Source organism: Chenopodium album, chromosome 8, assembly GCF_948465745.1.
Source record: "Chenopodium album chromosome 8, dcCheAlbu1.1, whole genome shotgun sequence".
NCBI lineage: Eukaryota > Viridiplantae > Streptophyta > Magnoliopsida > Caryophyllales > Amaranthaceae > Chenopodium > Chenopodium album.
Window position 1 is genome coordinate 36,565,200 of NC_137841.1, and position 144,179 is coordinate 36,709,378.

Below are 144,179 nucleotides of genomic sequence, written 5' to 3' on the forward strand. Positions count from 1 at the left end.
TTTTTTAATATCATAAAACTATAATTAAATAAGAGAAATGATGAATTTCTTATTAAACATAATTTTGCCAATGAATGTATTACATATGTAATAAGCTTTTCTCTAAAAACAAATACAACTTAAATTACATCATTAGCCTCAATCCAGTTGCATTAGCATGCTTTTCATGCTTGGGCAATGGAAGGGGTTTAGTAAGTGGATCAGCAATATTCACATCCGTATGAACTTTGCACATCTTGACATCTCCTCTGCCAACGATTTCTCGAATGAGATAATACTTCCTCTCAACATGTTTGGATTTGAAGTGTGGCCTAGGCTCCTTTGATTGAGAAATGGTGCTATTGTTGTCACAATATAACTCGATTCCCTTTTGAGCACTTGGTACAATGTCCATCTCAATAAGGAATTTCTTAATCCAAACAGCTTCCTTAGCTGCTTCTACAGTAGCTAAATACTCTAATTCTGTCGTAGTGTCTACGACAGTACAATGCTTTGCTTTGAATTCTTCTAGCTCACTACTCCTCCATTCAGACAGAAGATGTACCCAGACTAGGATTTAAAATCATCTATGTATGTTTGGAAACCCGCATCCGTATAACCTTTGACAACCAACTCATCTTCACCGCCATATACTAGAAACATTCCTTTAGTCTACTCAAGTACTTAAGGATGTTCTTGGCAGCTGTCCAGTGTGCTTCTCCTGGATTTGCTTGAAATCTGCTACACATGCTTAAAGCATATGAAACATCCGGCCTTTTATAAATCATGGCATACATTATCGACCCTACTGCTGAAGCATAAGGTATAATAGCCATATGTCTAGTCTCGTCTGGCATAATTGGACACTGAGATTTACTGAGCGTAATGCCATGAGACATGAGGAGAAATTCTCTCTTGGATTTTGCCATCTCAAACCTATCAAGAATCTTATCAATATAAGTCTCTTTACTCGGTCCAATCATCCTTCGAGACTTGTCTCGATGGATCTTGATTCCCAAAATGTACTCGGCGTCACCCAAGTCTTCCATGGAGAAACAACTCTTCAACCACTCCTTGACTGACTCAAGCATTGGTATGTCGTTCCCCATGAGTAGTATGTCATCTACATACAAGACTAAGAAAACTATGCTGCTCCCACTGGACTTCTTGTATACACAAGGTTCCTCTTTGCTTTTGAGAAAACAAAACTGTTTGATTGCTTCATCAAAACGAAGGTTCCAACTCCTTGATGCTTGCTTCAATCCATAAATGGAATTTTGATGCTTGCATACCTTTCTAGGATTTTCTTGATCTTCAAAACCCTCAGGTTGTATCATATACACTTCCTCCATCAAGAACCCATTCAAGAAGGCAGTTTTGACATCCATCTGCCAAATTTCGTAATCGAAAAATGCAGCAAACGCTAGAAGAATCTGAATGGACTTAAGCATTACTACTGGAGAAAAGGTTTCATCATAGTCAATACCATGAATCTCTCTGTACCCTTTCGCAACCAATCTTGCTTTGTAGATGTAGGCATTTCCATCCTTATCAGTTTTAATCTTGTAAACCCACTTGCAACCAATAGGTTTTACCTCATTAGGCAAGTCCACCAGGGTCCACACAGCCTTTTCAGACATTGATTCCATTTTAGATTTCATGGCCTCAAGCCATTTATTTGAGTTGGGGCTCGCTAAAGCATGCTTGTAGGTTGTAGGTTCCTCATTCTCCAATAAGAAGATTTTAAAATCCTTAGTTAACATAACTTTAACATACTTTTTATTTGTAATTCTGGCAGACCTACGTGGGGTAGGAGCAACAATAGAAATGTTCTCTTCAACTCTTTGAAGATTTTCGCAAGAATTAGATTCAAGTGGGACGATATGAGTCTCGCTAGTCGAATTAGCTTCCTCCGACACATGATTATGCGCCCTCGCCTCTAATGTGGTGTTATCCACATCCATTTGTTGCAGGTCTCGAATTTCTTTGAGAACTACTTTGCTCCCACTTGGCTTTCTAGAGAGGAATTCCTTTTCTAGAAAGACACCATCGCGAGTAACAAACACTTTGTTATCTTCGCGATTGTAGAAGTAATACCCTTTTGTTTCTTTGGGATAACCCACAAAGAAACATTTGTCTGATTTAGGGCCGAGTTTGTTGCTTTGTAAATGTTTTACATAGACCTCACAACCCCAAACCTTGAGTATGACAGCTTTAGAACTCTTCTAGTCCATAACTCATATGGTGTCTTCTCAACTGCTTTGGATGGGCTTCTGTTTAGTATGTTCACAACTGCTTCTAGTGCATATCCCCATAATGATATGTGAAGATCAGTAAAGCTCATCATGGACAGAACCATATCTAGTAAGGTCCTATTCCTCCTTTCTGACACCCCATTTAATTGTGGCTTCTCTGGAGGGGTTAGCTGTGAAAGTATTCCACAATTGATCAGATGTTCTTCAAATTCTTGTTAAATATTCACCACCACGATCAGATCGTAATGCCTTAATTGTTCTCCCAAGGTGGTTTTGTACCTCATTTTGGAATTCCTTGAACTTTTCAAAGGATTCCAACTTATGTTTCATTAAATAGATATAACCATACCTACTTAAATCATCAGTGAGGGTAATGAAGTAGTTATAACCACCTCTAGCTTTTGAACTCATTGGTCCACATACATCTGTATGTATGAGGCCCAAAAGGTCACTGGCTCTTTCACCTTTTCCAGTAAAAGGTGACTTGCTCATTTTACCTAACAAGCATGATGATATGTCCATTTTATATAGTGTTTTACCCCCGTCCCTTGGTCATAATTAGTAGTGTTTTTGGCTCTTTAGAGCCACTTTTATTACTAATTGGTGTTTTCTAGTGTTTTAGTAGTTTTGGTTGACATTTGTAGGGAATTGCACTTTTGGAGCATTTTCTCGGGATATTATGAAGTGGCTACGAGCATTAGAGGAACATGACCATCCTTTATAGCCCAAGGCCGGTTAGAGTTATCGAACCGGTGATTAAGGGCTTGGTGCATGTGATACCAAGGCATTTGGACCGAGTATTCAAGACCCGAATAGGAAATCCGAATTGGGCCGAATAATCAGAGCCCAATCAAGAAGTCCAAGTTGCAAAGGAGTGTGGCCCGGCTAAAATAGGCACCGCCTGAAGGCGCGCCCGACCGGGCGAGGAAGAATACCTTTCGCCCTATCTCGCGCCCGACCGGGCACGAGAGACGCCCATGATGGAAAAAAGGCGGGCCCGATCGGGCGGCCCTTTACCTAATCGGGCGCGAGATTATGAGGAGTTATATTCAACGGAATTTCTTAGTTTTAATTAGGAGTAATTATTTTGTATAAATACGATTTAATGCTCTTTGTTTTAGTACCTCTTCTCTTAGACTTTCTCTCTCTACTTAGTTTTAGATTATTTTCTCTCTCTACCACTTTGTTCTTAATTCAACTCTTTAATTCTGATTACTTTGGTAACGATTTCTTCTACTTTAATCTCAGTTATTTACTTTATTTCTTTCATCATGTCTTGTTTAATTGTTTTGATTAGTTTAGATTTAATTATGTCTAAGTAGTTTTCTTTCCAGGGTTTACGGGGATCCATAACTAATGTGAAGGGGTAAATTATTGTTGTTGATTATCAATGCTTGATTAATTTCCTATTGACTGATTTAATGCTCTACAACTAGATTAGTGCTGGTCTTTTATGTATGAGTTTATCAATATTGATTCGAGATTCGAGATATGAGAATTGATGTTTAAGCTTAGTTTCAATAGGCAGGTTAATTTATAAATGGTTAAGTCGAGATTCGAGAGATGAGATTTAATATCGGTAGATTAATTCTGTGATTGTAATAAGTAGCGAGAGCCCTTTATGATCTGATTAATTGATGCATTGATGATTGATTGTTATGTTTTACCCTGGAATTTTATTTATTGGTGAACCTATGCCCTAGGTCTTTTATTCATTGATTTTCCCCCTACTTTTATTCCTTCTCACTTTTACTCTTAGTAGTTTAATTCTCCTTTATAATAACAAATTGGTTACTTAATAATTTAGATTGCTTTATTAAATAGGAATAGAAAGACCAGTTTCCCTATGGATTCGACCCTACTTCCCTATCTGCATTAGTTAGAGGATTTAGAAATTACTTTTGATTAGGTGATACGGCTTTAGCCTGTCAAAATTTGGCGCCATTGCCAGGGAAACGGTTTTATTTTTATTTCTGATTGTTTTTTGTAGTCTAGGTTATTTCTTCTTGTCTTAGAGAACGTTAGTTCTTTGAGGCAAGTCTCATATTTTCTTTTTAGTTCTTTGTTTATGCCCAGGTGTTCCAGATCAGATTATATCCCATTCGATCCTGAGATCAAACGCTCTTTTCATAGACAAAAGAATCTTTACAAGAAAATCCTGGCCGGTTTTGGGGATAACAATAATCGTCGAGACCCTCCAACTTATTCTAGTGATTCAGAAGTACCTTCATATTCAGAATCAGAGATGACGACACCTAAGAAGCTCAGTGATTATTCACAGCCGACGCTTCCAGATTTTCAACACCTAACTCCCACTCCGGCTTTTGATGGGGTGCAATTCGAGATCAAACCCCAATTTCTCACGATGATAGAAAGAAAGAAATTCAGTGGAGCTAAGGGTGAAGACCTAAATCTTCATATTGCAGACTACTGTCAATATTGTAATACCATCAGGCAAGTTGGGGTTACATAGGACCAAATCAGGGAGATTCTCTTTCCTTTTTCTTTATGTGGAAAAGCCAAATTATGGTATAATGGATTAAATAGAACTGCACTTGGTATAACTAATTAGGAGACTCTTGTTTTGAATTTCTATAATAAATATTACCCTACAGAGAGGACAGCTTTGCTAAGAAGCGCAATTCAAAACTTTGCCCAAGAGCCAGATGAAACTTTGTATGAGGCTTGGGAAAGATTTAAAGATTTGCAGAGGGAGTGTCCCCACCATAATTTAGCACAGTGGCAGTTGATCCAAGCCTTTTATAATTGGATTGGAAATTTTATCTAGAACAATGTTGGACTCTGCAGCTAATAAGAGGTTTATGAACCTTAATGTTGATGATGCAGGTCAAGTTATCGAAGATATGGCAATCCACAATTCCCAATATGGGAATCCTAGAGGCTTCTAATAAAGGAAAACATAGTGTCGACTCTGTATCCTTTTTTCAAGCTCAATTAACCTCTATTTGTCAAAAATTAGATAATCTTAGTACTGCAAATATAGCTAATGTTTCTGCAATTAATAATAATGCTAATGAGGCTTTATGTGAAAACTGTGGAATTGTAGGTCATTGGGAGCAAGATTGCAGAAGTTCCGTGGAGCAAGTCAATGCCTTTCAAGCTTATAGGCAGAATGACCCATACTCCAACACCTACAATCCTGGGTTCCGGATCTCATCCATATCTTTCTTAGCAGAGCACCAATGTTCAAAATCCGCCACCTCCACAACAATCACAGGCGCCACAACAACCACAACAGAAATATTACCACCCTAATGCTGGCCAGAAGAACCAACCACAAAAAACCTCCTCATCTTCCGCCCCTGCTTTGGCAGAAATTAGAGCGATGCTGGCTAGTATGTAAAAGCATATGAAGAGTAGAGATGCTCAAATTGATTCGATCATAGCACATAATAAAATTGTAGATAATCAAATTGCGCAGATTTCTTCTACTCTACAAGCCCGTCAACAGGGAGCCCTGCTAGCACAGCTAACCAGCCTACGGATCAAGCTTTCGCAATTACTCTAAGGAGTGGTTCACACTATGAAGGGCCTCCTATGCCCAAAGATGATGAACCTGTTTTAATGAATAATGCTAATCTTTATTCCATTAAACCTAACAATGTTGCTAATAGCCCTACAGGGCTAAAGAGTAGTACTAATATTTCTAATAATACATTGTTGGGTACAACTCCAGGGAAGATAGCAGCTTCAGATAAGAGCAGTAATGCTCCAAAGCCGGTTATCAAACTTCCATTCCCCAGTCATCACTTAAAAATAAATTTGGATAAGCAGTTTGGTAAGTTTCTTGAAATGGTTAAAGACTTGCAGGTAACGATTTCCTTCACAGAAATAATTACACAAATTCCTGCATATGCTAAATTCATGAAGGAAATAATGACTAGAAAGAAATCTATTAGTGAGGTAGAGACAGTCGCTTTTACTGCAGAATGTAGTGTCGTACTACAAAATAAATCTCCACCTAAACTGAAAGATCTGGGTAGTTTTTCTATCCCTTGTCATATTGGCAATCTAATGATTGATAATTCATTATGTGATTTGGGTGCTAGCGTTAGTGTCATGCCATGTCTGTGTGTTCCAAGCTAAATATGGGTAAATTAAAAGCTACTAATATTACTCTACAAATGGTCGATCGTTCTTTTAAATACCCCTTAGGTGTTTTGGAGGATGTTTCTGTTAGAGTAGGTAAATTTTATATACCTGTTGACTTTGTTGTTCTTTATATGGCTGAGGATTTGCAAACTCCAATTATTTTGGGTAGACCATTCCTTAACACTGCAGGAGCAATTATAGATGTGAAATGTGGCAAATTGACACTATCAGTAGGGGATGATAAAATTACTTTCAATTTAAATAATACCCCTAAAATTCCATGACAGAGGAGAAGTGTTTTAGTGTTAATGTGGTTGATAATTGTTCTAATAAGCCCCAAGCTCTTGTAAAAGATCCCTTGGAGGTGGTATCTTGTGTTGCATTTTCTACAGATGAAATAGACAAATGGAAAAAGGAAGTTGATGCAATAGAAAGAGCCCTCTACACTATCGATCTTGGCTTTGAAGATGAGAAGGTGGAAACAAACAAGCAAGTTGCGGAAACTGAGCCTATAGTGAGTGTTCCACCAGATCGAGTTGCAATTACTCAATCCAGTGACAGCTTGAAGCAACCATCGGTCAAAAAGGGGTCTCTTGTGAGCAGTAGTAAAGAACCCCCAGTTCACGACAAGGAGGATCCACTAGATAAGGTGAATCGGAGTCCCACGGGGCATTTTAGGAAGCCACGTTGTGGTCTAAACACCGCTCGGCCAGGTGAGAAACCACCCGATCAAGCGGTAAAGGGTCCTGATTTTTAGTCTTGTGGTAAGAGGGTCGTGCAGGACCTAGATAAACTAGCGCTTTGCGGGAGGCAACTCGTATTTTCTTGCTTTTTAGCCTAGCTTTCTTTCTTTTTCTTATGAGAGGAGAGAGGAGGGAGTTTAATGAGTTTATTGAGTTTTTGTACAGGTTTGAAGGTAAAAGAGTTAGTCAAATTTGAAAAAAAAAAAAAGGAATTTCTCGTACCAAGTATTGTCTCGGGCCCGACCGGGCGCGAGAGTAAGGGTCCTAAATCAGGAATTTTTGCCCGACCGGGCGCGAAATTTGATAAAGTGCGAAAATTTTCATCGCCCGATCGGGCACGAGAGTTGAAGAAAAATCGAGCGTTTTTGTTGCCCGACCGAGCGAACGGCGCCCGATCGGGCGCAAGAGCTATACAATTTCTGAGTTTCAAATTGCCCGACCGGGCGCGATCTTCTCCGCCCAGCTTTTCTTCTTCTTCCTTCTTTCTTTTCTCATTTCCTTTTCTTTCCACCATTTTTTCTCTCTCTAAAACCTTAAACTCTCTAACTTCTCTCTAAGATCTCCTCTCCAATTCTCACCCAAATCCAATAATTCTTACATATTTCTAACCCTCTCTTCATCCTCTACATTTCTATACCAAAATCCACAAATTCCAATAAAAAAAATCATACCCATTTTTCAAGTATGGCATCAAAGAGGTCAAGAACGATTCTTGGGAGGAGTTCTAGCTCAAGTCAACAATATGATTCAGAATTGCAACTTCCGCAATCGCAACCATCTGAATTGCAACCCGGGAGCAAAAAGAACTACTTGAGCAACTCTACGGGCGAGAGGTAATCCCTTCACGGTGGTTACACCGCTCTACTCTTGAATCTTATGGTTTATATGATTATGTTACACGTTTTTTGAACGATATAGGAATGAGGAAATTTGTCGATATGCACTACCCTACTTATCGTGAATTAATGTGTGAATTCCTTTCCTCTTTGTCTGTTGTGAATAGTAAAAATGGTCCGAAATTGATGTTTAGGTTAAATAATAAGAATATTATTTTAACCTTTGTTGATTTTTGTAAAAAAAATTATTTGAATTCTGAATTACCCATCCAATGGCATGAAAAATATAAAATGGAAAATATCTATCATGTTTTAACTGATTTATCGGCGCCTAACGCCCAACATGCTAGTGCCAAACCTATCCATCACCATGCACCTAAAATCTGGCAAAGATTTGCAGGTGTTTGTTTTCTAGATAGGAATGAGCCACATAATGCCCAAACCAATGAACTAGCTGTAATTGGACATTATGTGTTTGGGTGCGGTAAACTAAACATTGCTAGATACATCATCTTTCACCTTAGTAGACATGCCTCGGCTAGTAACCATGCTACTACCCCGATTCGTCTAGGAGGCCTAATTACTAGGATAACAATTAAGAAGGTCGTGTTTGTTGAGAGTGGACCTCACGGTCTCATTAACTATGGACCAGACACCTACATGACTGCTAGGTACCTTGAGAATTTGGGTTGGGTACGTTTAGATAGCCAGCGAGTCCCCCACTGGTACATTAGGACAAGAACAGAGCAACCATTGCCTATCTTTCCCCTGCCTAATCCCGAGTTGACGGCTTTTCCCCCCTGGGAAAGAGTCCTATAGATATGACCTTTTAATTGCCCACGCCCGGGGGAAAGCACCACCAGTTCCACCACCACCCCACCCTGAGCCCGAGGTAGTGCTTTCACCACATCGCATGTCTCATATAGCCCCACCTCCTCCTCATAGCGACTCTGAGACAATTTAGGATCTTCAGAGTATAGGTCAGGCCATAGGACGCATAGAGTATTCACATAGCGACCTTAGGAGGATGGTAGGCTCCCTTGACCAGCGATTAGGGTACCTTAAGAGGAACCAAGGTAGAGCCCTGTATCTTATGTATGATGATTATGCTTATCGGGGCAATATTCTCGACGATGTTATTTACCCTGATTGGTTTTAGCCCCCACCCCAGGGATATGATAGGGATCCCACCGCTCGTGGTATTTATACTGATTATTCATCTTTCCACGGGTACAGCCAGGACATACCTTTTAGGAGACCGGCTGGGGGGGTTTTAGCCTAACTATTTTGGTGGTAGCTCTTCTGGTGCAGGTGGTGCAGGTGGTAGCGGTGGAGGATTAGTCATCTGGGCAAGTTCCTGAGCCAATGAGGACATTGTCTGATTCTATCTTGGGGGAGATTTTTGGATTTGGTATCTTTCTTTTTCCCTTTTCATTTTTTTTTGGTGTGTTTTCTTAGATTAGATTTATTACTTTCTGATCGTGGGTGGAGATTAGGTCGTTGAAAACTAATCTTCCCTCGGCCAAACAAAATTTGTAATCTCTCAACACACCCTTATATCTAGCATAGGAGTAAGTCGAGGATCGAACCACTAGGATTGGGAGATGAATGCTAATGCTAAAGCTAAGCTATCTCGAAGTAATGAAGTAAGGTGTGTATATTCTAAACAATCAAACAATTGAAATGAAATCAAATTTATCAAACACTAGGGTTTAGGATCCATATATACTCGCAATGGATTAAACTAATTGGGATTGGAGATAACTAAGTCGAGTGTTGCGAGGGAAAATCAATTAAGCAATCAAGAGAATATGGTAGGCTTATCTCCTAGAGGTCAAACTAGCGTCAACTACGAGAGACTCTAACTAGAAACCTTGCAAACCTACTCAATCGACAAAAGCAAGCCACAAATCAATTTTTCGTGTCAAAGTGAGCTTACAATGCATTCTAGTGCAACAATCAAAGTTAGCTACTCTTCAATTAATCACACACATGACTTAATCAATTAACCAATTTAATCACAACATTAACTCCATCAATTTCCCCCAATTAGCATAAATCCATTACTCATATATGCTTCACCATTCCCCTAGCAAGAAAGCTACTCACAATTCATGGAAATCAAGATCAAAACTAAGCTAAACAATATTTTCATCATCATCATATCAATAAAACTAATTCAATCACAAATTCAATTCAAACTTGAACAATCAACAAAACAATTGAAATCATAAGCTAAATATTGCATTAAAGTAAAAGAAATCCTTACAAACTTGCTTCAATTCAATGGAGAAAATGCTAGAATCATCCATCTTCAATCATCAATCATCAATCATCAATCAAGAACTTCTCTCTTTACAATCTAGAGTTTCTCTCTCTACAAAATGATCTAAAATTCCTATTCTAATACTAAAAATGAACTCTCTCCCTAAAAAATAGAATGAAAATGTAGACACCCAAATGTGTATCCCCAAAACCAAACCCAGTGATGAATACCTTTTATATCATTTTATTATCGAACATTGCAAAAGTGTGAAAAGTCTAGTGATGAGGATGTTTTAATTAAAATATCTCTTCTTTCTGTTTTTGAAAATATTTCTTTTCTTACCCTATTTATGAAAAACGTTCATTACAGTTTAGTTTGGTCCATGATATGGGTAATAATAGTGTAGTTGGATGGGGTTTGGGCTAATTGATCTTTAATGTTTAGTGACATGCTAGGGTTTTTTTTTAATCTTGTTAGTATCATGTCTAGGATCTTGTTATAATTATTGTAACGCCCCGAAATTTCGTGCCAGAAAACTTCATTCCTATTTACCTTTAATCTATATTTTGTTATTAATCATTTCATTATCTTAAGTTTATTATATATAATTTATATTTCAATATTTAAATTTTTATTGTTAATCTAATTTGAAATCGATTTCTTAAACAATCGACTTCTTTCACTTGCCTCGTTTTTTTTTTTTTTTACCGAATGGTTGTTGTTTAAACTAGAAGGTTATAGGTGTGCTTGGGCCATATGATAGGCGAGTGGGTTGCTGCATTTAGGGGCCTAATAAGTTTTCTTCCTAAGCTAATAACCTACACCTAAGTGAGCCTAAAGAAGGATCATGTTACATTAGATATTGAGACTTGATTTAAGGGGCTTAAGGGAGCCCATTTTCTTCTTATCTCACGCAGCTGATAGGGGGATTAAAAGACAGATTGTCTAACCTAAGTAACCTCCCATTTACTCCTCATTACACCCCCCTTAATGATGCCTTAACACTTGCTCTTCCTCTTCCCTTTCTCACGTACAAATAGGCTTCACAAAACCATAATCTTCATTCCTTTCACACGCTGCACAAAAATCATCTCTCTTCCTCAAATTTTTCGTGGTCCTCAAAGGTGTTATCAAGGGTAAATGAAGGTTCTTCTTTCTGTGTAATTTATCAGCAAAATCATGGTGGAACATCTCCATTGAAGCAAGGGAATCAAGGAGAAACAAGGCTTGTTTGGGCGTGTGGTTTTCGTGGGTTTCAAAGGGGATTTTCGTGGGTCTTCTACTCCTTTTTCTAAGTCTTTAATCGAGTCACGCTTCAAAGGTAACTAGTACAATCCCTTAGATTAGGAATTCTAATGTTTAGAGTTGAATCGATAAGTGGAAACATGGCTAGGATTAGGATCATTTGTAATTTTCGTTCATTTTGTGGCTGTTGTAATTTGTATGACATAGAACGTGAATTAGTGATATTAATCCTTGTTTTTGTGCCCAAAATTGATTGATATCAAATCCTTGATGATGTATGATCTTTGTATGATGTTTTTAATGAGTTTATACATGGTTTTGAAGCACAAAATGCACCATAGGTACTGCTGAAATGTTACATACCTGTCATGAGTTTTGTTGTGGTTATGAGGCATGTTTAACCTATTTTCTTGGGCTAATTCTTGCTGTTTAATGAGTATTAGCATACAAGGGATTGTTGGGTATAATTTCCATGTGTTAAACTTCGATTTTGGGCATGTTTTGGACTTGTTATTGAGCACGAGAAACTGGAATCCGCGAATGAGTTACAGTAGTTTTGGGGGTGTGAATTTGAGTTTTAAATCTGATTATATGGTTTAATTTAATGCCTACACTAAATTAGTATCTTGTTAGGATATCACCTAATTAATTTGGCATGATTCCAAGCAAGTTTGATATGTTTTTAGAGGCTAAAACAAGGTATGTAGAAGCTGCCAGCAGGTTAGTCAATGCGTGTAGTTTAGGTGATTTTCAAAGGTGTATTGCCTAATTTCTAAGCCCAAATTGATGTTTGTTATGGCATATTATATTGTAAGATCATGTACAATAATGGGTTAAGCTTAGTTTCATGTTTAAGGTGATTTTTTGGGTGGATTGGTGTCTTTGGTTCTGCTGTAATTCAATGTAGGGGATGCTGTATGTATGATTTTATTTGGGCATGTGCTCTCTTGAATTTTAAGTCCGAAATGGTTTTATATGATGCCTAATGAGTGTATGTATATGCCCTAATTTTTATTTTGCATTTGAAGCATGTTTGGTTGGGTTTTTATAATGATTATTGGACTTGTATGTTGTTGTCTTGTTCTGGTTGTTTAAGGAAATGATAGTTTGGATTTTTGGTTTATTGAAATGATTTTTATGTAATTTTTATTGTAAGTATTATGTGTTAGTTGAAATTATATTTTAATTAGGTGATGAGTGAATTTTTGGGTATTATAACCCCTAAAGTGAAATATTTCGATGTGTGTTTGAATATGTGTGGGTTGAGATTGTATTGTCGACGTCGTAATGCTTTAGAGAAGGATAACACTGTCTTTAGCATCACTTCGCCAAGAGTTGTGAATGCACTTAATTGTTGGATTCCGATAATTAATTATATTCCCGAACTCAGACGATACCTTTTGTGATTTTTTTAAGTTGAAATGTATTTTGAATTGGAGCTTCCATTGAATTTAAGAAATATGATTTTTCTTATGCGGTTTTAATTGAGTGTAAGACCATTTAGGCTTCTCTACAGATTTCTAAGTGAAATATATTATATTATTTATTTTAATTGATTTTGAATTGTGTGTGGGGCCATAGTCGGGTGTGAGGCCGAGTTGCTTCCCGATGGTTAATGAACATGCTAACTACCTTGATTGCGAGTCTTAGGTAGCTCAACCTGGGTTAATTGTTGTCGTCCGAGGGTGTGTAAGACCTTATAGGCATCTACCCATAACCGGGAGTTGGCCAATCTTAGACACGGTCTCTGCGAGATGACCGGGGGTTCGTCCTGACAAACCTTAGGAAGTGGATTGCGAGGCCACTAGCGTTCCCTCCATGCCAATTCTGCTGTTTGAATGATTTTTAAACGGATTATGAAATTATATATATTTTTTTTAAATGAATTTTTGCTTCAGTTTGGTTTATTTGATTTTGCTTTCAAAGTTAATTTTCGTGATTTGTATGGTTGAGTGTAAGTGATTTCTTACCTGTAATTTAATTTCTAAACCTTATTATTACTGATTTGAGGGAGAACTAATAGTTGCTCCCCACTGATTGTGGAATTTTTGTGGTTGTTTCAGATGCAGAGTGATGTTGGGTTATGTGTCGTTGGGCCGGGTTTGAGTAGACCTTAGGCCACCCTAAGTTGGACTTTTGAATGCTTTGGTTTGGTTTGGCTTGTTTGAATTGTTTGTGTGGATTCTCTTAACTGAGTTTGGCTTTAATACGTTTTGGGATTTGCCGATAAGGGTTGTTCTTCCCTTGGCTTCTTGTAATTTCAAGTTTATCTATCTTTTGTTCGCTTAGTCGAGTTCTTCTTTCTAGGGCCTCAATTTCCACTTTTAGACCCGTTTAGGTTTAAATACACTAAAATCCAATGTATATGCTCCAATTAGATCACATAGACTTAAGTTAACATCCGATAGTGACAAAGTGACCTCCGTCACGGTGTATTTCCGCTAACGCCAATATTTGTATAAGGACGGGGTGTTACAATTATTCTTTAACATGATTGTTTTTATAATTGTTATTATTATGATGATTATTATGTTGCTTGATTATATTTATTATTATTTGTTATTAGTTGATCACACCTTTTATGCATGTTTAAAGGGAACTTGTACTTGTAATCACACTTAATAAGATAATTAATAATCTTATTTAGGGTTAATTTGATTATAATTCAAGTGATCGCCAATTATAGATTTATTTGTGCATTAATATTCAACCAACATAGATTAAATAGGGTTAGGGTAAACCTATTGATTGCATGTTAGTCCTAAAACTTGTTGGCGATTCTTTTGCTCTAGCTTCCTTCCCTTTGGACGCCACCATGCTTAAGTGTATGATCACAGTGGGGTTCAAGTTTGGGGTAATGCTTGAAATATTCCCTACAGTAAATCTATATAGAGTAAAACTAACAAAGAGAATTTTGTTAGATCGTCCCAAATAAACCCTTACAGGCGCGGCCAACTATAAGGGGGAGCGCGGCCGCGCAAAACTGGATACGGAACAGAGACCCAGACAGGCGCGGCCGCGCCATAGTCGTGCACGCCCGCGCCTGGTAACAGGGCAGCCCTCTTCACCATCATGTCGATGTTCTTCGTGTGTTCCACTCAATGCTCTTAATAAACCGGGAACTTGTAGTTTCCAAACTCCAAGATTGTGGGTTCAACACGAGAATTCGTGCCCCCACGGCTTGAAAGCACGGCCTAAAGTCTTTAGAAACTTGCACTTTTCCATGCTTGAGCTTCAAATGGAGAACATTAGGCATCTTAATCAATGCCAAACTTGGGAAGGGGCCTCGAGAATCTTTGGATAACGACCTTAGCCTGAAAATGAAAGAAAACAAGCAAATAAAGGAGAAAAATAACAAAATAAACCAAGAAATGCATAAAAATAGATATTCAACTAAGAAAATGCAAACTAAAGAAATAAAGAGTAAAATTAAGGAAAAGCTAAAGAAAAGAGCTATAAAATAGCATGAAATCCACTCTAAAGAGAACCAAATGAGTGCCATAAATAACACTCATCAAATTCCCCCAAGCTAAACTTTTGCTCGTCCTCAAGCAAAACAAAGCAAGAAAGAATAAGGATGAAAGACGTATTCAAAAAGAAAAAGAAAAACCTGAGACAAGAATATACACTAAGACTCACTAACATAGGAATCACAGTTGTTTTTAGCTACAACAAGCCCTTTAAACCCTAAAGTCGCCCATGAGGATGAGTGAGGTCTCGTAAAGGTTTTCTAAGAGCTTAACCTATAACTCTCCACCAACATACATGAGGCAAACCACAAAAAGTAAAGTAAAAGAAAGAAAAGCAAAATTTAAACCTTTACGAATTGGACTTTACAAAAATGACTACATTTTAAATGAATAAACATATTTCTTAAGCAAATAGGGGTATGCACGTTTCAAGATATCCGAGGTTTATTGAAACATAGAATATGCTAAACGTAGAGAACTAGTTATCACAATTCACCTTCATCCCATTTGATCTTACCGCGTTCTCCCTATAGTCTTAAATCTCCCTCTAATGAGCATCTCAATGGCTAATCAAAACTTATCTCTTAAATTTAATTTTGAAATCTGATTTTTATTAAAATAAAATAATTTTTTTATTTGAAAATCGTGCACCACCCACCGTGGTGTGGCCAGCCGAAGCCGGCCACAGTGGCCGTACACTGTGAGGTGTATGCTGTTCTGCAGCGGTGCACAGCAGCAGCAGCAGTGCCGCGCAACCCTTGCACGGTGCTGTTGTTGCTGCACCTCTCTAACCCGCCTGCTGCCCCGCCCCGACCTCCCTCCGGACCACCTGCAGCAGAAGCCTTCGTGGTTGTGCCACCCAGCCGCGGTTGCCGTTGCTAAAAAAATCCCATTTTTATTTCAATTTAAATAAAAACAAAACAATTTTTATTAAAATTAAATTAATCTTAATGTGGTCCAATTAATTTCAAAATTAAGTCATATTCAATCATGAAATTAGGGTTCTTTATGAAATTAATCCCCAATTTAATTTAACTCTTAAATTAAATAATTTGATCAAAATTCATGATTTAACATGAAATCAAATAGATTAAATTCATCAATCACATATTTATCGAATTAAATCATAACCAAACACAAATTTCACAAATTAGGGTTTAACGTTTAGAAATTTTCAAAAATTAGGGTGGGGGTTTTCGAAATTTTTGAGTGATAGAGGGGCAAAATTCGGATCTTTAATGGCTAATTTGGAGCAAATTAAACAACTTTTAATGATTCTATATTGTTAAATCACATTTAAAATAATAATTGACCCATGACTAAATTATTCTCCCTCCTAATTGAATTAAAATTGTGGACTATCAAAGAATTAATATTCAATATATGTACATGCATAGGCTAACCAATACCAATGTAGGAGTTTATAGGTACAATTGCGGAAAACATGAATCATATTCATATAGCACCTAATCCCAAGATCATGCATAACACATAAAGAGTTAGAATAATACCTTTGTAGCGTGATTCCACGTGTGATCGAACAAGAATAAGGGAGACAAAGAACCTCAAACGTTATTCTTCTACTTAGTCAACGGGAACGGATTAATACCTCCACTAATGCTAGTTAGTTGCAATTGAACCCTTCAATTAACCTTCTAAGGAGAAGAACGAGCAACGAACCAACCACGAACCACCACATTTGCCACTAGGGGTGGTCGGCCGTGAGTCCAATGGGGAGGAGAGAGAGAGCCGTGGGTTAGAGAGAGTGTGATAGGGGAATGTCGTTGTAGTATAGTGGTAAGTATTCCCGCCTGTCACGCGGGTGACCCGGGTTCGTTCACCGGCAACGGCGCCATTTTTAGCCTAGGGCGGAGACTAGGTCGTTGAAAACTAATCTACCCTTGGTCAAAACAAAATTTGTAATCTCTCAACACACCCTTATACCTAGTATAAGGTAAGTCGAGGGTCGAACCACTAGGAATGGGAGATGAATGCTAATGCCAAAGCTAACCTATCTCAAAGTTATGAAGTAAGGTGTGTATATTCTAAACAATCAAAATGAAATCAAATTTATCAAGCACTAGGGTTAGGATCTGCATATACTCAGAATGGATATAGCTAATTTGGGATTGGAGATGACTTAGTCGACTATTGCGAAGGAAAATCAATTAAGCAATCAAGAGAATAAGGTAGGTTAATCTCCTAGAGGTCAAGCTAGCGTCAACTACGAGAGACTCTAACTAGAAACCTTGCAAACCTACTCAATCAACAAAAGCAAGCCACAAATCAATTTTACGTATCAATTCGAGCTTACAATGCATTCTAATGTAACAATCAAAGTTAGCTACTCTTCAATTAATCACACACATGCACTTAATCAATCAACCAATTTAATCACAACATCAACTCTATCAATTTCCCCCAATTGGCATCAATCCATTACTCATATATGCTTCACCAATCCCCTAGAAAAAGAACTACTCACAATCCATAGAAATCAAGATCAAAACTAAGCTAAACAACAATTTCATCATCATCATATCAATAAAACTAATTCAATCACAAATTCAATTCAAACTTGAGCAATCAACAAAACAATTGAAATGATAAGCTAAAGATTGCATTAAAGTAAAAGAAATCCTTACAAACTTGCTTCAATTCAATGGAGAAAATGCTAGAATTACCAATCTTCAATCATCAATCAAGAAATTCTCTCTCTACAATCTAGAGTTTCTCTCTCTAAAGTTCTAATTCTAATTCTTCTCAAATCAATTCTTATCTTTTTTTTTCTGAAAATAGAATGAAAATTTATATATAGTAAAACTAACTAAGATAAATTAGTTAGATCGTCCCCAAATAAACCCGTACAGGAGTAGCGAACTATAAGGGAGAGCGCGGCCGCACATATCTGGGTACGGAACAGAGACCCAGATAGCCGCGCCGGCGCCATCAGGTCGCGCGGCCGCGCCATAGCCGCGCGCGCCCGCACCTGGGAACTGGGTAGCCCTCTTCTCCATGTTTGCGGGTTCAACACGAGAAATCATGCCCCCACAGCTTGAATGCACAACCTAAGGTCTTTAGGAACTTGCACTTCTCCATGCTTAAGCTTCAAATGGAGAACATTAGGCCTCCTAATCAATGCCAAACTCGTGAAGAGGCCTTTGGAATCTTGGATAACGACCTTAACCTGAAAAATGAAAGAAAACAAGCAAATAAAAGAGAAAATAACAAAATAAACCAAGAAATGCATAAAAGATAGAAATTCAACTAAGAAAATGCAAACTAAAAGAAATAAAGAGTAAAATTAAGGAAAATCTAAGTAAAAGAGCTATAGAATAGCATGAAAGTCACCCTAAAAAGAACCAAATGAGTGCCATAAATGACACTCATCATAGGGTTTTTGGGATTTCTGGTTGCTTGATTCACAGTTAACTGTTAATTGTTATTTTTTACAACCCTAGGCATGGATCTTAATTATAGATATCATCGCTAAATAAGAGTCCATGTCAAAGCCCAAAACCTAACTATAATCTAACTATGCTAGCCCAATCCAATTCATGATTAGTTACTTGCTCATGAGGCCCATAAATGGGCCTCTAACTTGCTTAACCCAATACCCTTGTGTATGACCTCATAGGATCCATTCTAGTGGGCTTTGGAATATTTGACTAGCCCAAAGATCATTGATCATAGTCTAGCAATAGATAATAACGACCCCAAAAAAAGGAACTTATTATCTCCATAATAGTGATCCTTGATATATCTAGTAATTGCACTTATCGAAGACATAACTCCTTCAGCTCCGCCTCCATTTAAGGCATGGGCCTTAGAGCAAGGCTTTGAGGTTTCAGATGATGAGGAGGAGCTGACTGCGGATCAGGCTAATCAAGTCCAGACTGATCAAGTCCAGGGTGATCAAGTCCCAGCTGGGCAAAACGAAGCGAACCTCTCAGGCGGCCAAAACCAGCCGGAGCAGACTCAGTAGCCCTAGTTTAGCCTCCCTTGTATTTACTGCGACCGTATTCCATCTTATTTTCTCCGGCATGTGAGCTGAGTATGTTTGTTTTTTACCGACTAAGGAGTCGGTTAACAATTTTAATTTATTTTCTTTCGAAGGTATATCCCGGTTAGCAATATTACCCGGCCTTGACCGGTTTTGAATGAAATTTGCCGACTAAGTCGATTTGATGAATTTGTTTCAATTTTTGCACTTAAATTTTGCAACATTTGCCTATATTTTTTTATAACATGCGGCAGTCAGTATACCGGCTACTCTTGCCCCTGGCGGCTTGTGATTGGTTTCAGTACTTCTTTGATTGATTGACTTGGGAACTTTTGATACTTTAAGGAGTATGAGATATTCCTAAGTTAATCAATCACATTAGTGATTACCCCAAACCAAGTACACAGCCGTCTACAAAACCAGTAAGTAGCCGCTTACCCAACCGAAGAATTAGCTGTACCATAGCCCTTCTCCTCCATCTGGGTTATTCGCAATCCAGTTAAACTGTATTTTGATAGGCATGAGGTAAATTTCCGCCTAGAACTTGATGAGGCATGAGACAAATGGTCCGCCTGACCTGCAATCCATTGCACTTTGTCCGTTTGTCCCATTGGGTGGACTTGTATAATTTCGTTGAATAATCTACATCAGAACTTCAGTCATCAACCGGTTGATGTCATTTGATATCCGGTTGTTGAGCTTAATCATTATTTAGACTATTTTGTTCAAACAGCTATGAGTTGACCAATTAGGTTGTTCAATCTTTGCCGTCTGCATGGATACATAGAGAACTTGGTTACCCGAATGGGAGATATCCTCTGCTACGATTCTACCCGGATGGGCGTCGCCGGATGCCTTACTCATGTTGGAGCAGATGAATTTATAAAATAAGATAGCATCCGGCCATTGGCCTCATAGTTTGAACATTAATTTAGCCACTAAGTTTTTAACTTAGTTTAATTAATTAATTTAGCCACTAAGTTTTTAAATTAGTTTAATTCATTAGTTGACCGTCTGTGCATTGCGCAGGCAGTAATTTATCATTACGCATGTATATATATACAAGGCAATTAACAAGATTGAAAATAAAAGGCAACTTTTTTTTATTGATAGGCTTTTCATTTACAAAGGTTTACAAATCTCAGAAGTAGTACTTTTTCAAGTTATCTGCACTCCAAGTTCTGTGCAGCTGCCTGCCGTTTGGAGTTTCCAGGCGATAGGTGTCGTTTCTTACTTCCTCATAGATCTGGTATAGGCATTCCTTTAGATTTCCATGCTCATTGGCCCTACCGATTTCCTCCATCTTTCGTAACACAAAGTCCCTAACTTTCAAGGGTCGTTTGTGCACTCTCTTGTTATAGGTACGGGTCATTCTCAGATGGTAACTCTCATGACGCAAGGCAGCGTTTCCCCTGCGCTCCGAGAGTGAGTCCAATGCTATCCACATAGCCTCCCAATTTGCCTCTTCATCGTACAGCATGACGGCTTCAACACCGTAAACCATGAGAAATGGGGTTTCACCGGTTGCCCCTTTTTTAGTTGTCCGGATGGGCCATATGACATGAATTAACTCTTCAGCCAATAAACTACTGGCTCTTTCAATTTTCTTTTTGATGTCGTCTAAGATGAGTTTGTTGAAGGCTTCAACTTGGCCATTTTCTTGGGGCTGGCCTACTAATGCAAAACAATGAGAGATCCCTTTATCTCCCAACAAAGTCTTGAGCTGAGGCATCTCAAACTGAGGGTCATTATCAAACACCATAGACATAGGTGCCCCAAACCGGGTGATAATGTTCCTCTAGATGAAAGAGATGACATCCTTTGTCTTGATGTTCTTGACCACCTCTGCCTCTACCCACTCTGTGAAGTAATCCACAACCACTAGGATGTAGCGCTTTCCGCCTGGTGCAGGCGTATAAGTCCCCAAAATGTCCATGCCCCATTTAGCAAATGGAACTGGGCTATGGATTGCCGCCAGGTCAGTAGCCGAACGATGGATTAGCTTGCTAAATTTTTGACACTTATCATTTTTTTTAACCAACTCCATGACGTCTAACTCAAGACTGGGCAAAAGTAGTGTCGCCTGGCTCTAACGGCCAAGGATCTACCGCCTATGTGAGAGACGCAGTATCCCTCATGAAATTCTTCGAGAACTTCTTTCCCCTTTTCTGGGGTAATACACTTCAGTAGAGGCTTCAAAAAACCTGCTTTAAAGAGTTCTCCTTTTCTCATCTTGAAGTTTGCAACACACTTCTTCATGACGGCTACCTCCTGTGGTGAATCAGGAAGTATGTCGTCTGTCATGTATGCTTAGATGTCATCCATCCAGGTAGAGCTTCGGTCAAGTACTCCAATGGGATCTTCATCAAATATACTCCTTTTTTTTCATAACTTCCCAAAAGACTGACCGAGGTGTATCACATGAGGCGGAGGATGCCAATTTTGACAGAGCATCCTCTTGGTTGTTTTCAGACCTTGGCACTTAACTTAGATGAAATTCTTCAAGTTTCCCAGCCTTTGCTTTGACCGCCTGCAAGTATTGATCATAGTCGGATGGGTGGCTTCATACTCACCATAGTATTGACTAACAACCAGTTGAGAATCCGAGCAGGCGTCAATTTTTGTTACCCCTGCCGCCTTATACATGAAGATGCCGGCTAGCAGGGCTTCATATTCCGCCTCATTATTTGAGGCTTGGAACTTGAACCGTAGTGCATATTCATATTTATCCCCTTTAGGAGATTGACAGATTATACCTACACCACAACAGTTCATAGTAGAGCTCCCGTCTACATGCACCTTCCAAACCTGATCAAGGTTGTCTAGAGCAACCGGCCTTGTCATTTTGACAATGAAGTCGGCAAACGCCTGACCCTTCACTGCCTTTCTTGGTTCGTTGGTGATTTAAAGACTTTGCATTTCAATGGCCCATTTGAGCATTCTGCCGGATGACTCCAAGGTTATCATTGGCCTCTTGAGGGGTTGATTTGTATAGATCACCACCGAATGTGTTAAGAAGTAAGGCTTCAAATTCTTAATAGCTATGTAAAGAGCAAGGCAAAAGCTTCAAATTCTTAATAGCTATGTAAAGAGCAAGGCAAAAATTTTCAACCATGGGGTACCGCAGTTCAGCATTTCTGAGAACATGGCTAATGAAATAGACCGGGAGCTGAATACTGTCTCTTTCAGCAAGGAGAACGGCACTGAGGGCATGATCCGAGACGACTAAGTACATGTAAAGCGTCTCCTTTGGGAGAGGGCTAACAAGCCTTGGAAAATAGTGTAAATGTTCTTTCAATCTCTGAAAGTCCGCCTCTGCATCATCTCCCCATTCGATTCTAGTTTTCTTCCTTATTTCTTGGAAGAATTAAAGGCATTTGTCACCTGACCGGCTGAGGAATCTCCCAAGCGCAGCCAGACAACCGATAAGCCTCTGAGCTTCCTTGACAGTGCAGGGTAACTTCATGTCAATCACCGCCTGTATCTTCTCGGGGTTAGCCTCTATCCCCCTTTGATCAATCAGGATTTCGAGAAACTTCCCAGACTCAACACCAAAAACATATTTTTTTTTGGATTTAACATGACCTTATGCCGCTTGAGTGTGGCGAACGTTTCTCGAAGAGCAACAAGGTGATCTGTCTGTAGCTTGGATTTGACTATCATGTCATCAATATACGCCTCTACATTCCTCCCAATCTGACTAATGAAGACTATATTAATCATTTGTTGGAAAGTAGCCGGCGCATTATTCAAGCCAAACGGCATCACTGTATAATAGAATAACCCCTAATCAGTGACGAAGACTGTCTTCTCTTGATCTTTTTTCCACAGGGGTATCTGGTGGAAGCCGGAGTAGGCATCTATAAAACTCTCAAGGCATGCCCATCTATAGAGTCAACCAGACTATCGATCTTTGGAAGCGGATAACTGTCCTTTGGACATGCCTTGTTCAAGTCAGTGCAGTCAACACACATGCGCCAAGTACCATTCGACGTCTTTACAAGCACCACGTTCGCAACCCAATTTAGGAAGTTACATGGCCGAATGAACCCAGCGTCTAACAACTTTTTGACCTCGGCAGCTGCCGCCTGATTTCTCTCCTCGCCGTGATTTCTTTTCTTTTGCCGAATGGGCTTCTTTTTTGGATCCACAGCGAGTCTGTGGACAGCAAGATCCGGGCCGATGCTTGGCATCTCTTCCATTTCAAAGGCAAAGATGTCTTTAAATTCTTTCAGTATAAGGTGCAAGTCTGCACCCAACCTTTAGAAGGTTGTCGTCCCCACCTTAATAGTTCGCTCTGGATGGTTGTTTAGGCGTCGTTTGAAGTGCACCTACATTAAAGCATGTGTAAATATGCTCGGCACTCTTAGGAAGTGGGAATTGACGTATACGATTAGGGACAAGGAAAGTAGGGAGCCGCCAACAAGTTTTTAAGGAACTTGTAAACCGTTCATGGATCATTTAAGGCAACCACGATAAAGGGACAACGATAGGCAACAACGATTGACCCGTGAAGGTTACACCCCATTCATAATCCATGAGATTACTAACTCCATATGGTTCGGAACCACGAAAGGAGGATTGGGGATGATGGTATGAAGCGAGTGATGGAGTCACATTCGCCCGTATTGGCCTCTACTCGATTCTTATAGTGAAAAGTGATTCCTGCGATCTCAAAGGCATACAAACAATATATTCAATTTGCTCCAAACTATTATTAAGCTAAATTGGTTTAATATTAATGCAACACATAATTCTAGAATATTAGTGACCACTTGATTAATAACAAGATTAAAAAGGAACCTAAACCGATTGTCCAAATTATCTTATTAGGCGTGATTTTCAATTACATATTCCCTTTAACATGCAATGTTGTGATCAATAAATATAATAAAATAAACATTAATATTGGAAGCAATTTAACCATAATATCATTAGTCAAATCAAATATAAAATAACCTAATCATGATGCTAGCAATATTAAAATAAAATAAGAGTTATTAAATTAATTAATTACTCACATTCCGCGCGTTCCTTTAAATTGCTACATCATGAATAAACTGTTAGTAACTTCAATAAAAATATAAATCAAATAGATACAATTAAATTAAATAAAAATTAGAGTTGATTCGGTCCAAACCCTTAGTCAATTATACCTTTCACGCCTTGGTTTAAGTATAGAACTTCGGGTATTGTATGGACTCCTTGGAGTGCTTAGGGGAAGTATTATGAGAGAATAGGGTGGCTAGAATTTAGGCTAAATAGGGAGAAGAGAATTATCTTGTGATCAAGCTTATTGATGATTGGAAAAGGGGTGATATGACCTCTATTTATAGAGGAAAAAAATGGGTCGAAGAATTAAGATAAGATCTGAATTAAATCGGAATAAAACTCGATAGACTGCAGTTTTTGCGGTTTTGTTTTTATCATATCTTTTGATCCAGAAATCGGAATAAGATGAATAAGATATCGTTGGATGTAACACCCCAATAATTCTCCCTTTTCCAAACCACTTATTTTAAATAAAAAGTAGAGGAGAACCATTGGCATGTTACCGCCACGTGTTAAAACGTTAAGGCTTTATCAAAGTATTGTAGCAGAAATCCAACTTAAATATTAAAATAATATAATTTAGAAAACCAATAAGTCAAAGCTTACAAATTGGAACCATAAAGGCCCTTATTAAAACCAAACCAATATTCAAAATCCCAAAACATAATTAAAAGAGTAAAACATAAATAAGTTCAACACAAAGAACGAATACTCTCAATCACACAAATCCCTTGACAATGCGTATGTCAAATCCCCGAACTTCACATCATCAAGCTAACCTGTGCAATACTGCTCCCCAATAATACAAGTGTAATAATTGGATCATCACAGGGTCATTGAAAGGCGAAGGCCATGACCAAAGAAAACACACAAAAGCACGCAATCAGCAAAGCTGAGTACATACAAGCTACAACGTACCAAACCTAGCATGCTCAACTAATCAAAGTAAATAAACATACAACACGAATTCATTAATCAAGACTCCACACTTAAACAATTCAATCGACTCAACTTACTTGCTAATCAATTCCAATCACTTGACTCTTTATATTTAATTTAATTAATTTAATTTGGAGTAAGCAATAGACGAGGTTGTCCAGTCCATCAAATCATTTTGGTCCCAAATGACCATTTGAAATACTACCTCCGTTTCGCATTATCTGCAACAATTTCCATTTAGGGAAGCTTCATATTATGTGCAACAAAAAAAAAGTTTCCTCTTTTAGTAAAATTTTTTGTGTTAAATTACCACCATACCCTTACTAAACTACACTTAACATTAATAAACAACATATTAATTCTTTAACCCAAATTAATTTATCCATAATTAAAACCCTAACCCACATTCTCTCTCCTCCCTCACAACCATATCCACCACCACCATCACCATTTTTTCTCTCTCCTCCCTGTAAACCACCACCAGCACCAACCTTCATCTCTCTTCACTCTCTTCTCGCACAACCAACACACCACCACCACCACCCAGATCCACCACACCACCGACCATTCCACCGCACCACCACCTACCACACCATCTCTTCTCTCTGTTCTCTCTCTTCTATCTTCTCTATTATCCACCGCACCACCGAATATTTTACCTCGCAAGTTCGCCGCCGGCGGCTCTTTTACCCTTATCAAAGTCGTCGTCGCCGCCTCTTTTCCCCTTTTCAAAATCGAAATTGGATGGTGGTAAGTTGTGGTTTCAGATCTAAATTAGTAGTGGTCGAGTTGGTTGGTTTGGTGGGTTCATTGGCTGGTCGGGTTTGTTAGGTTGTGGTGCGAGTTGATTGGTGGCTGGTCAGGTTGGTTGGGTGGTTTTGTTGGGTTGTGGTGCGACGATGCGAGTTGATTGGTGGCTAGTCGGGACGTCGGGTTGGTTGGGTGGATTTTGGGTGGTGGTGCGATTGGTTGGGTGGATTTTTGGGTGGTGGTGCAAGCTAATTGGTGGTGGCGTGAGTTGGTCGGGTGGGTTTTGGGTGGTGGTGTTTCAGATCTTAGTGGTGGTGAGAGGGTGAGTTACAAGGTGGTGTTTACTCTTTCTCATCCAATTAATCAGATGTTCTTTTTTTTACTAATTTTTGCTTAAGAAATTTTGTCTTGGGGAATGTGAAAGGGAGTTTGTTGCAGATAATGCGAAACGGAGGTAGTAAAAGTTTAGCGCGATGCAAGAATGGGCACGACTCCATTCTCACAAAGTTAGTCTAGGATCCCATCTAACTTTCATTATAAAATAATATGTAAATACCAAAGAGAAGAGGACATGTTGATCAAACAAGCCTCGAAAAGCCACGGGCTACCACCGTGTACCCCAACCCATAATTGTCAATACTCTAGAAGTGCACGCTTTCCAGAGTTTTATTGCTCATCCATGTTTCACTTTACGTGATTACAATTTTAATTAATAGCCGACTCAATCCAATAGACCATACATAAAAATCATACATCAATTTATTTTTAATCTTATTTAGGACAATGGTGATCACATCACAAGTTGACCTTTAATTTCATTAAACTTCCAAATTATCCAAATTGTTGAACATAGTCAACCCACCTAGCCATTTCGGCTTAATCCACTTTTACTCAACATACTAACAAGTCATGCTCGAGTAATAAATAAAATAATAATAACCTTGTGGAATAATTAATAAATTCATTCCACTTAAACCATTCAATTCCAATCCTTTAATAATCCAAATATGGTTAACAAACCAATCCAATAAAAAATATGCTTGTATCAACATTCTATTCAAATAATTAATTCAATATAATTCAACATGCTTGCATCCATAATTCCATACAAACATAATCAATTCACCAAAACATGTCTCATAAACATAAGCACATGAATTAATTAAATGTATAACCAAACAATTTTCATCCAAGTGTTCTCTAATCATGAAACTAAGTTCTTTTCTTTGGTACCTAAACATGATACTACTTACAACGAAGTAGACATGTACGTACCTCGTATAAACAATCCTTTGTGCCACTTTTAATCACTTAAAAGTCTCCTAAGGAATAATCACCTCCTAGAAAACAACCAACAACAATAAATTAATACTTAACCAAATTTCCAGCATTATAATTTAGATTAAAACTCCTTAAAACTTCATTAAAAACATGTTTTTATGCTTAATTAATCATTAGAAATGAAATAGGAACAAAAGCCCCAAATTAATTGATCATAAGAACCCTAAAATCCCAATTTGATTAAATTAAAACCCTAGGTTTAAAAATTATAAAATCTGAAAATTATAACAACAATTATAATATGAAATTATTAGTTTAAAACATCAAAAACATGATTTTGATACTAAAAATATAAACTTTATACTATAAAATCAAAACCCAAAACTAATTATATGAACATTAAGCAAAATTAAGAAAACAAAGGAAGAAGAAGGGGGGGAAGGTGGCTGCGGTGGCAGGCTGGTGGTCCGCCGGCGAGTAGGGGGCGGCAGCGCCGGAATCCGGCCAAGGCAAGTGGCGACAGCAAATAGGGGCAGCAGCTTCTCACGTAGGAAGGAGGAGGAAAAGAAAAGAAGAAGAAAAAAAAAGAAAAGAAAAGAAAAGGAAAAAGAAGGGAAAAAAAATAAAAGAAAAGAAAAATAAAGGGAAAATAAGAGAAATAAAATAAAGAGAAGAGAGTTTACTAACCTTTTTGTGTGGGGAAAAATTTGGGGATGTATAGGGTATTTATAGGAGAGAGAGTGGTGTAGGGTAAGTAGTAAAATTGGACCTCAAAAATTAATGGGCCAATTAAGTAAGTAAAGTGAGATTAACTTTGATTGTTTGGACATGAATTATAGAATGAAGGTATGTATAAAAAATTTGTACCAAAATAATTTTCGACCCAAAATTAAAATTTGAAACTTTTAAAATTAAATTCCGGAAAAATACAAATAAATATTATAAATAATATATAATTTCATTTATAATATATTTTAAAAATATGGGGGATTACATTGGAAAGCTCTTGAAGTCTAATTTTTAACCCAATTAGAATCAGATTAAAATATTTTATAGTATATAAGATATGGCCGAAATAGTGAGACGATGTCAGTTTTGGATAGAGTTTGATATTTTATTCATATCTTTTCCGTTATAGCTCGGAATTGATATTATAATATATCATTGGACAGATAATTTCAAGGGCTATCCAACCATATAAAATTTAGATAAAAACTATGAGGCACAAAAATAATATCTGTCTATTTTTGAATGTCTTTCAATTCGAATAAAATTAGGACTTTCAAAAAAAGGAGTTTTATTCAATTTCAAACTCTTTAATCTTATCTTTTCAAAAATAATAATTAAGATTTTTTAGAAACTTATAGAAGCTTCTAATTAATCCTAATTGGTTTAGGAATGGGATTAAATAATGTGGACCCTCCACATGATCATTGGGTCGTAGGTAAGTGGGCTTAGGTTTGGTTTGGGCTCCTCGGTTTAATATTTTGGCCATAACTTATTCGTTATAACTTGGATTTGGGCTTATAATATATCGTTGGAAAGATCTTTAAAAGCCCCATCCAACTATTTAATCATTGGAACCAGATTATGGACCAAAATAAACTGGATTAAACGTTTTTATAAAAAGGACACGAAATGAAAGATTTTAAAGGACACGGAATGAATTATTTTGGGTTTAAAGGCACGAAAAGAGGAAAATAAGTGACGGTTTGGGAAAATGGTCTAGGAATTGTTTTGTTTATGAAATGTATATATGGATGTAAGCACTCCAAAGATTAAATACTCAACGTGACCAATAATGGCGGTGAAAGGTTGTTCATCATCGAGTTTGGTTTTTGGGAGACATTTTTAGGTGTCTTGCCGTCCAGAGGAATATCAATGTGCTCACCAGCCGGCTGGGGACGGAGATCATCTGATTGTTCCCCGATTAGTGATTGTTATTTATTTTCCTTCTTCTCCTCCACCAGCTGATCAATTTTCCTTTTCTTTACGGCTGCTAAAGGGGGTGAATCAGGGTCTTTGAAATCGTCAAGGTCTATTGGTTCCTTCGGCTGACCAGCAGCAGCAGTCGTTGGTTTGACGTCTAAGAGATAACACTCTTTTGCCGTCTTCTAAACCCCATTGATGGAGCCAATAGAGCCATCATCCTTTTCATACTTGAGCAGCATGAGAGTTAAGATGATGACGGCCTTGCACTCGTTTAGAGTGGGACACCCATGAATGATGTTGTAGGTGGTCAACTCTTTAACCACCAAGAACCGGACGATCATATGTCGACCTTTTCCCTTTTTCCCTAGCCGGATGGATAAATCAATTTGTCCGACTGGGTGCACGACCCCTCCACCAAAGCCAACTAGTGGATAGGAGACGTCGTGCAGGTTGTCCAGCTTATAGCTCAGCTTGGATAATCACTTGTAGCTGATGAGATCAGAGGAGCTACACGTGTCTATAAGGATCTGGCCAACCAACTGGTTGGCGATCTTACATTCAATGACGAATGGGTCGTCATGCGGTCGGAGGAGTTTGCCCCGATCCTTCTTAGTGATGAGGACGTCTGGGAATGTTCCACTGGTAGACGCCTGTCCATCCTCAATTGAGTGGATCATCTTCTTTAGATGATCCTTGGTGCCCCGGATGGTCGGGCCACCGCATGCGAATCCACCATCTATTGTGTAGACTGGATCCTTGTCGATGTTCGAGCTACTAGTAGGTTGGACAGTCTTAAACGACTGTCCTGGATTCGTCTTGGAAGTCACTTTGGACTTCGAGACATAGGACTTCAGCAAGCCCTTGTTAGCCAGACTGTCCAACGTCCGCTTGAAACTATAGCAGTCATTAGTGTCATGGCTACTTCCTCATGAAAGTGACAATATTTATTGTTGTTCAGCGACTGAATGAAACTCTTCATTGGATTTGGCCTCTCAATGGTTAGCCGGTCCTTTATCTCCATGAAGATGGAGTGGCAGTCTTTATTGAATTCGTATCGTGAGACATACGACTTGAATTCTTTCTTTTTCTTTTTGGATGGCTGGTGAGGCTCATCAACCGCCCAAACTTCTTTTCTCTTTTTGCTCTATCTCTTCAGCTTTCTGAGTCGGCTTAGCAGACCGAATTTCTTTTTGCTTGTCGGACTTCTTAGAGTCCAACTGATGGCTGGACGAGCAGAGGTCGGTGGCTTGAATAAAGCTCTCCGCCTCTATCAACGCCTCTTGAAGGGTGAAGACCCTCTTTCAAACAAGGTCAAACTTAAAGGTCGACCCATCCTTCAGACCCTTGAAGAAGTCTGTGTAGGCTACCTCGTCAGATAGCCCCTAGATACGGATTCTCACTAGATTGAACTACCTGACATAGGAGCAAACCCCTTCTCTCTCTCCCTGCCTTATGGTGCTCAACTTAAAACATGTTTTCTTGGCAGAGATGTTCATTGAGAAGTTGGAGGCAAATAGGAAGGCAAGCTTCCTGAAGTTGTCAATGCACCCGACTAACAGGTTGCCAAACCATTGTTGGGCTATGTCCTTCAAGGTAGTCCGGAAACAGCGACACCATATTGCATCCTCCAACCCCTGCATGTGCATAAGGTTGGAGTAGGCCATGAGGTGGTCCTCCGGTTTGGAGGTACCATCATAGGCACCCACCAACACATTTTTAACCTTGGCCGGCTGTGCCGCATCGGTTATCTCCTTGGTGAACACAGAAGTTTGTTCAGCAAGTTTGAGCAAACGGAGCTGCCAGTCCAAAGGCTGGACATTGTATGCTGCTTGACCCCCCAAAGAGGGTTGGCTGCATGAAATGAGGAGAATACGGGCCGTAGACCATAGGGGGTACATACAGAGCATTCCCAATCATCTGAGGGGCAGAGTGGACGGTGTTGCCGTCTGTCTGGCTCTGCAAGGAATGAGTATTCCTTACAGATGTATTTTTGAAGCTGTCAGGAAAGCTCGAAGTAGAAGCTGATTCACACAGCTGCTGATTCCGATTTCGCTCGATGACATGTCGAGCGTCAGTGTAAGTCTTTTTGTTGCCATCCGGTTGAACAACATGGATGATCTTCCTTGTGATTGTGCCCGTCTAGGGCAGAAGAATCTTTGTCAAGTCAATGGCAGGCGTAGTCTTCTCCTTGGGATGTGGATTAGCCTGCCTGTTCCTGACTGACTTCTTCCTCGCAGTACGAGGAGATTTTTTGGCCGACTCACTCTTGCTAGAGCCAGCCGTCTTCTTTTCGATCAGGTCTTTAATCTCACCCTTGAAACTTGTCATGAATTTCATGAGCTCGTCTCTGGTGACTAGAGCTTGACCTCTTACCGTCTGGGTTTCCCCTTCCGGCTGCCCAGGGGGCCTGCTTGTACCCGCCTAGGACGGAGGCGCCTAGTAATGAGTGACCCATCTTTGGCCACATATGTTTCTACCCGAGGATCATCATCCTCCCAGTCTGTAAAGACCTTCGGCTGATGATCCTTGAGGTTAAGAGGTGGTATAGACTCTTGAACCATCTTTGAGGTACTCTCCCCACAGACGACGCCAAATGTTTTGGGTGTTTTTGTCCCTCGGGAGAGTTACAGCTCGAAGACTAGTCCAACTGCGCCTGTACCTGCAAAACAATTGAGACTACGGGTGGTTGGAGCTCCGCCTCAAACGGTCAAGTTAGAATGTGTATGGAGAAAGTAAAAAGATGCGGAAAGTAAAGAGGATCTTCTCGAATTCCGAGATTAGGTGTTTTCTCTAATATGAGAGAATGTAGGGTAGGTGTAATAAATGATTGAATCTGTCCCAAAAATGGGGGATATCTCCCTTTTTATAGGGTCATTGGGAAAGATGCTCTCTCCTAGGTCATTTGACCTAGATTTGGTGGGCTTCGCCCTTTTTGCGGCGTTCTAGGAAATTAGGCCTTGAAAGCCGCAATTCTAGTAGGTATCTGAGGCTGATACGTGTCAACTGGTAATTGGCCCAATTAACCTGTCCAGGCTTAACACGTATCCCTCTCTGATTGGTCCACATGTCTAGAGTATTTTTACCCAAAACAACATGGGGCATAATCTAATACAGAACATAACAATAAAGCCATAAAAGAGGAATGGAATAATAAATTTAAAAAATGGTGACAAACAATAATTAATTAGCACCCTCTGTCCCTACTTCCAAATCAAAACAATAAATGGAGGGAAACACTCAAAATTTAAACCCTTAAAAACTTTGTCCAAAATCTGACCAAAATACCCCTCAAATTGCAGTTGACTCTTTAAGCATCGCCCCCACTATAACCCAAACACAAGCAAACAATCCAGAATCCATTACCCAAACGTCACTTGTTTATTCTGCTATCGTCACACTCCATTCCCCCAATTTTCTCACCCACTTTCTCTCTCCTCTCGATTTCTCCTCAATTGCTAGGGTTTTGCTCAACGCCGGAGCAATGGAGGCGCCGGATTTTCACCTACCTGACGAAGTTTTAGCAGTCATTCCTACAGATCCTTACGACCAGCTTGATTTAGCTCGCAAAATTACTTCAATGGCGATTGCTTCTCGAGTCTCGAATCTTGAGTCTGAAACTAGTCGACTTAAGCAGAAGGTTTCTGATCAAGACCGCCATATTTTTGAACTTGAGGAGAAAGCTTCTTGCCTTCAGCAAGTTTTTCAGGAAGCTGATTCTCGGTTGAAGCTTGTTCTTGATGAAAATGTATGAATAATTTCCTCTGATTTTTGGGTTTTTTTCCTTTGTAATTTGATATGGGTTTTGAATTTGGTTTATGTTTGGTTGTTTGAAGATGAAATTAGTACAGGAGAGAGATTCGTTGTCGGCGACTGTGAAGAAATTGAACCGGGACTTGGGAAAGGTTTGAATTTCTCTCTCATTTGGAATTTGAAATTGGTGGAATTGTGATTTTTGATTATTTCTGTATCATACGAAGTATGTTCGCAGGGCCGTTTCTGAGATTTCGGTGGCCTGGGGCAAAAACATAAATTGGGGCCCTAATTGACATATACTATATAAAATTTTAAGAAAATTGGGTATGCAAAATGAAAATACATATTTTTATGATTAATAATTTTTATAAACATCAAATTTCATAAAACATTGAGATTACATTCTCGTAACTCTCGTTGAAATAATTACACCAGCCGAACCATTCAAACCGAGTATCCAACCAATCAATTAAATTTTTTTCCAAATTTTGTAATATTTGAATGAAAGTTGTTATACATTTTAAGAAAAATAATTTAATACAAATAAGAGAACTTGATGAATAAAGTATGTATGCACCATTCAAAAAATGTCATTTGATATTTTGGAATTCTACTGCACTATTGTAGTGTTGTACAGTACACACTTCTTGTTTTCTTTATTTTTTTTTTCTTAAAAATATATATACATATTATTATTTAGTACGAAGTATAAATTTCTGGGGCCTTGTATTGTATTAAAGCTGGACTTTTTAACAAGGGGCCCAGGCAGCCGCCCCAGCTGCCCTCCCCTTGCTACGGCCCTGTATGTTCGATTGGGGCAGGAAAATTGTAGTCTAGCATTTATTTTTGGAACTTTTCACTCTAAATTCTAATTGAACTTGGTTACATCCTACCACACGAGTCAATGTGTGATTTTTGGTGCATATAATTGGTTTATTAAAAAATTGGTTATCTTATGTCAAGCTAGAATTTCTAATGCATTTGTTAAAAATTTGAGCATTAATTAACTAAAATCTATGCATTATCTCAGCTGGAGCAAGCTTCGGTTCCTACGGCTTTGTCTTGGGTTCGATTCGCATTGCCCCACTACCCATGGGTATTGTGGGACCGACCTCATACCCCTTTAAAAAGTACAACCATTGCATAAATCTCCATTGTAGATTTTAGTTCTTGATGTTTCAAGGAGGAAAATTTTGGAAGGGAAACTTTATAGAGTGGTTTTGCTTTAATGTATTGTATGGATATATATATATATATATTTTGTTTTTTTCATTGGTTAATTAATTGCTACTTAATAATGGTTTGCAAGAACTTTTGTTTGAATATGTGGAGTGTTGATATCCTTTATGTTAACTATAAGAAATTTATGAAGAAATTTAGAATAGGAGGAAAGAGGGATCATTTGCCATTCGTAAGACGGTTAGCCAGTGAAGAGAGAAATGTGGGATAGTGAAGCTTGGGGGGGGGGGGGGGGGGAGGGATGGGGATATGTTAGCTAAAATACTATCAATATTGTTTCATGAGTTTCCATTGAGATATACCCTTGGGGTCTAGCCTAGCTTGGTTTTTATTTTTTATTGACTAGCCTCCTCATAGACGGTTGAACTTGCCAAAACTACTAATATAAGCTTACATCTTGGAATAGATCTTCACTTGTAGCTTGAATGTACTTGATACCAACTAGCTTGTCAAAGGGGTTCATATGGCAACATATGAACATAATTATGTACTTGTTTTGTGGGGAAGGAGAGAGTGAAGACAAATTATGTTCATAGTGGCTAAAGAAACGTTGGAGTAAGCTATTTATATCTTGAATAATGAGAAATAGTTTGTCTTTCGAATATTATTGATTATTGATTGACTTCTAATTCAGAATGTGGTGTTTACAATGTCTTTGGAGAAGAAGACGTGTTTAAGAAATACTATGATGGAAATCTTGTAAAGTATATGGTTTTTTTATTATTTTTTAAAATTTTGATGGAGTTAGGGAATTTGATTAACTTGTAGTCTGTTAGCATCTTTGTGTGTAAAAAATTTAAAGGAATTGGATTAACTTGTAGTAGGCTTTTTGGCAACTTTGTGAAGATTCCTTGTCCTTTTGCTGTAATTAGGAATGGCTAAATCCTACGGGTTGGATTCGAGCTAGACTTGGTAGGATCTTAATCTAAATTGATCAATAAACTAATCCAATAGTCCAAGTTCAAGTTTGAGTTTGGATCTGACTAACTATGCTTTGAGAATCTGGATGATTAACCTCATTACCAATAGTAACAGCATAATAGCAGCAGATATTGAAATCCAACATTAATACATACATACATCAGATAGAAATTTATACAATAAAGTAACGTGTGATTATTAAAGACATGTATTCATGTAAACATAGAAAATCAAAATATTAGTAAAATTAATTGATGTTGATGGTTGTAGAAATTAACAACGTAATAATAAACTTACAAAAAGGTGAAAAAAAAAGAGAATAAATCAGCAAAATGACCCTAATGCTAGTATGCTACGGCTATGAGTGTTTTGCCCCAATTTCGATTTTCAAAGTCAGGCATAGATCGAAAGGAAACTAAGTGCAGGGTTCATTGTTAATTATTAGGAGTTTGTTAATTTATGACCTCAATTTCTGTCTCTGGTCTATATGTAAGAGAACAATATTTTAAGCTTCTATTTTGATGAGATGTTTGGCATCATGTTTTCATCATATGGGCTGTTGAACCAAAACATGCTTCTATTAGCATGCACTTCGTGTAATTCAACATCTGCAGCTCCTTATTTCATTTGCTTTAAAAATGATTCATCAAGGTTTGGTTTAACCTTAAAATTTGTGCATAGTGGATTTCATCAGTCCATATTTAAGTCCTTCCCTTAAATGGCAGCTGGAGACATTCAAGAGACAACTGATGCAATCACTCAGTGAAGATTCTTCTGTAAGTTTTTATTTTTTTTTATATTTATTATGGAAGTTGTTTCTCTCTGAATTCCCAAATTGTGCTTGATTGATACCACCAAAATGTGTATCTTGTTTTGTGATCTATATTAACTGTAGCAATAAGTGAGTATATGTTTTATGAATGGCAGACTGAAACTGTTGATATTGGGACCTGTGATCAAGCAGTTCCAAGAGCCTATCCAGACAAAGGTACTGTATTCAGCTCTTAATTTTTTTTGTTAAGTTCATATTAGTTTTATGAGATCTGGTAATGTGGTGTGAATGTGATATCTTCGTATGAGGAACTTATGTATTTCTTAATATGACTACTGTCTGAAGCTGACGGTGCTAATGGCCACACAAGACACTATTCTTATAATAGCACCACTGAATCCAGATACTCAAGCAATGAATGTATGTTGCTTCTATTATTCAGATTATATTTTTGGACTCTCATTTGGCTGTGTGCTTTAGCATCTCTCTCGTAATGACTTTTTTTTTTCGTTCTGTAGCTGTGAAACAAACTGGTCAACGATTTTCATTGACTCCCTATCAAATAACCCCTCGGCTGACTCCTACTGGAACACCCAAAGTTATTTCAACTACTGGTTCCCCCAAATCTTATTCCGCTGTTGGGTCTCCTCAGAAAGACTCTGGGGCAACAACTCCTACTAAAATGCAGTATGATGGACGAACTTCACTGTCATCATGGTATCCGTCAAGTCAGCGATCATCAACAGCAAACTCACCACCTCGTGCTCGGGCTTTGCCAAGTATGGGGTTTTCTTACCTATGAATTTTGATTGATTTGCTATCTTTCTATAAAGCCAATCTATGCAATAATTCCAATTTTGTGTCAAGTTACCAATGCTCAAAGGTTTCTTGTTTTTTCTTGGATACTACTGAATAATTTTTAGCAATATATCCTATCTTCTGAAATGTTAGTTAGCTGAATGACCAAGAACTGTATCTGAGCGGATTATCCACTTTACTTCTGTTTCCATCTCTATACCTATGGATTGTGTTCATTGTTGTATATCTGACCATTCTTATTGCTAGCTTGTCTCTTTGTGGTCTGTGGTGTTGTGATGCGTACATGAGAGAATAACTTCTGTATTCATATATGGTTTGTTGTGTTATTATTTTGTTTACTCATATTGAAGCTGCTCTTAACAATGTAGGTCGAACCCCTAGAATCGACGGAAAAGAGTTTTTCCGCCAGGCTCGGTGAGTTCTGTTTTCTATCTAAAACAATAATTCACTGTGTTTACGAATGTTTATCTAAATTTTTTTTATGTATCAGGAGTCGATTGTCATATGAGCAATTCAGTGCTTTCCTTGCGAATATTAAGCAACTAAATGATCACAAGCAATCACGCGAGGTAATAATAGCTGTATTTCAAGAAGCATTACCCTTATTGTGGCTGGTTCTATCTAGTAATTTAGTACATATGTAGAGTTGTAAGCCTTATTAGTAAATGTTAGTTGTACATTTACTTAACATAAACTTGGAAGAGGGTGATTTAGAGTGACATGAGTGCCTTGGGGATTAAGGAGGATATGGTGTTGGATAGGACGGTATGGAGGGAGAAAATTTACGTCAACGACCTGAATTGTTTATATATCCTTTTGAAGTTTATTTTCGTTTTTAATGTTATTTTGGCCCACTAACGTTTCATGAACTGTATTGTTTTCCTTTGCTAAAGCTTTCTCAAACCTTCTGTTTTCAACTTGGACGTTTTAACAACTCTCTTAAACCGTTTTTGCATTTTATTCTTGATTTACCTTTAAAACTCTCTTAATTTTTCTTAAGCTCTTTCGTTTACTCACTTTACTCACCTTTCTTAAAACTCTTCTAAATGATGGTTTTGTCATGTTCGTTTCTTTATATTGAGGGATTCCTTATGACGATTCATGTTAGCCGACCCCAAATCATTTTGGGACTAAGGCTTTGTTGTTGTTGTTGTTGAGCTAAATCCGGTCCTGTAATTGTGAGCTTCTAGTAACCTGTAACTATTTATTTAGTTAAGATCATTTGTCAGCCCTTTTTAGTGAAAGGAAACAAGTTTATGAGCTATGAGCCTTTGATATATTTTTTTCTCTCTCTTATTCTATAGAAGTCAGTAAAAGAAGAATTAAGGAAGAAAGATAATCAGAAAATGTTTAGGCAATTCGGGCTTCTTGGTGTTTGTAAAATTTCTTTGACCCAAGCATAGAGATAGGAACAGCCATTTTCTTTATATTGCTGATTAAAGCAGACAAATCACATACTCCTGTGTTCATATTCATATTAGGAAACCTTACGAAAAGCAGAAGAGATACTAGGTACAGATAACAAAGATCTTTACCTCTCATTCCAAGGGCTGCTCAACCGCAATGTGAACTAGTTTTTGCAAACATGCAGTTTCAAGCCTTGTGGTATGCCAAATTTATTTATCTTTGTTGATTTATTTTTATCATCATTTGTGTATATTTTGGAACTAGATAATTATCAATCCTTATTTCAAACAGTGTGCCCAAAATTTTATTTTTCTTAGCTATAACGATTTTGAGGGAAAATTTCCCCTTTCTGTTTTTATCTAAAAATGTATTACCTCTGTTCCTAAATGTTTTTAAACACTTTCCTCACTAGTTTGTTCCTCAAAGTTCCTTACAGCTTCACTTTAATCTTTTCCTCACTAGTTTGTTCCTCAAAGTTCCTTACAGCTTCACTTTAATCTATATCTGGCAAATTCCATATACTCCCCTGCCCCCTTACCCCACAATGCTTGTATTTTTCCACTCTCTCTTACTTTTTCCACCTTTTTCCTTATATTAAACCATCTTATAACTCTTTTTTTTACTTTATCTATTTTATCTTATTTCACTCACCTCATCAATAGTCTCTTTCCAACTGCCATAATTTCCGTGAGAATAGTTAACATCAAGACTATACAAGAACAGAGGTAGTATAAGAGTGCTTCACGCTCACAAAACGAAGGGGAAATAATCTTTCTCTTTGGCTAGATAATATCATTTTGTTCACTTTCCTTTTATTCTTAAATCTGACTACCTATGGATTAACTCTTAAAAAGGCCGATGATTAGGGATGGAAATGGATCGGGTTCGGATCAGTGAAGCTCCACCCGCATCTATTCGTTTCACCCGATCCATCTGTCACCCGCATAATACATCACCCGAAATCCATCCATCCACCATCCGCGGGTGAAACGGATGGGCCGGGTGGGTAAATAAAAATTAATTTTAGATAAAAAAAAACTTTGAGATAACTATTTTACCCTTTAATATTAAAATAATTATTGTAAAATAATTGTGATATGTCAAATATTAACATAAAAAATAAAATATAATTGTACCATACAACTAATATGCAAATATTATATATGTATAAGATATTTATATTTATTTTTAAAAAATAAGAATATTTATAATACTAAACGGATGGATGGATGGGTGACGGATGGGATTAACAACCACCCAAATCCGACCCGATTCATTACCCGATTCGCTCGTCACCCGCCTCTCATCCATATAAACCGGGTTTTTCACCCGTTTAATAAAGCGGATGGATCGGGTGGTCGGATCATCCGTTGGATATTTCCATCCTTACCGATGATACAAGAGGTTAAAGGAAAACTTGGGACATTTATCTTTCCATGTTTTCAGTTTTTTTTTTTTTTTTTCCTTGAAATAGTGTCTAAGAGAATAAGATTGGATGCCAAAATATCGATTGATGAAAGACTAATAATAAACTTATGGTTATGAAGTGACTTAAGTACTAAGTTAATTAGAGGTTGTTTAGAAGCTATTCAACTATGACTTGTGTATCATTCACACCAAATGTCTTGTAATGACTTGTGTTTTTATCTTGGGTCCCAATTCTATAAAGTTCTCTTTTTTTTTTTTTTTTTAGGATTTTGCAAATCAGGTCTAAACCACTTGCTAAAGGAACTTTATTAAATGAGAGACTCACTTATTAAACATAGTGAGACAACCTTCATTTCTATTAAGCTACACATATTCTCTTCACCTTTGATATATTTTCTTCGTCATGTAGATTGGCGATGGTGCGTCTCTTTCACAAAAAGAAAATTTAAATAAAAATCAGCTTCCTTGATTTATAGGCCTTGAACTTGATGAATATGATCATCATTTTGCTAGCTCTTTTTCAAGTCTCAAATCTCGCTTATTTTCTTCATCACTTTCTAGTTATTACTCAATCTTATTGTTGTACCTTAAGCTTAGAAGAAGGCTTAATCTTGAATGTGAGGTTCTAGCTTGGACCTTTCTTTTTAAAAAATGTTATGATATATTCAATTTATAACGGCGCTGCCTTCTCCAGCGCAAGAGGTGGTTTGTTGGAAGAAGATGATTGAAAATGATAGGAGGGAAAGAAGAAGAGGGTGGGTGCAAACATAGTTATCAGAATGGGGATTCTACTTTGAATCGATGAGTTGGGTAGAATTGAATCGTAGAATCGTACATTCTACAAAATTGTAAAATTGAGCTTCAAAATGTAACTAATGACGACATACATAATTATAGTAATATATATTGTTGATAACATAATATCGACAATACAAGTATAAAATAGTTTAAGAAATAATTTCGCACGCGCAAATCTCAAACGGTTACAATAAACTATAACGTCAGATTATTAGTACACATTCTTAACCACGAGAGTACAAGACAATTGTTGTTAAATTATGAAAAAAATAACGTTGTTGACTCGTAAAATTGATCCCCCCAGCAAATAAAAAATCCAATGATAATAAAAAACTAAGTGTGAAGTTAGTTAATTTTAACGAGATAGCTAAAAAATGACAACTATAACAAATTCATGTTATAAAAGTGTTTATATGTCCAAAATTAAGTGCATAAGACTCATGAATATATTCTTATGCCCAAAAAAATTAAATGGTGGGATAGAATTGTGAAAGTTATTTAAATTGATGTTTCATAAGCTTTATTATGATTTATATTGAATAATATATAAGTCATTGACTAAAGTTAGGCTCAACTATGACACCCTTACACTCTTTAGGCTATAACATAACAAATGTCACTATAAGAAAACAGCAAAATTGCGACGGAAAAAGTTCGTCGTAATATATGTCAATTCCGTCGTAAAGTAGGGTTACGACGGAACTGGTCGTCGAAAAACCCTTTGTAGGAAAATGGCCATATTCCGACGGAATTTCCGTCGTAAACCTACTTTACGACGGAAATAATATCGTCGGACTTGAAATTGGCCTTTATTAAAGATCCGTCGCAAGCTTCCGACGGAAACAGATCCGTCGCAACCTTTAATTTACGACGGAATTTTCTGTCGTAATTTATAATTTACGACGGAAAAAAGCCTCGCAAACTATAATTTACGACGGAAAAAAGCGTCGCAAACTCTAATTTATGACGGAAAATAGCGTCGCAACCTATAATTTGCTGACGGAAAATTCTGTCGGAAATTTATAAGTTGCGACGGAATTTTCCGTCGTAAATTAGAGTTTGCGATAGAAAATTCCGTCGCAACCTATATAATTCCGACGGAATTTTCCGTCGCAAATTATAAATTACGACAGAAAATTCCGTCGTAAATTATAGGTTGCGACGGAATTTTCGTCGTAAATTATAGTTCCAGCCCAAAACAAATTTCTGTAATTTTCTGCATTTTCAAACTTGAATTTTTTTAATGATAATCGACAAAAAAAAAAAAAAACTAAATATTAAGTCCTGAAATTGTTGTTTTAAAAAAATTAATTACTGACCTACGAAATTATATTTATGTACATATATATATAATAATTATGTCCTAGTACAAAAGATAGTCTACATTTTGGTATCTATACCAAACAAAAGCTAGGTTAGAGTGATTCTATGTTAGACTAAAGCTAAGCTACGCAATCGCCTGGAAACCTGGCCTGCTCCACCACTACCCGGGTCGTTCCTTGGGTCTAGGATGAATGGTGGAACATGAGTCGTTGTTGGTCAAACGACTCATCATCTCATCCATACTCTCCTTGTATCTCCTCTCCATTTCAGCCATTCGGGAGTCAATTCGCCTTTCCATCTCGGCTTCCATTTGAGTTTGGAGAGCTTGCACCCTGTGTTCCATCTGGTCTTGCATTTGAGAAATGACATTTGAGAAATGACAGACGGCGTGTATTGCTGCGAAGAACGGGAACCTCGACCCATCTGTTTGCCATAGTAGAGCTCTGCACCTTGGCCAAGTCCCTTCACACGCCCCTTCTTATTGCGCCCACCCACCGTCTCCCAGTACAACTCATTGGGACTCTTCTGAATCCCCTGACTCCTTGTTTCTTCGAGCTTCTTCTGGTAGGTCTCCTACAAAATATTGAAGATAATAAAAAATATTGTTAAAAAAACAACCAACAATATAAGGTAAAGTTTCTTTCTTCTAACATTCCAATATCACATACTTTTAGGTGCATAAGGATAGAAATAAAGAAAAATAAGCACATAAGTCAAATATCGACCCTAACCCATCCAAAATCATCCAAATTCGGGCTATATGGCTAAAACCATGCCTATTTTCTATGTTTTCAAGCAAATGTAAGGTTTCTTTCTTCTAACATTCCAATATCAATTGCTTTTAGGTGCCTAAGGATAGAAATTAAGAGAATTAAGCACATATGTCAAATATCGACCCTAACTCATCCAAAATCATCCAAATTTGGGCTATATGGCTAAAACCATGCCTATTTTCTAAGTTTTCAAGCAAATGGACTCGTTCTTTATTCTAACATTCCAATATCACATACTTTTAAGTGCCTAAGGATAGAAATTAAGAGAAATAAGCACATATGTCAATTTTCGACCCTAACTCATCCAAAATCATCCAAATTTGGGCTATATGGCTAAAACCATGCCTATTTTCTAAGTTTTCAAGCAAATGGACTCGTTCTTTCTTCTAACATTCCAATATCACATACTTTTAAGTGCCTAAGGATAGAAATTAAGAGAAATAAGCACATATGTCAATTTTCGACCCTAACTCATCCAAAATCATCCAAATTTGGGCTATATGGCTAAAACCATGCCTATTTTCTAAGTTTTCAAGCAAATGTAAGGTTTCTTTCTTCTAACATTCCAATATCAATTGCTTTTAGGTGCCTAAGGATAGAAATTAAGAGAAATAAGCACATATGTCAATTTTCTACCCTAACTCATCCAAAATCATCCAAATTTGGCCTATATGGCTAAAACCATGCCTATTTTCTATGTTTTCAAGCAAATGGACTCGTTCTGTCTTCTAACATTCCAATATCACATACTTTTAAGTGCGTAAGGATAGAAATTAAGAGAAATAAGCACATATGTCAAATATCGACCCTAACTCATCCAAAATCATCCAAATTTGGCCTATAAGGCTAAAACCATGCCTATTTTCTAAGTTTTCAAGCAAATGGACTCGTTCTTTCTTCTAACATTCCAATATCACATACTTTTAAGTGCCTAAGGATAGAAATTAAGAGAAATAAGCACATATGTCAATTTTCGACCCTAACTCATCCAAAATCATCCAAATTTGGGCTATATGGCTAAAACCATGCCTATTTTCTAAGTTTTCAAGCAAATGTAAGGTTTCTTTCTTCTAACATTCCAATATCAATTGCTTTTAGGTGCCTAAGGATAGAAATTATGAGAAATAAGCACATATGTCAATTTTCGACCCTAACTCATCCAAAATCATCCAAATTTGGCCTATATGGCTAAAACCATTCCTATTTTCTAAGTTTTCAAGCAAATGTAAGGTTTCTTTCTTCTAACATTCCAATATCAATTGCTTTTAGGTGCCTGAGGATAGAAATTAAGAGAAATAAGCACATATGTCAATTTTCGACCCTAACTCATCCAAAATCATCCAAATTTGGGCTATATGGCTAAAACCATGCCTATTTTCTATGTTTTCAAGCAAATGGACTCGTTCTTTCTTCTAACATTCCAATATCAATTGCTTTTAAGTGCCTAAGGATAGAATTTAAGAGAAATAAGCACATATGTCAAATATCGACCCTAACTCATCCAAAATCATCCAAATTTGGGCTATATGGCTAAAACCATGCCTATTTTATATGTTTTCAAGCAAATGTAAGGTTTCTTTCTTCTAACATTCCAATATCAATTGCTTTTAGGTGCCTAAGGATAGAAATTAAGAGAAATAAGCACATATGTCAATTTTCGACCCTAACTCATCCAAAATCATCCAAATTTGGGCTATATGGCTAAAACCATGCCTATTTTCTATGTTTTCAAGCAAATGGACTCGTTCTTTCTTCTAACATTCCAATATCAATTGCTTTCAAGTGCCTAAGGATAGAAATTAAGAGAAATAAGCACATATGTCAAATATCGACCCTAACTCATCCAAAATCATCCAATTTTGGGCTATATGGCTAAAACCATGCCTATTTTTTATGTTTTCAAGCAAATGTAAGGTTTCTTTCTTCTAACATTCCAATATCAATTGCTTTGAGGTGCCTAAGGATAGAAATTAAGAGAAATAAGCACATATGTCAATTTTCACCTAACTCATCCAAAATCATCTAAATTTGGCCTATATGGCTAAAACCATGCCTATTTTCTAAGTTTTCAAGCAAATGGACTCGTTCTGTCTTCTAACATTCCAATATCACATACTTTTAAGTGCGTAAGGATAGAAATTAAGAGAAATAAGCACATATGTCAAATATCGACCCTAACTCATCAAAAATCATCCAAATTTGGCCTATAAGGCTAAAACCATGCCTATTTTCTAAGTTTTCAAGCAAATGGACTCGTTCTTTCTTCTAACATTCCAATATCACATACTTTTAGGTGCATAAGGATAGAAATTAAGAGAAATAAGCACATATGTCAATTTTCGACCCTAACTCATCCAAAATCATCCAAATAAGCATATAATGAGTTCTACTTTGCTAATTTGCCATATATCAACTCATATAATAAGTGTTTACCGCAATCCTTTTTGCTTTGTTGTTGGCATCCAGGCACTTCCTTGAAGTGTGTCTTCAAGAAAAGATCATGGGCATTTGGTAATTGGCCTTGGTTTTTTGCAGCCTTTATATATACATGCAGAAAATCAATGAAAACATGTTAGCCCACCAGAATTCATTAATAGACAAATGACTTAATTGTTACTGGACATATTGTAGGAACCTTACCATCCTTTTAGCATGTTGTACAGATGACATTGAACCTTGAAAGTGGGTCGGTTCAACGACATTTTCCATGGATCCGCCTCTTCGGTTCTTCTTGTTTTGTTCCGACCGCTTCTTATAATCTGGATCGGTGGCAACAATTCGCATCATGCCTTCGTGGACATCCTTATTAAGCCATCTTGGTCTGCGACCATTCAGCCTGTGTGTGATGTTGTAGAACGTGTCACGTAGGCGATTTGCAAAATTTTCTTCGAAAGTGTCCTTCACTTGGTTGTTTAACTCAGGTGCCCACTTGAATTTTTTCTGCAAATCAAGAAAATGTCTTTATTACAAAATTCAACTTCATCAATATACTTTATAAAACATGTATTATGTTAGGTTAAAGTTATCATACGCTGAACAAGTTCCAAAAGTGCTCTCTCGAATCTTCATCAACCTCTCCATAATTCCTCCAAGGCTCAACATAGTAGCCGGTTAGTAGATAATCAACAAACCTATTATATCATTAACAAAAATTCTTCACCGGGATATCATCAAACCTATAATAAAGGATAGACATTCATGTAAGTAGATAATCAACAAAAAGTGAACAAAACATGGTTAAAGTAATACAAATTCACTTTTTCAAAGTAAATACGAATTTAAGGAAATTTCATTATACAAATACATACGCACCAAAGTGTGGAAGGGTCCAACTCTAGCAAGTCATTACGATGCGGGTCCTGTAGCTCCTGTTCCTGTTGCTCCTGTTGCCCTTGTACATGCCTAGGAATCTGTCTCGGATTGACGATTTCTTGAGAGGCCCCCAAATCATGTGCCTCCTCTTCCTCCATTGACTCATCCTCGTCAACACGTACAACCTGAGATTTCCCCTTAGTCTTTCTCCTCTTGGACGTTTCTCCTTTATTTCCTCCTCCCATGATGACCACCTGAAAAAGTTGTTAGTACCATGATCGCACATTGTAAATTCATAAATTAGATCCATAAGACATTAAAATAATAAAATGAGACCAAAAATGTAATGCAATATTACAAGTCCGAGTAGTCATTAAAAACTAAACATTCGAAGACAATAGTTAAAGGAGTAACTACATATTCTCCTCTTCATTACTCTTATCACTACTACCACTATCATTATCACTATCATTATTACTATCACTAGTGTCATCTAAAAATACATCGATGTCCTCTTCTTCGTCACTATCACTGGAGCCAATGCTTTCTTCTTCTTCTTCTTCTTCATCGCTTGAGATAATAAAACCATCGTCATCATCATCATCACTATCAAGTTCATAGTCTGGAATGTCATTTGGTGGACAAAGCGTTGCATGTACTTGTGGTGAAGGACCCTGCAAAAACTCTAAATCCACCGGAGCATCAATCACCGACCTTGCTTGAGTTCTAAATACAGCCCACCATTGAACCCGATCACGTTTAAGGCTAGGGTAAGATGCATAACACACTTGAGACACTTGGTAAGATAAGACAAATGGATCATATTTGGGATACTTCTTAGTATGATTTACTTCGACAAGCTTGTATTGTTCATGGATGTTCATTCCTTTACCACAATCCATCCAACTACAACTAAACAAAATAGTCTTGTACTCTTTTTCGGGACCAGTGTAGACAAGTTCAATTATGTCGTTTAAAATGCCAAAGTACTCTCCACCGTCCTCACTTGAGACACATACCCCGTAATTCATCGTAGATTTGTGTTTGCCATAGGACTGTGTGTGGAAATTAAAGCCACCGACAAATATCTGGTTCCAAGTTCGAACACGCTTGAAAGGCCTCATAGACAATGCTCGCAACACATCGGAACTTGGTTTTTGTTCTCTCACCTATAACCGTTACGAATACAAATGTCACACTAATTGAAATGAAATATATTATATTATATTATCACAAATTAATCGATATGCAATGTTCGAAAAGTATTATCACCTTGTGATGAAACCAATCAGGGAATTCAGTTTCGCATTTTTCCATGACATCTTCTCGACGTAAATAAGTTCGAGTACTAAGAATGTAGTCCTCAAACTGCCTAATAGATTAATGACACATGGTTAATCATTGCAGCAATTATATTAAATTTAAGGGATTTTCAAAAGTTTATCCTAAACATATATACCTTTCGTATTCACCAAGAATGTCGATATTTCTTAAAACGAACAAATGAGCACGTTCGAGTTCCTTGTCATCTAAATACCGAGTTTTACCCAAATTTGACACACGACCCTTATCCACCGTGAACAGCTCTGGGATTTCATCGTTGTCAGCCGGGGATTCTACATCATCATTCACATTTCGACCTAGATCTCGTGTTTTTGTGTCAACTGAGGGCTGAAAGTAATTGGAGCAGAAGTTTGATATCTCTTCAGTGAGATAAGCGTTGCATATGGAACCTTCAACACGAGCCTTATTACCAATTTTTCGTTTCAGGTGAGGAACCTGTAATTATGTTTATGTAGTCGTAGAAGTATAAGTAACGAAAAGCAATGAAAGAGATGAAAGTAAGAGTTGAGAAAGGACCTTTGATTTACCTTTTGAAAGGATACATCCACCGATATTGAACAGGTCCACATAACTTGCCCTCATATGGCAAATGAATTGGTAAATGCTCCATGGAGTTGAAGAAAGAGGGGGGGAAAACCTTCTCAAGCTTGCACAGGATCTCAGCTATGTTTTTTTCCAATCGCTCCATGTCGCTAACTGTAATTGTGTAGCAACATAAATCGCGAAAGAATTGGCTTATCTCTGTAATTGCATTCCATATATGGGTAGGGAGCAATTCTCTCAATGCAGTGGGCAACAACCTCTCCATGAACACGTGACAATCATGACTTTTCATTCCATGTAACTTACCTGATTACAAATCAACGCATCGGCTTAAATTGGAAGCGTAACCATTAGGAAACCGCAGCTGTTTGACCCACTCACACAAAACCTTTCTCTGAGCCTTGTCAAGAGCAAATGGAGCCTTTGGCATGAATTCTTTTCCTCTATCATCCTCTTGAAGATGTAGTTGGGGCCGTTTACAGTATTTAGCAATGTCATTCCGAGCTGATGGCGTGTCACAAGATAGCTTTTTCACGTCCATTATAGTGTGAATCAACTGATCAAAAAAGTTTTTTTCAACGTGCATGACATCTAAGTTGTGACGATCAAGCAGATGTTTCCAATATGGAAGGTCCCATAGAGTGCTTTGCTTGAACCACCCTTTTTTTGCATTCTTGAGACGTTTCAGTGCCTCGGGGCCATCTGTTGCTTTCGGGAGGTTTTTCACACATTCCCAAAGTTCCTCTCCTGACATGATGTGAGGTGGTGAACCTTTTTCGACTTTGTTTTTACAAAATGCATTTTTACTATTTCGAAAAGGATGATTTGTCGGAAGGAATTGACGATGACAATCAAACCAAGAAACCTTACCACCATTTTCGAGCCAAAATGCTTTGCTTTTCTCCATGCAATATGGACAAGCCTTCTTACCGGCTGTGGTCCAACCAGATAACATACCATAAGATGGGAAGTCACTAACGGTCCATAGGATGGTTGCTCGAAGATTGAAATTTTGTTTTCTCGAAATATCGTAAGTATTTGCCCCAACTTCCCACAACTGTTTCAACTCGTGTATGAGCGGTTGCATGTAAACATCCAAGTTGCCCTTAGGGTTTTTAGGACCAGGAACGAGTAATGAAAGAAACATGAACTGTCTTTTCATACACATTGACGGAGGCAAGTTACAAGGGGTCAAAATGACAGGCCAACATGAATACTGTCCCCCAAACTGACCATGTGGAGCAAATCCATCCGTACATAGGCCAAGTCGAACATTACGAGGTTCAGAGGCAAACTCAGGAAAGCAACTATCTAGGTGTTTCCACGCTTCACTATCGCTAGGGTGTGCCATTGTGCCTTGAACTCGAGGATTTTTAGCATGCCATGTCATTTCCTCAGAAATGTTTTTAGTTGCAAAAAGCCTTTGCAACCTAGGTGTGATAGGGAAATAAAATAGAACATTCAAAGGCACTAAGCTACCTTTAGAAGTCTTCTTGTATCGGTCGCTGCCACACACCCTACATGTAGATAATTGAGCATCATCTTTCCAAAACAACATACATCCTTTCGGGCATGCATGAATCTTTTCATGGGGGGGCAGCTCTAACCCCTTAACAATTTTCTTGACCTCATAGAATGTCTCGGCCATGTGGTTGTTGTTAGGAATCGCTTCATTAACCAAAGAAGCAAATCCATCAACACATCTGTGCGGCAAATTTATACTCACACTTTAGGCTAGTGATTCTAGAAGCCATCTCTAACACAGACAATGAACTCCCTTCGTATAACGGTTGTTCACAAGCCCTTAACAAATCAAAAAATGGCTTGGCTTGTGCATTAGGCTCCTCCTCTAATGAAACAGGTGGCTCTTCGGAATGGCCTTGATCTTGAGACTGACCAAAGGCATCAAAAACCATTTCACGATATTCATTTGACTGCCTTGCTTCTACGAGTTCCTGGAAACCCTTCCCCATGACACATCCACTCATAGTAATTAGGTAAAAAACCGCTGCGATACAAATGAAGTTTGACCGTATCTGGATCCCTTGTTTTTGCATTTAAAACATGGACACCTAACTTCATTCGAGTTGCTACTCTCTGGATGATCTTCCACATATTTAAGGAATTCATCTACCCCCTTCAAGAACTCAGGATTAATAGAATTCCCAACCTTCCTTTCGTACATCCAGCTACGTTCTTTTTGTTTCATGATTACAAGTTCTACACAACTAACACATATGCCCATTAATCACATTAGTCATAAAGCACAATATATATTCATTATAGATCAAACTGTTATGGAAATGCAAATGAGAAGAGAAATGATTTCCAAGGGTCCTTATCACTCCAACCTAACCCATCCTTGTACGTTCAATCTCACTAGTGAATGTATGCCAGAATTTCAATTCTATGGAAAATCCGGCAGCATCTCCCTACAGTTCCCCAAGTACACAATATAGGCGATTAGAAACACCTATATATGTACCTAGAGAACATTGTAGAGAAATGACAAGCAAGGATCTTCCTTAGAATTAAAACAAAGGTATACATTCACCACCTAAGTGAGAATAAACGTACAAGGACAGTCCCAACCGGGGACTATTCAAGACATACTCCTAATGTGTATGCCTTGAATGGGTATCTAGGCATATGATTATGCAAATGATTTATTTAAAGATATTAAAACTAAACTAACATACAAAAAATTATACAAATATATCATAATTAAACTTAACATAAACAAACATATCATAAAACCATAACATTAATATAAACAAATCAAACCAAACAAAACCAAACTAAACTAACATATCATAATATTAAATATAGTAACATGCATTATAAAAAATTAAACTTAAGTAAGAAACATTATATTAAACTAAACAAAACTAAAGTAGATTATAATGAACTAAAGTAATCTAACATACATCATATTAAACAAAACAAACAAAACATACCTAAAGTTTCATAATATTAAACTAATCTAATATACTTTAGTAAAACTAAACTAAATTAAACCACATTATATTAAAATAAACTAAACTAAAGTTTCATAATATTAAACTAATCTAATATACTTTAGTAAAACTAAACTAAATTAAACCACATTATATTAAAATAAACTAAACTATACTAACATACTTACAAAAAAGTAAACTAAACTAAACTAAACTAACATACTTACAAAAAAAAAAGTAACTAAACTAAACTAAACTAAAACACATTATATTAGAATAAACTTAACGAAACTAAGTTATGTTAAACAAAACCAAACCAAACTAACATACATACGTTATATTAGGGTTTGTAATGTGACTAACCTTTAGATCTGCACTTCTTTTTGACAATTAAACCATCTAATTGTACAAATCCTACATACAAAATATTTAAAAAAAATAATTAAATTAAATAAATAAGGGTTTATTATTAAAAAAAAAATTAAAAAAAAATTGGGGAAAGGACAACTTACCAACTGCTTCAGCCACGGCGAGGGAAGGGAGGAGGCCGGAGGCTGCGGTTGTGGTGGTCAAGTCAGATTTGAATGTGTTTAAAAAAAAAAAACGAATAAAAAAAAAAAAAAAGAAAACAAAAAACAAAAACAACTTACCTAGACGCGGCGTCGGCTACAACCAGCAGCGTCAACGGAGGCTCGACGGAAAACAAGCCGGCACTTCGACCAACGTTGTCTTTCTCTTACTCCTCGTCCTCTTTCTCTTTCTCCTTTTCGTCCTCTTTTTCTAGTTAATCATCTGCAGCGTTTTGGTCGTCGTCGGCGGTGTGTGGCCTCTTTCCCTCTCTCTTTCTTCTGTTCGTAGCTTCCCGTTTCCCCTTCAATTGGAATTTTCGATTTTTTAGGTTAAGTCAATTTGGGTATTTTTTTAAAAAAGGCTTATAATTTCCGACGGAATTATTTCCGTCGTATTTCCTTTTTCCGACGGAATATTCCGTTGTAAAAAGAAAATTACGACGGAAAATTTTTCCATCGCAAGTATTACTACGGAAAATTCATCGAAAACATTGAAATCCGTCGGAAACTTGCGAGGGAAAAAAATCCGTCGTAATTTTTGAATTTTGCGACGGAAAAACCAGTCCGTCGGAAGAGATCCGTCGCTATTTTGCCTATTTCTAGTAGTGTGTACTACCTTTGTTTTACATTTTTTGCAACTTTGAAGATGCGCGGACTCTTAGGCAATATTTGTTTGTGAGTATAAGATAGAGAGAAAAATATAAGAATGCATGTGATGAATAGAGAGATAGAGAGAAATAACAACTTAAAAAGCAAAGAAAACATTAGTTGCAAATAATGTGTAACATCCATTTTTTGCAAAAGTTACAAAAAAAAAAAAAAATGAAACGAAGGTAGTAAATGATATGGGTACGGGACCAAGTTTGTTAGAAAGTAGACCTCAAGAGTTTTCCAACAATATATTATAATCCCAATTCCAACTTCGTAATCAAAAGTTATGGCTTTCGAAAAATTAGACTTTTTGTTGGAGTGAAATCATTAGAATCGGTACCGATTCCACCGATTCTAAGTAAGAGCCTATTCTTTCAGCTTAATTTCAGTTCCAATCAGTTCAGTTCCTAATTTCCTTCTCTCATAAAATATCCATTCCAGCTCTATTCAGTTGAGCTTAGCTCCAATAATTTTAGCTCAGTTTAGTAAATGTGAACAGGCCTTAATTCAACCAATTTTATGAGCGATTCTATAACATTGCGATTTTATCGTCAATTTACATCGTTTAGGGGGATTGAGATTTTATGGTTGTACTATCCGAATCGCGATTTTAGAACATTGGGTGCAAATAACAAGTTCTTTTGGTGCACATACGAAAAAGAAGTCAATGCTTAAAAATGATAGTGTATGCTAAAATAGTACACAAAGGTATCTATTGACACAAAATGCAATTTGATGGTTTTTTGTTTGCTAAAACAGTTTTAAAAGGATTTTTTTTTTTTTTGTTTTTTTTTGGGGTGCTTTTAAAAGGTTTTTTCTGGCAAATATTCCTATGATATACTGATTGTGGGGGGTTGTGGTCACATTGGTTGCATTAAAACATAGCTGAGCAATGGAAATTATAAAGAGGTTAACGAGGCCAGTGTTTAACGTAATTATCTTTGGCTGAAGCTGTATTTGTAAACAATAATGGCAACCTAGAAGGATCGGATGATAAAGAAACATCAGATCTCTGTGTTTCTTGTTTTGCTTTGTAATTCCTTGCTGTCAGCTTCGGTTGTTTGGTGATTGTTTTTATTTGGATTTAAGGAAATACCTAATCGTTAAGTAAGGGGGAGGTCATCTAGCAGTCATATTTTTCGCACATTAAAGGAAAATAATTGACCTATAATTTCAGCTGGAGGTAGTATCAATTTTAATAATTGCCAGTTCATGTACGCAGATTAAATGCTCCATCATCTAAATTTCTCAATCCCAGGTAGAAAAATGTATGGGCAGAAAAATGTATGTTTAGAAGTGCATGAAATGTAGCATGTCAGTGACACTCTAGCTTTGCATATGATTACATGAGTTACTATACTTTATGTGCTGTCGTGCTTCTATACAAAGCCCTTGGTGCCTCTTCCACTCCTATACTCACTCATGCACACACTAGTAAGAGTAGTGCATAATTTCAATTTGTAGCATAAAGAAATATTAATATAACAATTAATGTCAGGTGCGCATGATCTCTAGCAATCAATTTTGTAATTAAAAAGATTGCTCATCAACTATCACTATATACCACATACATAGACTTAGATCCTGCATTATGATTTTTGAATGAATCATGACACTGATGAAGTAAAATTGTTGCATATCAATTCATTTCTATTTATTTGAATTTTTTTTTGCTCCAATGTGTTGCTAGTTGTTGATGCTAGGCCAACTTGGTCGCCGTTTGCAGGTGTTTGTTCAAACGTCTTCCAGCTGCTTGCTGAATGTCATATGTTTACTCATGCGATGTTAAAATGAGAAGCTGATGTAATTTATTTATAGAAAGGTTGATTGTTATCAACATCATTGTACAATTTTCATGCAGGTTATACAATGTAAATCAATTGTTTCTACTTTGTGTCGCCTGCAAAATTGAGAAGAGTTAGATCTGTATGGAACTTGCCCTGATTGTAGATTTGCTTGAAGCGAAAATTTTCTATGATGAAAGCTTATTTATTACTTCCTGCAATTGCAAGACCAATAAATTCGTAACTGCATGCATATATTATGTCAAGACGTTAAAATTCGTGAACATGTTAGCTTGTTAAGGTTTTGATTCCTTGCATTGTATCCTGACATGGATGAAGAGTCAAGTTTTGCGGTTTTGCCTGACATACTGTGAGTTATTTAGCGTAATTGTTGTTAGATTGGTGTTTTCAGGTAATGATTTTTAGTCTTTGACTTGTGTCTACTCCCCCTTCCGTAAGATGGGTATTGTAATCCATATGCAACGGGGTGATGCTTTATATTAGTGAAGATGCTTGCAAGTTTATGTTTGTATATAACGGGTGTATCGTACAGGGTGTAAAAACCCATGAGCCATAGTTAAGGGCGTAAGATTCCTGCCGTCACTCCCTTAGCATGTAGATTCTTGTTGACGGACCCTACATTGTAAACAAATGGTACATCTATTAACTATTACTAAAACATAAATCTACTGACATCCTCTCTCTCAAATGTCACTTTCTCATGAAAAATTTTCCCGCCAAATGCACTTATGATGTCATATATATATATATATATATATATATATATATATATATATATATATATAGAGAGAGAGAGAGAGAGAGAGAGAGGCTCATATAAGAACCCTCCTCTATATAAGAACCCATTATATATAAGAACCATTTTCAGCCATTGGATCAATCAAGATCTAACGCTCAACATTTACCCGGATCAAAATAATGGCACTATTATAAGTTGATGAACTTTTTTATTGTATAATAGAAATTTTAGAAAAATTTGTCTGCTCTTTCTCTCTCTAAAAACTGGTACAACTTTTTTCTCTCTCTAAAGTTCTCTCCCCAAATTCATTCAAAGCTTTCAAAGAAAGATTCATCAAATTATTCATTCAAATCTGCTTGGAACTCACGAATTTTGTCCGAAGTCTTTATTAATTCAAGTGTTCGTCAATACGTTTGCGATTTTTGGGTATTTTTCTATCCGATTTTGTTTTTGGCGAGTTTCTATTCGATTTATATTTATTTTGTTCGATTATTTATTAGTTCGATTGTTTGATTGTTCGATTTTTTTGTTCTAATTTTGATTTTTTTTTGTTCGGTTTTCTTTTGCGATTTTGATGCTGTTTTGCTGCTATTTTTTTCTCAAATTTTCCCAGCCTTTTGCGGTTTTTGTATGCTGTGATTTTGATGCATTAATTTCTCAATTTTTTTCTCCGATTATGTTCGATTTTTCTGTTTTTGTTTGATTTTTGTGATATTCATTTGAATAATGATGTGCCTTTACTAGTTTTTTTATGAACTTTGCCAAAAGATCTTAGCTGCTTCCAAACACCTTCTCTATGTGTAACATGAACATGCTGTTTTATACTCCGTTTAAATGAATTGTGGAGCTTGTTTGATGAATGAGTTAGAGATGTGTAGTAAGCTTCATGATGCTGCTCCTTGCTGCTTGAAAGATAAGTCGTATGAGAAGGATATCGAGGACCTGATATGTGTATATTTTTTATTCTATTTTTGTTATAGCAGCAAGTTTATGTATCAAACTGCTTTAAATACATCAACATGTAGCTTATTTATTTGCAGCCTTTTTACTTTCAGTTTAGATATGTACTATGGGTTTGTTGGATGTGGCTTAATTATTAATATATCCCCTTTTCATTGAAATAAAAAAAGAGTGAGAGATGCTCTTGTTTATGTGTTGATTGTTGAAGGGCATTTTGTCTATTTATGCTTGTGAAAAGTTCAGAGCTAAATGAGCTTGGACGTGAATATTCAGCTCAACTTGGTTATGTTACCGACGTATCGTAGTAGTCATGGATGATTGATAGATCATCCCTCCAATATGACCATGAGTAAGTGATGCGTATTTGAGTACTACTATACTGGTAGTTGTATGACTGATAGATCATTCGGGTAATTTTAGTTGTTTTTAATGCTTAATAGATCATTCGGGTAATTTTAGTTGTTTTTTATGCTTTAATCAGTTTACTTCCTATGTTCTAAAGTTTACTTACAAGTTCTAAAGTTTACTTACAAGTTCTAAAGTTTTTAGTCTATGTTCTAAATTTTTCCAACTATATTCTAAAGTTTACCTATGCAATCTACACTAACCCCCTACCAGATAATAATGATGGCCTAGACAGCTTGTCATCTCTTCCAACTCTAATACTTACAAATGTTAAACATATAGCACTCATGATAGATCAAAAGAGGGAAAGCCAAATGATGGCTCGAGTTTATATATACAACCTATAATTATGGTAGTTTTGCAATGAGTTATAAGTTGGATTTTATTTTTAGTTGAATAGTTGATCAGTAGCCATATACGAAGTTCTAAGATAATTGTTGGTTGTCAGATTCTTAGTAAGATTATACTTAGGTGGCTTGCAAAGTTGTTAATTTGTTGTTCTTGACCAAAGTGAAATGAATGAAAAAGGAGTTTCTTATTCCCGTTATATAAATGGCTATACATTTATACTCAATGTCATTCATCTTTTATTCAAATATAAAGTTCTAACTTGCTTAGGAAACTTTCCTTGCAATGAGTGACTATTTCATAAGCCCTCAGATTTAGCACTATGGTTAAAGCATGACAGTTGTATGAGCACTATGTATATTAGTGCCTAATTTTGGTATGTGGTTATAGAGATGACAATGTATCATATTAGCATGGGCACATGGCATAATGTATACCATAAAGGCATAAAGTGTTGTGTTATAAGTTTTGGTCTGTGTAGAGGTTAATGGTTTTAGTAGCAAATTAAATGATGTTTTATAAACATTAGCCTACTAGCTCAAATGGTAGAGCAGTGTGCAAAAGCACAAAGATGTGGGTTTGAATCCCACGTAGGTTAATTTGTGTAATGTTGAAAAGAGAATTATATTAGATCTGTTTGTCACAAAGTTTTTAGACTTTCAGTAATGATTTCAAGCCAATTTTTTGTTTATAGAACTTAACACTAGTTTGATTTACTTTGAGTTATTCTAGTTTATTTATAAAATATTTTGGTCTACTTTTGTTATTTTAAATTATTTTGAAAGATAACCTATGTAAGAATTGAACCTACATCCCCTATGCATTTGCATAGTGCTCTACCACTTGAGCTAATAGGTTTTAGCAATTAGCATACCTAACAATAACCTTATGTTCTAAATCATTTTTCCTATGTTCTAAATCATTTTCCCTATGCTCTAAATTTTTTTGCCAATGTTCTAAAGTTTTCTTCATATGTTCAAAAGTAGTTAAAGTAATCTGCTTATGTTCTAAATTAGTTTTCTAATGTTCTAAAGTTTTCTGCCTATGTTCTAAATTATTTATCCTATGTTCTAATTTTTTTTTTCTTATGTTTTTTTTGCTCATGTTCTATGTTATAAAATTATTTACTTTGAGTTATTCTAGTTTTCATTTTTAATTTTTTTTTCCAGATTTTTTTTCTTGCTTGAGTTTTTCTATTATTGGATTTTAATTTCAAATTGTTTTTTTACTATAATAGAAAACTTTAGAACATAATAGAAACATTAGAACATAATTGAAAACTTTAGAACATAAGGGAACAATATAATAGAACATAATAGAAAACTTTAGAACATAAGGGAAAACTTTAGAACATAATAGAAAACTTTAGAACATAAGGGAAAACTTTAAAACATAATAGAAATACTTTAGAACATATGGATAGAAAATGTTAGAACACAATAGAAATACTTTAGAACATAAGGGAAAACTTTAGAACATAAGGAAAAAAATATAATAAAACATAATAGAAAACTTTAGAACATATGGGAAAACTTTAGAACATAATAGAAATACTTTAGAACATATGGGAAAACTTTTGAACATAAGGGAAAAATATAATAGAACATAATAGAAATTTTTAGAACATAATAGAAACATTAGAACATAATAGAAAACTTTATAACATAAGGGAAAAATATAATAGAACATAATAGAAAACTTTAGAACATAATAGAAAACTTTAGAACATAATGGAAAACTTTAGAACATAATAGAAACTTTAGAAAATAATAGAAAACTTTATAGCATAATACTTTAGAACATAATAGAAAACTTTAGAACATAATAAGAAAACTTTATAGCATAATAGAAATACTTTACAACATAATAGAAAATCTTAGAACATAATAGAAATACTTTAGAACATAAGGGAAAACTTTAGAACATAATAGAATACTTTATAATATAATAAAAAATCTTAGAACATAATAGAAATACTTTAGAACATAAGGGAAAACTTTAGAACATAAGGGAAAAATATAATAGAACATAATAGAAAACTTTTGAACATAATAGAAAACTTTATAGAATAATAGAAATACTTTAAAACATAATAGAAAATCTTAGAACATAATAAAAATACTTTAGAACATAAGGCAAAACTTTAGAACATAATGGAAAACTTTAGAACATAAGGGAAAAATAATACATAAACTTTAATTTCCTTTATTTAACTTTTCAGCATCATTGCTAAAATATTGTTGCATTTTGGAAGTATAAAAAGAAAAAAGATATCATATCATAAATTGAACTTTAGAACATAATCAAACTATATAAATTGAACTTTAGAACATAATCGAACTATATAAAATTGAACTTTAGAACATAATTGAACTATATAAAATCAAACAAAATCAACAATGAAAATGATAAATCATAAAATAATAGAGAAAATAATTCATGCAAAATAGAGAAAATAATTCATTTCCCCAATTCATCCCCCTACTCCACCAGCTTGCTGCCCTCTTCACTCCACCAACTCACATCAAGCAGCCCACATGCAACACCCCTTCAACACCACCCGAGCAGCCCACTCGCAACACCCCTTCAACACCACCAGCCGTAATTAGTTGCTGCCCCTGCACCACCACGCAACACCAACAACAATTATTCCGCCACCAATTGAACAAAAATCGAACTAAAATTGAACAAAATCGAACTAAAATTGAACAAAAAATCAAAATATTAGCAAAAATTGAACTAAAATCAAAATATTAGCAAAAATTGAACTAAAATCGAGCAAAAATCGAAAAAAAATCGAACTATATAATTCGAAAATCAAAAATAGAAAAGAAAAATAGAACAAAAAAAAAAGAAAATAGAACAAAAAAAAAAGTCGAACCAAAAAAAATAGAAAATCGAACAAATAAAAAAAAGAAAATCGAACAAAAAACAAAGAAAATCGAACAAAAAAATAAAGAAAATCGAACAAAAAATAAAATAAAATCGAACAAAAAAAAAAAGAAAATCGAACCAAAAAAAAAATCGTACCAAAAAAAATAGAAAATCGAACAAAAAAAAAAAGAAAAACAGAAAATTCGAAAAGAAAAACAAAAATCGAACTATATAAAATTTTTCAACAAAAATCGGAAAGAAAAAAAAATCAACAGTTCGAAAATTCGAGCCCAATATTTTCGAAAATCAAACCCAAAAAAATCGAAAAGAAAAACAAAATCCACTTCAACATCATGCTAATTTCTTAGAAATTTAAACAAAATCGAAAAGAAAAACATACCTTAAATTAAAATCCTTCAAATTGCAATATTAGGGAGATTTTTGGGGTTTGAAGAGAGAGAGGAGAAAAGAAACGTGAGGAAGAGAGAGAAAGTTAGAGGAGAGAGAAAATTTTGGGTGGTGGGTAAGGGGTTAGAGGGAGGATACGTGTTTTAATCTGAACCGTCCGAATTAATCTAATCCTACGAATGAGATTGATTCTTATATAACTAAGGTTCTTATATAAGGATGAGTTCTTACCGGATCCCTCCCCTATATATATATATATATATATATATATATATAGGGGAGGGATCCCATGAGAATAACTCTTTAAGTGAGAAATCTATCATATATGATAATACATCACAACCATTAAATAGAACAAGATCCAACAGCTGAAATCACTCCAAAAGTAATGGCAAAAATGTAATTTTTGATCAAATAAAACCACTCAAAAACTTAAAACCCACGCATTCAACCTTGATCAAGTTACCATTTTCTCTCTCTCCATAAGCTTGACTTTCTCTCTCCTCTTGTTCTTGGTATGTAATTCAATTCTTATGATTCAATTCTTATGATTAAATTCTTTATATTCTTAAGCGATTTTTATGCGCTTTTTGTCAATTTTTGAAGTGATATTTTTGCTTCGATTTTTATGCGATTTTTCAATTTTATGCGATTTTTTGCTTCAATTTTTTGCTGCGATTTTGTTTGATTATGTTCGATTTTTGATTATGTTTGTTTTATGTTTGATTATGTTCGATTTTTATCAAGCATTTGTTTGCTTTATGTATGATTATGTGGAGTACATTTTTCTTTGATGTGGAGTTTTTTTTTGTTTGATGTGGAGTGCTAAATTTATTGATCTTAATTGCTTGGATTGAATTTGTGTATATTATCAGTGTTTTATTTGAAATTTATCTGAATTTTTGCAGGTTCATTATATTAGGTTGAAAATTATGGATGAACAAGCAAATAATGAAGCAGGTGTTTTTTTTTTTTTTTTTTTTTTTTTTTTTTTTTTATTTTTTTATTTTTTTTTAACTAGGATGTTTTTATGTATAACATATTCCAAAATCGTAGAACATGGTTGAAAATTTTAGAACATGTATGTATAAAATTAGAACATGCTGGTGTGAAAGCAAGGGAAAGTAATAAATGAGAATGTAGATGAATAAAATTTGATAAATAATTTGGATCATTTGATAAATAATTTAGAACAAATGAGTAAAATTTTGGAACATGTTCTGATTTTTCTAATGGGATGTCTAAAATCATGTGTTCTAAATATTTAATCATGTGTTCTAAAATTTCAATAAAATGTTATGACTTTTTATTCACATGTTCTAAAATTTGCTTTTTATGTTATAAAGTTTTAGTCTAATGTTCCAAATTATGCTGTAAATAATTAAGTAAACTTCAGTCTTAAATCTATGCTCTAAATAATGTCTTCTATTTTGATTTAATCATGTGTTCTAAATATTATATCATATGTTCTAAAATTTTATTCAATTGTTCTAAAAATTTTATTAACTTGTTAAAATTACTTTTGTGCAGAAATAATTAACAACAACGAACAACATGATAATGTTTCTAATGCCAATGCAAGTGTGCCAACTACTCCTACAATAGTACCTATATTAACTCCCAGAGGAACAAAAGAATGGTTTCCTATGTGCCGCAATGAGTTAAAACCTGCAATAGGAATGAAATTTAATAGTGTTGATGAGGGTGTTGAATTTTATAAATCATATGCACTTGCTGCTGGTTTTAACACTAGGAAGTCTACCAGTAAAAGGCATTCAGAGAAAAAATTGGCATTCTAATATGTCTTATGCAACAAACAGGGTTTCAAAGAGAAGAAAAAGCCTATTGTTGAGAGTATTCTAAATGATAAAGAAGAACAAAGCAAGGAAGACAAGATTTCAGTAACAAGAAAAAGATAAGTCACTCGTGTTGGGTGCAGAGCTCTTATGGTTCTAAAACATTGTGAAGATGAAAAGTATATAGTGACACAGTTCCACGAAGGACATACTCATCCCCTTTACACACCAAGTTGTAATCTATTTCAAAAAGAAGGAAGAAAGATGAACATTTTTCATAAAAAAATGATTGTTGATAATTCTAAGGTAACTCTATCTTAAATTTTTACACTGGCATTCTAAACTTTTACTCATATGTTCTAAAATATTATTCACATGTTCCAAAAGTTTCTTTATATGTTCTAAAACTTTTTGTTGCCTACAATAGGTGAATATTGGCCTTGTAAAAACTTTTTGAATGATGAAGGAAATACTTGGAGGTTATGATAATGTTGGAGCTTCCAAGCAAGATTTTAAAATTTTTCACAGAGATTTAAAAGCATTCATTCAAGGGTCCGATGCTCAAATGTTTGTAGATAATTTCACAAAGAAAAAGTTGATGTGGAGTGCTTTTTTCTTTGATTTTGAAGTTGATGATGATTCTTCTCTCTCTAGAGCTCTTTGGGCGGACCCTATTTGTAAAAAAAATTATGCTCTGTTCGGTGATATGATATCATTTGACACCACTTTCCAAACTAACAGGTTATTCATATAACTCATGTCTTATGTTCTGAATTTTGTTTTGAATGTTCTAAAAATTGCTTCTAATGTTCTAAATTTTAAGTCTAATGTTCCAAATTATGTTCTATATTCTCATAAGATTTAACAAATCTTCAATCAAATGTTCTAAATAGTGATTCTTATGTTCCGATTACAATTAAGTAAACTTCAGTCTTGAAATTAAGCTGTAAATAATTAGTCTTTTGTTCAAATCATGTGTTCTAAAATTTTAATCATATGTTCTACATTTTTATTCACATGTTCTAAAATTTGCTTTTTATGTTATAAAGTTTAAGTCTAATGTTCCAAATTATGTGTTATAAACTCATAACCTTTATGCTCTAAATAATATACCCTTTATGTGTTATAAACTTTAGTCTTAAATCTATGCTCTAAATAATGTCTTTTATTCTGATTTAATCATGTGTTCTAAATATTTAATCACGTGTTCTAAATTTGTACTCATACGTTCTAAAGTTTTATTCACATGTTCTAAAATGGTAGTGCTATATTTTGTATGTAATGAAATTTGATCTTTATGTTCTAAACAGGTACAACATGGTATTTACTCCATTTACAGGGGTTGATCATCACAAGAGTTGTATCACTTTTGCGGCTGGTTTCATAGCAAAGAAAGATATTGAATCATTTGAGTGGCTTTTCAAAACATTTCTAAAGGCAATGGGCAATAATGAACCTAATTGTCTGATCACATATCAAGATCAAGATCAAGATCCAGCTATGAAAGTTGCTATTAGTAGAGTGTTTAAAAAATCAGAACATCGGTTATGTATGTGGCATATAAGGAAAAAGTTGCCTGATAAAGTAGGGCGAGCAATCACAAAGGAGGAAACAGGATTCCTGAAAAAAAATATGTGCCTGTGTTTGGCATCTTGAAATTGAGCCGGATGAGTTTGAAGAAAGGTGGAATAAGGTGATGGTTGAGTTTGAATTGGAAGGAAATGAGTGGTTGTGTTATATGTACGAGATAAGGGATAAGTGGATTCTGACATATTTCAGAGATGTGTTCCTGGGAGGAATAATGCGTACCACATCAAGATCAGAAAGTGAAAATAACTTTTTTTTGCTCCTTTATCAATCCTCACGTGTCACTTGTTGAGTTTTACATGAGATATGAAGCTGCAATTAATGCCCAAAGACACACTCAAGGTCAAAATGACAATGATTCAAATCACAAATACCCAGAGTGCAAGACAACACTAGGGATAGAAAAGTATGCCTCAACCATATACACTATTTCTGTTTTTTATGATTTCCAATATGAGGTAGAACTGGCTTGTTTTTCTTGTGGGTGTGAAGAGTTTAAGAGAGAAAATGGATTAGAAATTGCAAAAGTAAGTGAAGGGGGTCGGAGTAGAACATTTGATGTTGTGTTTAATCCGACTAACCAAGAGGCAACATGTTCTTGCAAGTTGTTTTATAGGTAAGGCATTCCATGTAGGCACATGGTTTGGGTTTGGAAAGCAAAACGGTTTGAAATAATTCCTAAGCAGTATATTCTAAACAGATGGACTACTATGGCAACGGAAAGACCAATATTTGACCTGGGAGGAAATCTGTTGGAACAATGTGCTAATATAATAGACAAGAAAAAGTTGTTGAATAAGTTGTGGTCAGAGATACATAATTGTGTTAGTTTGGCAGAGGGTGACGATGATGATATAAAAGACCTTGTGATTAATTTTCGAGGATTGAGGCTGGATTTGGAAGCTAAGAGGAATGCAAGAAGTAATGGTGAAAGGAATGCTACTAACAAAGAAAAAGACATAGAACTATTAATTGGAGCTAGTGTTCCAACTGAAATATCTATCAAACCTCCAAAAATTTCGAAGAACAAAGGCACTGGAGTTCATTTGTCAAATACTGAAATGAGATCTGTAGAGACTTCAAATGTTGAAACAAGATCTGTAGAGACTTCAAATGTTGAAACAAGATCTGGAAGTGGAAAAAGACTAAAGGGAGACAAAGAAAAGGAAGTAGAACAAAATCAGAAAAAAAGAGGTTATGCAAAGGTTGTGGGGAATTGAGCCACCACGATATTTGAAATTGTCCAAAGAAAGTTAGATGATACTTAATAATTTTGGAACATTTTTTTGAATTTGTGTATTGAATAACACTTTTTTGTATTATAGAAATGATTGCAGTTTGGAACTTGTGAGTTTAATTTAGAACATATGTATTAAAATTTAGAACATATGAATAAAAATTTAGAATATATGAGTTATAATTAGTAATCATGTGTGTTTCATGGTTCCGATAAGATTTCAAAATTTTAATTTAGATCATTATGATTAAAATTTATCACTTAAATTCTTAGTTCTTAAATACATGAGTAATATTTTGACATTAGTATTTAGAACATATGACTAAAAATTTAGCTTTTGTAAGTTGTAACTTTTCCTTTTGGTAATAAATTTTTCTCTTATTTTCCAAAAAAATAAAATAAAAATAATTAGTATTTAGAACATATGACTAAAAATTTAAAACGATTGACTAAAACTTTAGAACATATAACTAAAAATTTAGATTATATGAATTATAATTAGTATTTAGGGCATATGATTAAAAATTTAGAACATATGAGTATTAATATATAATAAATTGTATTTTTATATTCTTGCATAACAATGAAGTAGATCACAAGAAAGACAAGACAAAAATTTCGAGTGAAGGCTTACTATTTAAAGTATAATTGTACTATACAAAATTCTACATGCTATTTCTAAAATTATATTACAAAATATTTTCTTTTGCCCATTTCCGTGATCTTGAAGTAATCTCATGATGTAGCTCATTTTCCTTGTGTGATAATATTTTAGCACAAAAATCCACCCTCAATTTCTTCATTTGATTGATCTGCATTATAATAAAATAAAATCATTAGACTTTGGTATCCGCAATCTCACTTTTTACATCATTATAAAAAAAAAAAAGATTTACACAATTTAGAACATATGTATAAAAATTTAGAACATATGAATAAAAATTTAGAACATATGTATAAAAATTTAGAACATATGTTTAAAAATTTAGAACATATGAACATGAGTAATACTATAAAACAAACTTACATCATTCAATTTTATTCCGCTATCCTAAAAAAAAAAAAAAAAAAAATCCGCTATCCCACATGGTATCTTTCTCACCATGATATGTTTCCATGTGTTTAAGCAAAAACACGCCGCAATCATCATTGTTATCATTGGTCCTCCAACTCATTTTTTATGTCCTAGTTTTGAAACTAGAAACCTCTTGATCACATTTTGACCTCTAGGTTGACAAGAACATGGCAAAAGCCATCAACTAAAAATTAAACATTAAAATAAGTATTAGAAAATATTAAGAATGTATAAGTACTATTTGGAAAATGAAATTTTTGTAAAACCATATGATTTAGAACATATGAGTATAATTTTAGTACATATGAGTATAATTTTTTAAAAACATATGATTTAAAACATATGAGTATAATTTTAGTACATGTGAGTTAAAATTTAGAACATTGAAATAAATGTTTAGAACATCTGATTTTAAGCACAAGTTAATGAGACAAATAGATATTACCAAATTCTTCGGTTTGTTTTTGTATTTGTGCCAATAAGAATTTTTATATTCGAGATATCTGTTGTCAATCACGTCGAGAGTCTTGCTCAGAAAATTCACACAAAGCAGGTAATAATGTGATGAAGATACAACTGGAAAAAATACCTGCATATAATAATAGATCATGAAATTGAAATAAGAAATAAAGAAGAAAGCTTAAAAACAAGGAAATCTATATTTAAATTCTTTTGGATTTCTTAATGTCTTACCAAATGAACTCTATCAAAGTTTAGCACTTTAGAGTGCTTCATCTCTTTATCCAACCTTTCATATAAAGTAGGATATCTATCTTGAATTTTCACAGTTGGAGAAAAGTGATAATTCGTACACAAAATTTCCTGAAATCATTTAAAAATAAGTTATGAAATCTTAATTTATAACATGAAAGAAGCCAAGTTCAATATTAAGAATCATACATAAGCTTGCGTTGAAAAAAACAATCTGTTTGTTGACCCTGGGGTTCGTCTTCTGTTTTCAATATTCAATATGAATGACCAAGCATCAACAATGTTATTAAGCACATGATTGCTAGCTGCAAGGCTTGACATCTCATCTCTACGGATTATTGTTTGACCATCATCATATAAAATCTCACTACAAACATAAAAAAATAGCATTAAATGTTATACTAAGTTAGAACATATGAATACCAATTTAGAACATATGAATACTAATTTAGAACATATGAATATCAATCTAGAACATATGAATACTAATTTAGAACATATGAATACTAATTTAGAACATATGAATACTAATTTAGAACATATGAATACTAATTTAGAACATATGAGTAATAAATCAGAACACAACTAATTATTGTAAAATTACTAAATAAATTTAGAGCTTACTTAGGTAATCCATTGGCAAATGCATACTCTGCCATTCTCTTCTTGTGTCCATCAACCTTTTTGAATATGCTGTCATACTGAACCATAAAAGGTGAAAGAATACAGTTTGGAAGATTTTCGGGACATCTTTTCTCCCTTTTTCCTACATTTTCTTTCCTGTAAATATATATAGGTGAACGAATACAAATATTTAATTAGCAAAACATTTCAAAAAAAAAAAAAATACCACAAGTTCTAAAATTATAAATGTATATATATAATTAGTGTCCCAAAAAAAAACTAATAATTAGTGTTCTTGAAAAATAAAATATTAATTCATCAATAATTAATAGTGTCCCTAAACATAACTACATTACCCCTCCATCTTATCATCTTCTTTCTCATCATTGTTCTTGTTCTTTTCTTCTTTTGCTTGAATATTGTTCTTCTCTCCATGAACATATGGTTGGTCTTTAGCACCTGAGCGTGCTCCTACTAAAATTGAAGTGGAATGCCCTTGAAATTGAGGAGGAGGAGAAGGCCCTTGAATTTGAGGAGGAGGAATAGGAGGAAAAGGCCCGTAAGTTTGAGGAGGAGGGGAAGAAGGAGGAGGAGGAGGAGGAGGAGGAGGAGGAGGGGGGGGGGGGAATGGGTGTCTAAGAATGAGAAAACAAATCAAAACTAGGAGGAGTCATCTGAAAAGGTGTCTTTTTCTTCCCTTTGAACTTTTCCCATGATCTTTTCATAACATCATCTAACTCCTTGATGAAAGCTGGTTCTTCAAACAAATGCTTGTCTTGACTTAGAATGGAGGGGCTTTCCTTGTGTTTTTCTTCCTTTCTCATGGAATACTTATTCCAAATATTTTGAATTAATGTGTTCATATCGGATGCTTCTTCTTTAGCAAATATTTCATTTGCCTTATCCAACATGACATGCATCTCACTTAAATTCTGAGCAAGCTTCTTAGCCAATGTTCCGAATTTTTGAAGGAATTCCTAACAAACAAAAGATATATAAATTTAGAACAATGGAATAACTATGTAAAGCATCTGATTTAAGTTTAGAACATCCACTTTATATATTTAGTACATGACCAAATATTTAAAGATGTAGGTATAAATTTAGAACAAATAACTAAATATTTAGAACATGTAGGTATAAATTTAGAACAAATAACTAAATATTTAAAACATGTAGGCATATATTTAGAACAAATAACTAAATATTTAGAACATGTAGGTATAAATTTAGAAAAATAACTAAATATTTAGAACATATAACTAACTATAATAAGAATTAAGTTTAAAACATGTTCCAAAAAAATGCATACCAGAACCACTAACATCCCTTTCCAAATCCTCTCTTCATTTCCAATTTCATCCGTTCTTTGATCAAATCTTTGTTCTAAACAGAAAGGAGTGGGAATTGCCTTGGATTACTTATTTTAGATCTTTCCAAACGATCAAAATAGCATATCTAATACAAATATACAAAAAAAAAAAGCGTTAAACAAAGACAAATTTAGAAAAAGACAAAATAATATAAAAATGTGCAATATATTAAAAAAAAAGAAATTACCATCAAGAAAGGCAATGGACCAGTGAAGTAAGCTGAACCACCTTGCCATTCGGATACAGACGACTTTAAACTCCTATACACATATTCACACCATTCCAAATATTCGATCTTCTTTATATCCATGCAACTATACAAGAACTTGTAATTTACCGATGGGTTGGCAGTGGATCTCATACAACAATTGACAACAGAAACTATAATATGCCAAATGAATTCATCACAAACAGGTTCCTTCTTTAACTCTTCAATCCGATTAATAATCACAGAATTTGATGGACTTCCACCACTTATCCCAAAAAAAGATCTCCATTGTCTAATAAACTCAACCCATTCTTCATCCTCCTCATGTCGAGGCTCTTTAATAATTTCTCCTCCCATCGGCAATCCATAAACCAAATGTATGTCTACGGGTGTAATTTCAATCTCTTGGTTCCTCTCAAGAACTAAAGACACCCTATCGTAGTCAAAACTCGACACAAGCTTAGAGCAAAACACAGATTTATGTGCATCTAAATCCAAATCTAAGAAACCTCCAAATCCAATGTTTCTTATAGCCGCCTTATGAGATTTTGGCAAATCTTTAAGCACGGTGTTCATAAAATTCTTGGGAGTAATTCGTTGATTTAATGCTCTACATTCCATTTGATCTACATGAACAACTTCAATATCATCATCAGAATCACTCTCATCAACCTTTCTTTTCCTTTTTTTCCCCTTATCTTCCTTCTTTGGTTCTTTCTTCATTGCTTTGTTTTTCAGAACATCTTTAGCTCTAACTTTAAGTTTCCCCTCAATTGGATCACCTTCTTTATTAACTACTTTGGTACTCTTGTTTGCATTTCCAGAAGATGTTGTAGCAAACTGATTAGAGGTTGTAGCAGCATCATCACCAACAAGATTATCAAAATTATCACTGCAAGTCATAGACATATAAAATATATAAAGGTTAGAACACAAGGGAAAAATAATTAGAAAAGAACATATGTGTAATAATGTAGAACATATGTACAAAAATATAGAACGAAAGCAAGCAGTACATAGAAGCTAATGTTGTCTGCCAAGCTGCTGTACTTCATAATTAGAGAATAGAGAAATTCTTCATAAACTACTTAATATTGAAAACGGGGGTTTGTACAAGCTAGCAACTTTAGGCTGCCAACCTATATAAGTGACTTTACGTCACCACTCTCAAAATAGTGACTTGAAGTCACAACTCTCAGAAGGATTCACTCCAAAAATTTGTCTGCCTCTTCCTTTACCTTATTTTTGTATTTATAACAATACTAAAGATTATTAACCTTATAATACAATATTACCCATAATGCCCCTCCTTGGGTTAGTTTATTACATAATCATACAACTATAAACAACTTTGCCTTTACTTCAATAGTTAAAAACTTAAAAATTCCTAATACGATGTGTCTCATTATACAAAGTCAAGCCACTAAGCCAGTGATCAAGAAAATACACAAAATTAATATTCTACATGCCAAATAATTCTAATTCAATTAAATAAAAGTAAAATCACATTCATGCCAACCCATTATCATACTTCCCTTACAAAAAAGTCGAGCTTATTACCTTTCAGATCAAGGCATAGCTGACAATCCCCTGTAATTTAGGTGAGAGATGCAAAATATCCTCTTTGCAAGCAATCATTATTTGCATGTGTAAGGATATATGCATTTCCCATAGAATAAAAGGCTATATACATCTTTACACTGATGCAGGAGCCTATTACTCGAAAAGTTGTATAAGTATATGGGTAAAGGTGTTGTATACTTGTATGACATTAGTCAGGGTAGAAAGAGACATGAAGCAGCTTAGTAGCTACAAACCCCATTGAAACATAGAATCTCTAGGGTGATTGTGACGTTCTTATCAATATACAGAAAATGGAGGAGCATCAAGCTTTGGTATCAGGAAAATGATGCATTTCTTAATGATCTAAGCGAGAAAGACAATTATCATACAATACTAATTAATAATGCACACAAACCTTCTGTCAGTAAAGCATGCAACCAAATCCTAATCTTACATGTTGCAAATTAAAGATGGACAACAATTTTGCTCATTCAAAATTTGAATCAGATTTGGTAGCTATTGTTACTCAATAAAACACCTAGCCGCCAACATTTTAAAACAAAATGTAGAACACTACCGTATTCCGGTACCCCCCCCACCCCCTTTCCTCTTCCAATGCAGATAGCAGAATATAATTTATAGTGCAGGAAATTCATGAAACAAGCACATGAACAATAAAACACCTAGCCGCCAACATTTTAAAACAAAATGTTGAAACACCTATTGATCAATCAGCACCCTTTCTCTCCAAAACTCCACTAAAGGAGCCTTATTCACTATATGATCAATCATAGCTAGCTCATCATACATAACATACACCCACAAACCTTAAATGAAATGACACTCAAATACAAAAGAAGGCAGGAATGGACCCCATCAATGAAAGAAAGATGTTTCAGCAATTGGTGAGAGCTGCTAGTCAACCTAATACAGCACAGTAAGTTTATTTGTTCTAAAATGTGAGTAAAATAAAAATAAAAATTAGAATTAAATTTCGAACATACAAGCAAAGTTTTAGAACATATGAGTAAAATTTTAGAACGTATCTAACATGCATAAAAAATTAATCAGTATCCATTGATGATTACCAACCTATGAATGTGATCATTGTTTATAGCTTCTAGTAAGGATGACTCCACAATTGGACTTTTAGACCATTGAACATCACTTTTTACAGCTTCATCACCATCACCTTTTTTCTTTTTGACAAGTGCTTCATCACCATCACTATTTGAAAAGTAAAAAAAGAAGAGTAGGTTAGAAGATTAAGCTTAAAACAGATATAAAAAACAAGGTACACTTGCTAATCTTGCTGCCCTGCCGAGGTTGATGCTGCCTCTTGTTCTTCGGCTTATCTCATGCACTAAACTTTTTTACTTTTTTTTTTGAGGGGATCTACTGCAATAACCAAAAAATTGCTGCCTATATACAATATTGACTTCCATAATCAATAAACACAACATGCATTTAAATTTCAGCTTGGCATTTTATCGAACAGTTTATAAGCATTCTTCGATGATTTCTAAAAACGACCCCAAAACCTAACAAATTTGACACCAAAACCCATGGAATTTAACTAACAATGTATATGCTCAGGAAATTCGAGCAAATCTGAGCCCAAATTTTCGTGTTCAAACATGATAATTTAAAAATTAAACAAATCAAATAATTAAACAATAATAAAATAGCTACTTACTGATTTAATGGACAAATGGCTTGTATTGGAGATTTATCCATACATTGTGAATCGATTGATCTATAAAAAAGTAAACGAAAATTAACAAAAAAAGAGAAGAAAATTTTTAAAAAATATAATCAAAATTCGTAAACATAAACTTTCTACCATCTTTCATAAGTAATAATAGGAGATGTTGGTAGTATTTGATTCAAATCCATTTTTTGATTCATGAATTAACATGAACTAGGGTTTGTAGAGAGTGAATGGAAGTTAGAGAGAGAAAAACCTAATTTTAGAGAGAGAAAAAAATCAGCGAAAGTGAAAAAAGAGAAGGGGGTATATCAGCAAACGAAATTACAATTTTGCCATTACTGTAGAATGTTTTGGACGGTTAGATTGAATCTAATCTACGGCTAAGATGTATTCTCATATAAGTGAATTTCTCACATAAGGCCTAAATTCTCATAAGAGCCTTCCTATATATATATATATATATATATATATATATATATATATATATATATATATATATATATATATATATATATATATATATATATATATATATAGGGGAGGGATCCGGTGAGAATAGGTTCTTATGTGAGAATATTCCTAATATATGAGAACAAATCTAAGCCTTAGGATCAAACGATCTCAACGACTCTAATAAAACCAAACTTTTCATCAATATACTTGTTAATCAGAAAAACAGAGTGAAGAAACTACGAGCTTCAATTTCAATGAGATTCAAGGATTTCGAACACAATTCCGTTCGATTTTTGTCAGATTTCAGCAATAGCAAGAATCAACAAGTTTCATAGATTATTCGGGTAAATAATCAACAAAAGTTCTGTTAGTTTTTTCCTTAATTTTTGTAAGTAATTTTCGAATTTCATGGTTTGAATGTTGGATTTTTGTTATGATTTTAGTAATGAGTGATCTTAATTTAGTATTTTCGTTAAAATTTAAAAATTTGATGTTCTAATTTTCGATTTTAGTGTTCTGGAAAATTTTAGTGTTCTTATGCGATTTTTCGATTTTTTGCTTCAATTTTTTGCTGCGATTTTGTTTGATTATGTTTGCAGCGATTTTGTTCGATTTACTATATGATTTTGTTTGATTATGTTTGCTGCAATTTTAATTCTTATGATTTTGTTTGCTGCGATTTTGTTCGATTTTCGATTATGTTTGCTGCGATTTTGTTCGATTTTCGATTTTAATTCTTAGTATTTTTGCAGGTTCATTATATTAGGTTGACAATTATGGATGAACAAGCAAATAATGAAGCAGGTTTTTTTTTTTTTTAGAACATGTGTGTATAAAATTAGAACATGTGTGTATAAAATTAGAACATGTTGGTAGGAAAGCAACGGAAAGTAATAAATGAGAATGTTGATGAGTGAAATTTGATAAATAATTTGGATCATTTGATAAATAATTTAGAACAAATGAGTAAAATTTTGGAACATGTTTTGATTTTTCTAATGGGATGTCTAAAATCATGTGTTCTAAATATTTGATCATGTGTTCTAAAGTTTTAGTCTAATGTTCCAAATTATGCTGTAAATAATTAATTAAACTTTAGTCTTAAATCTATGCTCTAAATAATGTCTTATGTTCTGATTTAATCATGTGTTCTAAATATTAAATCATATGTTCTAAAATTTTGTTCATTTGTTCTAAATTTTTTTTAACTTGTTAAAATTACTTTTGTGCAGAAATAATAAACAACAACGAACAACTTGATAATGTTTCTAATGCCAATGCAAGTGTGCCAACTACTCCTACAGTAGTACCTATATTAACTCCCGGAGGAACAAAAGAATGGTTTCCTATGTGCCGCAATGAGTTAAAACCTGCAATAGGAATGAAATTTAATAGTGTTGATGAGGGTGTTGAATTTTATAAATCATATGCACTTGCTGCTGGTTTTAACACTAGGAAGTCTACCAGTAAAAGGCATACAAAGAAAAAATTGGCATTCCAATATGTCTTATGCAACAAACAGGGTTTCAAGGAGAAGAAAAAGCCTATTGTTGAGAGTATTCTAAATGATAAAGAAGGACAAAGCAAGGAAGGCAAGATTTCAATAACAAGAAAAAGATTAGTCACTCGTGTTGGGTGCAAAGCTTTTATGGTTCTAAAACATTGTGAAGATGAAAAGTATATAGTGACACAGTTCCACGAAGGACATACTCATCCCCTCTACACACCAAGTTGTAATCTATTTCAAAAAGAAGGAAGAAAGATGAACATTTTGCACAAAAAAATGATTGTTGATAACTCTAAGGTAACTCTTTCATAAATTTTTACAGTGCGTTCTAAAATTTTACTCATATGTTCTAAAATATTATTCACATGTTCCAAAAGTTTCTTAATATGTTCTAAAACTTTTTTTTGCCTATAATAGGTGAATATTGGCCCTGTAAAAACTTTTCGAATGATGAAGGAAATACTTGGAGGTTTTGATAATGTTGGAGCTTCCAAGCAAGATTTTAAAAATTTTCACAGAGATTTAAAAACATTCATTCAAGGTTCCGATGCTCAAATGTTTGTAGACAATTTCACAAAGAAAAAGTTGATGTGGAGTGCTTTTTTTTTTTTTTATTTTGAAGTTGATGATGATTCTTGTCTTTCTAGAGCTCTTTGGGCGGACCCTATTTGTAAAAAAAATTATACTCTCTTCGGCGATATGATATCTTTTGACACCACTTACCAAATTAACAGGTGATTCATATAATTCATGTGTCTTATTTTCTGAATTATGTTTTGAATGTTCTAAAAATTGCTTCTACTGTTCTAAATTTTAAGTCTAATGTTCTAAATTATGTTTTATATGCTCATAAGATTTAGCAACTAACTTTTCATTCAAATGTTTTAATAGTAATTCTTATGTTCCAATTACAATTAAGTAAAATAATAATCTTGTGTTCTAAAATTTTAATCATACGTTCTAAATTTTTATTCACATGTTCTAAAATTTGTTTTTTATGTTATAAAGTTTAAGTCTAATGCTCTAACTTATGTGTTATAAACTCATAACCTTTATGCTCTAAATTATAACCTTTATGTGTTATAAACTTTAGTCTTAAATCTATGCTCTAAATAATTTCTTTTGTTCTGATTTAATCATGTGTTCTAAATATTTAATCACAAGTTCTAAATTTTTATTCATATGTTCTAAATTTTTATTCACATGTTCTAAAACGGTAGTGCTATATTTTGTATGTAATGAAATTTGATCTTCATGTTATAAACAGGTACAACATGGTATTTACTCCATTTACAGGGGTTGATCATCACAAGAGTTGTATCACTTTTGCGGCTGGTTTCATAGCAAAGGAAGATATTGAATCATTTGAGTGGCTTTTCAAAACATTTCTTAAGGCAATGGGCAATAATGAACCTAATTGTCTTATCACAGATCAAGATCCAGCTATGAAAATTGCTGTTAGTAGAGTGTTTCAAAAATCTGAACATCGGTTCTGTATGTGGCATATAATGAAAAAGTTGCCAGATAAAGTAGGGCGAGCGATCACAAAGGAGGAAACAGGATTCCTGAAAAAAATATGTGCCTGTGTTTGGCATCTTGAAATTGAGCCAGCTGAGTTTGAAGAAAGTTGGAATAAGGTGATGGTTGAGTTTGAATTGGAAGGTAATGAGTGGTTGTGTTATATGTACGAGATAAGGGATAAGTGGATTCCGGCATATTTCAGAGATGTGTTCCTCGGAGGAATAATGCGTACCACGTCAAGATCAGAAAGTGAAAATAACTTTTTTTGCTCCTTTATCAATCCTCACGTTTCACTTGTTGAGTTTTATATGAGATATGAAGCTGCAATTGATGCCCAGAGACACGCTCAAGGTCAAAACGACAATGATTCAAAACACAAATACCCAGAGTGCAAGACACCACTAGGGATAGAAAAGTATGCCTCAACCATATACACTATTTCTGTTTTTTATGATTTCCAATATGAGGTAGAAATGGCTTGTTTTGCTTGTGGGTGTGAAGAGTTTAAGAGAGAAAATGGATTAGAAATTGCAAAAGTAAGTGAAGGGGGTCGGAGTAGAACATTTGATGTTGTGTTTAATCCGACTAACCAAGAGACAACATGTTCTTGCAAGTTGTTTTATAGGCAAGGCATTCCATGCAGGCACATGGTTTTGGTTTGGAAAGCAAAACGGTTTGAAATTATTCCTGAGCAATATATTCTAAACAGATGGACTACTATGGCAACGAAAAGACCAATATTTGACCTGGGAGGAAATTTGTTGGAACAATGTGCCAATATAATCGACAAGAAAAAGTTGTTGAATGAGTTGTGGTCAGAGATACATAATTGTGTTAGTTTGGCAGAGGGTGACGATGAAGATATTAAAGACCTTGTGATTAATCTTCGAGGATTGAGGTTGGATTTGGAAGCTAAAAGAAATGCAAGAAGTAATGGTGAAAGGAATGCTACTAACAAAGAAAAAGACATAGAACTATTAATTGGAGCTAGTGTTCCAAGTGAAATATCTATCAAACCTCCAAAAATTTCTAAGAACAAAGGTACAGGAGTTCATTTGTCAAATATTGAAACGAGATCTGTAGAGACTTCAAATAATGAAACAAGATCTGTAGAGACTTCAAATGTTGAAACAAGATCTGGAAGTGGGAAAAGACTAAAGGGGGACAAAGAAAAGGCGGTAGAACAAAATCAGAAAAAAAAAAAGAGGTTATGCAAAGGTTGTGGGGAATTGAGTCACCACGATATTCGAAATTGTCCAAAAAAAGTTAGATGATACTTAATAATTTTGGAACATTTTTTTTGAATTTGTGTATTGAATAACACTTTTTTCTATTATAGAAATGATTACAGTTTAGAACTTATGAGTTTAATTTAGAACATATGTATTAAAATTTAGAACATATGTATTAAAATTTAGAACATATGACTAAAATTTTAGAATATATGAGTTATAATTAGTAATCATGTGTGGTGTATGGTTCCAATGCGATTAAAATTAATCACTTAAATTCTTAGTTCTTAAATACATGAGTAATATTTTGACAATAGTATTTAGAGCATATGATTAAAACTTTAGAACATATGACTAAAAATTTAGAACATATGAATAAAAATTTAGAACATATGAATTATAATTAGTATTTAGAGCATATGACTAAATGTTTAGAACATATCATTAAAAATTTAGAACATATGAGTTATAATTAGTATTTTGATCACAAGAAAGACAAGTCAAGCTTATATATTCGAATACAACCTTTTAGAAAAATAGTTTGCGAGTGAAGGCTTACAATTTAAAGTACTATACAAAATTCTACATGCTATTTCTAAAATTATATTAGAAACTATTTTCTTTAGCCCATTTCTGTGATCTTGAAGTTATCTCATGATGTAGCTCATTTTCCTTGTGTGATAATATCTTAGCACAAAAATCCACCCTCAATTTCTTCATTTGATTGATCTGCAATATAATAAGATAAAATCATTAGACTTTGGTATCCGCTATCTCACTTTTTACATCATTATAAAAAAAAAAAAAAAAAAAATTAAGATTTACACAATTTGGAACATATGTATGAAATTTTAGAACAGATGTATAAAAATTTAGAACATATGAACATGAGTAATATTATAAAACAAACTTACATCATTCAATTTTATTCCGCATTCCCAATTGGTATCTTTCTCACCATGATAGGTTTCCATGTGTTTAAGCAAAAACACGCCGCAATCATCATTTTTATCATTTGTCCTCCAACTCATTTTTAACGTCCTAGTTTTGAAACTAGAAACCTCTTGATCGCATTTTGATCTCTTGGTTGACAAGAACATGGCAAAAGCCCTCAACTAAAATTAAACATTAAAATAAGTATTAGAAAATATTAAGAATGTATAAGTACTATTTGGAACATGAAATTTTTTAAAAACATCTGATTTAGAACATATGAGTATAATTTTAGTACATCTGAGCTAAACTTTAGAACATTGAAATAAATGTTTAGAAAATCTAATTCTAAGCACAAGTAAATGAGACACATAGATATTACCAAATTCTTTGGTTTGTTTTTGTATTTGTGCCAAAAAGAATTTTTATATTCCAAATATCTGTTGTCAATGACGTCGAGAGTCTTGCTGAGAAAATTCACACAAAGCAGGTAATAATGTGATGAAGATACAACTGGAAAAAATACCTGCATATAATAATAGATCATGAAATCGAAATAAGAAAAAAAGAAGAAAGCTTATAAAGAAAAAAATCTATATTCAAATTCTTTTGGATTTCTTAATGTCTTACCAAGTGAACTCTATCAAAGTTTTGTACTTTAGAGTGCTTCATCTCTTTTTCCAACCTTTCAAATAAAGTATGATATCTATCTTGAATTTTCACAGTTGGAGAAAAGTGATAATTCGTACACAAAATTTCCTGAAATCATTTAAAAATAAGTTATGAAATCTTTATTTATAACATGAAAGAAGCCAAGTTCAATATTAAGAATCATACATAAGCTTGCGTTGAAAAAAACAATCTGTTTGTTGACCCTGGGGTTCGTCTTCTGTTTTCAATGTTCAATATGAATGACCAAGCATCAACAATGTTATTAAACACATGATTGTTCGCTGCAAGGCTTGACATCTCATCTCTACGGATTGTAGTTTGACCATCATCATATAAAATCTCACTACAAACATAAAAACAAATAGCATTAAATGTTATAATATAAGATTAAACCTTATAATATATGAATACTAATTTAGAACATATGAATACTAATTTAGAACATATGAACACTAAGTTAGAACATATGAACACTAATTTAGAACATATGAATACTAATTTAGAACATGTGAATACTAATTTAGAACATGTGAACACTAATTTAGATCATGTGAATACTAATTTAGAACATATGAATACTAATTTAGAACATGTGAATACTAATTTAGAACATATGAACACTAATTTAGAACATATGAATACTTATTTAAAACATATGAATACTAATTTAGAACATATGAATACTAAGTTAGAACATATGAATACTAATTTAGAACATATGAATACTAATTTAGAACATATGAATACTAATTTAGAACATATGATTAATAAATCAGAATACATGACTAATTATTTTAAAATTACTAAGTAAATTTAGAGCTTACTTAGGTAATCCATTGGCAAATGCATACTCTGCCATTCTCTTCTTGTGTCCATCAACCTTTTTGAATATGTTGTCATACTGAACCATAAAAGGCGAACGAATACAGTTTGGAAGGTTTTCGGGACATCTTTTCTCCCTTTTTCCTACATTTCCTTTCCTGTAAATATATAGGTGAACGAATACAAATATTTAATGAACAAAATATTTCAAAAAAATATACCACAAATTCTAAAATTATAAATGTATATATATAATTAGTGTCCCAAAACAAACAAACTAATAATTAGTGTTCTTAAAAAATAAAATATTAATTCATCAATAATTAATAGTGTCCCTAATAAACATAACTACATTACCCCTCCATCTTATCATCTTCTTTCTCATCATTGTTCTTGTTCTTCTCTTCATTTGCTTGAATATTGTTCTTCTCTCCATGAACATATTGTTGGACTTTAGCACCCGAGCATGCTCCTCCTAAAATTGAAGTGGAAAACCCTTGAGTTTGAGGAGGAGGAGGAGGAGGAATCCCTTGAGTTTGAGAAGGAGGAGGAGGAGATAAACGAGGAGAAGGTCCTTGAGTTTGAGGATGAGGAAGAGGAGGAGAAGGTTCTTGAAATTGAGGAGGAGGAGGAGGAGGGGAAGAAGGCTCATGAGTTTGAGGAGGAGGACGAGGAGGAAGAGGGGAAGAAGGCTCATGAGTTTGAGGAGGAGGACGAAGAGGGGAAGAAGGCTCATGAGTTTGAGGAGGAGGAGGAGTAGGTGTTTGAGAATGAGAAAACAAATCAAAACTCGGAGGAGTCATCTCTAAAGGTGTCTTTTTCTTCCCTTTGAACTTTTCCCATGATCTTTTCATAACATCATCTAACTCCTTAATGGAAGCTGGTTCGTCAAACAAATGCTTGTCTTGACTTAGAATGGAGGGGCTGTCCTTTTTTTTTTTTCTTCCCTTCTCATGGAATACTTATTCCAAATATTCTGAATAAAAGTGTTCATATCAGATGCTTCTTCTTTAGCGAATATTTCATTCGCCTTATCCAACATGGCATGCATCTCACTTAAATTCTCAGCAAGCTTCTTAGCCAATGTTCCGAATTTTTAAAGGAATTCCTAACAAACAAAAATTATATAAATTTAGAACAGTTGAATAACCATGTAAAACATCTGATTTAAGTTTAGAACATCCACTTTATATATTTAGAACATATGACTAAATATTTAGAACATGTGGGTATATATTTAGAACATGTGGGTATATATTTAGAACATATAACTAACTATAATAAGACTTTAGTTTAAAACATGTTCCAAAAAATATGCATACCAGCATTTCATTAGAACCACTAACATCACTTCCACCAAGTTCGGGATCTCCAGCCACTTGTGATACATTGTTATCATGCCTATCAACTTCCATTCTATCAAGTACATGTCCCTTTCCAAATCCTCTTTTCATTTCCAATTTCATCCGTTCCTTGATCAAATCTTTCTTCCAAACAGAAAGGAGTGGGAATTGCCTTGGATTGCTTATTTTAGATCTTTGCAAACGATCAAAATAGCATATCTAATACAAATATACAAAAAAAAAAAATGCGTTAAACAAGGACAAATTTAGAAAAAGACAAATTAATATAAAAATGTACCATATATTAAAAAAAAAAAGAAATTACCATCAAGAAAGGCAATGGACCGGTGAAGAAAGCTGAACCACCTTGCCATTCCGATACAGACGACTTTAAACTCCTATAAACATATTCACACCAATCCAAACATTCGATCTTCTTTGTATCCATGCAACTATACAAGAACCTATAATTTAATGATGGGTTGGCAGTGGATCTCATACAACAATTGACAACAGAAACTACAAAATTCCAAATGAATTCATCACACACAGGTTGCTTCTTTAACTCTTCAATTCGATTAATAATTACAGAGTTTGATGGACTTCCACAACTTAACCCAAAATAAAATCTCCATTGTCTAATAAAATCAACCCATTCTTCATCCTCCTCTTGCTGCTGCTCTTTAATAATTTCTCCTCCCATCGGCAATCCATAAACCAAATGTATGTCTACAGGTGTAATTTCAATCTCTTGGTTCCTCTCAAGAACTAAAGACACCCTATCACAGTCAAAACTCGACACAAGCTTAGAGTAAAATACAGATTTATGTTCATCTAAATCCAAATCTAAGAAACCTCCAAAGCCAATTTTTCTAATAGCCGCCTTATGAGATTTTGGCAAATCTTTAAGCACGGTGTTCATAAAATTCTTGGGAGTAATTCGTTGACTTAATGCTCTACATTCCATTTGATCTGCATGAACAACTTCAATATCATCATCAGAATCACTCTCATCAACCTTTCTTTTCCTTTTTTTCCCTCTGCCTTCCTTCTTTGGTTCTTTCTTCATTGCTTTGTTTTTCGGAACATCTTTAGCTCTAACTTTAAGTTTCCCCTTAATTTGATCACCTTCTTTATTATCTACATTGGTACTCTTGTTTGCATTTCCAGAAGATGTTGTAGCAAACTGATTAGAGGTTGTAGCACCATCAACACCAACAAGATTATCACTGCAAGTCATGACATAAAACATATATAAAGGTTAGAACCCAAGGGAATAATTAGAACATAACATATGTGTAATAATTTAGAACATTTGTACAAAAATTTAGAACATGAGTAAAAAATATAGACATAAACTTGTAGCAAAAATTAACAATTGAACTGTAATGTATACATACTGCAATACTGAACAAAATTCAAGAGGAAAACATAAAATTGTGAGTAAAATAAGAGTTAAAATTAGAATTAAATTTAGAACATACAAGTAAAGTTTTAGAACATATGAGTAAAATTTTAGAACATATCTAACATGCATAAAAAATTAATCAATATCCATTGATGATTACAAACCTTTGAATGAGATCGTTGTTTATAGCTTCTAGTAAGGATGACTCCACAATTGGACTTCTAGGCCACTGCACATCATTTTTTACAGCTTCATCACCATCACTTTTTTTCTTTTTGACAAGTGCTTCATCACCTCACTATTCACAAAGAAAAAAAGAGTAAGTTAGAAGCTTAAAACATGCTAGAATTTATTTTTCAACTCCTGTATCCTCCTAATACTACTCTTCCAGGCCAGTTTCATATAAATTATCTCGTATATTCTCAATATATCATTTTTAATGTTTTTATCTGATTTGCTTGAAGATTACATAGCACTTTAAATTCACATTGAAGCTGCTGCTGCAGGTGGCTGCTGCTGCCAGCCGAGGCTGCTCATGACAAGGCTGCAGCTGCTGCTGCCAGCCGAGGCTGCTCCTGGCAAGGCTGCAGCTGCTGCTGCCACCTGCAAAACTAGCAACAAATAATTAAGCTAATCACAATTATTAAAATTAATTGTAATGTTGATTATCACACCTAAGCTAGCAACATAGCATAACATTCATTCCATTAAACTAGTCAGACATTTCATCGAACGCTTAGTGTGCAATAGATTAAAGCAAATAAGAAATAAATTAACAAGAGATACAATAATTCCAATCGAATTCCTAGTAACTCAAATCGAATTTTATAACCTGGACAGTAAATCATGAAAGAACACAACAAAAATTGCAATTAAAAATACAGCACATGCAACAATCAAAATTCACAAAATTCACGAGAAGGCTCGACAAAAATCGCAACAAATTTGACACCAAAACCAATGGAAGTTAACTAATACTGTATATGCTTAAGAAATTCGAGCCAAACCCTCCCAAATCGAGCAAAACTGAGCCCTAATTTTTGTGTTCAAACATGATAATTAAAACATAAACCAAAATCAAATAATTAAACCCTAATAAAATCGCTACTTACTGATTTGATGGACAAATGGCTTGTATTGGAGATTTATCCATACATTGTGAATCGATTGATCTACAAAAAAATTAACGAAAATTAACAAAAAAAAAGAGGAGAAAATTTTGAAAAAATATAATCAAAATTCATAAACATAAACTTATTACATTCTTTCATAAGTAACAATTGGAGATGTTGGTAGAATTTGATTCGAATCCATATTCTGATTCACGAAGTAGCATGCATGAACTAGGATTTAGAGAGTGGATGGAATTTAGAGAGAGAAAAACCTAAATTTTAGAGAGAGAAAAAAATCAGTGAAAGTGAAAAAAGAGAAGGGGGTATATCAGCAAACAAAATTACAATTTTGCCATTACTGTAGAATGTTTTGGGCGGTTAGATTGAATCTAATCTACGGCTAAGATGTATTCTCATATAAGTGAGTTTCTCATATAAGACCTAAATTCTCATAAGAGCCTTCCCCTATATATATATATATATATAGGGGGAGGCTCTCGTGAGAATTTTTCTTATGTGAGAATTTTTTTTTTATGTGGGAACACTCTTTATGTTCTAAATTTTTACTTGTATGTTCTAAATTTTAAATATGATGTTCTAAACTTTTCCTTAGGTGTTCTAAATTAAATCAAATGTTCTAATTTAGTATTCACATGTTCTAAACCATAAATTAGTTAAGTTTAATATCATAAATTTTAAATAACTTGTTACAAAATTTTAACTTATATGTTCTAAATTTTAAAATGTGTGTTCTAAGATTTTTAATTATATGTTCCAGATTTTAAAGCGTATGTTCTATATTTTTACTCATATGTTCTAAATTTTTTACTCACACTTTCTATATTCTATATTTGTTTGTTCTAAATTTTTATTCACATGTTCATAATCTTAAATCAAATGTTCTAAATTTTACTCATATGTTTAAAATTTCATAAAGCAGATTTTATAAATTTTTAATCACTTGTTCTAATTCTTAAATCAAATGTTCTAAACATATTACTCACTTAGATGTTCTAAATTATTACTCAGATGTTCTAAATTTTAATTTCAGACGCATGTTCTAAATTTTTACTCGTATGTTCTAAACTTTTACTCACATGTTCTAAATTTAAAATCAGTTCTCATATAAGTATGAATTCTCACATATGAACCTATTCTCACCGGATCCCTACCCTATATATATATATATATAGAGGAATTGGATAAAAATTTTATTTTTGATTGGAATAAATGTTTGATAACTAGAAATTGGCTTTCATTTTTATATTTTGTTACTAATGTAATTTATGATGATAGTTGTATATCTTTTATGATTTAACTTATAAAGTATGTACGAGAAAATAAATAATAGAAATAAGCTAGTACCTCCGTTTTCTTATTATATGCAACAAAGGGGTATTATTTGTGAGATATAAAATATTCTTTTGTTGCACATAATAAGAAACGGAGGTAGTATTTCATTTCAATAATTTTTAAAATACGTGCATCGCACAGGTTTAATCTAGTTGGTACTACATTTGGGTTAGTGGAGAATTGGAGATTGATAATCCTGTTCTATAGTCACACATAATTTTTGAATCAAATTTTTTCTAAAAGCTTTTTTTTTTCAAAGTAGCTCTTTTTATTTATTTAATAATATTTTCATATCTTATTTTAGCTGGTAACAAAGAAATATTTACAATTTTTTTCAAATCATTTTAAGGCCTCACTTTCTTTACGCACCTTTAGAATACTTGCAAGTTTCTAAAGTTTTTGGACCCCGTACAGATTTGGGGTATTTAATACCCAAATAGACCCTCCATGTAATACCCCGTATTTTTATACGTATTTTATTTAAAATATGTATTTTATAAAGGTATTTAAATAATTTAAATATTTTAATTATGGTGTTTTAATTATTTATCCTATGTAAGTTTGGAAATATTTTTACCAAAGGAAAGTTTGTTTAATTATTTATTTTATAAAAGTTGGAGTTTTATTTTAGGAAATTATAATTTTAACAAGTTTTAGTAGGGAAGGGATTAGAAAAAAACTAAAGGAGGAAAGTTTAGGGTAAAAGGGTGATAGAGAAGGGGTATAAATATCCCTCTTATGAGGAAAATCAACTTTGCCCAGAGTAGAGAAAACCCAAGGTAAATTTCTTTCCCTTTTCTTCTTATTTTTTTTCTTTCTTTTTCTTTTCTTTCTCCTTCCCCTTCCCCTTTTGTTTTCGCACCACAACCACTGGCAACCACCACCACCGGTGGGCCGCCGACCACCAGCCACCCAGCCGGCAGCAGCGGCGACCACCAGTGTTGGCAGCAACCGGCAGTGGCGCCGGCCTGCTGTCGGCAGTCGTGGGTTTCGAAAAAAAAACTTAAAAATCAAATCTTTCTTGCTCAAATTTAATCTATGCTTTAATCTAATGGTAAATTATGAGTTTTGGGATTTAATTTTGGTGTTTGATTATTATAATTATGTTGATTAATTTTCATATTTGGTTTTTAATTAAAAAGCCCCAATTTTTGAAACCCTAGGTTCTTGATTTATGAGTTATTGAAGGATTATGATGTATATTGGGGTAGATCTTTGTTTTAAGTGTTTTAAGGCTTAATTACAGCAAGTTTAATTAAAATAAAGTGCTGGAATTTTATGTAGAACACTTAATATTATGTTTCTTAAAGGAATTTTAATTACCCATTAATTGGGACTTAATTATGGTGTTTTAAATATAATTTCAGCTTACTTTAATTAAATTATGAGGGGTTTTAAAATAGTATATATTGCTGGAAATTTTTTTAGAGTGGAATTTAATACTCTATTATGATTTTAACGTGTAGGAGACTTTGAAGTAAGCAATTTCTACTAGTCGTGACAATTTTAAAATCGTACTCAAGGTACGTACGCGTACTTAGCATATTTTGATGATGTAGAATCATGATAGGCTTGATTTCAATCAATTACAAGTAGTATCATGCTAAGGTTTATGTACGGAATTGTGAATTAATTGTGTTGGTGATTGAAATGTGAAGCATGAATTATTTGTGATGGTTTATGGATTGGAAAATTATATTTTGGGCATGTTGTGTTTGAACTACACTTTTATTTATGGTATGTTAGAATGCATGAATAATTAAACTACATGTTTAATTATGTTTGGAATATTGAAAAGGAATTTTATTATGGTTCAAATAATTTTTATGGATGCTTTAAACATGAGGAAGGAGCTATATAAGTGTCTATGTACACAAGGGATAAATTGTATGTTGGTGCCTTTGTGCACTTAAGGTGTTTTGAACACCGAGGGATAGGATTTTTGGCGCTTTATGCGTTTAAAGTGTCTTTGACACTGAGGTAGAATTAAAAAAGGTTCAACATTAAGTAATATGTGATCACTAATTATTCAAGAATTAAATTGGTATGTTTGGTTGATTGAATATTTATTGTTGATTGATTTATTATGCTTGAGAGTCATCACCAAGTCTAATAACATGTAAATAACGTAAAGTGAAAGAGATTACGCACCAAAACTCTTGGAACGTATATACCTTGAGTATGAACAATGGGGGGAGTTATAGGGTTTTATATTTAACCATAACTTCTAATGGAGTACAGGACGCTGTACATTCCTTTTTATTTATTATTATGCGCAGGAATTCCGCCACCTTTGAGTGGTTTTGTCGCTAGCACAGTTAGCTCCCGTGTCAGTTAACCTCAATTTATTTGGGGGAGGTATAGTTGGAAACCCGTTCGATGCGTAATCAACGCAAAATGAATTATTTAGTGTCTAGTTAAAGTGTCTTGTTGATTTTTGCGTGTGCTTGTAAATAGGTGCATTGAGGTAAGTGTGTGTTGATAGGTGAAAGCATGTTAGTGTGTTTAATTACGCCTATGTACTTAGCTTTGCTGATTGTGTGTGTTGTTGTGTTTGGTCATGTCTTTATCTTGGCCCTATGATGACCCATTTTTAATGGAGAGTAGTGGGGACAAGTAGAGATAAACCTTTCAGGTATTGAAGCATATTCATGACGGGGCATGAGTGAAGAGTGAATCATGCTAGTTTTCATTAGTTTATTTTATGCTTTATTTATTTATGACGTATTTTGTGTGGACTAACACAAAGGTTTGGTTTTAGAACGGTTTTGAATAAGGGCCTTTAATGGTTCCAAGTTGTAGCTAGTTTGATTTTATTTAACTTTGTTTGTTTTGGTTTTAAACTTTACTTTCGTTTGGTGGACTTTTGAGTTGAATTGTTTAAACGATTTTTAATTTTAAGTCTTCCGCTGTGTATCTTTGATAGTTTCCTTAGCCGTTTTCACGGTGGCGGTAATGTCTTAGATATTCCTAAATAGTGTTTTAAAAATTAAAGTGGGTATTTAAAGGAAAGGAATTTCTAGGGTGTTACAAAGTGGTATCTGGGAGCTTTGGTTGAGATTTTAAATTACCACTAACCCGAAAACGTTTTTCTTACTATGATTTAAACTTGGCCAAGTGTTAATTTAATTATACATGTTATTTGTTCCGATTTTATTTCTTTTATTTTTTCCAAAGGGGTCGAAATTTTATTTATTTTATTTTATTTTATTTTTGGTCCGATATTTTTTTTAAAGGGACACTCGAATTTTTTTTAGAGTGTCCGAAATTTTTTTTACTAGGGCCGAAAATTTTGGCCCTCTTCCCATCAATTTCGAAATTTTATTTTAGCAGGGTAAAAATATTTTTTTTGTTTGTTAAGTTTTGCAGGGAGCAAGGATTGAGGTAAGAATTATGTGTTAAAAGGTTTTATTAACATGTTGGTGAGCTCGGGTAGGAAAAGAAAAGGCATATAGGCTAGAATTTAATTTTTTTTTCCCCTGTGTGCATAATTTTATTTTGAGTGTTCAAGCATGTTGTATGACTAGATGTTTGTTGATGAAAACATGCAATATGTGTATTATTTTATGTGATCCTTTAAAATTGTATGATTGAACACCAAACTTAATTTCCTACAAGACTGTATTATTTATTTTATTTTCTTTGGGAAGGGAATTCTTTCTAAGCCTTTTCTCTACAGGATGCCAATCTTTCCTAGCAAATATACACAAATGGGATCACTTATAAAGAAACATAATGAACACCCCTACAACTTTGTAGAAAAGATCAGATACTTTTGTTCCTACATGAGCAATGTCTTACGAGACGGAGTTTATGACACCCCTAATCGTATTTCGGCTATGATTGTCCATTGTCTTCCAGAGGAGCCTCCTTACATTGCTGTCAAACAGAGATTTTCTGTTTTTTACCTTCTAGGAGACATCCCAAATTACCATAAATACAAAGACTATTATGGCCAGTGGTATCCAGATTATGTTTTCTTGACTAAATATCTCGTAAGAGTGGAAAAAGCTCATTGTCAGCACTTAAATCTCCCCTACCCTGACTACTACTACGATAATCCAGTAGGGAACAATCCTCCTCCTAATCAATAACCAGGAAATTCTTCTTCTTCTTCGTCAGGGGGTAGTCAGGCAGAAAATGGAGAACAACAAGAGGGAGATAACTCACTTATGGAGATTTCTAATCCTAATCCACCTCCACCTCCAATAATAATAGACATTTCATCGGATGAGGAGGAAGAAGGGGAGTTTGTACAAGTGGAACCCGAACCTGAGTCACCTGAACCAATGGAGGAGTCAAATGATTCTGATTTCGATCTTTCAAGCTACAAACAATCCACTAACAAAAGGGACAACGTTCGAAAGGATTAGATTTTATAACTTTCCTCGTCATGAATTCACAGTCTTTATTTTAGTTATTAATATTTTAGTTTTAAATTAATAAGTGGCATGACCACATAAGTTTCTAGAAAACAATTTTTATTTTAGTAATTTTAGTCTATTTTAATTAATAAGACCTCATTTATTTCCTTGTCAAAATTTTTATATATTATTAATACATAAATTCATTTATTTTCCAAATCTCCCATTTCACATCACTATTCCAATAGCCAAAATTCCAAGCAAACTAATTCCAATAAATATTTCTAAGCTATGGGCATCTATGGGAATTTTTTTTTTCATCCATGTGATGCTTTATTAAATGTATGGTTGGTTAGCAATCAATAATTCATTGACAAAGTTACAAATTTAGGGAATTCTTAGCTTTCGCTATCCCAATTTGTTAGCTTCAAATTTTACTGTGAATGTTTAAAGAGTGCTAGGTAATAGATGGGTGTATGTCTTGAGAATTAACCATAGCCATTTCTAATATAGACCCTTGTCCTTAATTCAGGAGAAGCAAAATGGCAGGGGGAAGAAGTTATGGTAATGGTGGAAATGATTTGAATGAAGTAGTGAGGCAATTGGCAGCAGTTGCCCAACAATTCGCAAGAAACTCAACTGGTAATGGGGATGCTCAGGGGGAGCTCTTTAAGAAGGTGGCACAAAGTAAGCCACCAACATATCAAGGGGAGTATGATCCTATCATATTGGAAAACTGGTTGAGGGAATTTGAGAAACTATTTAAAGCTGTGGGATGCCTTGAAAACTCAAAAGTGAGTTGTGCTACTTACTATCTGAGGGGTGAAGCTGACCTTTGGTGGCAACAAAATGAGACTACCATTAGAGCGCTACATGGGTTCAATTGGGCTAAGTTCCAAGAGAAAGTGAGAGACAAGTTTTATCTTAGCTTTTTGCAGAAGCAGAAAGCTGAGGAATTCTCAAACCTGAAGATGGAAAGGATGTCAGTTACTGAATACTACACCAAGTTTATTGAGTTGTCCCGTTTTGCTGAAGAGTTTGTCGCTACGGAGAAAGCAAAAGCTAGGAAGTTTGAGAGTGGTTTAACTACTAATTTGCAGTTAAATCTGTGCGGGCAAGTATTTGAGACCCTGGATGAAGTATATGGAAGGGCCGCACACCTTTATGCATTGGAGGAGAAGAAGAAGAAGGAGTTAGCTGAAATAGAAGGAAGAGAGAAGAGGAAGGAAGTGGGGAAGGTTTCTGGTAACCAGCAGGGAAACCAGAATGGTTTTAAGAAGCAGAAGTACCACCATAACAATAACTTTCACAACAATAATAACTTCCCGGGTAATAACCGTCAGAGAAACCGTAACAACAATGGAGGGGCTAGAAACAATAACCAGGGGAATAACAAGAATGGGAGGATTTATTTTTGCAAGAGGTGTAGAAATAACCACCCTGGGAAGGATTGCGAGGGAAATTTGGTCGCTTTTCGTGTTTGTAATAAACTTGGGCATAGGGAGTATGAGTGTTTCTCCAAGAATAGCAATGGGAACAGGCAAAACAACAATAATTCAGGAGGAAACAAGAGGAATTTCCAGGGAAACAACAAAAACTTTACTGGGAATAAGGGAGTGCAACAGAATGGAGTGAAGAACAGTAACACCACCAGTGGGAATAGCCAACAGAAGGGTGGAACTGAAGGGAAACTGAATGTTTTGAGTAGGCATGAGGCGGATGCCACGAAAGATGCTATCACTGGTACTTTTTCTATTAACTCTATTCCTGTTAAAGTATTGTTTGATTCTGGTGCAACTTTTTCTTTTGTTTCTAAGGGTATTGTTTCAAAACTTAAAGACTATTTAAAGACAGTAGAAGTAGTAGATTTACCCATAACCATTTCGACAGGTGGGGTAGTGAAATGTACCAAAACCTTTAGAAATGTGCCTTTAGAAATAGAAGAAAGGACATTGTAGGCGTTGCTCGAAGTGCGCCTACGTTAAAAGCATGTTGTGAATATGCTTGGCACTCATAGGAAGTGGGAATTGACATAATACGATTAGGGACAAATAAAGTAGGGAGCCGCCAACAAGTTTTTAAGGAACTTGTAAACCGTTCACAGATCATAAAAAGGCAACCACGATAAGGGACAACGATAGGCAACAACGATTGACCCGTGAAGGTTACACCCCATTCATAATCCATGAGATTACTAACTCCATATGGTTCGGAACCACGAAAGGAGGATCGGGGATGATGGTACGAAGTGAGTCATGGAGTCACATTCGCCCGTATTGGCCTCTACTCGATTCTTATAGTGAAAAGCATTCCTGTGATCTCAAAGGCATACAAACAATAATTCAATTCGCTCCAAACTATTATTTAACTAAATTGGTTTAATATTAATGCACACATAATTCTAAAATATTGGTGATCACTTCAATTAATAATAAGATTAAAAGGATCCTAAACCGGTTGTCCAAATTATCTTATTAGGCGTGATTTTCAATTACATATTCCCTTTAAATATGCAATATGGTGATCAATAATAGAATAACATTAATATTAAAACCAATTTAATCACAATTCCAACAACATAAAATCGTTAGAAAAATAATAAAAATAAAAGGAGCACGACTCTTACTTTGATTCTGTTTGTTTGCAACTACAAAATAATAAACGAGTTAGTAACTTCAAGGAAATAATAAAACAACGATTAAATTAAATTAAATAAAGTAAAGTTGATTTTGGGGCCAAACCCTCAAACAATTCTACCTTTCACGCCTTGGCTTAAGGATAGAACCACGAGTAAAGTATGGACTCCTTTGAGTACTTGAAGAAGGAATTTTAAAGTGAAAATGGTAGGCTAGTGTTTAGGCTAAAGCATAGAAGAGAGAAAATAAAATAAGAGAATTACTCGGTGCCCCGTACATTAGAAATGAGGGGGTATTTATAGGGAAAATGTGCTGAGGGAGCACACGGAACCCTAAAATGATAAAAACCCTAAAAAAGTATCCCGTGACACGGTCAAACTGTACCGTGACACGGGAAGCCCCACCGTCAGACGGTACACTTTCCTGTGACACGGTACACTTTTGGCGTGACGCGGGAAATTTTCAAAAAACGGGATAGAAAACGCGTCAAGGGTTTACGCGAAAAAGACACGGAACGTCCCGTGTCACGGCAGACCTCCCGTGTCACGGGAAATCCCACCGTCAGACGGGAAGGATTCCCGTGACACGGTAGGTACCTGCCGTGGCGTGGGAAATTCCAGCCCGTTTTTCCGTCTAAATACATTTTTAACCCTAATTTCCTTCGGCATTTTAAGTGCCGATTGATAATTTCGGGCCTTTTCTGACTTTTTATTATTCGGGCTAAAATAAGAAAATAATTAAATAAAAATAAATAAAGGGTTTGGGCCAAAAACAAATAATAAAACAATAAAATAAAAAAGCTTTGGGCTAGAATTAATTAATAAGTTTGGGCTGAAATTAAAACTATGCTTTTACCAAACATCAAGACTAATCCATGGACTGTTCAAAGATATGAATTTAATAAAATACGATTTTTTAAGCACTCTCGGGATTAAATACTGAACCCGACCAATAGTGGCGGTGAAAGGTTGTTCATCATCGGGTTTGGTTTTTGGGAGACATTTTTAGGTGTCTACAGAAGCCCCCACTTTGACTGAGTTTGTAGAAACGTCAGTTTCGAAAACGATAGTCAAAGTAGCCGATAGGGACGGAGAATGATTTAAGACGTTCTGCGATCCTAAATCACTCTGTATACGCCGATACCTGTAGAAAAATGTTAGTTCTACAGATAAAAGGAGTAAAGGGATAGAATACGTATCTGACACCAGTGTATCGGTGACAAATGAGTTTGGTATTTTCCTATGCTTGAAGGAATCCACCGGATGACGTTTGTTGAAATGCTTTCCATGCTTGAGGAAAGCCGACTGAAGAGTTTGGTAGCTTTCTAAGCCTGAAGAAAGCTACCGGATAATACTTTCCATGCATGAGGAAAGTCGATGAACGAATTTGGTGTCATTCTATGCTTGAAGAATTTCACCAATAATGCCTTCCATGCTTGAGGAAAGCCGACAAAGGAATTTGGTGGTTTTCTATACTTGAAGAAAAATCCACCGATAACGCTTTCCAAGCCCGAGGAAAGCCGACTTGGCGGTTTTCTATACTTGAAGAAAAATCCACCGATAACGCTTTCCAAGCCTGAGGAAAGCCGACTTGGCGGTTTTCTATACTTGAAGAAAAATCCACCGATAACGCTTTCCAAGCCTAAGGAAAGCCGACTTGGCAGTTTTCTATACTTGAAGAAAAATCCACCGATAACGCTTTCCAAGCCTGAGGAAAGCCGACTGATGAATATGGTGTCATTCTATGCTTGAAGAATTCCACCGATAATGCCTTCCATGCTTGAGGAAAGCCGATTTGGCGGTTTTCTATACTTGAAGAAAAATCCACCGGATAATACTTTCCATGCTTGAGGAAAGTCGAAAGATGATGAGATTGCAAGTCTCTGTGTATCGAGAACCTTGCGTCATGAAATGATGGTGGTCAGCTTATCCCTGGACGTGGGCTGTAGATGGTCCGCTTGTCCCCGGACGTGGGCTGTAGATGGTACGCTTGTCCCCGGACGTGGGCTGTAGATAAGACCTGCAAAAATAAATTTGCCAATGGACTCGTATATACTGTGATTGACTTGACCACTAACTTGACCAAGTTTGACTTGATGTGACATGACATGTGTATGACTTGTGAGTGTGTGTGTGTGTGTATATGTGTGTGTGTGGAGACACAAGCAAACGAAGATGCAAAAGCAAAAATTTTCCGTCAATTTTTGTCATGAGTGGAGGGTACCGACTTTCTCCCGAAAAAGAAAGATGTGAAAACTGAACTTTTATTTTCGAACTTCCTTCGATGAAAACTCTGAAAAAGTTTTTTGAACTTCCCCAAAATAAAATAATGAAAAGGGAGAGAAGTTTTGAACTTCCTCCTTGAGCAAGACGAAATGAATCGTATGGATTGAATTGTTTGTCCTGAAAATAATGTATGCATGATGCATGTTCTTAGGCTAGGAGGCTAAGGACAATTACATCATGTGACACGATAGATGAATGAACTTAAGTCATGGAGCTAAGCATCATATATGGTGTAAAGAAGCAATTTTGAACGTCACTTAGGTCTGGAAGCTAAGCACGTATAGTGATTATTGCATAATAATGAACGTTGCTTAGGTCAAGGAGCTAAGCACGATATGCTTTGTATGATTAAAAATCATTGATATATAAATGTTTCTTAGCACATTATGCGAAACAATGAACATTGCTCAGGTCAGGAAGCTAAGCAAGTATACAATGTTTCTTCTACTGAATGTTGTCTTTAAATATGATGAAACATGCACAGTGTTGAAACAAGATTTCATGATAAAGGGCTCTTAAAGGGAAGGATGATTGATATGGATATGGATGTGTGAGTGAAGTGTGTGAATGTGATACTAAGGCTGGCTGCAAGGGTTATAGCGATGGAAAGAGATGTGAGAAGAGTTAAAGATGATGACTCTTCAGGCTAAGTAAGCTAATGTGATTTGGGTTCAAGCCCCCAAGTCTAGCTCTAAATGGGTAGGGATAAGCATTGGATATTCTTTGACTCGATCATGCATGGATATGAATATGAATGTGGCCACACCTCGATGTGAGGTTGCCTACGTATCCGTTAGGAATCAGGCCGAACGTAGCTCTAACCGAACTTTGCACAAGTGTATGTACACCTCAAAGAGGTCTTTCAAGGGTTGTAATGTGGTTAAGTTGATGGTTTAAGGAAGAAAGGGGTAAAAGGCTCAAGACCCGAGAGAAGCCCCCAAGATGTGTAATTGTGAATTTGAAAATTTTGAATTTTGCAAGTTTATTTCCAACCTTTTTTTTTTGTTTGTTTTGAATTTCTTTTTTTCTCTCTTTTTTTTTATTCTTTTGAATCAATGTAGACAATCTCAGATCATGCGGTCCATCACTCACTTAGCATTCATGTTTCTCAGGCACGGTACCAAGCACTCGATGAGAGACGCAATTTGAGACGTGTTCATATCAAAGACATTGGAACACTTGCCTTTAGACATTGTTTTATTGTTGCTTTGCTGCTTTTTTTTTTACTTGCTTTTTGAATGTTACACAAATTGCACATCTTCCAATTCCAGGGTTGAGTGAATGTGGGTTGAAGAAATGAAGGCCAAACGTTAGACGAGGCTCAAAATGGTTGATGAAGAAATGGAATGTGATTGAACGGTTAACAGGGAATGACATGGTTGCAAAGGTGCCTCAAGTCATTGGTGTACCTTGGGTTTAGTTCGGTAATTGATTTTTTTATTATTATTATTATTTTTTTATTTTGCAAATGAATTTGATGATCGATTGCAAAGGAAAGGAATGCTCATTGATGGAAAAGGTAAGAAATATGACACATAGACAGTACACATGGATAACGGGAACCTATGCTAGACTTATTGGGGGAGAGGGTTGAAACAAAAGAATAAAAAAAAAGCATGAAATCTTGCACGAAGGATCTGTGTGCCTTGTATTCATTACTTCTTGCCGCCTGGAGGGACAGGAAGTTTATTTGCATCCATCAAGTCTTGAATGACGTCCTTCAAATTCCAACATTGCTCCGTAGTGTGGCCCCTTCCTTGATGGTACTTGCAATGGGCATTGGGATTGCATTTGGCGCTCCTTTCTTCAGGTTTTGGCTCTGGAAATGGCCCAATAGGTGTGATCAGGCCTTAACTGTAAAGGCGATCAAAGGCCGCATCATAAGTCATTTCTAAAGGAGTGTAAGTTCTTTTCTTCTTGGGCAATGGAGTATCAAGAGCTAACACTTCATTGAGATCAACTTGGCTTATATTGTTGGTAGTATTTTCGTGCTTATAAGACGAAGAAGAAGGATGGTCGTTCTTCTTGTTTTTCCAAGTGTTATTATTGTTACTACCACCAGTCTTTATTAGCTCATCCTCGATATTGATGCCGATGTCGTATACAGCTTCGAAAGTGTTCAGTGGAAGAAATTTGAGATGTTCCCTATATTTATGAGTCAGATTTTGAATAAAGAGGCGAACCATCTCTCTTTCTTTGGGGGGATCTACCAAGAGTGAAGCTGTTTCCCTCCACATGTTCAGGTAAGCGGTGAAGCCTTCATTCTCTTTCTGTTTGAGAATGGAGAGTTCACGTTTAGAAGTTTTAGTTGAATGTTACACTTGTAACGATTCATGAAACTTTCGGTGACATCTTGCCAAGTCGCAGTATGCTTGGCATCTAAGGAATAAAACTATTGTTGGCAAGCATGTTCTAAGGAGAGAGGGAACACCGTAGGGAAGAGTGTTACGTCCAATCTCTTAAGAGCCATGGTTGCAGAGAATGCCTTCAAATGGAATATTGGATTGTCAGTAGGCTTGAACTTTGGAATATCAGCAGTGGAGAACTTTTCAGGGAGTCTGTCCTTCACATTCAAAGGAGTGGGAGGCCGTTCCACATAAGTGAAATCCTCAGAAATCTTACTCATTTGTTCCTTCAGTTTGTCAAGGGTGGAAACAGTGACCTTGTTTTGTTCCATGGTAGTGACCCTAGTGGTAAGGGTTTGCATCATGGAAGACAGTGCCTCAATGGATTTGTTGATGTTCTCAATGTCTTCTTTAGTGGCCATTGAAAGGTGATGAGTAACGGAGATGACAAAGTTCACTTTGAACGCCTATTAGATCTGAGAGATTGTTGCGGTAATGGCTCGAACCGTATTGATCTATCCCTGTTCCTTGACTAAGTACTGTGAAATAAAATAATTCACTTAATTGTTTGACACATTTCTCAAGATAGGAAAGGAAGGAAAAAAAATAGACATTTGAAAACAGGTGAGAAAACTCCACTCATTTTTTATTATGACGAAAAAAAGGTGCATGAACCTAATATACGATCATAAACGACCTGGTGCACGACTCGAGTCGGAACATAAAGAAAGTGTGTGGACTATACTTGACTCGTGAGTGACTAAGTGATGTTATAAGACTCGTGGTATGATCGTATGGCTAGACATGTGAACAATAACCAAAATGACTGACGCGAGGACCAAATTAACATGGAAGACTTGACTGACGCTTTTTTTTTTTTTTTTTTTTTTTGAAAATTCCACCGTGTCACGGTAGAGTTTCCCGTGGCGCGACAGCCATTCCCGTGCCACGGTAGATGCTGACGTGGCACGGTTTTTTTTTTTTTTTGCCGTGACACGGGAACTTCTCCCGTCAGACGGGATAAAATCCCGTGTCACGGGAATATTTTACATTTATTTTATTTTATTTTATTTTTTTTACAGGTCCACCGTGCCACGGTGGACTGTGCCGTGACAAGGTGGACAGTCCCGTGTCGCGGCAACCATTCCCGTGTCACGGTGGATGCTGACGTGGCACGGGATAAAAACTATAATTTTGAAATTCTACTTGTTTATTTTTAAAGGGAGGATACCATCCGACTTACTCTAAAAAAAACGACACAAAAACAAGACTTCCCTAAAATACGGTCAAAAAGTGGTGCACGACTTAAAGCAAAAAAGTGTGTGAACACGACATGTGAGTGATTAAGTGAGGTTATGGACGCGTGTTTTGACCGTAAAACTAGTCACGACACAAAACCGGACACAGCATTCGCACAAAAATCGAAAAAAGGACTGACATGACACTTTTCTGGGCACCGTGTCACGGTACAGACTGTCGTGACATGGTGCAGTCTGCCGTCAGACGGTAGACAACCCTGTGTCACGGTACTGTTCACCGTGGTGCGGCAGAACATGCCGTGACACGGTGCGCAGTTCCAGGTCAGTTTTGTGATTTTTCCAGATTTTAACCGATTTTAGATCCGTACTAATTACTATGTGAGAATAAGAACCCTCGGTCATGGGTTAAACAAAAGAGTAAACGCATGAAGGTTAGCACCAAACAACCACATAGCATTTAGGCACAATGATGTAAAAAAGTTCGCAACCTAGAGTCAAGATCTATGTTCAACTATTGGTCAAGCTTTGGGTGTCAAAAGGGTACCATGGTTAAGAGTTTGGACACGTAAGCAAGGCAGCCTCCCTTGCGGGTGTATGCCAACAGGCGGCTCCGCGAGTTCGTGATGAAATAGAACTCGACTCCATGGTTTGGGTGGATTTAATAACTCGGATGAACCCTTATTGCCATGAGCGTTTTTGGGTCGATAGAGCTTAAATCCCCCGGGGCTAAGACGCATGTAGAACACATACGTTTTTTCAGAAAAATCGAAGGAAGTCGACTGTGAGGAAAGAAAATAAGCCACCGGACTGATTTTAGGACTACCGTGACACGGCAGATTCTGCCGTGGCACGGCAGTCAGAAAATCTGACTGGTGCCCTGTTTTCCTTCGCGCGCAACCAAGTTATCCAATTTTTCCTACGGGACAGACCTGAACGCGACGTTAAAACGTCTATGCAGATGCAAAAAAGGCAAATTAATCACAGGAATATTTTTTCAAGAACCTTTCAAGTCTCATCCACTCATCTTAATTAAATACCGATCACTCAAATCGATAAATAATTAAGAATCCTCCCCAGTGGAGTCGCCAAATTGTAGGCGTCGCTCGAAGTGCGCCTACGTTAAAAGCATGTTGTGAATATGCTTGGCACTCATAGGAAGTGGGAATTGACATAATACGATTAGGGACAAATAAAGTAGGGAGCCGCCAACAAGTTTTTAAGGAACTTGTAAACCGTTCACAGATCATAAAAAGGCAACCACGATAAGGGACAACGATAGGCAACAACGATTGACCCGTGAAGGTTACACCCCATTCATAATCCATGAGATTACTAACTCCATATGGTTCGGAACCACGAAAGGAGGATCGGGGATGATGGTACGAAGTGAGTCATGGAGTCACATTCGCCCGTATTGGCCTCTACTCGATTCTTATAGTGAAAAGCATTCTTGTGATCTCAAAGGCATACAAACAATAATTCAATTCGCTCCGAACTATTATTTAACTAAATTGGTTTAATATTAATGCACACATAATTCTAAAATATTGGTGATCACTTCAATTAATAATAAGATTAAAAGGATCCTAAACCGGTTGTCCAAATTATCTTATTAGGCGTGATTTTCAATTACATATTCCCTTTAAATATGCAATATGGTGATCAATAATAGAATAACATTAATATTAAAACCAATTTAATCACAATTCCAACAACATAAAATCGTTAGAAAAATAATAAAAATAAAAGGAGCACGACTCTTACTTTGATTCTGTTTGTTTGCAACTACAAAATAAACGAGTTAGTAACTTCAAGGAAATAATAAAACGACGATTAAATTAAATTAAATAAAGTAAAGTTGATTTTGGGGCCAAACCCTCAAACAATTCTACCTTTCACGCCTTGGCTTAAGGATAGAACCACGAGTAAAGTATGGACTCCTTTGAGTACTTGAAGAAGGAATTTTGAAGTGAAAAGGGTAGGCTAGTGTTTAGGCTAAAGCATAGAAGAGAGAAAATAAAATACGAGAATTACTCGGTGCCCCGTACATCAGAAATGAGGGGGTATTTATAGGGAAAATGTGCTGAGGGAGCACACGGAACCCTAAAATGATAAAAACCCTAAAAAAGTATCCCGTGACACGGTCAAACTGTACCGTGACACGGGAAGCCCCACCGTCAGACGGTACACTTTCCCGTGACACGGTACACTTTTGGCGTGACGCGGGAAATTTTCAAAAAACGGGATAGAAAACGCGTCAAGGGTTTACGCGGAAAAGACACGGAACGTCCCGTGTCACGGCAGACCTCCCGTGTCACGGGAAATCCCACCGTCAGACGGGAAGGATTCCCGTGACACGGTAAGTACCTGTCGTGGCGCGGGAAATTCCAGCCCGTTTTTCCGTCTAAATACATTTTTAACCCTAATTTCCTTCGGCATTTTAAGTGCCGATTGATAATTTCGGGCCTTTTCTGACTTTTTATTATTCGGGCTAAAATAAGAAAATAATTAAATAAAAATAAATAAAGGGTTTGGGCCAAAAACAAATAATAAAACAATAAAATAAAAAAGCTTTGGGCTAGAATTAATTAATAAGTTTGGGCTGAAATTAAAACTATGCTTTTACCAAACATCAAGACTAATCCATGGACTGTTCAAAGATATGAATTTAATAAAATACGATTTTTTAAGCACTCTCGGGATTAAATACTGAACCCGACCAATAGTGGCGGTGAAAGGTTGTTCATCATCGGGTTTGGTTTTGGGGAGGCATTTTTAGGTGTCTACAGACATTCCTATCTGACCTTATTGAGTTTGGGCTGAGTGACTTTGATCTTATTCTGGGAGTGGACTGGTTCAGTAAGTATAATGTTGAGATTAGTTGTAGATCAGAAAAAGCGAAGATGGTCACAAGTGGAAATGAATCAGTAACTTACTGGATGAATGGTAAAACCAAGTGCCCAAGGTTAATATCAGTGCTAAAATTAGCAAAATACATGAAGAAGGGACATCCAGTATATTTATGTATTGTTAGGAATATGGACCATGAACAAGTGACAAATCCAGAAAATATAGAAGCAGTCAATGAATTCCTGGATGTATTTCCAGAGGAGATTCCTGGAATGCTACTTAAGAGGGCAGTCGACTTTACCATAGCTTTAGTTCTCGGAACAGCCCTAATATCCAAGGCAACATATCGAATGGCACCTTCAGAAATGAGTGAGTTAAAGGAGCAATTGCAAGATTTATTGGAAAAGGGATACATTAGACCAAGTGCTTCTCCTTGGGGAGCGCCAGTTCTATTTGTGAAAAAGAAGGATGGAAGTATGAGGTTGTGTATTGACTACGGGGACTAAATAAAGTAACCATAAAGAATAAGTATCCCTTATCAAGAATTGATGATTTGTTTGACCAACTAAAGGGTGCCACAGTGTTTTCAAAGATTGACTTGAGATCTGGGTATCACCAATTGAGGATTGCCGACGAGGACATTCCTAAAACCGCATTTAGGACAAGATATGGACACTACGAGTTTACAGTTATGCCTTTTGGATTGACAAATTCTCCAGCAATCTTTATGGATTTGATGAATAGGGTGTTTCATCAATTTATGGATAAGTTTGTAGTAGTGTTCATAGACGATATATTGGTGTACTCAAAGAGCAAGGAAGAGCACGCAGAACACCTAAGGGCAATTATGCAAATACTAAGAGAAAACCACCTTTATGAAAAATTCTCTAAGTGTGAGTATTGGTTGGAAAAGGTAGCCTTTTCGTGTCCAAGGACGGAGTAGAGGTAGACCCAGCCAAAATAGAAGCTGTTAAGAGTTGGCCTACACCCAAGACAGTATATGATGTGCGAAGTTTCTTAGGTTTAGCAGGGTATTATAGGCGTTTTGTCAAGGATTTTTCCAAGGTTGCTAAACCTATGACCACCTTGATGAAGAAGGAAAAGAAGTTTGAGTGGGACGATAAGTGTGAAGAGGCGTTCCAACTCTTGAAACATAAACTAATTACAGCACCAGTGCTTACACTTCCAGACGATAGTGGACTGTATGATGTGTATAGCGATGCATCAAAGAATGGTTTAGGGTGCGTGCTTATGCAAAATGGGAAGGTGGTTGCATATGCATCGAGGCAGTTAATAAAGACCCACGAAGTAAACAATCCAACCCATGATTTGGAATTAGCTGCAATCAGTTTTGCACTAAAAATTTGGCGCCATTATTTGTATGGATTGAAATGTAGAATTTACACAGACCATAAAAGCTTAAAGTACATTTTCACCCAAAAGGACTTGAACTCTCGTCAAAGGAGATGGTTAGAGTATACGATGGATTATGATTTAGACATACAATACCATGAAGAGAAAGCGAATGTGGTTGCGGATGCTTTAAGTCGTAAAACTAGTCATGGATTAAACTCGTTAGTAGTAGCTAATGAGTTATGTAGGGAAATGATGAAATTGAATTAAGAAGTTGTAGAATAGGGAGTACCAGCGGGCATTCTTGCGAGTCTAAGCATCCAACCAACAATATTCGACGAGATTCAAGCCAACCAAGAGGGAGATGTAAAGTTGGATAGGATTCGTGATAAAATTAAGCAGGGAAAAACCACAGACTTCAAGATTCACGAAGATGGGAGTTTGAGGTACAAAGATCGATGGTGCGTACCACAGAAATGTGAGGAAGTGAAGAGAAAATTGATGGAAGAAGGCCACAATACACCTTACTCAGTACACCTGGGAGGAGACAAGCTATATAAGGATTTGAAGAAGATGTTTTGGTGGCCTAGAATGAAAAATGAGGTTGCTGATTTTGTGGCAAAGTGTTTAACATGTCAAAAGGTGAAGATAGAGCACAAGAGGCCTCAAGGAACGGTGCAGTCTTTAGAAATTCCAGGATGGAAATGGGATTGCATTTCAATGGATTTTGTGACTTGCCTTCCTAAGTCACAGAGTGAAAATGATACCATTTGGGTAGTGGTGGATAGACTTACAAAATCAACAGTGTTTATACCAATGAAAGAAACTTGGAAGATGGAACAACTTGCCAAAGCTTACATCAAACATGTTGTGAGGTTACATGGGGTTCCAAAGGATATTGTATCTGACAGAGATTCCAGGTTTCTCTCAAAATTCTAGAAAAGTGTACAAGAAAATTTTGGTACAACACTTAAGATGAGTACGACATTTCACCCTGCCACAGATGGGCAAACTGAGAGAACCATTCAAATCTTGGAGGACATGTTGAGAGCTTGTGTAATAGACTTCCAGGGAGGACGGGAAGATAGCTTGGATTTAATTGAATTTTCCTACAATAATAATTACCATGTGAGCATAGGAATGGCACCATTTGAGGCTTTGTGTGGGAGGAAATGTCGTAGTCCAATTTGTTGGAATGACATTAGTGACACTATGATCCTAGGGCCTCAAATGATTGAAGATACAGTTAAGCAAGTAAGGGAAATTCAAGCAGCTCAAGATCGCCAAAAGAGCTATGCAGACTTAAAGCGAAGGGAAGAAGAGTTCGAAATTGGTGATAAAGTGTTGTTAAAGGTGTCACCAATGAAAGGAGTGATGAGATTTGGAAAGAAAGGAAAGCTCAGTCCAAAATACATTGGTCCATATGAAATACTGCAAAGAATAGGCAAAGTAGATTATAGGTTAGCCTTACCTATGGAGCTTAGTAAAGTACATGATGTATTTCATGTGTCCCAATTGAGAAGGTACATTCCTGATAAATCCCATGTGCTACAACCCGAAACCATTGAGTTAGATCAAAGCTTAACTTATGAGGAGAGACCTGTCAAGATTCTTGACAGTAAAGTGCGTAGGACACGCAATAAGAACGTTAACATTGTGAAAGTACTTTGGTCTAACCAAGAATATGAGGAAGCCACTTGGGAGGCAGAAGATTAAATGAAAAAGAAATACCCGGAGTTGTTTCAGGTATGTTGATTTACGGGGGCGTAACTCGTTTTCTTTAAGGGGGGTAGAATGCGATAGAATTTCGCGCTTTTTCCCTATATTTTACATATTTTTGGTGCTTTTTGCACAAATTCTACTAAGTATTTTGAGTATTAGTGCTCTCAAAGAGACACAAAGGAGTAAAGGAATGACAAAAAGTACAGCAATACTATACATAAAGAGGAAAAGTTTTGAATTTCATTTCCCAAGTTTCGGGACGAAACTTTATTTAAGGGAGGTAGACTGTAATACCCCATATTTTTATACGTATTTTATTTAAAATATGTATTTTATAAAGGTATTTAAATAATTTTAATATTTTAATTATGGTGTTTTAATTATTTATCCTATATAAGTTTGGAAATATTTTTACTAAAGGAAAGTTTGTTTAATTATTTATTTTATAAAAGTTGGGGTTTTATTTTAGAAAATTATGATTTTAACATGTTTTAGTAGGGAAGGGATTAGGAAAAACTAAAGGAGGAAAGTTTAGGGTAAAAGGGTGATAGAGAAGGGGTATAAATATCCCTCTTATGAGGCAAATCAACTTTGCCCAGAGTAGAGAAAACCCAAGGTAAATTTCTCTCCCTTTTCTCCTTATGTTTTCTTCTTTCTTTTTCTTTTCTTTTCTTTCTCTTTCCCCTTCCCCTTTTGTTTTCGCACCACAACCACCTGCAACCACCACCACCGGTGGGCCGCCGACCACCAGCCACCCAGCCGGCAGCAGTGGCGACCACCAGTGCTGGCAGTAGCCGGCAATGGCGCCGACCTGCTGTCGGCAGTCGTGGGTTTCGAAAAAAAAAACTTAAAAATCAAATCTTTCTTGCTCAAATTTAATCTATGCTTTAATCTAATTTTAAATTATGAGTTTTGGGATTTAATTTTGGTGTTTGATTATTATAATTATGTTGATTAATTTTCAGATTTGGTTTTTAATTAAAAAGCTCCAATTTTTGAAACCCTAGGTTCTTGATTTATGAGTTATTGAAGGATTATGATGTATATTGGGGTAGATCTTTGTTTTAAGTGTTTTAAGGCTTAATTACATCAAGTTTTAATTAAAATAAAGTGCTGGAATTTTATGTAGAACACTTAATATTATGTTTCTTGAAGGAATTTTAATTACTTATTAATTGGGACTTAATTATGATGTTTTAAATATAATCTCAACTTACTTTAATTAAATTATGAGGGATTTTAAAATAGTATATATTGCTGGAAATTTGTTTAGAGTGGAATTTAATACTCTATTATGATTTTAATGTGTAGGAGACTTTGAAGTAAGCAATTTCTACTAGTCGTGGCAATTTTAAAATCGTACTCAAGGTACGTACGCGTACTTAGCATATTTTGATGATGTAGAATCATGCTAGGCTTGATTTCAATTAATTACAAGTAGTATCATGCTAAGGTTTATGTATGGAATTGTGAATTAATGGTGTTGGTGATTGAATTGTGAAGCATGAATTATCTGTGATGGTTTATGGATTAGAAAATTATATTTTGGGCATGTTGTGTTTAAACCACACTTTTATTTATGGCATGTTGGAATGCATGATTAATTAAACTACATGTTTAATTATGTTTGGAATATTGAAAAGGAATTTTATTATGGTTCAAATAATTTTTATGGATGCTTTAAGCATGAGGAAGAAGCTATATAAGTGTCTATGTACACAAGGGATAAATTGTATGTTGGTGCCTTTGTGCACTAAAGGTGTTTTTAACACCAAGGGATAGGATTTTTGGCGCTTTATGCGTTTAAAGTGTCTTTGACACTGAGGTAGAATTAAAAAGGGTTCAACATTAAATAATATGAGATCACTAATTATTCAAGAATTAAATTGGTATGTTTGGTTGATTGAATATTTATTGTTGATTGATTTATTATGCTTGAGAGTCATCACCAAGTCCAATAACATGTAAATCACGTAAAGTGAAAGAGATTACGCACCAAAACTCTTGGAACGTATATACCTTGAGTATGAACAATGGGGGAAGTTATGGGGTTTTATATTTAATCATAACTTCTAATGGAGTACAGGACGGTGTACATTCCTTTTTATTTATTATTATGCGCAGGAATTCCGCCACCTTTGAGTGGTTTTGTCGCCGGCTCGGTTAGCTCCCGTGTCAGTTAACCTCAATTTATTTGGAGGAGGTATAGTTGGAAACCCGTTCGATGCGTAATCAACGCTAAATGAATTATTTAGTGTCTAGTTAAAGTGTCTTGTTGAGTTTTGTGTGTGCTTGTAAATAGGTGCATTGAGGTAAGTGTGTGTTGATAGGTGAAAGCATGTTAGTGTGTTTAATTACGCTTATGTACTCAGCTTTGCTGCTTTGCTGATTGTGTGTGTTGTTGTGTTTAGCCATGTCTTTATCTTGGCCCTATGATGACCCATTTTTAATGGAGAGTAATGGGGACAAGTAGAGATAAACCTTTTAGGTATTGAAGCATATTCATGACGGGGCATGAGTGAAGAGGGAATCATGCTAGTTTCCATTAGTTCACGAAGTGTTTTATGCTTTATTTATTTATGACGTATTTTGTGTGGACTAACGCAAAGGTCTGGTTTTGGAACGGTTTTGAATAAGGGCCTTTAATTGTTCCAAGTTGTAGTATTATTTTATTTGACTTTGTTTGTTTCGGTTTTAAACTTTACTTTCGTTTGGTGTACTTTTGAGTTGACTTGTTTAAACGGTTTTTAATTTTAAGTCTTCCGTTGTGTATCTTTGATAGTTGTCTTAGCCGTTTTCACGGTGGCGGTAATGTCTTAGATATTCCTAAATCGTATTTTAAAAAGTAAAGTGGGTATTTAAAGGAAAGGAATTTCTAGGGTGTTACACTCCAGATGCGTGACACGTGTCACATAGATATTCCCCCTTTGGAAAATGCGGTCTTCAAGGCCCAAACTTCACGGGCACCGCAAAACGGCACTTCCCTAATCCCTAGGTCATCAAACCTTAGGGTAGGGCACGTTTTCCTATGACCATATAAATAAAGAGATTTGCCCAATTATTGGGACAATCTTTTGACACCTCAAACTTTACGTTTTAATCATTAACGCATTTATTGATCTCTAGAATAGAGTACACCTGAGCTTGGAATCCGAGAAGATAACCTACTTTCCGCATGTTTTACTCCTATTCCATACTAACTTAATCTTCAAAGGCAGACCTCCGACCATTCGGAGTTCCATTTGTTTTGCAGGTACAGGCGACCTTGGCGAATCCAGTCTTTAAGTTGTAACTCTCCCAAGGGACTAAAAAAACCCCGAAACATTTGGTGTCTGTGGAGAGAGTACCTTTAAGATGGCTTCACAAGAGCAACCTGTGTCGCCTCTAGAGACCAACCGACCTCTGAAAGAAATAGAGGTCCAGTAGGACCATGATTCAGGTGACAATGGAGACATCGAAACCTTTGTGGCTCCAAATGGGTCACTCATCTCTAAGCGCCTCCGTCACAAAGACAGGCAGGAGCATAATTCTACCTAAGCGGGTCCGAGCAGGCCTCCTGGACACTCAAGTAAGCCCTCAGGGCAGCCGACTGATCCCTCCAAGGCAGCAAGATTAGCCCTAGTCACCCGCAATGAGCTCATGAAATGCATGAGCAGCCTCAAAGGTGAAATTAAGTATCTAATCAACAAACGGTCGGCTGCTCCCAGAAAGGAACAGTCGGCCACAAAGCCAGCTCAAGCTGGAAAGCAAAAGTCGACCGTCAGCCTACTCCTCATCCGGCTCCAAAGGAGAAGGCTCAACCCCATTTCGACCTTTCAAGACTCCGTTTCCAGAAATGGTGACAATAAAAGCCATCCGGTATGTACAACTGGATGGTAGCAAAAAATCTGCCCGTCAATACATCAAGGAGAAGAGGACCTAACAACTGCCAGAGTCGGCTTCAACGTCGACTTATCATGATAGCTTCCAGAATACCTCTGTGAGGAATTCTCCTTCAGTACAGGGGACCCCATCAAGCGGCCCCCTCGTACACTCTGGGCCCCATGTGATCAACTCGGCGCAGTATATGGCACAACCATTATACCGACCGCTTGCTTTGCCCTACATCCAGCCTGCCTTCTTTGGAGGATAGGCAGCATATAGCTATTAGCCTTTGGACTGGCAGCTTCGGCTACAAAACCTTGGTGAACAACCTTCTGCATTCTCCAGGGAAATAGCTGAGGCCGAACAACCGGCCAACGTTAAAAATGTAATGGTTGGGACCTATGATGGTACCTCCAACCCAGAAGACCACCTCTTGGCATACACCCACCTCATGTACTTACAGGGGTTGGATGATGCCGCCTTGTGTCGATGCTTCCCAGCCACCCTAAAAGGCATAGCCCAGCAGTGGTTTGGCAATTTGCTAGTTGGTTGCATTAACAGCTTCAAGACGCTTGCATTCTTGTTTGCTTCTAACTTCTCTATGAACATCCCTACAAAGAAAACGGGCCTTGATCTAGGCCATGTGCATCAGGGAGATAGAGAGGGGCTGCGATCATGCGTCAGGCGGTTCAATATGGTGAGAATCCAGATCCAAGGATTGTCTGACGAAGTGGCTTATACAGACTTTTTCAAAGGTCTGAAGGACGAGCAGACTTTCAAGTTCGAACTCGTCTGCAAGAAAATCTTCACCCTCTAAGGAGCCCTGATGGAGGCGGACGCCTACATACAGGCGACCAAGCTCTGCTCCTCCAAAAAAGAGTCGGACTCAAAGAAGTCTGACCGACAAAAGGAGAGTCGACTTGCTTAGCCGTCTCTAAAACCAGAAGAGAGCAAAAAGAAAAAACAAGTCTAGGCGGTTGGTGAGTGTCATTTATGGCACTCATTTGGCTTCTTTTAGGATGAAGTTCATGCTATTTCATATCTCTTTTCTTTAGTTTTCCTTAGTTTTGTTCTTTATTTCTTTAGTTTGTGCTTTCCTTAGTTAGTTTTCTTTCTTTGTGCATTTCTTTGTTTATTTGGTCTTTTTCTCTTTTATTTTCTTGTTTTCGTGTATTTTCAGGTTATGATCGTGTTCCGAGGATTCCCGAGCCTTCCTCTCATATTTCTCATCATTTTGGATGCCTCTTGCTTGTCTTTTGGAGCTCAAGTTTGAAGGAATGCAAGGAGCAAGTTCATGAGACCGGTGCATGCATGCGGTGGGGGCATAATTTTGACATGAACCCACCAAAATGGCCATTTCAAGACTGCCTACCTTAGTGTTCATCATCATCACCAAGACGAGCGCACGAGGATGAGCTAGGACGAAGAAGAGGATTGCTCCCCTGCTGCCAGGTGCGGGCGCGCACGAGGCTGGTGCGGCCGCGCACCTGGTTGGCGCGGGCGCGCCAGGTGGTGGCACGGGCGCGCCTGCCTTGGTCCCTATTCCGTACCCATTTTCCCGCGGCCGCGCCTCTCCCTTGTTGCGACCGCACCTTCCGGGGTTTCTTTTGGGACGATCTAACTAACTCTTCTTTTGTATCTTTCCTTTATATAGTCTTTCCTTCTATTTTTAGAGGGGGAATTCAATGAGAGAATAGAATTAGATCATAATTAGAGAGATTTTAGAGAGAGAAATTCATGGTGGATTGTTGATGATTGAAGATTTCTTCATTTCCTTTGATTTTTGATCAAGTTTGTAAGGATTCCTTTTCTTTAATTCAATCTTTAGTTTGATTTCATTGTTCTAGTTTGATTGAAGTTTGATTGATTTTTGTTTGATTTTAGCTTGTTTGATTTGATCATGATGAATTTGTTGCTTAGTGTTGTTTTGATCTTGATTTCAATGGCTAGTGAGTAGATTGTTTGCTAGGGTAATGGTGAAGCATGTATGAGTAATGGATTAATGCTAATTGGGGAAAATTGATGGAGTTGACGGTGTGATTAAATTGGTTGATGATCATGTGCATGTGTGTGATTAATTAAAGAGTAGTTAACTTTGATTGTTGCACTAGATTGCATTGTAAGTTCACATTGATACGGACCATTGATTTGTGGTTTGCATTTAACGATTGAGGTGTCTTGTGATGTTCCTAGCTAGAGTTTATCGTAGTTGACGCTAGTTAGACCTCTAGGAAAATAGCTTGATACGCTCTTTTGGTTGCATGATTGGTCTTCCCTCACATTGCTTGACTTAGTCACTTTGATCTCCCAATTAGTTGAATCTGTTATGATTACATGTGGATCCTAGCCCCAGCGTTTTACATACTTGATTTCAATTCGTTGTTTAGTCATCCTTGTCCTAGTTTACATACCTACACCCTACCATTTCGGAGTAGCTTTACTTAGGCAATAGATAATCGCCCACCGTTCCTTAATGGTTTGACCCTCAACTTACCATTATACTTGTGTAAGGGTGTGTTGAGAGATTACAAATTTTGTTTGGCCTACTGTAGGGGTTATTTTCAATGACCTAGTTCCGACCCTCGTCAAAATGGCGCCGTTGTCGGGGAATGGTGTTGTTATTGTGTATTGTTGTTGATTCTATTCCATCTTATTCAAAAACACAAAAAGATTTTTCTTCTTTCTTTTAGGCTACACTTGTAGCCGCATTACTAACAATTTCTTTTGAGTTTTTGCATGCATAGTAGAACTCGTGATAGGTCCTTAGTTCTTTTGGATCCGGAAATTAAAATAACTCTTTCACGAAGAAGGATAGCCAACCGATCTTTGAGCCTAAGTTCCTCAAGTGAAAAAGAGTTTGAGGAAGAAGAAGAGCAAGGCATGGGAGAGAATCAAAGAGTAGCTTTGACGGAGTTGGGGATTCCCGGTGCTTATAGGTTTGAGAGCGGCATTGCTCCACCTACAACACCGGCAAACGATTTTGAAATAAGACCGGCCATGATTACTTTGATAGAACGGAGGCAATTTAGTGGATCCAAGAGTGAGAGCCCGTTGAATCACCTAAAGGAATTTGAGAAGTATTGTAATACTATCAAGGTGAACGGCATTTCTCAAGAGTTCATTCGGCTAAAGTTGTTTCCCTTTTCTCTTATTGGTCGTGCCTTAGAGTGGTTGGATAGGGAGGTTAAGCCCAATTCCCTTAGGACGTGGAATGAAGTCACAAAGGCTTTCTTGTCTCGCTTTTACCCACAAAAGAAGACGGCGGAAGCTAGAGCCGTGATCCAAGGATTCAAACAAAGGCCTAATGAGAATCTCTATGAAGCATGGGAGAGGTACAAGGAGTACCAAAGATAGTGCCCACATCATGGAATTCCTACCTATCAAGTGATACAAATTTTCTATGGAGGCTTGAGTGCCCAAGGCAAGTCATGCCTAGATGGAGGAGCCGGAGGTCCTATAATGAATAGGACGGAAGAAGAGGTAGTTGACATAATTGAGGATGTGGTGAGATACTATAGAGATTGGCAAGTAGGAGAGAGGGAGTCTACGAGCAAGAGTGGCTCGACGGTTTATTCGGTGGATCATCTCAACGCGATTAACAACTTGTCCTCCCAAATTTCAAATCTAGGGAAGGAAATGACATCGATCAAAGCAAAGCTTGAGAGTGTTTCTACGAATTCATTGAGTCTTCCCTCCCAATCTAAAGGGAGAGGTACACTTTCTAACTCTTCTCCTTCTACTTCCAATAACATGCCAAGTGGTTGTCTATTTTGTGATTCTTGTGGATCTTATGATCATGATTCTTCCATGTGTTCTCAAAATTTTGTTGATGGATGTGATGATGTTGAAAATAATGAATGTGAACATTTATGTCTAATGCCAATGGTGGTCAAAGGTTTGATGGACATAAGAATTTTGGCAATAGGAATTCTCACCCCCAAGGTGGTTTCGATAACTACAACAATGGAGGCTATAGGAACCAAGGAAACCAAGTTTCCGAGGTAACTATAACAACCAAGGTTATAGTAATCAAAACCCAAGCCATGGGTATGGAAACCAAAGTCAATCTCAAGGCTTTGGTAGACATTACCATAATGGTGGCAATAGTTAAGGCCGAGGCAATTGGAATAACAACTAAAATCGGGGAAGTTTTCAAAATAACAACTAAAGGGGAACCCCACCCGGTTTTTCTCCAAAGCCTCAAGCCAATGGTGAAAATTATTATTCCCAACCATCATCATTTAAGATAAATTTGGAAGAAATGATTGATAACCAAACCAAGATCATAAACACCTATGTGGCGGTGAGTGACAAGAAATTTAATGAGATGATGACTCATAACAAAATGCTTGAGACACAAATAACCCAACTAGCCAACACTCTACAGGATTGTGCTAGTCCATCCTCTTTGCCTTCTCAAGGAGTGGAACCTAAGAAACCCATGTATTCTATCACCACTAAGAGTGGGAGAGTTCTTAATGAGGGAGTTTCAAGGTCCATTGAGGAGGATGAGGAGAAGAGTGACCCAACAGAGGAAGTTGAGAAGGTTGTGTCTAAGAGTGTGAGTCATGAGGAGGTGCAAGAGAAAAGAGGAGTAGTGAGAAAGAGCGTGAGGAAGTGTGGAGACCTGACCTTCCATACCCACAAAAATTCTTGAGGCACAAATAGATTAACAATTTGGAAAGTTTCTTGCTATGCTCAAGGAAGTTCACCTTTCTATCCCCTTCACCGATGCAATTACCCAAATGCCTAGGTACTCTAAGTTCCTTAAGGAGATTTTGAGCGGGAAGAGAGAGTGTAATGAGGTTGATTCGGTTGAAGTTGGGAATTGTTGTAGTGCTTTCATTCATAATGAGTTGCCCAAGAAGATGGAGGATCCGGGTAATTTCTCTATTACATGTGAGATCAAGGGAAAATTGTTTGATAATGCCTTTTGTGATCGTGGAGCTAGTGTGAGCATCGTTCCTTATTCCATTTTCAAGAAACTCAAGCTAGGTGAGCTCCTCCCATCTAACATAACCCTTTAATTGGCCGATCGGACTATTATGATTCCAAAGGGGAGAGTTGAGGATGTTCCTCTCAAGATAGGAGGGTTCACTATTCCCGTTGATTTCATTGTGCTTGAGATTGCGGAAGATGACCATATGCCTATAATTTTAGGAAGACCTTTCTTAGCCACTTCGGGAGCCTTAATAGATGTGAAAGGAGGCCGTATTACCTTGAGAGTTGGTAAGAAAGAGGAAAGTTTTAAGTTGAAACCAATGCATCAGTCTTTATCTCTTGTGCAAGGAATTATGTGTGCTAATTCCCCTAGCTCTATTGATAATGTGTGCATGATTAGTTCTCCAACTAACGATGTTCTTGAGAATTGTGATGATGCTCTTTCAAGTTTTGATGGCAAGAAGGTTAGTGAAGAGAAAATGATGATTCCCAAGCTTATGGATGAGGAGGAATTTGAAATTCCTCATTAGTTTGAGCTCTATCCTCAAGATGAAGGGGATGTTTCCATGAGTATGGATGGTGAGGAACCATCTACAATGAACAACAAGACAAAGAAAAAAGCTTGTGATTCTAAGAAGAAGAGAGAGAGAAAGAAGTTACGAAAAGAAAAATTTGCAATTGAAAAGTCTTTGAAGGAAGTTTTATCAAGCAACAACAAGAGATTGCTAGAAGTTGAAGAAGAATTTGCTCTTTCCGCTTCCTTGAAGAAGGTGGTGTTCTTTGACCCTCCATGATTTGGAGGAAGGGTCGAGCTTAGGACCATAAGCAAGCGCTTCCCGGGAGGAAACCCGGAGATTTCTAACTTTTCTTAAATCATTATTTTTGAATTTTTCTTATTTTTCCTTCTTTTAGTTTCTTTTCTTTCACTTTTCTACTTGTTTGGATTTTTAGGTTGCATTTTTGGGATTGGATTTCATCAAGTGAGCATGAGGAATGAGAAGGTGCTTGCGGTTTTTGATGTGATTACATTTGATATCATCAGAATTTGAGGTAAAAGGGTAAGAATTTTAGTAAGGTAAGATAGGGAATTTTGTGCTTTAAAGTTGAAAGAATTTTGCACTTAGTGGGTTCATGTGGTGCTACCATTATTTTGGGATTTTGAACCCACTAAAATCTTGATTTGAATCTGCCACTTTCAGTGGGTTCAAGAGCCCAAATGTTGATCTTGATCGATAAACCCACCGATGAACGCACCAAAAAAAAAAAAAAAAAAAAGAGAAGAAGAATGGGGCTAGGCTCAGGTGCGGGCGCGCACGTGGCTGGTGCGGCCGCGCACTTGACTGGTGCGGGCGCGCACCTGCCTGTGCCCCCCCTTACCTTCTTTTCCTTCCTTCCTTATTTCATTTACCCTTATTTCCTCCTTCTACATTCGACCCCCATCAACCTCAAACCCTTAAAACCGCACCACTTCCCTCATTCTCATCAAATTTCAACACAAATCATTCAATTTTTCACTTCAAATTCACTAATAACTTCTACATTTTCATCCAAATCATCAAATTCATACTACTTTCACCAAATTAAACCTCCAATCTCTCTCCTCCATACTTGGGTATAATTTGGGGCTTTTCAATTTGGTGGGAATTGGTGGCTAAAAATGGTTCAATCTTGCTTCATATATGGTATAATCATCTTCTCTAGCTTTTAATTACTTAATTGTGTCATATATTTGCAAGTTTTGATTTGTTCATGAGCATGAATAGTAGTAGTATCATTTTTTATGATTTTGATGATTGATATTGGTTTTTGGATGATTAATTTATTTGTTTGTTGCTTGATTTCAACTCACATTGTGTTGTTTGTTGATTTTGTAGCATTTGTGAGCAATTTTGTTGAGAAATTTGGAATTTGAAATTTGGTAGTTTGGGTAGTAAGGTGATATTGTGGTATTGGTTGGTTCTTCTTGTGATTTCGATTATGTGGGAAGAAATTGTTGGTTGTTTGGCAATTTGGATTGGAATTGTGATTGGTGGAAATTGAAGATCTTGGTTGGTGAATTTTGCGGATTGTTGTTGGAAATTTTGTGATTGGTTTTTGTGATCATACACTTGAAGTTCATCATGTCGAGAGTCCTCAAAAACCTTGTCAAGAAACGCAAAACAAACACCTCCATTGATGAACCTATCCCAAGCTCATCCACCTCCCAAACACGCAAATGTACTCCACCACCCAAAAGAAAAATCCACGATAAAAAACAAAAGAACCGATACCATCAATTAAAGGAAAACCGCTCCCTCAAGCCCACAAGGCACTACTTCCAACCCGACATGTCCGAGTTGGGGATTGATGAGGATGTAAGGGAGTTTTTTATCAACCTTCGGATGGGCACATTCATCTCCTATAGCTACCGCACCTATGTTGAGCCCACTCTCGAGTTCTTTGCTACGGTTGAGATAGTTCCCGTAGAAGGTCAATATAGGGTTCGATTCTAGATTTTCAACTTCTTCGACTATTCCTTAGAACAATTCAATGCCGCTCTAGATTTTGATCCTCATGGTGACATCTTGGATCTAGAGCCTTATATTTTTTAGGAGTATGATCAGGATTCTTGGTGGGATGATATCTCCGGAGGTGGTGAGTTTGTCACCAAACAAGCCAATATTAGCAACGTGTACCAACCTTGTCTTCGGGTTGTTCACCGTATTTTGGGGTACTCGGTTTTCCCCAAGCAAGAGTTGGGCAAGATGAGCAAATTGGAGCTCAAAATTTTATGGTTGGCTACTAGAGGAGAATATCATGGCCGGTTGAACTTGGGGTACATCTTTGCCACTTATTGTGTAGCTTTGCAAGACCTGGACACCGGGGAGATTCCTTGTGGGGGAATGGTCACTAGGCTCTTGACCAACCTCCACCTCGATCATCATTTTCTATATTGTAAGTCGGTTGGAGATACCGCCTCCATATACCTTGATATGAAACAATTGGGGCCAATTCAATTCATCTCCAAGCTTTATGAGGAGGGGCATTATGAGTGGCTTCGGGATAACAAGCATTGGTGCTACCTTCTTAACCCATCTTTGACATCTCTCCACCGGATGGACACCCCTAATGTGTGGCATGTCCCCAAGAGCTTCCGTCGCCCCTTCTTTGACTCTGATGAAGATGATGAAGAAGAAGAAGAAGAAGAAGAAGAAGAAGAAGAAGAAGAAGAAGAAGAAGAAGAAGAAGAAGAAGAAGAAGAAGAAGAAGAAGAAGAAGAGGATGAAGAGCCACAGCAGCAACAACAACAACAACAACAACAAGGGCAAGTGCAACAACCTCAACTTGCTAGCTCCGACTTGGAGACCCTAAGCAACCAAATGAGTGGGTTGAAAATTCGCTTGGAGGGCATGTATGACCAAGATTTTGAGGCCCTCTACTCCCAAATGCGAGGTATTTCCGAAATGCAACAAGGTATGTTCATTCAACAACAACTTTATGATGCGGAGGTTAACCGAGGGAACATCACTCCCCCGGTTAACTATCCTTACTTTCTGCCCCAGCAAGGTCCTATACCTTTGCATGGGCATCCTTATTGGCAAGGGCCTTTAGAGCCCAGTACCGACCCTCGTTCTTAACCGGACGAGCATGGTAACTATGATTACCGTGCTCCCGGAGGGTGTGACTATAGGGGTGACCCTAATTACTCCTATGTGCACCCTCACCATCCATTTGAGCTTGCCTTGCCCAAGCAATTAACACCTCTTGCCCCTTGGCAGCAAGATAACTTCAAGGGGTATGGTTGGCCCGAGGGATTCACCGGAGGTTGGGCTCCTTACTCACCTCCAACCTTTGATGACTACATAGGCAACAATGATTCCAATGAGGCTGGGCCAAATGGTGGTGGTAATGATGAGTCTTAGTTCCCTCACTTTTGTGCCTTTTACCTCCATCCCTTATGTTTTATGTGCTTGATTTGTATTGTTGGGATGTTGAGATGTATTCATGTTTAGCTTGGGGGAACTTCATTTGTATCTCGGTTGCCAATATTTGTTGTTGTTGCTTACCTTGTATTTTATTTGCCTCTTGCATGATGGTTTTCATTTCTTGGTCTCTAGTCTTGATGATGCTTGTTGCTAGTCCCATGAGCTTGTTTTGCCATTGTTGTTGTGATGTTTTCTTTGTGATGATGTTGATTGATTCTTGCTCCCTTATATCCAAAACCCTCGAATCCAAATCCCTTTGAATCCAAATCTTGTAGTCTAGTGTCTTTTAATTAGTTAGTTGTTTAGTTGTTTACTTAGTCTTTCTTTACTTTCCTTTTTGGTCTTTGTTAGCTTAGTTTTTCTTAGTTGTTTAATGTTTTTGTTAGCTTCGTTTAGTTTTACTTTGTAGTATCTTTTTCTTTTGTTTTGAAGTTACTAACCTTTTTCTTTGTTTATAGCTTCTTTTACTTTTCTTGTTCTCACATGGCTTTTTGATGATGCTTACAATTTTGGAGCGCAACGAAGGTGGTTCTTTCTATAGCCTTTGTTTATTATGCTAAGCATTGATAGCCCGATGAGACCTTTCTAATTTTTCTCTTTATTTTCTTTGGATGCATAGATTAGGCTTAGTTTAGGGGAAGTTGAACGGTTCGAGGATGATTGCTTGTTAACACGTAATGTGTTTGGGATCGTTGACGATGTTGTCATTCGATCACTTGTATGTCGATTGGGATATATGTGTTTAACTTGTTTTCTAGCTCCTTTCTTAATTTTTCCTATTCTTCCTTTATCTATGGCTTTCTTTTTCTTTTCTTTTCCTTTTATTTTTCTTTTCCCTTATTTTTACTTTGTTCTTGTCTTGGTTTGTGGTATGCTTTTGAGGCTTGTTTTTCACCCCTTTTTGTTTTCCTTATGAATTGGACTTTGTACATTGGACTTTGTCTTTTGAATGAGTTTCTTCCTAGGTAGTAAAAGTATGCACGGTTGAGACTATGCTTGGTTGACTCTAGGATAGGTGTATGCTAGGGTAGTTGGTTTGAACTAGGAGGATCATGAAGCCGGATTCTACTTGTTTGTGGCATGTTGGTAATTGCTCCCTATAGTCGATTTGACACCACTAGTGAGTTTTTGCTACATCCATGTGAGGTTCATTGTTTTTCAAGCCTTCAACCTATTTTGTATGAGCGGCGTGGATCCTTCACTATTGCGGACCTAATAATCTATAAAGCTTGATTTATGATTCTTCAACCCGAGACCGAGCTATCTTGGGAGGACAAAGTCATCTTTTCGGGGTGGTATTTTTCATTTTTAGGATAGTTTGTTTCATCTTTGTTATTGGGTTTACATTTGCCTTCTTGCAACCATTTGAGCCTATTACCTTCTTTTCAAGCCACATCTTTAGATCTTTGGCCTTTTGTTTCATTTTCTTTCTTTTCTTGTTTTTTGTGAAGCAATTGATCATTCTTGATGGAGTTTGTGGTGAAAAAGTTGGGATATGTGGTTCCCTTGATGCAAGCTTGTGTTATGTTTTCTTTTTGAATAATGGCAAATGAGTATAAGTAAAAGTCGTCCTAAATAACAAAAAGGGCATGGACAAATAAGTGCAACATTTAAAAAGTCGTCCGAAGTTGGAAAGAGGCATGGACAAAGCATAGCAAACAGAACAAAACAAAAAAAAAACAAAAAAAAAATTTGAAAAAGTGAAAAATTCAAAAATATTTTGATGTATTCTTTTCTCCTTCTAAGCATTGAGGACAATGCTTCATTTAAGCTTGGGGGATAAGCGTTTACGCTTTTTGAACATATTCTTGTGAGTATAGCTTTGAATAAGCTTGGGGGTGTAGTTGTTTTTGTTTGGTGATTTCTTGATCGTGATGTTGAGGATCCATAACCCTTTTGCTTCACTATTTAGGAAAACCGTCAAATTTTAAATTTTAGCCTACCTTCACCCTTTATGCCTTACGTTATAACCTTTGGGAAAGCCCTTTCGACCTAGAAGTTGAGTCACTATTCGAGGGAGGGAATCATGGGTCATTGCCTAAGGAAAGGGGATGCATAGTCAAGATTGTCGAGTAGCCTAAATAAATCTCTTCTTCCGGTTCCTTCGAGGAATCATTGGGATGCTCACTAAGGGGAGATTTGAGACTAGTGGGGAGAACGCGGTAAGATCGTTTGGGATGAACGTGGATTGTGATGTCTAGTTCCTATGCTTAGCATACCTTATGTTTCAATCAACCTTGGATATCTTGGAACGTGCATACCTTGATTGCTTGAGAAAGATTATCGTTCATTTGCAATGTAGTCCCTTTGTAAGTCCATTTCGCAAAGGTTTTGTTTTCCGTTTTCCCCTTTTCTTTTCTTTTTATGGTTTTGCCTCTTGGATGTTGGGGGAGAGTTATGGGTAAACTCTTAGGATACCCTTACGAGAGCATTACTCGTCCTCTAGGGCGATGTAGGGGTTTAAAATGGCTTGTTGTAGCTAAAAACAACCGTGATTCCTACGACAGTGAGTCTTAGTGTATATTCTCATCTTGATTCTTTCTTTTTTCTTTTTGAATAAGTCTTTCATCCTTATTCTTTCTTGCTTTGTTTTGCTTGAGGACGAGCAAAAGTTTATCTTGGGGGAATTTGATGAGTGTTGTTTAGGGTATTTTCACCCTGCCACGTGGTCCAATTAGAGGGTGACACGTGTCAGCCCCAGATTGGCCCAAAAGGGACCAATTCCCGCTCGACACGTGTCCTCCCAGAAATCAAGGGAAAAGGCGGCCAAAGGCCTGAATCTCGAGAATGCCGCAAAACGGCGCAGCCCACCAATGATTAGGGTTTAATGACCTAATCAGGGGCACAATTCCCAATGACCCTATAAATAGGGAGATGTCCCTCATTTTGAGGGACACGTTTTTACCATTTTTAATACACCTGCATTCTCTTACATCAGAGATACACCTGAGCTTGGAATCCGAGCAGATACCTACCTAAATTTCCGTACTCTTTATTCCTTTTCAAGTTACTAACTTGATCGTTGGAGGCGGAGCACCACCCAACAGGTGTCTCCGTTTGTTTTGCAGGTACAGCTCATCCCGGATCAGTCTTCGTGTTGTCTCCCGAGGGACAAAAACACCCAAAACATTTGGCGCCGTCTGTGGGGAGAGTACCTCGAAGATGGTTCAAGAGTCTGTACCACCCCCTAACCGTCTAGGCGAAGACCCAGAAGTTTTTACAGACCATGAGGAGGATGAGGATCCTCAGGTCGAAACCTCTACAGCCGAAGACGACTCTCTCAGAGTCAAGCGCATCCGGCCCAGAGAGATTCTGGAGCGGGGCGCCTCCCAGGCGGGTCCGAGCAGACCCCCTGGGCAGCCGGACGGGGCAACCCAAACGGCAGCTGGATCAGCCCCTGTCACCCGAGACGAACTCATGAGGTTCATGACGAGTTTCAAGGGTGAAATTAAAGAGCTGATCACCAAAAGCAGGGCTGGCCCAAGTAAAGGTCAGTCGGCGAAGAAGACTCCTCCAGAGAAGGGGAAGTCAGTCAGAAACCGGCAGCCCACTCCTCACCCAAAGGAGAAGGCAGCCGGGACCATCGATTGGTCAAAAATTCTCCTTCCACGGGGGAACACCAATAACACTCGCCGGCCCCAACAGCCGGTGAGAAGTAAAAAACCAACTTCTGATGCCCGGGAAATTATTAACCGGAAGAGAAATCAATCGCTGTCTGAGTCGGCTTCAACGTCGAACTTTCCAGATAACTTCAACAATGTTTCTGCAGGGAGTGCACCCTCCTTGCATGAGAGTCAGACAGGCGGTAATACCGTCCATTCTGGCCCTCATATGATTGGAGCTGTCCCGTATGTGCCTTCTCCGGCTTACGGGCAGTATCCTCCTCACTTCATGCAGCCGGCCTTCTTTGGGGGTCAGGTGGCATATCCAAGTGTCCAGCCTTTGGACTGGCAGCTTCATTTGCTGCGCCTGGGTGAACAACCTTCTGCGTTCACTCGGGAGATAACCGAGGCGGCTCAGCCGGCCAAGGTTAAGAATGTGTTGGTTGGTACCTATGACGGTACCTCCAACCCGGAAGATCACCTCATGGCTTACACCAACCTCATGTATCTGCAGGGGTTGGATGATGCCACTTGGTGTCGATGTTTCCCGGCTACATTGAAGGGCATTGCCCAACAATGGTTTGGTAATCTGCCAGCCGGGTCCATAAACAGCTTCAGGAAGCTTGCCTTCCTGTTTGCCTCTAACTTCTCAATGAACATCCCTGCTAAGAAAACAAGCCTTGATCTGAGAACTGTTAAGCAGGGAGAGAGAGAAGGGTTGCGCTCATATGTCAGGCGGTTCAACTTGATCAGAATTCAGATTCAGGGGCTGTCTGATGAGGTAGCTTTTACAGACTTTTTTAAGGGTCTGAGAGACGGGTCTACTTTTAAGTTTGACCTTTTCAGAAAAGGGGCTTTCATCCTACAGGCGGCCCTGAGGGAGGCGGAGAGCTACATCCAAGCTACCGACCTCTGCTCGCCTGGTAGCCAGTCGGACTTCAAAAAGTCTGACAAGCAGAAAGACAACCGGCCTGCTCAGCCGGCAAAAAAGAAAGAAGAGAGCAAGAAAAGAAAAGAAGTCTGGGCGGTTACTGACTCTGACCATCCGTCCCAGAAGAAAAAGAAAGAGTTTAAACCGTACGTCCCCAAGTACGAGTTTAACAAAGACTGAAACTCCATCCTCATGGAGGTAAAGGATCGGCTGTCCATTGAGAAGCCGAATCCTATGAAGAGTTCCGTCCAGTCACGGAACAAGAATAAATTCTGCCAGTTGCATGAGGAGGTCGGCCATGACACCAACGACTGCTTCAGTCTTCAGCGGGCGTTGGACCGTCTGGCTGACAAAGGGCTGTTGAAGTCCTACATTTCTAAGTCCCCAGCCGGGGCAAAAAAGAAAAACAAGGGCCAGTCCTCCAAGACTACCTCCCAGCCTGCTAGTAGCTCGGATACCGACAAGGATCCGGTCTACACTATAGCAGGCGGGTTCTCATGTGGTGGCCCTACCATCCGGGGCACCAAGAGCCATCTTCGAAAGATGGACAAAGATGATGATGAGCAGGTGGAAGCCAGCTCCTCCTTCCCAGACGTCTTGATCACTGAGAAGGATAGGGGCAGCGTCCGCCGCCCGCATGATGACCCGGTGGTCATTGAATGTAAGGTTGCCAACCAGCTGGTTGGACGGATCCTTATAGACACCGGCAGCTCATCAGACATCATCAGCCTCCGGTGCCTGCAAAAGCTGAAATACAATGTCAGCAGCATGCATCCGGTCACCCACCCCTTGGTTGGTTTTGGGGGTGGGATGGTCTACCCAGCCGGGAGAATTGACTTACCCATCCGGCTGGGGGAGAAAGGCCAGGGACGACACATTGTCGTCAGATTCTTGGTCGTTGAGGAGTTGACCGCCTACAACATCATCCTTGGCAGGCCAACCCTCAACGTAGCCAAGGCAGTAATCATTCCGTCCCTCATGCTCATCAAGTATGAGAGGGATGACGGCTCTGTTGGTTCCTTGAATGGGGATCAGAAGACGGCCCGAGAGTGCTATCTCTCAGCCGTTCGAGATACCGTGGCCCCAGGCGGTCAGGAACCAATAGACCTTGACAATGTCAAGGATGCCGACCCAGCTCCCGCCCCACCAGCAGCCGGTAAGAAAAGAAAGGCACCTCTGTTGGTGGAGGTGAAGAAGGAGAAAAAATAGCAATCACTGACCGGTGAGCGGTCAGATGAGCTCCGTCCCCAACCGGCTGGCGAATGCATTGATCTCGTTCTGGATGACAGCCGTCCAGAACGTACTGTTAAGGTTGGGACGGTTGCGCATGCTACTTTGGGTGCAAGCTTGCACCTTCTGCTGAAAGAATTCAAAGACATTTTTGCCTTTGAAGTGGAAGAGATGCCAGGCGTCAGTCCGGATCTCGCTGTCCACAAACTCGCCGTGGATCCCAAAAAGAAGCCCATCCGGCAAAAGAAAAGAAACCATGGCGAGGAAAGAAGTCAGGCGGCAGCTGCCGAAGTCAAAAAGCTGCTAGATGTCAGGTTCATTCGGCCTTGTAATTTTCCCAACTGGGTGGCCAATGTGTTCCTTGTTAAGAAACCGAATGGGACCTGGCGCATGTGTGTTGATTACACAGACCTCAACAAGGCGTGTCCAAAGGACAGTTATCCGCTTCCAAAGATCGACAGTTTAGTCGACTCTACAGCCGGCCACGCCTTGATGAGTTTTATGGATGCCTATTCCGGCTTCCATCAGATACCCCTGTGGAAAAAAGATCAAGAGAAGACGGCCTTCGTCACTGATCAGGGGTTATTCTGTTATACTGTGATGCCGTTTGGCTTGAAAAATGCGCCTGCCACTTTCCAACGAATGATTAATACAGTCTTTGTTAATCAGATTGGGAGGAATGTGGAGGCGTACATTGATGACATGATAGTCAAATCCAAGCAGCAGGCGGATCACCTTGCTGATCTTCGAGAAACATTCACCACACTCAGGCGGCATAAGGTGATGTTAAATCCTAAGAAATGCGTCTTTGGTGTTGAGTCTGGGAAGTTTCTCGGATTCCTGATTGATCAAAGGGGGATAGAGGCTAACCCTGAGAAGATACAGGTGGTGATTGACATGCAGTCACCCCGTTCTGTCAAGGAAGTCCAGAGACTCACCGGTTGTCGGGCCGCCTTGGGAAGATTCCTCAGCCGGTCAGGCGACAAATGCCTCTACTTCTTCCAAGCAATCAGGAAGAAGACCATATTTGAATGGGGGGATGATGCTGAGACGGCGTTCCAGAGGTTGAAAGAGCATTTACACTCTCTACCTAGGTTGGTCAGCCCTTTGCCTAGGGAGACGTTGTACATGTACTTAGCCGTCTCAGACCATGCCCTTAGTGCCGTTCTCCTTGCTGAGCGAGACGGCGTGCAGCTCCCAGTTTACTTCATTAGCCATGTTCTTAAAAATGCTGAACTCCGGTACCCCATGGTTGAAAAATTTGGTCTTGCTTTGTATATGGCATTTAAAAAATTAAAGCCTTACTTTTTGGCACAACCGGTGGTGATCTACACGGACCAGCCACTCAAGCGGCCAATGTCTACCTTGGACTCATCCGGGAGAATGTTGAAATGGGCTATTGAAATGCAAAGCCTTGAAATCACTTACGAACCAAGAAAGGCAGTGAAGGGTCAGGCGTTTGCCGACTTCATTGTAGAAATGACTCGTCCGGTGGCTCCGGATAATTTTGATCAGGTTTGGAAAGTGTATGTAGACGGGAGCTCTACAAAGAACGGTTGTGGTGCAGGTGTAATTTATGAGTCTCCTGAAGGAAACAGATTTGAGTATGCACTACGCTTCAAGTTTCAGGCCTCTAACAATGAGGCGGAATATGCAGCCCTGCTAGCCGGCATGCGTATGTGTAAGGCGGCGGGGGCCATGAAAATTGACGTCTACTCTGATTCTCAATTGGTTGTTAGCCAGTATAAGGGAAGTTATGAGGCTACCCATCCGGCTATGATCAAATATCTTCAGGCAGTCAAAGAGGAGGTCGGGGCACTTGAGGAATTCCGGCTGAACCAAGTGCCTAGGTCTGAAAATAACCAGGCGGATGCGTTGTCAAAACTGGCATCTTTCGCCTGCCATGATACGCCTCGGTCTGTCTTTTGGGAAGTTCTGGAAAAGAGAAGCATCAATGAAGATCCCATTGGAGTTTTGGACCGAAGCTCCACCTGGATGGATGGCATCCGGGCTTATCTCTCAGACGGCACATTTCCTGATTCGCCACAGGAAGCAGCCGTCCTGAAGAAGCGAGCTGCAAGCTTTGAGTTGAGAAATGGAGAACTCTTCAAGGCGGGGTTTCTGAAGCCTTTGTTGAAGTGCGTGACCCCAGAAAAGGGGAAAGAAGTTCTCGAAGACTTGCACTCAGGATTCTGCGCCTCTCACATAGGCGGCAGGTCCCTAGCCGTCAGAGCCAGACGACATTACTTTTGGCCCACTCTTGAGGCAGACGCCAAGGAATTGGTGAAAAAATGTGACAAGTGCCAAAAGTTTGGAAAACTTATTCATCGACCGGCTACTGATCTGACGGCCATCCACAGTCCAATCCCGTTTGCAAAGTGGGGTATGGACATTTTGGGTCCCTACACGCCTGCTCTAGGCGGAAAGCACTATATCTTAGTGGCTGTGGATTATTTCACCAAGTGGGTTGAGGCTGAGGCGGTTAGAAACATCAAGACCTCAGACGTCATTTCCTTCATCTGGAAGAATGTTATCACCCGGTACGGGGTACCCATGTCTATGGTGTTTGATAATGGTCCTCAGTTTGAGACGCCTCAGCTAAAAATTTGGTTGGGAGATCAGGGGATCTCAAGTTATTTTGCATCTGTTGGTCGGCCCCAAGCAAACGGCCAAGTTGAAGCTTTCAACAAAATCATCTCAGACCGCATCAAAAAGAAAATAGAAAGAGCCAGTGGCTTATGGGCAGAAGAATTAATCCATGTCCTATGGGCCATCCGGACAACAGCGAAAGGGGCAACCGGTGAAACCCCATTTCTCATGGTTTACGGTGCTGAAGCCGTCTTGCCCATCGAACATTACGAGCCGACTCTCAGAATCATGCTGTATGATGAAGAGGCAAACTGGGAAGCAATGCGCCTGGCATTGGATTCACTCCCAGAACGCAGGGGCAATGCTGCCTTGCGTCATGAGATTTACCATCTGAGAATGACTAGAGCCTACAACAAAAAAGTACACAAGCGTCCTTTGAAAGTTGACGACTTAGTGTTACGAAAAATGGAGGCAACCGATAGGGCCAATGAGCTGGGGAAGCTAACCCCAAATTGGGAAGGCCCCTACCGGATCTATGAGGAAGTAAGGGATGGTACCTACCGCCTGGAAACTCCAGACGGCAGGCGTCTGCCAAGAACTTGGAATGTAGACAATCTAAAAAAGTACTACTTCTGAGATTGTAAACTTTTTGTAAACAGTGAGTCAATTAATGAAGATTCAGATTTTGTTTGCAAAATTGAGTTATTGTTTGATTATCCATCCGGGTCATACCCAGGCGGATTCCCCATCTACTTGACTAAGTTCGATACTTAGTGAAGGTTACATTTGTTTATCCGCCTGGGTAATGCTCAGACCCCTTGTTTACTTAGGTTGGATACTTTGTTTATTCAACTGCTTAACATGATCCGCCTGGGTAATACTAAGACGGATTCTCCATTTTTCTAAACTAAGTTTGATACTTAACATGATCCGCCTGGGTAATACTTAGACGGATTCTCCATTTTTCTAAACTAAGTTTGATACTTAACATGATCCGCCTGGGTAATACTCAAACGGATTCTCCATTTTTCTAAACTAAGTTTGATACTTAACATGATCCGCCTGGGTAATACCCAGACAGTCACGTTTGATTAAAAAACTAAGTTCGATACTTAGTGTAAATTCAACACTGATTAAGAAACTAAGCACAAAAACGTTTAGTGGCTACACAACCGGTCTCAAACAAGACCAGAGGCTAAAAAGGCCGGATGGTTTCTCTTTTTATAAAATCGTATGTCCCAACATGGACAAAGGCGTCCGGCGACACCTCTACGGGTGCAATCGTCGCAGAGAACAGATTCTGTCGGTTCTACGTATCCATGCAGACGGCAAAAATTGAACGACCGAATTGGTCAACTCATAGCCGTCTGACCGAAATAACCTACGAAGAACGAATAAGTCTCTAAATACCGGATGCCCATAGGCATCAGTCGGTCACCGGCTGAAGTTCTCACTTAGGTTATCCATTCCAAAAATTGCACCTCACCCCAATTGGGGCAAGAGTTCAATGGCTATGAAATCTCTACCAAGACGGGCATAAGCTGTCTGGGTAGTGACCGAAACGCCTGTGGGTGTACGGCTGTGCACTTGGTTTGGGGCAATCACTAATGTGATTGATTGACTTACAAACATATCATGCTCTTTGCAGCATCAGACGTTTTCAAGTCAATCAACCAGCTCCAACTGAAACCAATCACACAGCCGTCCAGGGGCAAGGACAGCCAGACTATTGACTAGTTAGGCAAAGAATCGCCGCATGCTTTTCATAAGATAGGCAAAAATTAAAAATTCAAATGCAAAATAATCAAAACCGACTTAGTCGGCGCAATTCATAAAAGTCCATCCAACCAAACGGTTGTAATGTATCAAATGTTAACCGGACCTCGTTCGGGAGAAAGAAATTGTTAATTAACACGGCTCCTCAGCCGATAAATACACAGATACTCGGCACGCAGGCCGGAAAAAGCAAGTTTTGGCATACAGCCGCTGAATAAAGGGAAAATAAAAAGAAAGCAAAGATTGGCATACTGCCGCTGAATGATCACTTCTGGCCTGCAGACGGAGCCTCCTGGTCCTCTCCCTTCTCCTCATCGTCTGAGGGAACTTCCTGCGCTTCGCCAGGACCAGGAAGCTCAGGCGCGGACGGCTCAGTGGAGTTGACCCAGGCTTCGAAGGAGGCAGGCTCTGGCTCGCCTTGCTCCCGCAAGTACACCACGTACTCGGCGTAGCTGTGCGCCAGTGCCTAGACGCGGTAATCTGTGTCTGGGTACAAGGCAGCCCAGGCAATCTTCATACGGGCGTCGTTGTCAGCGTCACTCTCAGCAACCAGGCGGTTTTGCTCCGCCTCCAGGGTTGCTGCAAAGTTCTTCTGAGCCTACGCAGCGTCCTTCTCTAGCCTCTCAACCTTGGACTTAAGTTTGCCAAGGTCCGCCTGGGCCTTCTTGAGCGCCTCATCAGCTTCCTTGGCGCTCTTGTCCGCCTTTTTCTGGGCCTCCTCCGCCCCCTTTTTGGCCGTCTCAGCATCAGCAGCCCGCTGGTCGGCCGCCTTCAGATCTAGCTCCAGCTTTTGGATTTTGGACGCCTGTGTCATAATTATTGCTTTAGTTTCAAGTTCATTTACGATAGTTGAATGCAAAGCAATATTATCAGCGTCTATGGCAGACTTCTTGGCCCTTTTTACCTCTTCCCGTTTGCGGGAATAAGGACGTTTGAGCCCGTCGACCCGCAACATGGCCTGCAAAAAGTAGGCGGTATAAGAATTACAGGCGGGGTAAAACACTTGGAAAAAATAACATTGAATTGACAAGTTTCCTACCTCAGCCAGAAGGGATAGAATGCGTTCAAGGTTGAACGTCTCTATCCCAGGGATTTCGTCCTTATCCCTCTTCCGGACGGCCTCCAGCATGGCCTTGGCATGCTTCTAGACGTCTGGCCAGCGGGGAGATTGAGTTTGATCTGCACCGCAATCAATAGGTGATGAGTGCGAAACTAAGGCAACACCTATTTGTTGCCGACCGTCTGAGGATGACGTCTGTTGGGAGTGGGATTTCACCCGTAAAGGCCACCCCAGCTCAAGCGGGGATTCAAAAGGGTTCTTACCTTCAGAGCCGGCCAAGCGGAAGACGCTTGCGGGCGTGGTGAACCCCGCGGCTGCTGAGGGGTTGGCTAGATCAAGGCACACGCTGCCGCCTACCTTCTCGAGTCGCCCCGCTATCCGCATCGTCTTAGCCCCGGCTGAGGCGCCAGGAGTTGACGTAGAGGCGGACTTTTTTATTTTATTGAGAACGGCCGGGGCCTCCTCTCTAGCCCGTTTGAGATTCTTCTCAAACGATTTTCCAACCTCTCCCCCCTGTGGAAATAAACAAGTCAAGGTTAGTATCCGGGCAAGACAGTTTATAGGATAAACTTAAGAAAGGGTCAGGCGCTCAATACCTTGGCCCTGAGCTCGGCCGCAGCTTTCTCCGCAAGCTCTTTGCGGATGGCTTGGGGGTTTTCTCCGTCTGCAACATGTTCAATGCATCTTCTGCAAAAAGAAAGAGATTGGTCAAAATCATAAATCAATTCCGATAGAAAAATACTACAGACGGTATGAACTCAGGTGCATACGTTTATTAAACATGTGTCCTAGCCCACAGGCGGCTAAGAAACATTCATCCCTGAACCAGGCGCTCTTGGGAATCCAGTTCTTTGGGACTTTTATTGTTTCCCCGGTTGACAGAGTTGCGTCTGTGAGGCCGAAAAAGTCTGCCTCGATTATTTTGTCAAAGTCTTCCTCTGGGATCCGGGGAAGAGCGCACTTCCTGCCCAACAGGTCGGGCTTCTTATTGTACAGACGGAATTCATAGTTTTCCCGTCTGGTTGGGGCTGACATCAGGTAGAACCTGTGCTTCCAGCCATCGAACTTGGAGACCTTGTCCAAGGTCATCATATATTGCGGCTGCGTGGTTAGAGTATACCACGCTCTCCAGCCGCCTAGGCTCCTGATGAGGTAATGCATGCTTGCAAAAGCCTCCCAGCCGGGGTTAAGCCCTTGGAACTCGCAGGCGGCAACATACCCCAGAATGTTTGTCCAGGAGTTGGGGGTAAGTTGCCAGAGCCCCAGGCCGTAGCCTCTCAAAATTGCCTTCACCGCCTGGTGAAGGGGGAAGCGAAGGCCGGCTTTGAACGCCGCCTCATAACAGCCAAAATAGTTATTGGCGTTCTCTTGATCATCCCCCCAAGCGATGGTGCCCAGCTAAGGCGGCACCCGGATCTTATACCCGTCTCCAAGCGGGTGCATTTTCTTAAAGTTCTCTAAGTTCTCCCCCATTTGGATCCGGTCTTTGGAGGAGACGTGGATGCAGAAGGGATCGTCCTTCTCACTCCATTTTTTCCTTTCCTCCTCCTCGCTATCCGGAAGAGGGGGCAAGTCATCGCTGCTCTAAGAGGTAGAGGCGGAGCTGTCACTCTCCGTCTCCCCCTCTCTTTGGTCCATGGGGGCAGAGGCGGCATCGTTGCCGCCTTGGTCACACTCTTCCAAGAAAGAGTCAGCAGGGGTTGAAGGGGCGCGCGGAGGGGATCTCTCTAGAGCCGTCTGGTCTCCCTGACCAGACGTTTCTCCCTCAGGCGTTTGGCCGCCTGAGCCTTCGCTTCTGTAATTTGGATCATTGGTCGTCTGCATTGTCCGAGCCATGGTGTCCTGCACAGACACATAACTGGTCGGAATCCATGGCAAAGGGTGGTCCCAACACCCCAAGCCGGCACTCCCGATCCTAGACTCAGCCGTCCTAGGTGACCGGCTGGACTCTAACCTAGGTTGTGCCGTGTGTGTTGGTGATGCATCCATTTATTGCAAGAAATATATACAAGCGGCGAAAAGAAGAAAAGAGCTGAGAGAGACAGAGACGGTACCTTTGGATCTGATATTCGAAGGGAGGCGGGTCCGGCTGGGTTGCGGAAGAACAAAGTTTCTTGCTTGCGCCTGACTCAAACGAATGACTTCTGCTCTCTCAAAGTTCTTCTCTCTAGAAAATTTTTGTAAAACGTACAAAATTATGAGGGTAAAACGGCTATATATAGAGGGTAAATACGGGGGCATTTCCGTAATTTACCTGGAAGGTGAACGGTTACTCTGTAGTGGTAAAATTACCGCCAACCGGAGAGTGACGTGTGTCACAGATGCCACGTGGCGTGCCACGTCACATCTGTGAGGGGCAAATGTTTAGGGTATTTTCACCTTGCCACGTGGTCCAATCAGAGGGTGACACGTGTCAGCCCCAGATTGGCCCAAAAGAGACCAATTCCCGCTCGACACGTGTCCTCCCAGAAATCAAGGGAAAAGGCGGCCAAAGGCCTGAATCTCGAGAATGCCGCAAAACGGCGCAGCCCACCAATGATTAGGGTTTAATGACCTAATCAGGGGCACAATTCCCAATGACCCTATAAATAGGGAGATGTCCCTCATTTTGAGGGACACGTTTTTACCATTTTTAATACACCTGCATTCTCTTACATCAGAGATACACCTGAGCTTGGAATTCGAGCAGCTACCCACCTAAATTTCCGTACTCTTTATTCCTTTTCAAGTTACTAACTTGATCGTTGGAGGCGGAGCACCACCCAACAGGTGTCTCCGTTTGTTTTGCAGGTACAGCTCATCCCGGATCAGTCTTCGTGTTGTAACTCTCCCGAGGGACAAAAACACCCAAAATAAGTCTCATTTATGACACTCATTTGGCTTCTTTTAGGATGATTTCATGCTATTTCATAGCTCTTTTCTTTAGTTTTCCTTAGTTTTGTTCTTTATTTCTTTAGTTTGTGCTTTCCTTAGTTAGTTTTATTTCTTTGTGCATTTCTTTGTTTATTTGGTCTTTTTCCCTTTTATTTGCTTGTTTTCGTGCATTTTCAGGTTATGATCGTGTTCCGAGGATTCCCAAGCCTTCCTCTCATATTTCTCATCATTTTGGATACCTCTTGCTTGTCTTTTGGAGCTCAAGTTTGAAGGAATGCAAGGAGCAAGTTCATGAGATCGGTGCATGCATGCGGTGGGGGCATCATCTTTGGCATGAACCCACCAAAATGGCCATTTCAAGACTGCCTACCTTAGTGTTCATCATCATCACCAAGACGAGTGCACGAGGATGAGATAGGACGAAGAAGAGGATTGCTCCCCTGCTGCCAGGTGTGGACGCGCACGAGGGTGGTGCGGCCGCGCACCTTGTTGGCGCGGTCGCGCCTGCCTAGGTCCCTGTTGCATACCCATTTTCCCGCAGCCGCGCCTCTCCCTTGTTGCGACCGCACCTTCCGGGGTTTCTTTTGGGACGATCTAACTAACTCTTCTTTTGTATCTTTCCTTCTATTTTTAGAGGGGGAATTCAATGAGAGAATAGAATTAGATCATAATTAGAGAGATTTTAGAGAGAGAAATTCATGGTCGATTGTTGATGATTGAAGATTTCTTCATTTCCTTTGATTTTTGATCAAGTTTGTAAGAATTCCTTTTCTTTAATTCAATCTTTAGTTTGATCTTTAGTTTGATTTCATTGTTCTAGTTTGATTGAAGTTTGATTGATTTGTGTTTGATTTTAGCTTGTTTGATTTGATCATGATGAATTTGTTACTTAGTGTTGTTTTGGTCTTGATTTTAATGGTTAGTGAGTAGATTGCTTGCTAGGGTGATGGTGAAGCATGTATGAGTAATGGATTAATGCTAATTGGGGAAAATTGATGGAGTTGATGATGTGATTAAATTGGTTGATGATCCTGTGCATGTGTGTGATTAACTAAATAGTAGCTAACTTTGATTGTTGCACTAGATTGCGTTGTAAGTTCACATTGATACGGACCATTGATTTGTGGCTTGCATTTAATGATTGAGGTTTCTTGTGACGTTCCTAGCTAGAGTTTATCGTAGTTGACGCTAGTTAGACCTTTAGGAAAATAGCTTGATACGCACTTTTGGTTGCATGATTGGTCTTCCCTCACATTGCTTGACTTAGTCACTTTGATCTCCCAATTAGTTGAATCCGTTATGATTACATGTGGATCCTAGCCCTAGCGTTTTACATACTTGATTTCAATTCGTTGTCTAGTCATCCTTGTCCTAGTTTACATACCTACACCCTACCATTTCGGAGTAGCTTGACTTAGGCAATAGATAATCGCCCACCGTTCCTTAGTGGTTCGACCCTCAACTTACCATTATACTTGTGTAAGGGTGTGTTGAGAGATTACAAATTTTGTTTGGCCTAGGGTAGAAGTTAGTTTTAATTAACGACCTAGTTCCGACCCTTGTCAGCGGTTGATAACTCTGATCAGCCGGCGTAGAAGAAAAAGAAAGAGTGGAAGCCATACGTTCCAAGGTACGAGTTCCAAGGTACAAGGATCGGCTGACTCTAGAGAAGCCGGCTCCTATGAAAGGTTCTGCTGAAAATTGGAACAAGAACAAGCACTATCATTATCACGAGGATGTCGACCATGACACGAACGACTGCTTCAGCCTCAAGCGGACGCTTAATCGTCTGGCCGACAAAGGAGCGCTGAAATCATATGTGAAGTCCAAAGTGACTTCAAAGGCAAATCCGGGGCAGTCAAGCAAAAAGACTCCCCAGCCTGCTATCAACTCTGAAATGGATGAAGATCTAGTTTATACGATAGCAGGCGGATTTGCTGGAGGTGGCCTGACCCTCTAGGGCACCAAGGACCATCTGAGAAAGATGGTCCATTCTTTTGATGAGGGATAGGCGACCAGCACATCCGCCTTCCCCGAAGTCGTCATCACCGAATAGGACAGAGGCAAATTCCGTCGGTCGCATGATGACCCTGTTGTTATAGAATGCAAAGTGGCCAACCAGTTGGTTGGTCGCATCTTGATTAACACAAGAAGCTCCTCAGACATCATCAGCCGCAAATGTCTATCCAACCTAAAATACAAGTCGGATAGCATGATGGATGTCTCCCATCCTCTTGTGGGCTTTAGGGGAGGAGTTGTGCATCCAGTCGGACGCATTAATCCTCCCATCCGACTGGGCAAAAAGGTAGTGGTCGGCACATGACCATCCGATTCTTGGTGTTTGAAGAGCTGATCGCCTACAATCTTATCCTTGGCTTACCCACTCTTAATGAGTGCAAGGTTGTCATCATCCCTGCTCTCATGCTTGTTAAGTATGAGAAGGATGATGAAACTATTGGCTCCCTAAACAGGGACCAGAAGACGGCTCGATAATGCTATCTCTCAGACGTCAAGCATGCGGCAGCTGCAGCCGGTCACGGCAAAGAGCCAATAGACCTTGATGATATCAAGGATTATCATCCGACCCCACCAGTCGCTAAGAATAAAAAACATGACCAGCTGGTGGCGGTCAAAAAAGAAAAGCGATAGCAAAAACTGACCGGGGAACGGTCAGATGACCTCCGTCCCCAGCCGGCTGGAGAAAACATTGATATTCCTCTTAACGACAGTCGGCTAGAGTGAACTGTTAAGGTTGGGACGGAAGATTTTGCTAAGTTGGGTGCAAGCTTGCACCAACTGCTGAAAGAATTCAAAGACATTTTTGCCTTTGAAGTGGAAGAGATGTCAGGAATCAACCCAAATCTTGTTGTCCACAAACTCGCTGTGGATCCCAAAAATAACCCATTCGGCAAAAGAAAAGAAATCACGGTGAGTAGAGAAGTCAAGCAGCCGCCAAAGTAAAAAAGAAGTTAAATGTTGGGTTCATTCGGCCTTGTAACTTCCCTGATTGGGTTGCAAATGTTGTGCTTGTAAAGAAGCCAAATGTTACTTGGGGCATGTGTGTGGATTACACTGACTTAAATAGAGCATGTCCAAAGGATAGCTATCCACTCCCAAAGATCAACAATCTGGTCGACTCTACAGCTGGACATGCCCTGATAAGCTTCATGGATGCCTATTTAGGCTTCCATCAGATTCCCCTGTGGAAAAAAGATCAAGAAAAGACGGCATTCGTCAGTGATCAGGGGTTATTCTGTTATAATGTGATGCCGTTTGGTTTGAAGAATGCGCCTGCTACTTTCCAACGCATGATTAATACTGTCTTCGTTAATCAGATTGGGAGGAATGTAAAAGCATATATTGATGACATGATAGTCAAATCCATGCAGCAGGCGGATCACCTTGCTGACCTCCGAGAAACATTCGCCACACTCAGGTGGCACAAGGTCATGCTTAATCTAAAAAAGTGTGTCTTTGGTGTTGAGTCTAGGAAGTTTCTCGGATTCCTGATTGACCAAAGGGGGATAGAGGCCAACCCCGAAAAAATATAGGCGGTGATGGACATGCAGTCGCCCCGTACTGTGAAAGAAGTCCAAAAACTAACCAGTTGTCTAGCAACTCTGGAAGATTTCTCAGTCGTTCAGGCGACAAGTGCCTCTATTTCTTCTAGGCGATCAAGAAGAAGACTAGATTTGAATGGGGGGATGATGCTGAGGCGGCTTCCAAAAGCTGAAAACGCATCTGCACTATTTGCCAAGGTTGGTCAGCCCCTTTCCCAAAGAGGCACTCTATATGAATCTGGTTGTTTCAAATCATGCCCTCAATGCCATTCTCTTAGCTGAAAGAGACAGCATCCAGCTCCTGGTCTACTTCATTAGCCACGTTCTTAGAAACGCAAAACTTCGCTACCCCGTGGTTGCAATTTTTTTCCTCGCCCTTTACATGGCTGTCAAGAAGTTAAAGTCTTACTTCTTGGCACATCCGGTTATGGTCTACACTGACCAATCGATTAAGCGACCAATGACGACCCTGGAATCCTCTGTCTGAATGCTCAAATGGGCTATTGAGTTGCAGGGACTAGAGATCACTTTCGAACGAAGGAAAGCAATAAAGGGGCAGACATTCGCTGACTTTATTGTCGAAATGACAAGGCTAGCTGAGCCGGACAATATCAATCGGGTTTGGAAAGTGTACGTGGATGGGAGTTCCACGATGAACGGCTGTGGTGCAGACATAATTTGTCAGTCTTCTGAGGGGGACAAATATGAATATGCACCGCGGTTCAAGCTCTTGGCCTCAAATAATGAGGCCGAGTATGAAGCCCTGCTAGCCTGCATCCGAATGTGTAAGGCGATAGGGGAAACAAAGATTGACGCCTGCTCTGACTCCCAATTAGTCGTTAGCCAATACCATGGTATTTATGAAGCCACTTATCTGGCTATGATCAAATACTTGCAGGCGGTAAAAGATGAAGCTGAGACGCTAGAAGACTTCCATTTAAGTCAAGTGCCCAGATCTGAAAATAACAAGGCGGATGCTCTATCAAAACTGGCATCATCCGCCTCCTATGATACGCCTTAGTCAGTCTTCTGGGAAGTTATGGAAAAAGAAGTATATTTGATGAAGAGCCCATTAGAGTACTTGACTAAAGCTCTACCTGGATGGATAACATCCGGGCATATCATATAGACGGCACACTCCCTAATTCTCCTTAGGATGCGGTCGTGCTTAAGTAACGAGCTGTAAGATTTGAGATGAGACAAGGAGAGCTCTTCAATGTAGGTTTCCTGAAGCCTCTTTTGAAGTGTGTGACCCTAGAGAAGGGGCAGGAAGTTCTCGAAGAATTGCATGCCGGATACTGTGCCTCTCATATAGGTGGCAGATCCTTAACTGTCAGGGCTAGGCGACATTACTTTTGGCCTACCCTTGAGGCGGATGCTATGGAGATGGTTAAAAAATGTGACAAGTGTCAAAAGTTTGGCAAGTTAACCCATTGTCCGGCCACTGACCTGACGGCAATCTACAGTCCAGTACCGTTTTCTAAATGGAGCATGGATATCCTACGCCCATATATGGCTGCTCTAGGCGGCAAGCGCTACGTCCTAGTGGCTGTGGACTACTTTACCAAATGGGTAGAGGCAGAGGCGGTAAAAAACATCAAGACAAAGGACGTTATTTCCTTCATCTGGAAGAATATCATCACCCTTTTTGGGGTGCCTATGTCTATTGTTTTTTACAATGGTCCTCAGTTTGATACCCCACAATTAAAGACTTGGTTGGGAGATCAGGGGTTCTCCAATTATTTCGCCTTAGTCGGCCGACCCCAAGCAAACGACCAGGTCGAAGCCTTCAACAAGTTAATCTCTGACGGCATAAAGAAGAAAATTGAAAGAGCTAGCGGCTTATGGGCGGATGAATTGCCACACGTCCTATGGGCCATCAAAACAACAACGAAAGGGGCAAATGGCGAAACCCCATTTCTCATGGTGTATGGGGCAGAAACCGTCTTGCCCATTGAATATATGAGCCGACTCTTCGAATTATGCTATGTGATGAAGAGGAAGATTGGGAGGCTATGTGCCTGGCATTGGACTCACTCCCAGAGCGCAAGGGCAATGCCGTCTTGCGCCATGAGATCTACCGCCTGATAATGACTCGAGTCTACAACAAAAGAGTACACAAGCGCCCTTTAAAAGTTGGGGACTTCGTGTTACGGAAAATGGAGGCAGTCGGTAGGTCGAATGAGCAAGGGAAGCTAACCCCAAATTGGGAGGGCCCCTACCGTATCTATGAAGAAGTAAGAGGCGGCACCTACCAACCTGGAAACACCAGACAGCAGGAAGCTACCTAGAACTGGGAATGTAGATAACTTACAGAAGTACTACTTCTGAATTTTTGTAAATCTCTTAACTTATTAATGAAAATCTGCCTTCATTTCCAGACTTGTCTTTATTTACTTTATTTTGAGTACCTACTACACAAAGTGCAGAAGGATCATGATCACAATTCTGCAGGACGCCACCTGCACAATGTGCGGACAGATCATACTTACCTCTGTATAGCTATGACTGCACAATGTGCAAACGGAATAATTTTTATCTACTGACGATGCTTGAACATCGCCTGCACAATGTGCAGACGGACAACGTCAAGATTTTATGAGCTACCGCCTGCACAATGTGCAGACGGCCTTGAATGCTTTATAACTTGTTAAATTTATAAAAGGGATCGTCCGGCCCAACTGCAGACTCCCATGATTTTTACTAAGGGGTCCGACTGCACCAAAGCAGTCGTCCCAACCTTTATTCAATTTTTAAGCTAAGTCTATAACTTAGTTGCTATTTACTCTTTAAAAGAGGCCAATGGCAAGATGAACATTATTTAAACAACCATCTTCTCCAATATGAGTACGACTATCTGCTCCAACATGAGTCAGACAACCGGCGACGTCCATTTTGGCGAATTCGTTGAAGAGAAGCATCTTCCATTTGGGTGGCACATTGCTCTATGAATTAAAACAAGCGGCCCTACCAAATACGTTAAGACAACGCTCACAGTCGTTTGATAATCTAACTTGAAATCTAAAAAGCATTGAATTTTTCAAGCTGTTCTAGTACAGGCGGAAAAAGGCTAATGTTTCATGTTAGAGGCTATACAGTCACCTATCCTTGCCTTGGGGCAGGGCATGCGAACGATTATTTTCTCAAAAAATAACCTAAGTAAAAAAACTTAGCGGCTTAACTATCTGTCATGAGGCCTTTGGCCGGATGCATTGAGTTACTAAAAATTGCCTGTTCATTAATATGGTCGTCTGTCGCTTGGTTTGGGGCAATCACCATAGTGATTGATTGACTTAGAAACCATACATACTCTTTAAAGTATTAATAATTTCTAAGTCAATCAATCCCATTTTTGAAACCAACGAACATCCGACCAGGGCCGAGGACATTTGCATAGTATACAGGTTAAAAATACTTAGCCAAAAATTCTATGAATAAAAAATTGAAAGCTTTAACATTTTTAAAAGCACAAGCATCAAAATGAATAAAACCGGTCAAACAACCGGATGCTTCATAAAATAAACAAATAGTCGTCAAAATTGACGACTGCAAATGTTAGCTTGCAAAAGCTAGAAAATGTTGAATTACCCAACCCCTTTGTCGGTAAAGATACAAATATACTTGGCACATAGGTCGGAAAAGCAAAGATTAGGCCATTCGGCCCCAGAAAAAGATGACTAAAAGCTTAAAGATCATGGGAGTTTCTCAGCATTGGCATCCGCCTTGTCCTCCGACGTCTGCTTCTTTATCCCTTCATCCTCGGCCTTATCCTCCTCGCCCCCAGAAGACAAGTCATCCGAGGAGTTGGACGCCTCCTTGGTAGCCTGCTCCTCAGCCTCCCTCAAGAGTTGGGCAATAAAATCATCATTAGCCTTATCAAACTGAACCTTCCAAGTTTGATAGTTGGCTGACGGCTGCAAGGCTTCCCAGGCCGCACACATGATGGCTTCGTTATCATCCATAATTTGTTTGACTAGGGACTGTTTTTCCTCCTCCATCAGAGACCTGTAATTGGTCCTAAGCTGGGTTTCTTGGTTCTGCAGCCGCCGTCTAAGTCTTTTGACCGTCTCTTGGAGGTCATCAGCTTTCTTTTGTTCCTCCTAGAGGGGCTCTAGCTTCTCCTTGAGGTCCTTGACCTCACCTTGGAGCTTCTTGATCCGCTTCCTCACTGCGTCCAGGTTCTGCTGGACTTGCAGATTTGGTGACGCTTGGGAATACAACATATCAAGTGTCAGAACTTCATTTTGGGCAATCTCAAACTGAGCTTTGTCCAAGCAAGAGGCGAAACGAGCATTCGCTACCTTTACCTCTCTGTCCTTGTCGTTGAGTGGTTTTTTAAGCCCACTCACGCGCAGCATAACCTGCAGTCGGCCAAAACAAAAGAACACATCAAAAACCATTCAGATCAATCATCAATCAAGTTGAAAGATACAAGTCTTGCCTCGCAGAGAAGCGCCAGTATGAGGTCAAGGTCAAGAGTGTCGAATCCTTTGACAGACGCCTTGTCATCGAGATCAAGCGTCCTAAGCATTTGCTTGACCATTTGAAGGACAGTTGGCCTCGCTGAGCCGAGAGCAGTATTGAGTGGCTTGTAACTCTTCGACACTCTTTGATGAGCGTCCGGCTTTGATGGATTTTGGGTGGGGGAAGAGGCCCCCGTTCCCTTTTTCGGCTTGTGAGCGATGTATTTTTTGCGGCTCTGAGAGACATCGCTAGCCGTCTGCTTTCGCAGCTTGGGATCCGGCTGTGGGGTAGGAGCAGGCTTTGATCAGCCACCCTGCAAAATGAGTTTGCATGTAAGACCTTATGGAAAATTCCAACAAGTGGAAATCTATTGGAAAATTCTAAGTTAAACAAATCGTTACCTGAGGAGTGCCGCCTGGCGGCTGCTCTTCCGTTCGTTTGAGGTTCGAACGGTAGAAGGCATTAAAGACAGCCGGCCTCTTGTGACCTGGAAGCTTCGACATTGCTATGTCTGCATAAAACAACCATAAGAGTTAAAAACTTAGACATAAAAAAATTAGTATGGGTAGCAAAGCAAGTAAATTCAAACGGTCAGCTACCTCTTGGCTTCTCAGTACTAAGGCCACAAGCGGCCAAATACGTCCCGTCCGAGAGCCACTCGAATCGGGGAATGTAACTTTGGGGGGTTACCTCCTTGACCCCTGTCTCCGTGTTTGTTCGGACGGCCACATAAAATAGGCCCCGATAAAAAATCTCTTCCTGCGCCCGCCTGGGTACAGGCGACAGGGCTTTCTTCCCAGCAAAGAGGGGCGGCTCCTTGGTCCAGCGGTTATACCTCTTGTTCCTTTGAAAGTCTGGGAAATAGACCATGTAAAACATGGACCTCCAGTCCTTTCATTTGTTCTCCTTCCCAAGGGCCATCATATAGCGTTTGTGGCTTGTTAGAGTGAACCAGCCGACCCCCCTTGCATGTGGAGTCTTGCATAGATAGTGCATATGAGTGAATGCCTCAAAGCTGGGCTCCACCTACAGCGTCTCACAGGCGGCAACGTAGCCCAGTATGTTTACCCAAGAATTGGGGGCTAGTTTCCAGATACCCAGTTGGTATCCGTCCAAAATCCTCTCCACAGCCGGATGGAGATGGAAGCGCAGTCCTGCCTAGATGGACGCCTCGTAGCATCCGAAACACTGGTCACCATAGCTGGCCATTTCTAGCCAGGCGACCGTGTCTTCAGCATCTGGCACATACAATAAATAGCCATGTCCCATGACATGGGTGGAAATAAACTTTCCAAAATCATCCGTCATTTTGTCCCGCCTGCTTTTGGTGACGTGCAAAAAATAAGGGGCACGTTCCAGCCGCCACGTAGCAGACGACTATTCCCAGCCCTCTCCCTTCTCAACAAAAATGGACTCTCGGGAAGCTTTAAGATTGGACTACGCCTCCTCCAAGTCAACGGAGGCACTATCAGAAGATGATGACACAAAGTCATCAGAGTTGCTGGCTGGTGCTATCAGTGTCCTCCCCCATCTCAACATTTAGTACCAATTCACTCGGCCCAGGGGTTTGATGTTCCTCATCACACTCATCCAAAAATGAGTCACTTGGGGTACTAATGTTGCCAAGAGGCTCTCTGCTAACCTCGGAGACAGGCTCCCTAATGGAGCCATCTGAGTAGACCGTCTCGCTTTCCGAATGGTACCAAGAACCATCTGTCCTATATATCTGAGTCGTTTGCTTTGTTCTGGCCATCTTGTCCTGCAGGGGCACAGACATTATCGGATTTGGAGATGCACTCAAAGGGTAGTTCTCGAACGAGCATTTGACACTCCTAGTTCTAGATTCAGCCATCCCCGAGGACCGGCTGATTGCTAATCTAGGTCGTTCCCGGTGCGTTTGGGAAACCATTTTTTAAAAAGAAAAATGCAAAGAAATAAGTAAAGAAAAGATCAGGCGGTTACCTTAAACGAAGGTACTAGAGGCGCTTTGTTTGGAACGTCTGCTGGAACAAGTGGACGAGCTGGCCGAGTGTCGGATGCTGAAGTATTCAAAGTCTTTGTAAGTCAGAAATTCAAAGATTCTCCCAAAGATTCACGCAAGTGTGAATCCAAGGGAGGTTAACCCTTCTATTTATAGAGGGGGTAAATTTTCTAGGGTAAAAACCCTAGATTCAAGTGAATAGTAAAAGTAACTTTTCGGCCAATCAAAGGTCGACACCTGTCACAGGCGCCACGTGGCATGCCACGTGACTCCTGTGAGGGGAAAATGATTTGGGGTATATAATACCCCCAAATGGACCCTCCAGATGCATGACACGTGTCACTTAAATATTCTCCCTTTGGAAAAGGCGGCCTTCAAGGCCCAAACTTCAAGGGCACCGCAAAATGGCGTTGCCCTAATCCCTAGGTCATCAAACCCTAGGGTAAGGCACATTTTCCTAGGACCCTATAAATAGGGAGATTCCCCCAATTATTGGGACAGTCTTTTAACACCTCGACCTTTACGTCTTAATCATTAAGGCATTTATTTCTCTCTAAAACAAAGAACACCCGAGCTTGGTATCCGAGCAGATAACCTACTTTTCACACCTTTTACTCCGATTCCGTACAAACTTAATCTTCAAAGGCGGGCCTCAGACCATTCGGAATTCCGTTTGTTTTGCAGGTACAGGAAACCTTGGCGAATCCAGTCTTTAAGTTGTAACTCTCCCAAGGGACTAAAAAAAACCCCGAAACACGTATGACCTTTCTTTCCAATAGTGCTCATAGTCGGCCATCTTTTTCCGGTCGGCATTCGTATGGCTTACGAGGGTTACTAAAGGCGGATACTCTGTTAAAGCAGGGGTACAATTGGAAAATTGGTAACGGTCGATCTACTCATGATGGTTCGGCTAATTGGGTAAATGGGTGCATTCCTGAGTTCAAGCCCGGAATTCCGTTACCGAATTCTGCAGCTCATACTGTTAGTTTTTTCATCCATCCTCACACACTGGGTGTGATACTACTAAAGTAGTGGACTGGTTTGTTCCTGCAGATGCTTCCTCAATCCTTGCATTGGAGGAACCTGATACATCGCAGGAAGACTTTCGTTATTGGGCAAGTACTCCTTCGGGAAAGTACTCAGTGAAAACAGGGTATGCAATGCTTCAACAACAGCTTGCTCCTGGTTCCATACATTCTGGTACTGATTCCTTCTAGAAAGTGCTTTGGTCTTTCACTAGTAGAAAAATAGCAAAGGGCACCGGTTCAAACCCGGCTTAAGGCATCGGTTTGAACCGGTGCCTATGTGGGGGTGCCAATTACCCCCCTTTTTGGCACCGGTTCAAAACCGGTGCCATAAACCGGTTTTGGCACCGGTTAACCGGTGCCTTAAATAGTTCCGCGAAATATTATTTTTTAGTGGAAGCTATTTTAGGCACCAGTTAACCGGTGCCTTTTTGGTTTTTTTTTTTATTTTTACTTTTGTCTTGCAATAATAAAAAAAATAATATAAAAACAAGCCTAAAAAATACAACCCATACAAAAATAAATGGCAAAATACGGAGTCTTGAAATTGTTATATTCAAGATCAAAACGTAAATCACATTATATTCAACCAGTAAAATGTTATTGTACAATACAAAAAAAAAAAAAAAAAAAAAAAAAAAAAAAAAAAAAAAAAAAAAATTATAATGAATTATAATGAAATTCAACTCAGAAATTGATATTGTAATACAATTTAAAAAAAATACAACATCAAAATAATATTCCAAAATCATAGTCTTGAATCCTTGTTGCATGAATTAACACCTGCATCAATTAAAACCCAGAAATTATTAAAACTAAAAAAAATTGGCTAATGTAAGTAGAGATTATGATGAGCTGAGGGTCTAGATTGAGGAGTTCCCTCCTTCTGTTGCTGCTGATGTAGCATTTGATGTAACCTGATCTTTTGCTCCTTTTTAATAATACTAGCAGCTTTCGTAAAAAAAAAAAAAAAAAAAAAAAAAAAAAAAAAAAAAAAAAAACCCCAGAAATTATTAAAACTAAAAAAAAAAAAAAACGAGAAACAATAATTTAACCCAGAAAAATCTACGAACTCCAATTACCCCCTGAAAATCAATCAAACCCAGCAATCAATTAAACCCAGCAAACCAAGAAAATCAATTAACCCCAAAACTTTCGAAAATCAATTAAACCCAGCAAACCCAAAAAATCAATTAACCCCAAAACTTTCAAAAATCAATTAAACCCAGAAATTTCGAATAATCAATTAAGTACAAAAAATGACAAAATTAATTAACCTAAATAATTCCAAGATCAATTACACCAATCAATTTCGAGCAATATTACAACAATCTAACCCCAAAAAATTAAGGCATATAACATAAAAATTAAACCCAGAAACCCTTACCCCGAATAATTAAACCCAGAAACATGCACTAACCTCAAATTTGACCTGAAAATAAGCGGACTTGGTGGTGGAGGTGGTTAGTGGCGTCGGTGGTGGTGGGAAGAAGACAGAAGAGGGGAGAGAAGACAGAGAAGAGAGGTCGGAGAGAGAAGAGAGGTCGGAGAGAGAAGGAGGGGAGGAGAGGAACGCCGAGTGCCGATAGAGGAGAGAGAAGGAGGAGCGCCGTCGAGATCAAAGGAGAGAGAAGGAGGGGAGAGAAGGAGGTAGGTTAGCTTAGGGTTTATATATAGGAGAAGGCCGGTTTTTTTTGGGGGGCACCGATTCAGTGGCACCGGTTCAAACCGGTGGCCTTTTAATTTTTGGCACCGGTTTGAGCTGAACCGGTGCCATTGTTCTTGGTTTAAATCCCCGCCCAATTGTAGGCCAGTTTTTGGCACTGGTTTGGCTTGAACCGGTGCCAATTGGGGGTTGCCTTTTTGTATTTTTCTACTAGTGTTTCCACTTACAATCCAAATGGAAGCTATTACATCGAGCTTTTGCAGTTAAGGTGGAACTCCATCATAGTGGTGTTCCACTTCAAGATGTGTTATGTGACCTCTGTCGTGTAGACCCTAAGGATTTACAGCACCTCTTTAGAAAGTGCCTTTGTGCACTATCAGTTTGGAGTGGTGGGTGCCTCGGTATCCACTTAGAATTTAATGGAGACCTTTCTATTTCAGATTGGATCAAGGATTATATTCGACTTTTTATTAGTCAGGATGGACCGTGTGGTACTCGCTTAGCTACCTCCGTCGGTACACTATGGAGTTTGTGGTTATGTCGGAATTCTATAATCTTGAGAGTAACTACTGCGTCTCGGCCGTTTGATTCACAGTTCGCGGAGGTCATGGACTCAAATTCAATATTTGTTAACTCCGACGCCTATTTATCCCCCCTAATATTGCGAGGGGTGCTGCCCCTGCTTCTCCTCCGCCTATTTTATTTTGGTAAGTTTAATTCTCAAGCAAAATATCTTGGCAAAGCTAATTTGCTTAGCCAAGCTAATTGAGTTTTCTAGCTCCAATGGTCAAGCTTATAGATAGGGAATTAATGAAATCGCGAGCAACTCCCTAGCTACAACCATTGAAGTTGCTCAAGGAAGAGTGAATTTAGTAAGACAAATGAGTGAAGAGTGAATTTAGTACAAAATGAAAACAATTAATACATCTTCGGCCAATTCAATAATCATGAATCCATGAGAAAGTGATATGTCACTTGACTGGGGTATTTAGCATTAGTACTGATTTTATTTGCACGTTGCTATTTAACTCTAAGGTTGATGTGTGCTTCATAAGTTTATTTGATTCTATTCTTTTTCATGCAAAGATGAGTGCATCGTGTCTGTGTCCTTGATGCACGGTTTGATAGAAGGTAAGAGCAACTCTAATAGTTGTAGTTAGAGTTATGTTTAAATTTTTTAAAAATCCTTAGCTATTAGCTTAATCATTGGAGCTAAAAAGTACAATTAGCTTGGCTAAATAAATTAACTTGAGCAAACTAATTTGTTTGAGAAAAAAGTTTCCAAAATTTAAGAGATTACTATGTTAATATATTAAATTTAAAGCTAATAATTGATAAAGTAGTTCATAAAAAAAAAAAATAAAAAAAATGAAAAACTTAAATTCTTTCAAAGCAAGCCATTAATTCGCCACTGGGGCACAAAATAGCTTTAAAAAGGATTAGCTTAGAACTTTAAGTGGCATGACAAGCTTATTGACAATTAGCTAACTAAAAATAGAAACAAAAAGGGTTAACAACTCCAATGGCAAACTTAATTGTCAAATTAGCTTGCGTGCCATGTAAACTATTAAACTAATTGTAATTTTAGCCATTTAACCTTCAATGGCTAGCTAGTAGCTAATTATTTAATTGAACTCTGCTTAATTAATTTTTTGAAAAATACAAGTTAATCTGCCAGATAAACGAATTTTTGTTAATCTGATGGCATTTTTGTAAATATATTGAAAAAGCAGGGTCATTTATTCAGTACTTTTGGTGAGCTGTCCAATTACTGTTTGATTTTTACTTTTACTGTTTGGTGAGGAAATGACACATGTACCCCTCAACTATTACATGAAAAGACACATATACCCCTCCACTGATAATTGAAAAGACAATTATACCCCCAGATCTGAAGAATTGTCTGGGTATTGTTCTTAATTTTTTTATAGGAAATATTTATTTTAATATCTTAATTTTGCCCACGATTTACTTTAAAGAATCCCAACTTTTAATTACTCTATTTTTTAATTATTCTGCATTTTCTTTCTTTAGTCCGTTAATGTCAATATGTCAACTAATTTAAAATTGAAGAAGTACTAGTTAACAGACGGACTACAAAAGTGATGAGCATGAGCTTTGTTTAAAGTCTACTAGAAGTGGATTGGATTATTTTAGACCATATCTTGAGGGAGTAATTTTTCCTTCATTTTCTTTTACACTTTATTCCTGGTTGCATGTAGTCTATGCATTTTACGACTCTACTTCTAATAGCTAGTATGTATAATGATAAATGATAAGTAAAGATCCTATCAACCGTGTCAAAGATTCGCATGATGTTCTTAACAAAGCAAAAATTCCACTGTTTTTCACTTTTTCAAATAAAGCAATTCCATGGTCTTTTGTCGCTCATGTTGAACTCGTGACATTTTCGCCGCATTAAACGAACTGCACGCCCGCACAGGGTGGCGCGGTGCTGGTTGAGGTGGGTAGTAGGTGGCTATGTCTTGGTGGTAGAATGTTAAAACATGGTGAAGGGGTAGTATGGGTAATTAAATTAAATTAGGATTGGAACAAAATAATTGTATTTTTTTTAGTAAGAGTA

The 144,179-nt window shown here is 37.7% G+C and overlaps 3 protein-coding genes and 1 non-coding gene across 6 annotated transcripts; 3 read left to right on the top strand and 1 right to left on the bottom strand.

The window, feature by feature from the left end:
* Positions 1–32,212: 32,212 nt before the first annotated feature.
* Positions 32,213–53,469, top strand: LOC145556032 (uncharacterized protein At4g15545-like). Of its 3 annotated transcripts, none has more exons than XM_081617715.1 (10): positions 32,213–32,609; positions 32,698–32,766; positions 35,503–35,553; positions 35,705–35,765; positions 35,895–35,969; positions 36,068–36,328; positions 36,737–36,782; positions 36,859–36,937; positions 37,850–37,973; positions 53,200–53,469. In XM_081617715.1, the coding sequence occupies exons 1-9, from the start codon at positions 32,346–32,348 to the stop codon at positions 37,940–37,942; spliced, it is 999 nt and encodes a 332-aa protein (XP_081473841.1). In that variant the 5' UTR covers positions 32,213–32,345; the 3' UTR covers positions 37,943–37,973; positions 53,200–53,469. The 3 variants fall into 3 exon arrangements, with proteins under 3 accessions (XP_081473841.1, XP_081473842.1, XP_081473843.1); XM_081617716.1 differs by having other exon boundaries at positions 53,164–53,256; XM_081617717.1 differs by lacking the exon at positions 37,850–37,973.
* A 9,225-nt stretch (positions 53,470–62,694) lies between these two features.
* LOC145642939 (uncharacterized) lies at positions 62,695–63,615 on the top strand. The gene is made up of 2 exons (XM_081694095.1): positions 62,695–63,011; positions 63,096–63,615. Exons 1-2 carry the CDS (start codon positions 62,695–62,697, stop codon positions 63,613–63,615), a joined length of 837 nt encoding a protein of 278 aa, XP_081550221.1.
* A 9,497-nt stretch (positions 63,616–73,112) lies between these two features.
* LOC145642514 (protein FAR1-RELATED SEQUENCE 5-like) lies at positions 73,113–75,652 on the top strand. Its single transcript, XM_081693720.1, has 4 exons — positions 73,113–73,154; positions 73,275–73,591; positions 74,125–75,435; positions 75,523–75,652. The coding sequence occupies exons 1-4, from the start codon at positions 73,113–73,115 to the stop codon at positions 75,650–75,652; spliced, it is 1,800 nt and encodes a 599-aa protein (XP_081549846.1).
* A 33,544-nt stretch (positions 75,653–109,196) lies between these two features.
* On the bottom strand, positions 109,197–109,302 carry LOC145556848 (small nucleolar RNA R71). Its single transcript, XR_014091942.1, has one exon. It is a non-coding gene; the product is annotated as a small nucleolar RNA R71 (small nucleolar RNA).
* Positions 109,303–144,179: the final 34,877 nt, after the last annotated feature.

Bases quoted from the DNA above. Each gene is read 5' to 3' on its own strand.
- LOC145556032 (XM_081617715.1), top strand. From the start codon at position 32,346: ATGGAGGCGCCGGATTTTCACCTACCTGACGAAGTTTTAGCAGTCATT. The intron at 35,766-35,894 runs GTACTGTATTCA...TACTGTCTGAAG, and splicing joins AAGAGCCTATCCAGACAAAG to CTGACGGTGCTAATGGCCAC. The intron at 35,970-36,067 runs GTATGTTGCTTC...TTCGTTCTGTAG, and splicing joins CAGATACTCAAGCAATGAAT to CTGTGAAACAAACTGGTCAA.
- LOC145642939 (XM_081694095.1), top strand. From the start codon at position 62,695: ATGAGATATGAAGCTGCAATTAATGCCCAAAGACACACTCAAGGTCAA. The intron at 63,012-63,095 runs GTAAGGCATTCC...TATTCTAAACAG, and splicing joins TCTTGCAAGTTGTTTTATAG to ATGGACTACTATGGCAACGG.
- LOC145642514 (XM_081693720.1), top strand. From the start codon at position 73,113: ATGAACATTTTGCACAAAAAAATGATTGTTGATAACTCTAAG. The intron at 73,592-74,124 runs GTGATTCATATA...TGTTATAAACAG, and splicing joins ACCACTTACCAAATTAACAG to GTACAACATGGTATTTACTC. The intron at 75,436-75,522 runs GTCAAATATTGA...AAGATCTGGAAG, and splicing joins AAAGGTACAGGAGTTCATTT to TGGGAAAAGACTAAAGGGGG.